At 43.9% G+C, this 144,179-nt stretch overlaps 1 protein-coding gene across 3 annotated transcripts; it reads right to left on the bottom strand.

Moving 5' to 3' along the window:
- Window positions 1-25,941: 25,941 nt before the first annotated feature.
- Window positions 25,942-133,825, bottom strand: LOC139371475 (lysine-specific demethylase phf2-like). Of its 3 annotated transcripts, none has more exons than XM_071111921.1 (22): window positions 133,300-133,825; window positions 109,653-109,738; window positions 108,672-108,783; window positions 94,444-94,604; window positions 90,776-90,917; window positions 90,342-90,528; window positions 88,326-88,488; window positions 83,925-84,012; window positions 83,499-83,605; window positions 75,907-75,998; window positions 75,342-75,431; window positions 72,145-72,519; window positions 71,349-71,459; window positions 59,504-59,622; window positions 56,116-56,279; window positions 54,937-55,004; window positions 43,730-43,908; window positions 38,344-38,648; window positions 30,199-30,291; window positions 27,658-27,767; window positions 26,654-27,185; window positions 25,942-26,392 (listed from the first exon to the last, which is right to left on the bottom strand). In XM_071111921.1, exons 1-22 carry the CDS (start codon window positions 133,395-133,397, stop codon window positions 26,304-26,306), a joined length of 3,471 nt encoding a protein of 1,156 aa, XP_070968022.1. In that variant the 5' UTR covers window positions 133,398-133,825; the 3' UTR covers window positions 25,942-26,303. The 3 variants fall into 3 exon arrangements, with proteins under 3 accessions (XP_070968022.1, XP_070968020.1, XP_070968021.1); XM_071111919.1 differs by having other exon boundaries at window positions 38,344-38,669; window positions 133,300-133,718; XM_071111920.1 differs by having other exon boundaries at window positions 38,344-38,669; window positions 43,730-43,905; window positions 133,300-133,718.
- Between the last annotated feature and the right edge of the window lie 10,354 nt (window positions 133,826-144,179).

Raw genomic sequence — 144,179 nt, 5'->3', positions numbered from 1 at the left:
CACACAGAGACAAAGCTAACCTGACATTCTTGTGTAATTAAGCCATCTCTCTTACAGCACGTTCCTCTAGACCAAAGGGGACCAGCCAGGAACACCGGGGGGGGGGGGGGGGGGGGGGGGGGGGGGGCAACAGAGCACTGGTATAGGACGTGTCCCAATTGGAAACCTAGTCAATGGGCCAAAGCCCATAGTGCACTATATATGGTTCATAGGGCTCTGATCAACAGTAGTGCACTATATAAGGAATAGGATGCCATTTGGGACACAGCAATAGAGGCCTGCTGCTGGCCACTCACATCTGTAATCACTATTCAACACACAATGACCATGAAGGCAGTTTAAGTCTAACACTCAGCAGACACAGTGTTCAGAGCAGTGATGGTTAAATTGTAATCCCACTTGCCCTTTCAGGGGGACAGAGAAGACACACATAATAGTAGTGGAGTAAACAAACTACATGACTGAAATAAATCAATGTCTGACGTATTAACTGTCTTAAAATAATGATGAGGATGCATTTAATGTGGTTCTTTTACCCTAACAACTCAAGGTGACCTTATAAAAGTATGGAATTAAACTAGATGAGTATTACACTGTAATGACAATAATGGTACGTCTTCAAAGAAGCACACCGCAGGGTAAAAATATGGTGCATTATGGCAGAGATGGCAGCATCGTGACCAGCTCTTAGGAAACTTTGCAGTATTTCGTTTTTTGATGTACTATTTTTTACAATATCAGCTCAGGAAATGTTTTGTGTCATTACATACAGCCGGGAAGAACTATTGGATATTAGAGCGGCGGTAACTCACCAGAACTACCAGCATTACGACCAGGAATAAGACTGGTCGCAGATCCTTTGTTCACTCTCCCCAGAGCAATTGAACTTATTCCAGAAGCCGACCCAAAACATCGGCGGCGGAGGAGAGGCACTCGAGGCGGCCTGCAGGTTTGACTTAGGAGGCACGCACACCACCCACCGCTTCCAAGTATATTACTCGCTAATGTTGAGTCTTTGGAAAACAAAGTTGATGAGCTTAGAGCAATAATTTCTTTCCAGAGTGACATCGGGGCCTGTAACATACTTTGTTTCACGGAAACATTGCTCTCTCAGGATACTCTGTCGGAGTCGGTAAAGCCAGTAGGATTCTTAGTACATTGCGCAGACAGGAATAAATATCTCTCTGAATATCAGAAGGGCCAAGGGGTATGTTTAATGATTAACGACTCATTGTGTAATTCTAGGAACATACAAGAAACTCAAGTCCTTTTGTTCAACCGACCTAGAATACCTCACAATAAAATGCCAATCGTATTATCTCCCAAGAGAACTCTCCTCCATCATCGCCATGGCCGTTTACAACCCACCTCAAACCGAAACATCGACGGCCCTCAAAGAACTTCACTGGACTTTATGCAAACTGGAAACCACATATCCTGAGGATGCATTTATTGTAGCTGGGGATTTTAACAAAACAAATCTGAGGACTAGGCTGCTGAAGTTCTATCAACATATAGACTGTACTACTTGCGCTGCTAAGACTCTCAACCATTGCTATTCAAACCTCCAGAATGCTTACAAGGCCCTCCCCCGTCCTCCTTTCGGCAAATCTGACCACGACGTCATCTTGATCCTCCCATCCTACAGGCGGAAACTCAAACAGGAAGTGCCCGTGCTTCGTACTATTCAATACTGGTCTGACCAATCGGAATCCACGCTTCAGGATTGTTTTGATCACATGGACTGGGATATTTTTATTTTATTTATTTTACCTTTATTTAACTAGGCAAGTCAGTTAAGAACAAATTCTTATTTTCAATGACGGCCTAGGAACAGTGGGTTAACTGCCTGTTCAGGGGCAGAACGACAGATTTGTACCTTGTCAGCTCGGGGGTTGGAACTTGCAACCTTCCGGTTACTAGTCCAACGCTCTAACCAATAGGCTACCCTGCCGCCCCAATGTTCCGGGTAGCTTGCGAAAATAATCTAGACGCATACATGGATACGGTGACTGAGTTTATAAAGAAGTGTACTGGAGATGTAGTACCCACTGTGACTATTAAAACCATGGCAAGGCAACTGGTAATATGGCGGAATATAAACAGTGTGGTTATTCACTCCGCAAGGCAATCAAACAAGCTAAACGTCAGTATAGAGATAAAGTGGAGTCGCAATTCAATGGCTCAGACATGAGACGTATGTGGCAGGGACTACAGACAATCACGGACTACAAAAGGAAAACCAGCCACGCCGCCAAGACCGACGTCTTGCTTCCAGACAGGCTAAACACATTCTTTGCACGCTTTGAGGATAACACACTGACATTGAGGCAGCCCGCTACCAAGGACTGTGGGCTGTCCTTCTCCGTGGCTGATGTGAGTAAAACATTTAAATGTGTTAACCGTCGCAAGGCTGACAGCCCAGACGAAATACCTAACCGTGTCCTCAGCGCATGCGCAGACCAGCTGGCTGGTGTGTTTACGGGCATATTCAATCTCTCCCTACCCCAATCTGCAGTCCCCATATGCTTCAAGACAGCCACCATTGTTTGTTTACCCAAGAAGGCAAAGGTAACTATCGCCCCGTAGCACTCACCACTGTTATCATAAAGTGCTTTGAGAGACTAGTCAAGGATCATATCACCCCTAACTTACCTGCCACCCTAGACCCACTTCAATTAGCTTACCGCCCCAATAGATCCACAGATGATGCAATCTCAACCACACTGCACACTGCCCTACGCCATCTGGACAAGAGGAATACCTATGTAAAAATGTTGTTTATTGACTATAGCTCAGCACTCAACACCATAGTACCCTCCAAGCTCATTATTAAGCTTGAGGCCCTGGGTGTGAACCTCGCCCTGTGCAACTGGGTCCTGGACTTCCTGACGGGCCGCCCTCAGGTGTTGAAGGTAGGAAACAACATCTTCACTCCGCTGATCCTCAACACTGGGGTCCCACATGGGTGCGTTCTCAGCCCTCTCCTGTACTCCCTGTTCACCCATGACTGCGTGGCCAAGCACGCCTCCAACTCAATCATCAAGTTTGCAGACGACACAAAAGTAGTATGCTGCAATAGTTGTGTCGAGGGGCTAGGGTCAGTCTGTTATATCTGGAGAATTTCTCCTGTCTTATCCGGTGTCCTGTGTGAATTTAAAAATGTTCCCTCTAATTCTCACTCTCTCCTTCTCTCTCTCTATCTTTCTCTCTAACTCCCTTTCTCTCTTCTCTCGGAGGACCTGAGTCCTAGGACCATGCCTCAGGACTACCTGGCCTGATGACTCCTTGCTGTTCTCAGTCCACCTGGCCGTGCTGCTGCTCCAGTTTCAACTGTTCTGCATGCGTCTATGGAACCCTGACCTGTTCCCCGGATGGGCTACCCTGTCCTAGGCCTGCTGTTTTTGACTTTCTCTCTCTACCGCACCTGCTGCCTCTAACTCTGAATGATATGCTATGAAAAGCCAACTGACATTTACTCCTGAGGTGCTGACCTGTTGCGCCCTCGACAACCACTGTGATTATTATTATTTGACCCTGATAGTCATCTGTGAACATTTGAACATCTTGACCAGGTACTTTTATAATCGCCACCCGGCACAGCCAGAAGAGGACTGGCCACCCCTCAAAGCCTGGTTCCTCTCTAGGTTTCTTCCTAGGTTCCTGCATTTCTAGGGAGTTTTTCCTTGCCACCGTGCTTCTACATCTGCATTGCTTGCTGTTTGGGGATTTAGGCTGGGTTTCTGTATAGCACTTATGACATTGGCTGATGTAAACAGGGCTTTATAAATACATTTGACTGATTGATTGCAGGCTTGATTACCAACGATGACGAGACAGCCTGCAGGGAGGAGGTTAGGGTTAGAGTGAGGTACCTGGAAAACAAACTTCTCACTCAACGTCAACAAAACGAAGGAGATGATTGTGGACTTCAGAAAACAGTGGAGGGAGCAGCCCCCTATCCACATCGACGGGACAGTAGTGGAGAAGGTGGATAGCTTCAAGTTCCTTGACGTACACATCACGGACAAACTGAAACGGTCCACCCACACAGACAGTGTGGTGAAGAAGGTGCAACAGAGCCTCTTCAACCTTAGGAGGCTAAAGAAATGTGTCTTGTCACCTAAAACCCTCACAAACTTTTACAGATGCACAATTGAAAGCATCCTGTCGGGCTGTATCACCGCCTTGTACGGCAACTGCACCGCCGACAATTGCAGGGCTCTCCAGAGGGTGGCTGGAGGTGTCCTGGATGGCGAGTAGTTTGCTCCCAAGGCATTACCAGGGGCAAACTACCCGAGCCACTGCCCTTCCACTCCGTTATCATCCAGAAGGTGAGGTCAGTACAGGTGCATCAAAGCTGGGACCGAGGGTCTGAAAAATAGCTTCTATCTAAGGCCATCAGACTTTTAAACAGCCATCACTAGCAAATTAGAGGTTGCTGCCTATAGGCATAGACAAGAAATCACTGGCCACTTTAAGAAATGGAACATTAGTCACTATAATAATGTTTACATTTCTGGCATTACTCATCTCATATGTAAATGTATATACTGTATTCTATACTACGGTATCTTAGTCAGTTAATAAATATTACATATCAAGATTTACACATCTCATAAGTATATATATTGCATTACTCATCTCATATGTATACTACCGTTCAAACGTTTGGGGTCACTTAGAATTGTCCTTGTTTTTGAAAGAAAAGCAAATTTTTTGTCCATTTAAATAACATCAAATTGATCATAAATACAGTGCAGACATTGTTAATGTTGTAAATGACTATTGTAGCTGGAAACGGCTGACTTTTAATGGAATATCTACATAGGTGTACAGAGGCCCGTTATCAGCAACCATCACTCCTGTGTTCCAATGGCACGTTGTGTTAGCTAATCCAAGTTTATCATTTTAAAAGGCTAATTGATCATTAGAAAAACCTTTTGCAATTATGTTAGCACAGCTGATTAAAGAAGCAATAAAACTGGCCTTGTTTAGACTAGTTGAGTATCGGGAGCATCAGCATTTGTGGGTTCGATTACATACAAAAAATGGCCAGATGGACCTTTCTTCTGAAACTCATCAGTCTATCCTTGTTCTGAGAAATGAAGGCTATTCCATGCAAGAAATTGCCAAGAAACTGAAGATCTCGTACAGCGCTGCGTACCGCTCCCTTCACAAAACAGCGCAAACGGGCCCTAACCAGAATAGAAAGAGGAGTAGGAGGCCCCGGTGCACAACTGAGAAAGAGGAAAAGTACATTAGAGTGTCAATTTTGAGAAACAGATGTCCTTAACTGGCAGCTTCATTAAATAGTACCTGCAAAACACCCGTCTCAATGTCAACAATGAAGAAGCAACTCGGGATGCTGGCCTTAAGATACATATAGAAGCACACTGCAGGGTAAAGATAGATATAGAAGAACACCGCAGGGTAAAGATATATATAGAAGCACACCGCAGGGTAAAGATATATATAGAAGCACACCGCAGGGTAAAGATAGATATAGAAGCACACCGCAGGGTAAAGATAGATATAGAAGAACACCGCAGGGTAAAGATAGATATAGAAGCACACCGCAGGGTAAAGATAGATATAGAAGCACACTGCAGGGTAAAGATAGATATAGAAGAACACCGCAGGGTAAAGATAGATATAGAAGCACACCGCAGGGTAAAGATAGATATAGAAGAACACCGCAGGGTAAAGATATATATAGAAGCACACCGCAGGGTAAAGATAGATATAGAAGCACACCGCAGGGTAAAGATATATATAGAAGCACACCGCAGGGTAAAGATATATATAGAAGCACACCGCAGGGTAAAGATAGATATACAAGCACACCGCAGGGTAAAGATAGATATAGAAGCACACCGCAGGGTAAAGATAGATATAGAAGCACACCGCAGGGTAAAGATATATATAGAAGCACACCGCAGGGTAAAGATATATATAGAAGAACACCGCAGGGTAAAGATATATATAGAAGCACACCGCAGGGTAAAGATATATATAGAAGCACACCGCAGGGTAAAGATAGATATAGAAGAACACCGCAGGGTAAAGATAGATATAGAAGAACACCGCAGGGGAAAGATATATATAGAAGCACACCGCAGGGTAAAGATAGATATAGAAGAACACCGCAGGGTAAAGATAGATATAGAAGCACACCGCAGGGTAAAGATATATATAGAAGCACACCGCAGGGTAAAGATATATATAGAAGCACACCGCAGGGTAAAGATAGATATAGAAGAACACCGCAGGGTAAAGATAGATATAGAAGCACACCGCAGGGTAAAGATATATATAGAAGCACACCGCAGGGTAAAGATATATATAGAAGAACACCGCAGGGTAAAGATAGATATAGAAGCACACCGCAGGGTAAAGATATATATAGAAGCACACCGCAGGGTAAAGATAGATATAGAAGCACACCGCAGGGTAAAGATAGATATAGAAGAACACCGCAGGGTAAAGATAGATATAGAAGAACACCGCAGGGTAAAGATAGATATAGAAGAACACCGCAGGGTAAAGATATATATAGAAGCACACCGCAGGGTAAAGATAGATATAGAAGCACACCGCAGGGTAAAGATATATATAGAAGAACACCGCAGGGTAAAGATAGATATAGAAGCACACCGCAGGGTAAAGATATATATAGAAGCACACCGCAGGGTAAAGATATATATAGAAGCACACCGCAGGGTAAAGATATATATAGAAGCACACCGCAGGGTAAAGATAGATATAGAAGCACACCGCAGGGTAAAGATAGATATAGAAGAACACCGCAGGGTAAAGATAGATATAGAAGCACACCGCAGGGTAAAGATAGATATAGAAGAACACCGCAGGGTAAAGATAGATATAGAAGCACACCGCAGGGTAAAGATAGATATAGAAGAACACCGCAGGGTAAAGATATATATAGAAGCACACCGCAGGGTAAAGATAGATATAGAAGAACACCGCAGGGTAAAGATAGATATAGAAGCACACCGCAGGGTAAAGATAGATATAGAAGCACACCGCAGGGTAAAGATATATATAGAAGCACACCGCAGGGTAAAGATATATATAGAAGAACACCGCAGGGTAAAGATAGATATAGAAGCACACCGCAGGGTAAAGATAGATATAGAAGAACACCGCAGGGTAAAGATAGATATAGAAGCACACCGCAGGGTAAAGATAGATATAGAAGCACACCGCAGGGTAAAGATAGATATAGAAGCACACCGCAGGGTAAAGATATATATAGAAGCACACCGCAGGGTAAAGATATATATAGAAGCACACCGCAGGGTAAAGATAGATATAGAAGCACACCGCAGGGTAAAGATAGATATAGAAGCACACCGCAGGGTAAAGATAGATATAGAAGCACACCGCAGGGTAAAGATATATATAGAAGAACACCGCAGGGTAAAGATAGATATAGAAGCACACCGCAGGGTAAAGATATATATAGAAGCACACCGCAGGGTAAAGATAGATATAGAAGAACACCGCAGGGTAAAGATAGATATAGAAGCACACCGCAGGGTAAAGATAGATATAGAAGCACACCGCAGGGTAAAGATAGATATAGAAGCACACCGCAGGGTAAAGATAGATATAGAAGCACACCGCAGGGTAAAGATATATATAGAAGCACACCGCAGGGTAAAGATAGATATAGAAGCACACCGCAGGGTAAAGATATATATAGAAGCACACCGCAGGGTAAAGATAGATATAGAAGCACACCGCAGGGTAAAGATAGATATAGAAGCACACCGCAGGGTAAAGATAGATATAGAAGCACACCGCAGGGTAAAGATAGATATAGAAGCACACCGCAGGGTAAAGATATATATAGAAGCACACCGCAGGGTAAAGATAGATATAGAAGCACACCGCAGGGTAAAGATAGATATAGAAGAACACCGCAGGGTAAAGATAGATATAGAAGCACACCGCAGGGTAAAGATATATATAGAAGCACACCGCAGGGTAAAGATATATATAGAAGCGCAGGGTAAAGATATATATAGAAGCACACCGCAGGGTAAAGATAGATATAGAAGCACACCGCAGGGTAAAGATAGATATAGAAGCACACCGCAGGGTAAAGATAGATATAGAAGCACACCGCAGGGTAAAGATATATATAGAAGCACACCGCAGGGTAAAGATATATATAGAAGAACACCGCAGGGTAAAGATATATATAGAAGCACACCGCAGGGTAAAGATATATATAGAAGCACACCGCAGGGTAAAGATAGATATAGAAGAACACCGCAGGGTAAAGATAGATATAGAAGAACACCGCAGGGTAAAGATATATATAGAAGCACACCGCAGGGTAAAGATAGATATAGAAGAACACCGCAGGGTAAAGATAGATATAGAAGCACACCGCAGGGTAAAGATATATATAGAAGCACACCGCAGGGTAAAGATATATATAGAAGCACACCGCAGGGTAAAGATAGATATAGAAGAACACCGCAGGGTAAAGATAGATATAGAAGCACACCGCAGGGTAAAGATATATATAGAAGCACACCGCAGGGTAAAGATATATATAGAAGAACACTGCAGGGTAAAGATAGATATAGAAGCACACCGCAGGGTAAAGATAGATAAAGATAGAAGCACACCGCAGGGTAAAGATAGATATAGAAGAACACCGCAGGGTAAAGATAGATATAGAAGCACACCGCAGGGTAAAGATAGATATAGAAGCACACCGCAGGGTAAAGATAGATATAGAAGCACACCGCAGGGTAAAGATAGATATAGAAGCACACCGCAGGGTAAAGATAGATATAGAAGCACACCGCAGGGTAAAGATATATATAGAAGCACACCGCAGGGTAAAGATAGATATAGAAGCACACCGCAGGGTAAAGATATATATAGAAGAACACCGCAGGGTAAAGATATAGAAGCACACCGCAGGGTAAAGATAGATATAGAAGCACACCGCAGGGTAAAGATATATAGAAGCACACCGCAGGGTAAAGATATATATAGAAGCACACCGCAGGGTAAAGATATATATAGAAGCACACCGCAGGGTAAAGATATATATAGAAGCACACCGCAGGGTAAAGATAGATATAGAAGCACACCGCAGGGTAAAGATAGATATAGAAGCACACCGCAGGGTAAAGATAGATATAGAAGCACACCGCAGGGTAAAGATAGATATAGAAGCACACCGCAGGGTAAAGATAGATATAGAAGCACACCGCAGGGTAAAGATAGATATAGAAGCACACCGCAGGGTAAAGATAGATATAGAAGCACACCGCAGGGTAAAGATAGATATAGAAGCACACCGCAGGGTAAAGATAGATATAGAAGCACACCGCAGGGTAAAGATAGATATAGAAGCACACCGCAGGGTAAAGATAGATATAGAAGCACACCGCAGGGTAAAGATAGATATAGAAGCACACCGCAGGGTAAAGATAGATATAGAAGCACACCGCAGGGTAAAGATATATATAGAAGCACACCGCAGGGTAAAGATATATATAGAAGCACACCGCAGGGTAAAGATATATATAGAAGCACACCGCAGGGTAAAGATAGATATAGAAGCACACCGCAGGGTAAAGATAGATATAGAAGCACACCGCAGGGTAAAGATAGATATAGAAGCACACCGCAGGGTAAAGATAGATATAGAAGCACACCGCAGGGTAAAGATAGATATAGAAGCACACCGCAGGGTAAAGATAGATATAGAAGCACACCGCAGGGTAAAGATAGATATAGAAGCACACCGCAGGGTAAAGATAGATATAGAAGCACACCGCAGGGTAAAGATAGATATAGAAGCACACCGCAGGGTAAAGATAGATATAGAAGCACACCGCAGGGTAAAGATAGATATAGAAGCACACCGCAGGGTAAAGATAGATATAGAAGCACACCGCAGGGTAAAGATAGATATAGAAGCACACCGCAGGGTAAAGATAGATATAGAAGCACACCGCAGGGTAAAGATAGATATAGAAGCACACCGCAGGGTAAAGATAGATATAGAAGCACACCGCAGGGTAAAGATAGATATAGAAGCACACCGCAGGGTAAAGATAGATATAGAAGCACACCGCAGGGTAAAGATAGATATAGAAGCACACCGCAGGGTAAAGATAGATATAGAAGCACACCGCAGGGTAAAGATAGATATAGAAGCACACCGCAGGGTAAAGATAGATATAGAAGCACACCGCAGGGTAAAGATAGATATAGAAGCACACCGCAGGGTAAAGATAGATATAGAAGCACACCGCAGGGTAAAGATAGATATAGAAGCACACCGCAGGGTAAAGATAGATATAGAAGCACACCGCAGGGTAAAGATAGATATAGAAGCACACCGCAGGGTAAAGATAGATATAGAAGAACACCGCAGGGTAAAGATAGATATAGAAGCACACCGCAGGGTAAAGATAGATATAGAAGAACACCGCAGGGTCACAATTCCAGTGGGTCAGAAGTTTACATACACTAAGTTGACTGTGCCTTTAAACAGCTTGGACAATTCCAGAAAATGATGTCATGGCTATAGAAGCTTCTGATAGGCTAATTGACATCATTTGAGTCAATTGGAGGTTTACCTGTGGATGTATTTCAAGGCCTACCTTCAAACTCAGTGCCTCTTTGCTTGATATCATGGGAAAATCAAAAGAAATCAGCCAATACCTCATAAAAAAATTTGAAGACCTCCACAAGTCTGGTTCATCCTTGGGAGCAATTTCCAAACGCCAGAAGGTACCACGTTCATCTGTACAAACAATAGTACGCAAGTATAAACACCATGGGACCACGCAGCCGTCATATCGTTTAGGAAGGAGACGCGTTCTGTCTCCTAGAGATGAACGTTCTTTGGTGGGACAAGTGCAAATCAATCCCATACCAACAGCAAAATACCTTGTGAAGATGCTGGAAGAAACAGGTACAAAATGATCTAGAACTACAGTAAAACGAGTCTAATATCGACATAACCTGAAAGGCCGCTCAGCAAGAAGAAGCCACTGGTCCAAAACCACCATAAAAAAGACAGATTACGGTTTGCAACTGCACATGGGGACAAAGATGGTACTTTTTGGAGAAATGTCCTCTGGTCTGATGAAACAAAAATAGAACTGTTTGGCTATAATGACCATCGTTATGTTTGGAGGAAAAAGGGGGAGGCTTGCAAGCCGAAGAACACCATCCCAACCTTGAAGCATGGGGATGACAGCATCATGTTGTGGGAGTACTTTTCTGCAGGAGGGACTGGTGCACTACACAAAATATATGGCATCATGAGGTCGGAAAATTATGTGGATATATTAAAGCAACATCTCAAGACATCAGTCAGGAAGTTAAAGCTTGGTCACAAATGGGTCTTACTTATGGATATTGACCCCAAGCATACTTCCAAAGTTGTGGCAAAATGGCTTAAGGACAACAAAGTCAAGGTATTGGAGTGGCCATCACAAAGCCCTGACCTCAATCCCATAGAAAATGTGTGGGCAGAACTGAAAAGTGCAAGTGAGCAAGGAGGATTACTCAGTTACACCAGCTCTTTCAGGAGCAATGGGCCAAAATTGACCCAACTTATTGTGGGAAGGTTGTGGAAGGCTAGCCGAAATGATTGACCCAAGTTAAACAATTTAAAGGCAATGCTACCAAATAATACATGAGTGTATGTAAACTTCTGACCCACTGGGAATGTGATGAAATAAATAAAAGCTGAAATAAATCATTCTCTCTACTATTATTCTGACATTTCACATTCTTAAAATGAAGTGGTGATCCTAATTGACCTAAGATAGGGAATGTTTACTAGGATGAAATGTCCGGAATTGTGAAAAACTGAGTTTAAATGTATTTGGCTAAGGTATATGTAAACTTCTGACTTCAACTGCATAAATAGAAGCACACAGCAGGGTAAAGATATACAGTGCCTTGCGAAAGTATTCGGCCCCCTTGAACTTTGCGACCTTTTGCCACATTTCAGGCTTCAAACATAAAGATATAAAACTGTATTTTTTTGTGAAGAATCAACAACAAGTGGGACACAATCATGAAGTGGAACGACATTGATTGGATATTTCAAACTTTTTTAACAAATCAAAAACTGAAAAATTGAGCGTGCAAATTTATTCAGCCCCCTTAAGTTAATACTTTGTAGCGCCACCTTTTGCTGCGATTACAGCTGTAAGTCGCTTGGGGTATGTCTCTATCAGTTTTGCACATCGAGAGACTGAAATGTTTTCCATTCCTCCTTGCAAAACAGCTCGAGCTCAGTGAGGTTGGATGGAGAGCATTTGTGAACAGCAGTTTTCAGTTCTTTACACAGATTCTCGATTGGATTCAGGTCTGGACTTTGACTTGGCCATTCTAACACCTGGATATGTTTATTTTTGAACCATTCCATTGTAGATTTTGCTTTATGTTTTGGATCATTGTCTTGTTGGAAGACAAATCTCCGTCCCAGTCTCAGGTCTTTTGCAGACTCCATCAGGTTTTCTTCCAGAATGGTCCTGTATTTGGCTCCATCCATCTTCCCATCAATTTTAACCATCTTCCCTGTCCCTGCTGAAGAAAAGCAGGCCCAAACCATGATGCTGCCACCACCATGTTTGACAGTGGGGATGGTGTGTTCAGGGTGATGAGCTGTGTTGCTTTTACGCCAAACATAACGTTTTGCATTGTTGCCATCTGACCAGAGCACCTTCTTCCACATGTTTGGTGTGTCTCCCAGGTGGCTTGTGGCAAACTTTAAACGACACTTTTTATGGATATCTTTAAGAAATGGCTTTCTTCTTGCCACTCTTCCATAAAGGCCAGATTTGTGCAATATACGACTGATTGTTGTCCTATGGACAGAGTTTTCCACCTCAGCTGTAGATCTCTGCAGTTCATCCAGAGTGATCATGGGCCTCTTGGCTGCATCTCTGATCAGTCTTTTCCTTGTATGAGCTGAAAGTTTAGAGGGACGGCCAGGTCTTGGTAGATTTGCAGTGGTCTGATACTCCTTCCATTTCAATATTATCGCTTGCACAGTGCACCTTGGGATGTTTAAAGCTTGGGAAATATTTTTGTATCCAAATCTGGCTTTAAACCTCTTCACAACAGTATCTCGGACCTGCCTGGTGTGTTCCTTGTTCTTCATGATGCTCTCTGCGCTTTTAACGGACCTCTGAGACTATCACAGTGCAGGTGCATTTATACGGAGACTTGATTACACACAGGTGGATTGTATTTATCATCATTAGTCATTTAGGTCAACATTGGATCATTCAGAGATCCTCACTGAACTTCTGGAGAGAGTTTGCTGCACTGAAAGTAAAGGGGCTGAATAATTTTGCACGCCCAATTTTTCAGTTTTTGATTTGTTAAAAAAGTTTGAAATATCCAATAAATGTCATTCCACTTCATGATTGTGTCCCACTTGTTGTTGATTCTTCACAAAAAAATACAGTTTTATATCTTTTATGTTTGAAGCCTGAAATGTGGCAAAAGGTCGCAAAGTTCAAGGGGGCCGAATACTTTCGCAAGGCACTGTATATAGAACATACCAATGTTCTATAGAGGTGAACCATCCCAACAGGATACATTACTACATTACTACAGTATGTTCTATAGAGGTGAACCATCCCAACAGGATACATTACTACAGTATGTTCTATAGAGGTGAACCATCCCAACAGGATACATTACTACAGTATGTTCTATAGAGGTGAACCATCCCAACAGCATACATGACTACATTACTACAGTATGTTCTATAGAGGTGAACCATCCCAACAGGATACATTACTACATTACTACAGTATGTTCTATAGAGGTGAACCATCCCAACAGGATACATTACTACAGTATGTTCTATAGAGGTGAACCATCCCAACAGGATACATTACTACAGTATGTTCTATAGAGGTGAACCATCCCAACAGGATACATTACTACAGTATGTTCTATAGAGGTGAACCATCCCAACAGCATACATGACTACATTACTACAGTATGTTCTATAGAGGTGAACCATCCCAACAGGATACATTACTACATTACTACAGTATGTTCTATAGAGGTGAACCATCCCAACAGGATACATTACTACAGTATGTTCTATAGAGGTGAACCATCCCAGCAGGATACATTACTACATTACTACAGTATGTTCTATAGAGGTGAACCATCCCAACAGGATACATTACTACAGTATGTTCTATAGAGGTGAACCATCCCAACAGGATACATTACTACAGTATGTTCTAAAGAGGTGAACCATCCCAACAGGATACATGACTACATTACTACAGTATGTTCTATAGAGGTGAACCATCCCAACAGGATACATTACTACAGTATGTTCTATAGAGGTGAACCATCCCAACAGGATACATTACTACAGTATGTTCTATAGAGGTGAACCATCCCAACAGGATACATTACTACAGTATGTTCTATAGAGGTGAACCATCCCAACAGGATACATTACTACAGTATGTTCTATAGAGGTGAACCATCCCAACAGGATACCTTACTACATTACTACAGTATGTTCTATAGAGGTGAACCATCCCAACAGGATACATTACTACAGTATGTTCTATAGAGGTGAACCATCCCAACAGGATACATTACTACAGTATGTTCTATAGAGGTGAACCATCCCAACAGGATACATTACTACATTACTACAGTATGTTCTATAGAGGTGAACCATCCCAACAGGATACATTACTACAGTGTGTTCTATAGAGGTGAACCATCCCAACAGGATACATGACTACATTACTACAGTATGTTCTATAGAGGTGAACCATCCCAACAGGATACATTACTACAGTATGTTCTATAGAGGTGAACCATCCCAACAGGATACCTTACTACATTACTACAGTATGTTCTATAGAGGTGAACCATCCCAACAGGATACATTACTACAGTATGTTCTATAGAGGTGAACCATCCCAACAGGATACATTACTACAGTATGTTCTATAGAGGTGAACTATCCCAACAGGACACATTACTACATAGACAAAATACTGGTTTAGACAATATTGTATTGCAAAGTCAACAAGGATAAAGGTTGTAGTCATTTGACAACAGTGTATACATTTAATAGGTTGGACATACAAAAACACACAACAAAGATACTGTATTCATGTAGAAATAAAACAAGTTCCGTTGAAAGACAGTTTGATCTGAGTGTCGTATTGTGACATCATTTACATCGGATAGACTAAAAGACTGCTATCAATCAGCACATTAACCTTATGGAAAAATGAAAAGAATAATTATCATGTTTTATAGAAAAATAAAATCAATGGCATGATGGTTATTGGACATAGCTTCTTAATAATAACAATAATAATAATAACAATAACATATGTAACATCTTGACTGATGAGGACAGAGTGAGATGTTAGAAACCATATAAAATAATAATATGAAAAAACAAACAAAAACATTATTTTAACAACACTAAGTGTAATGACCACACAGTGTCTGAAAACGTACTGATGTCATAAACAACGTAGTGGAACTAACTCGCTACGTAGGGGGGGGGGAGTATTTAATTCACACGCTGATAAAATATCCAAAAACAAAACTCTTACGAATTGTACAAGTATAAAAACATGAATAAATTACATCACAGACATTGAGAACACTTCACAAGGTGCTAATCAAATAATCTGGAACCGGCTGGAACCGGTACTGGAACATAAACAAGAGTCTGGTCTCTGAAATTATATATATATATATTTTTTTTTATCAAAGCTTACTCTCTTGTTTTGAACAAAATCACAATACAGTTAGATGTGTGAAGTAATGTCATGTAAGGACATATGACATGTTGTTGTTCTTCAGTTGTTTCCCAGGCAACACCTTAGTCTCATAACAAATAAACAATGGTTAAAAACAAACATTCAACTAGCATGTGTCCAATCAAATAAAAAAGGAACGACTAATATCTATATATTCATATATATTTGTTTAAAATAATTAGCAAAAAACTAGTAAAAATGTATAATAATGAAGTATTAAGGGAGAAAAAAAGAATACAAAAAGCATTCCTGTAAAAGGCTATGTACAAGCTACATTCTACATACTGTACTGTGAATAACAAGCCATAGAAATGATGCATATTTCAGAGGTGTAGGTTATGGTGCTGCCTTAAACCCAACAGAGGAGTGAAAGTATCCCCATATAGCCACAGTGAAAGAGATGGATGAGGCCTATCATTATAATCCCCATAACAATAAGAATACATGGATATCATTATCATTGGGTCTCCAGGTGCCATGATTAGTGTTTTAATAGCAATCCTCCTTCAGTGAGTGAGATAGAGAGTGCTATGGGCCCTGGTCAAAAGGAGTCCACTAAATAAGGAATAGAGTGCCATTTGGAATACAGTTAAGAGTGTTAATTAACTGGCAATACAGTCATTGTTAGATTTGGGATTATTAATGTGTAAACACCAAAGTAATCTTTATTAAATAATGCACAATGATAATAATAGCACACACTACTATTTTAAGGCTTGTTCAGTGTAACTGCCAGCTGTGGTAAAGTATGTGCTTATTTAGAGCATCAGAAGACAGTTGGCGTTCTGTTTCTAAGTAGCCATTCATCTGGTCTATTATCCGTTGTCTTAACGTCAGATTACGGCTGTCTGCACTGATCTGTTCGATAGCACGCAAACCTTAGTGGGATTGATAAAAAAAGGAGTTGTGCTACAATACACTGTCATGAGATTAGAAAATGTTACAAATCTGTAGCTAATTTTGACATCAGCAAGTTATAACTACCTAATTCTATACAGTACCAGTCAAATGTTTGGACACACCTACTCATTCAAGGGTTTTACTTTATTTTTACTATTTTCTACATTGTAGAATAATAGTGAAGACATCAAAACTATGAAATAACACATATGGAATCATGTAGTAACCAAAAAAGTGTTAAACAAATCAAAATATATTATATATTATAGATTCTTCAAAGTAGCCACCCTTTGCCTTGATGACAGCTTAACACACGCTTGGCATTCTCTCAATCAGCTTCACCTAGAATGCTTTTCCAACAGTCTGCAGTCCAACTCATCCCAAAACATCTCAATTGGGTTGAGGTCGGATGATTTTCGAGGCCAAGTCATCTGATGCAGCACTCCATCACTCTCCTTCTTGGCCAAATAGCCCTTAAACAGCCTGGAGATATGTTGGGTCATCGTCTTGTTGAAAAACAAATGATAGGCCAACTAATCGCGAACCAGATGGGATGGCGTTTTGCTGCAGAATGCTGTGGAATCCATGCTGGTTAAGTGGGCCTTGAATTCTAAATAAATCACAGACAGTGTCACCAGCAAAGCACTCCCACACCATCACACCTCCTCCTCCATGTTTCACAGTGGGAGCCACACATGCAGAGATTCTGTTCACCTACTCTGAGTCTCACAGACACTAATATTGGAACCAAAAATCTCAAATTTGCAATCAGACAGATTTCCACTGGTCTAACGTCCATTGCTTGTGTTTATTGATATCCTTTAGTAGAGGTATCTTTGCAGCAATTCGACCATGACGGCCTGATTCGCGCAATCTCTTCTGAACAGTTGATGTTGAGATGTGTCTGTTACTTGAACGATGTGAAACATTTATTTGGGGTGCAATTTCTGAGGCTGTAACTCTAATGAACCTATCCTCTGCAGCAGATGTAACTCTGGGTCTTCCTTTCTGTGGCGGTCCTCATGAGAGCCAGTTTCATCATAGTTCTTGATGGTTTTTGTAACTGCACTTGAATAAACTTTAAATGACTGACCTTCATATCTTAAAGTAATGATGGACTGTCATTTCTCTTTGCTTATTTGAGCTGTTCTTGACATAATATGGACTTGGTCTTTTACCAAATAGGGCTATCTTCTGTATACCACCCCTAACATGTCAGAACACAACTAATTGGCTCCAAAACATTAAGAAGGAAAGAAATTCCACAATTTAATTGAAATGCATTCCAGGTGACTCATGAAGCTGACTGAAAGAATGCCAAGAGTGTGCAAAGCTGTCATCAAGGCAAAGGGTGGCTACTTTAAAGAATCTCAAGTGTTTTGATTTAAAACTTTTTTGGTACAACATGATTCCATATGTGTTGTTTCATAGTTTTGATGTCTTCACTATTATTATACAATGTAGAAAAAAGTAAAAAATAAAGAAAAACCCTGGAATGAGTAGGAGTGTCCAATCTTTGAATGGTACTGTGTAGCTACGGACTACTGTCGTTTTAGAATCCGTATCATTACATTTAAAATGCGCATTAAATTTGCTAGCTAGCTTGACTGCTAGCTAAGCCAGTCTCCAATCTATATATATATATATGAATTTGTATTTATTAAATTGTTTAAATTTAAACTTTATTTAACTAGGCAAGTCAGTTAAGAACAAATTCTTATTTACAATGACGGCCTACCCTAGCCAAACCCTAAAGACGCTGAGCCAATTGTCCGTCGCCCTATGGGTAGAGTAGAAGTAGAAGTCCATAGCCAGTGGGTCAGTCTGATGGTTTACTGTAGCAGTCCCTAGCCTGTGGGTCAGTCTGATGCTTTACAGTAGTAGTCCCTAGCCAGTGGGTCAGTCTGATGGTTTACCGTAGTAGACCCTAGCCAGTGGGTCAGTCTGAGGGTTTGCCATAGTAGTCCTTAGCAGGTTGGTCAGTCTGATGGTTTACAGTAGTAGTCCCTAGCAAGTGGGTCAGTCTGATGGTTTACAGTAGTAGTCCCTAGCCTATGGGTCAGTCTGATGGTTTACCGTAGTAGACCCTAGCCTGTGGGTCAGTCTGATGGTTTGCCAAAGTCCCTAGCCAGTGGGTCAGTCTGAAGGTTTACTGTAGTAGTCCCTAGCCAGTGGGTCAGTCTGATGGTTTACAGTAGTAGTCCCTAGCCTATGGGTCAGTCTGATGGTTTACCGTAGTAGACCCTAGCCTGTGGGTCAGTCTGATGGTTTGCCAAAGTCCCTAGCCAGTGGGTCAGTCTGAGGGTTTACTGTAGTAGTCCCTAGCCAGTGGGTCAGTCTGATGGATTACTGTAGTAGTCCCTAGCCAGTGGGTCAGTCTGATGGTTTACTGTAGTAGTTCCTAGCCAGTGGGTCAGTCTGATGGTTTACTGTAGTAGTTCCTAGCCAGTTGGTCAGTCTGATGGTTTACTGTAGTAGTTTCTAGCCAGTGGGTCAATCTGATGGTTTACTGTAGTAGTTCCTAGCCAGTGGGTCAATCTGATGGATTACTGTAGTAGTCCCTAGCCAGTGGGTCAGTCTCTTGGTTTACAGTAGAAGTCCCTAGCCAGTGGGTCAGTCTGATGGTTTACAGTAGTTGTCCCAAGCCAGTGAGTCAGTCTGATGGTTTACTGTAGTAGTCCCTAGCCAGTGGGTCGGTCTGATGGTTTACTGTAGTAGTTTCTAGCCAGTGGGTCAGTCTCTTGGTTTACAGTAGTAGTCCCTAGCCAGTGGGTCAGTCTGATGGTTTACAGTAGGAGTCCCTAGCCAGTGGGTCAGTCTCTTGGTTTACTGTAGGAGTCCCTAGCCAGTGGGTCAGTCTCTGGGTTTACAGTAGTAGTCCCTAGCCAGTGGGTCAGTCTGATGGTTTACTGTAGTAGTCCCTAGCCAGTGGGTCGGTCTGATGGTTTACTGTAGTAGTTTCTAGCCAGTGGGTCAGTCTCTTGGTTTACAGTAGTAGTCCCTAGCCAGTGGGTCAGTCTGATGGTTTACAGTAGGAGTCCCTAGCCAGTGGGTCAGTCTCTTGGTTTACTGTAGGAGTCCCTAGCCAGTGGGTCAGTCTCTGGGTTTACAGTAGGAGTCCCTAGTCAGTGGGTCAGTCTGATGGTTTACAGTAGTAGTTACTAGCCAGTGGGTCAGTCTGATGGTTTACAGTAGGAGTCCCTAGTCAGTGGGTCAGTCTGATGGTTTACAGTAGTAGTCCCTAGCCAGTGGGTCAGTCTGATGGTTTACAGTAGGAGTCCCTAGCCAGTGGGTCAGTCTGAAGGTTTACTGTAGTAGTCCCTAGCCAGTGGGTCGGTCTGATGGTTTACTGTAGTAGTCCCTAGCCAGTGGGTCAGTCTGATGGTTTACCGCAATAGTCCCTAGCCAGTGGGTCAATCTGATGGTTTACCGTAGTAGTCCCTAGCCAGTGGGTCAGTCTGATGGTTTACCGTAATAGTCCCTAGCCAGTGGGTCAGTCTGATAGTTTACCGTAATAGTCCCTTGCCAGTGGGTCAGTCTAATGGTTTACTGTAGTAGTCCCTAGCCAGTGGATCAGACTCTTGGTTTACTGTAGTAGTCCCTAGCCATTGGGTCAGTCTGATGGTTTTTCCGTACTAGTCCCTAGCCAGTGGGTCAGTCTGATGGTTTTTCCATACTAGTCCCTTGCCAGTGGGTAAGTCTGATGGTTTGCCAAAGTCCCTAGCCAGTGGGTCAGTCTGAGGGTTTGCCAAAGTAGTCCAAAGCAGGTTGGTCAGTCTGATGGTTTCCAGTAGTAGTCCCTAGCCGGTAGGTCAGTCTGATGCTTTACTGTAGAAGTCCCTAGCCAGTGGGTCAATATGATGATTTACCGTAACAGTCGCTAGCCAGTGGGTCAGTCTGATGGTTTGCTGTAGTCCCTAGCCAGTGGGTCAGTCTGAAGGTTTAATGTAGTAGTTCCTAGCCAGTGGGTCAGTCTGATTGGTTTACTGTAGTAGTCCCTAGCCAGTGGGTCAGTCTGATGGTTTACCGTAGTAGTCCCTAGCCAGTGGGTCAATCTGATGGTTTACCATAGTTGTCCCTAGCCAGTGGGTCAATCTGATGGTTTACTGTAGTAGTTCCTAGCCAGTGGGTCAGTCTCTTGGTTTACAGTAGGAGTCCCTAGCCAGTGGGTCAGTCTCTTGGTTTACAGTAGGAGTCCCTAGCCAGTGGGTCGGTCTGATGGTTTACTGTAGTAGTTTCTAGCCAGTGGGTCAGTCTCTTGGTTTACAGTAGGAGTCCCTAGCCAGTGGGTCAGTCTCTTGGTTTACAGTAGGAGTCCCTAGCCAGTGGGTCAGTCTCTTGGTTTACTGTAGTAGTCCCTAGCCAGTGGGTCAGTCTGATGGTTTACCATAGTAGTCCAAAGCAGGTTGGTACAGTCTGATGGTTTACAGTAGTAGTCCCTAGCCAGTGGGTCAGTCTGATGGTTTACTGTAGTAGTCCCTAGCCATTGGGTCGGTCTGATGGTTTACTGTAGTAGTCCCTAGCCAGTGGGTCAGTCTGATGGTTTACCGTAGTAGTCCCTAGCCAGAGGGTCAGTCTCTAGGTTTATGGTAGTAGTCCCTAGCCAGTGAGTCAGTCAGATGGTTTACTGTAGTAGTCCCTAGCCAGTGGGTCAGTCTGATGGTTTACAGTAGTAGTTTCTAGCCAGTGGGTCAGTCTCTTGGTTTACTGTAGTAGTCCCTAGCCAGTGGGTCAGTCTGATGGCTTACCGTAGTAGTCCCTAGCCAGTGGGTCAGTCTGATGGTTGACAGTAGTAGTCCCTAGCCAGTGGGTCGGTCTGATGGTTTACTGTAGTAGTCCGTAGCCATTGGGTCAGTCTGATGGCTTACTGTAGTAGTCCTTAGCCAGTGGGTAAGTCTGATGGTTTACAGTAGGAGTCCCTAGCAAGTGGGTCAGTCTGATGGTTTACAGTAGTAGTCCCTAGCCTATGGGTCAGTCTGATGGTTTACCGTAGTAGACCCTAGCCTGTGGGTCAGTCTGATGGTTTGCCAAAGTCCCTAGCCAGTGGGTCAGTCTGAAGGTTTACTGTAGTAGTCCCTAGCCAGTGGGTCAGTCTGATGGTTTACAGTAGTAGTCCCTAGCCTATGGGTCAGTCTGATGGTTTACCGTAGTAGACCCTAGCCTGTGGGTCAGTCTGATGGTTTGCCAAAGTCCCTAGCCAGTGGGTCAGTCTGAGGGTTTACTGTAGTAGTCCCTAGCCAGTGGGTCAGTCTGATGGATTACTGTAGTAGTCCCTAGCCAGTGGGTCAGTCTGATGGTTTACTGTAGTAGTTCCTAGCCAGTGGATCAGTCTGATGGTTTACTGTAGTAGTTCCTAGCCAGTGGGTCAGTCTGATGGTATACTGTAGTAGTTCCTAGCCAGTTGGTCAGTCTGATGGTTTACTGTAGTAGTTTCTAGCCAGTGGGTCAATCTGATGGTTTACTGTAGTAGTTCCTATCCAGTGGGTCAATCTGATGGATTACTGTAGTAGTCCCTAGCCAGTGGGTCAGTCTCTTGGTTTACAGTAGAAGTCCCTAGCCAGTGGGTCAGTCTGATGGTTTACAGTAGTTGTCCCAAGCCAGTGAGTCAGTCTGATGGTTTACTGTAGTAGTCCCTAGCCAGTGGGTCGGTCTGATGGTTTACTGTAGTAGTTTCTAGCCAGTGGGTCAGTCTCTTGGTTTACAGTAGTAGTCCCTAGCCAGTGGGTCAGTCTGATGGTTTACAGTAGGAGTCCCTAGCCAGTGGGTCAGTCTCTTGGTTTACTGTAGGAGTCCCTAGCCAGTGGGTCAGTCTCTGGGTTTACAGTAGTAGTCCCTAGCCAGTGGGTCAGTCTGATGGTTTACTGTAGTAGTCCCTAGCCAGTGGGTCGGTCTGATGGTTTACTGTAGTAGTTTCTAGCCAGTGGGTCAGTCTCTTGGTTTACAGTAGTAGTCCCTAGCCAGTGGGTCAGTCTGATGGTTTACAGTAGGAGTCCCTAGCCAGTGGGTCAGTCTCTTGGTTTACTGTAGGAGTCCCTAGCCAGTGGGTCAGTCTCTGGGTTTACAGTAGGAGTCCCTAGTCAGTGGGTCAGTCTGATGGTTTACAGTAGTAGTTACTAGCCAGTGGGTCAGTCTGATGGTTTACAGTAGGAGTCCCTAGTCAGTGGGTCAGTCTGATGGTTTACAGTAGTAGTCCCTAGCCAGTGGGTCAGTCTGATGGTTTACAGTAGGAGTCCCTAGCCAGTGGGTCAGTCTGAAGGTTTACTGTAGTAGTCCCTAGCCAGTGGGTCGGTCTGATGGTTTACTGTAGTAGTCCCTAGCCAGTGGGTCAGTCTGATGGTTTACCGTAATAGTCCCTAGCCAGTGGGTCAATCTGATGGTTTACCGTAGTAGTCCCTAGCCAGTGGGTCAGTCTGATGGTTTACCGTAATAGTCCCTAGCCAGTGGGTCAGTCTGATAGTTTACCGTAATAGTGCCTTGCCAGTGGGTCAGTCTAATGGTTTACTGTAGTAGTCCCTAGCCAGTGGATCAGACTCTTGGTTTACTGTAGTAGTCCCTAGCCATTGGGTCAGTCTGATGGTTTTTCCGTACTAGTCCCTAGCCAGTGGGTCAGTCTGATGGTTTTTCCATACTAGTCCCTAGCCAGTGGGTAAGTCTGATGGTTTGCCAAAGTCCCTAGCCAGTGGGTCAGTCTGAGGGTTTGCCAAAGTAGTCCAAAGCAGGTTGGTCAGTCTGATGGTTTCCAGTAGTAGTCCCTAGCCGGTAGGTCAGTCTGATGCTTTACTGTAGAAGTCCCTAGCCAGTGGGTCAATATGATGATTTACCGTAACAGTCGCTAGCCAGTGGGTCAGTCTGATGGTTTGCTGTAGTCCCTAGCCAGTGGGTCAGTCTGAAGGTTTAATGTAGTAGTTCCTAGCCAGTGGGTCAGTCTGATTGGTTTACTGTAGTAGTTCCTAGCCAGTGGGTCAGTCTCTTGGTTTACAGTAGGAGTCCCTAGCCAGTGGGTCAGTCTCTTGGTTTACAGTAGGAGTCCCTAGCCAGTGGGTCGGTCTGATGGTTTACTGTAGTAGTTTCTAGCCAGTGGGTCAGTCTCTTGGTTTACAGTAGGAGTCCCTAGCCAGTGGGTCAGTCTCTTGGTTTACAGTAGGAGTCCCTAGCCAGTGGGTCAGTCTCTTGGTTTACTGTAGTAGTCCCTAGCCAGTGGGTCAGTCTGATGGTTTACCATAGTAGTCCAAAGCACGTTGGTACAGTCTGATGGTTTACAGTAGTAGTCCCTAGCCAGTGGGTCAGTCTGATGGTTTACTGTAGTAGTCCCTAGCCATTGGGTCGGTCTGATGGTTTACTGTAGTAGTCCCTAGCCAGTGGGTCAGTCTGATGGTTTACCGTAGTAGTCCCTAGCCAGTGGGTCAGTCTCTTGGTTTACTGTAGTAGTCCCTAGCCAGTGAGTCAGTCAGATGGTTTACTGTAGTAGTCCCTAGCCAGTGGGTCAGTCTGATGGTTTACAGTAGTAGTTTCTAGCCAGTGGGTCAGTCTCTTGGTTTACTGTAGTAGTCCCTAGCCAGTGGGTCAGTCTGATGGCTTACCGTAGTAGTCCCTAGCCAGTGGGTCAGTCTGATGGTTGACAGTAGTAGTCCCTAGCCAGTGGGTCGGTCTGATGGTTTACTGTAGTAGTCCGTAGCCATTGGGTCAGTCTGATGGCTTACTGTAGTAGTCCTTAGCCAGTGGGTCAGTCTGATGGTTTACAGTAGGAGTCCCTAGCCAGTGGGTCAGTCTCTTGGTTTTACAGTAGGAGTCCCTAGCCAGTGGGTCAGTCTCTTGGTTTACTGTAGTAGTCCCTAGCCAGTGGGTCAGTCTGATGGCTTACCGTAGTAGTCCCTAGCCAGTGGGTCAGTCTGATGGTTTACAGTAGTAGTCCCTAGCCAGTGGGTGAGTCTGATGGTTTACAGTAGGAGTCCCTAGCCAGTGGGTCAGTCTCTTGGTTTACAGTAGGAGTCCCTAGCTAGTGGGTCAGTCTCTGGGTTTACAGTAGGAGTCCCTAGTCAGTGGGTCAGTCTGATGGTTTACAGTAGTAGTTACTAGCCAGTGGGTCAGTCTGATGGTTTACTGTAGTAGTCCATAGCCAGTGGGTCAGTCTGATGGTTTACTATAGTAGGCCCTAGCCAGTGGGTCAGTCTGATGGTTTGCCATAGTAGGCCCTAGCCAGTGGGTCAGTCTGAGGGTTTGCCATAGTAGGCCCTAGCCAGTGGGTCAGTCTGAGGGTTTGCCAAAGTAGTCCAAAGCAGGTTGGTCAGTCTGATGGTTTCCAGTAGTAGTCCCTAGCCAGTGGGTCAGTCTGATGGTTTACAGTAGTAGTCCCTAGCCAGTGGGTCAGTCTCTTGGTTTACTGTAGTAGTCCCTAGCCAGTGGGTCAGTCTGATGGTTAGTAGCCACTTGCCAATAGTGTTAGGCAGATGAGCAAAAACTATGTTTTCAGAGATGACTTCCACGACTTGCTAAACAGATATCTCCGGGACGCGCTTGTCGCATTAGAATTACGCCATCTGAGGGAAGACAACGGTCTATAATCACAATATTTAACTTACAATAGTCTTCAAATCGAACTAATGGTAGATTGTGAGAAGATGCTGATATGTTTGTAACCATCATCATATTTGACCTCTGCGATTACTCTGAAAATCTCTTCATATTTTGTGCTTAATAGTTGTTTCATAAGTGCCTTTTTGGCTTTCCTTTCTTATCTATGACATTATATTAGGACATTAAATATCATAACTGATAGTGCTTAGGAAATAAATAAATAGCGTGGAGGTGAATGCTTCTAGTGAAGGTCTGGGTCTATACTGAAATCAACATTGTTTGTGCTAACATCCCACTCCTTGTCATGCCAAATATGTTTGGAGTGGAATGTTGGAACAAACAGACTGGATTTCAGGCTATGTCTGGTCTGAGGAGGACAGAGGAAAACATGTATTTCCTAAAATCATCAACAACATTGCAAGGTAATGATAAGCCGCATCCAAATAGCAGGAATGAATTCCCTATGAATAACCTGTAGTTCAACCTATACCCCACCCTAACCCCACCCCACCAATACCCCACCCTACCCTCACCTATACCCCACCCCACCCTAACCCCACCCCACCCTAACCCCACCTATACCCCACCCAACCCTAGAATGGAATGACTGCAATGTATTTCTAGGCTGTCTTCCCAAATGGCACCCTATTCCCAATATAGTGCACTACTTTTGACCAGAGCCCTATGGGTGACCAGTGCATTATAACGGGAATAGAGTGCCATTTGGACAGCAGCCCTAATTTATCTCTAGTGTAGTGACCCCCTGATAAACTGACTGTAGTAAAATGACACACATTTTTCTTTAAAAATATTTCTAGCAGGTATTCTGTACACTTTAATATCTGAAAGTTATAAAGCAGTCTGTCTCTGTTGGCCCTGGACCTATCAGAAGAGAGGAGTTGGAGAAGCGGTCAGTTCATTGGCCAATAGTACTGCATTAGGAACCAATGGCAGTTCTCAGTGAGTCACTTCCTGTTAAAGGAGGAGTTTCCCATTGCGTTGGATCTTGAGGATCTTTCCCAGTCTCTGTTTAGCCGTCGCCATGCCTTTCTTTAGCCGCTTCGCTGTGAGGAGAGAGACACAGAAAGAGTCAAGACTTTTATAAACCTTCTAAAAAAGAAATAATGAATTCAACAGCAACTATCTTTCCAATTGATTAATAGACTGTTGTTTTAAGCATATGTGAAAAGTAGGGGACTAACCTAGACCTATAGGTGGTAGTGTGAATAGTTGAATCACCACAGGTCTATCTGGCTCCGAGGACCAGTGTGTAGTAATGGATTAATTGAGCTAGGCTTCTGGTTTGGGTAAGGTAGATGACTTACCTTCACCCTTTGCTGCTGCTCCTCCTGATGCTGCTCCTCCTGCTGCTGATGCTCCTCCTCCTCCTGCTGCTCCTTCTCCTCCTGCACCTGCTGCTCCTCCTCCTCCTGATGCTGCTGCTCCTCCTCCTCCTCCTGCTGCTCCTCCACCTTCTGCTGATGCTCCTGCTGCTCCTCCACCTCCTGCTGATGCTCCTCCTCCTCCTGCTGCTTCTCCTCCTGCTCCTCCTCCTGCTCCTCGCTCCCCTTTGGCTGTGTTGTTGTTCTGAGACAATGAAGATGTGGAGGGTCGTCTCTGTGTGAGGAAGACTCCGGGGGCCATGGGCTGGAGCCCTCCAGCCTGACTCCCTCCTGCCCCAGAGGAGTACTCGTGGTTGGTCTGCCCCGGCTCAGTGTCCTGGCCCACGCCTGGTTCTGGAGAGCTGCTGTACCTGCTCAGCTTCCTCACTGGCTCCTCCTCTTCCTCCTCCCTCACGGCAGCAGGGGGCTTCTTTTTGGTGCTTTTCTTCTTCTTCTTGGTCTTCTGCTGTTCCTCCTGGGAAAGAAGAAGAAAGGAATACTGCATCCCAAATGACACCGTATGCCCTAAAGAGTGCACTATTTTTGACTAGGGAATAATGGGAGCCATACCAGGGCCCTATGAGAGCCATATCAGGGAATAGGGGGTAGTTTGGGACACAGATTATGATTACAGGAACATATCACTGGTGGCAAGAAAGTATAGTGGAGAGAAAATTGTTTTATTCAATTACTTTCTAAGCTCTTTGGTAGCCAGCTAGTGAGTTAACAGACGACAGGCAAGCCTAGCTAATTAGCTAGCTAGTTATCATGGCAAAATGTGAAAATGTTTTTCAGTCAAATTACTTATTTTTACAACTTCTACAGGCTATGCATGTAGTGTTCTGGGGCCGAGTCTCAGTTGGTAAGAGCTCAAACCACCAAGTGGGTTCAATTCAATTGAGTCCAAGTGGGTAGTTGCGTGGCAACAGTTAGTTAGTCCAACTGACCTGGTGAGAGAGTTTGGCTGCAGCAGCCGCCAGTCCTGTCTCTATGGACGCCACTCTTGCTCCTTCTCTGGCCGGCCTCGCCTGACGAAGCACAGAGGGACCGACACGTGCTACAGACAGACACATTGATCAATACAACTTAAAACTGAATAGAACTACTGGGACCCACATGCTACAACTTAAAACGGAATAGAACTACTGGGGCCCACATGCTACAACTTAAAACTGAATAGAACTACTGGGGCCCACATGCTACAACTTAAAACTGAATAGAACTACTGGGGCCCACATGCTACAACTTAAAACTGAATAGAACTACTGGGACCCACATGCGCTACAATCACAGAGACCTCACAGCTCAGAACACACTCACATCATCTCATTCAGAGTGGTTGGGTTAAATGCTGAAGGCACATTAGAGTTGAATACATTCAGTTGGACAACCGACTAAGTATCACCTTTCCCTTTCCCTTTCAACTGTTTAATTAAATCAGTCACAGTACATTCGGAAAGTATTCAGACCCCTTCCCCTTTTCCACAGTTTGTTACGTTACAGCCTTATTCTAAAATGAATTAAAGAAAACATTTCCCTCATCAATCTACACACAATACCCCATAATGACAAAGCAAAAACAGGTTTTTAGAAATGTATTAAAAATAAAAACAGAAATAGCTTATTTACATAAGTATTCAGACCCTTCGCAATGAGACTCAAAATTTAGCTCAGGTGCACCCTGTTCCAATGATCATCCTTGAGAGGTTTCTACAACTGGTTTGGAGTCCACCTGAGATAAATTCAATTGATTGGACATGATTTGGAAAGGCACAAACCTGTCTATATAAGGTTCAACAGTTGACAGTGCATGACAGAGCAAAAACCATGCCATGAGGTCGAAGGAATTGTCCGTAGAGCTCCGAGACAAGATTGTGTCGAGGCACAGATCTGGGGAAAGGTCCCAAAAAATGTCTGCAGCATTGAAGGTCCCCAAGAACAAAGTGGCCTACATCATTCTTAAATGGAAGAAGTTCGGAATCACCAAAAGAGATGGGAGAACCTCCAGAAGGACAACCATCTCTGCAGCATTCCACCAATCAGGCCTTTATTGTAGACTGGCCAGACGGAAGCCAATTCTCAGTAAAAGGCACAAAACAGACCGCTTGGAATTTGCCAAAAGGCACCTAAAAGACTAAAAAACAAGATTCTCTGGTCTGATGAAACCAAGATTGAACTCTTTGGCCTGAATGCCAAGCGTCACGTCTGGAGGAAACCTCTTACCATTCCCTACGGTGAAGCATGGTGGTGGCAGCATCGTGCTGTGGGGATGTTGTTCAACGGCAGGGACTGGGAGACTAGACAGGATTGAGGCAAAGATTAACGGAGCAAAGTACAGAGAGATCCTTGATGGAAACCTGCTCCAGAGCGCTCAGGACCTCAGACTGGGGTGAAGGTTCACTTTCCAACAGCACAACGACCCTAAGCTCACAGCCAAGACAACACAGGGGTGGCTATGAGACACGTCTCTGAATGTCCTTGGTCCTTGAGTGGCCCAGCCAGAGCCCGGACTTGAACCCAATTTAACATCTCTGGAGAGACCTGAAAATAGCTGTACAGTGACGCTCCCCATCCAACCTGACAGAGCTTGAGAGGATCTGCAGAGAAGAATGGGAGAAACTCCCCAAATACAGGTATGCCAAGCTTGTAGCATCATACCCAAGAAGACTGGAGGCTGTTATCGCTGCCAAAGGTGCTTCAACAAAGTACTGAGTGAAGGGTCTGAAAACTTATGTAAATGTTGAAATTTCAGTTTTTTTTTATTATATATATAAATTTGCAAAAATGTAAAAAAACAGTTTTTGCTTTGTCATTGAGGTATTCTGTGTAGATTGATGAAAAAAAATATTGAATTGATTTTAGAATAAGGCTGTAACGTAACAACATTTGAATAAAGTCAAGGGGTCTGAATACTTTCTGAATGCACTGTATGTTGTGGCAGGTCTAGAGTCCATAGTTGTGACAGGTGTAGTGTACCTGTGGGGCTGTATGGAGTGTCTGAACCTTTCATCTATACAGTATTAGAGACAGGTGTAGTGTACCTGTGTGGCTGTATGGAGTGTCTGAACCTTTCATCTATACAGTATTAGAGACAGGTGTAGTGTACCTGTGGGGCAGTATGGAGTATCTGAACCTTTCATCTATACAGTATTAGAGACAGGTGTACTGTACCTGTGGGGCTGTAGAGTGTCTGAACCTTTCATCTATACCGTATTAGAGACAGGTGTAGTGTACCTGTGGGGCTGTAGAGTGTCTGAACCTTTAATCTATACAGTATTAGAGACAGGTGTAGTGTACCTGTGGGGCTGTAGAGTGTCTGAACATTTCATCTATACAGTATTAGAGACAGGTGTAGTGTACCTGTGGGGCAGTATGGAGTGTCTGAACCTTTCATCTATACAGTATTAGAGACAGGTGTAGTGTACCTGTGGGGCTGTAGAGTGTCTGAACCTTTCATCTATACAGTATTAGAGACAGGTGTACAGTACCTGTGGGGCTGTATGGAGTGTCTGAACCTTTCCTCTTCTTGGATCTGGATTTGAAGACAGGGTTATCCTCTTCAGACTCCAGAGAAGGGTAAACTGGAACAAACACACACCCTCTGGTTAGTTAGTACTCATATATAGCACTCATATATAACACTCATATACAGGGATGGATATTAAGCTAGCCTGCTAGCTCAAGGCAAGTACTTTTCGGACCAGACTAGTAGAAAACGTACCGAACTAGCCCGCCGGCGAGATTCATTTTGTCTTTTCAAATATCGCATGGCCTAGAATTTCGACCCGGGCTAGTAAACAAATCCTGAAGTTCCATCCCTGATCATATATGATCCACAGCTCAACACGGTCTTCTTCCACAGCTCAACAGTGTCTTCTTCCACAGCTCAACAGTGTCTTCTTCCACAGCTCAACACTGTCTTCTTCCACAGCTCCTCATGATCCACAGCTCAACACTGTCTTCTTCCACAGCTCAACACTGTCTTCTTCCACAGCTCAACACTGTCTTCTTCCACAGCTCCTCACTGTCTTCTTCCACATCTCAACACTGTCTTCTTCCACAGCTCCTCATGATCCACAGCTTCTCACTGTCTTCTTCCACAGCTCAACACTGTCGTCTTCCACAGCTCCTCATGATCCACAGCTCCTCACTGTCTTCTTCCACAGCTCCTCACTGTCTTCTTCCCCAGCTCCTCACTGTCTTCTTCCACAGCTCCTCATGATCCACAGCTCCTCACTGTCTTCTTCCACAGCTCAACACTGTCGTCTTCCACAGCTCAACGCTGTCTTCTTCCACAGCTCCTCACTGTCTTCTTCCACATCTCAACACTGTCTTCTTCCACAGCTCAACACTGTCTTCTTCCACAGCTCCTCACTGTCTTCTTCCACAACTCCTCACTGTCTTCTTCCACAGCTCCGCACTGTATTCTTCCACAGCTCAACACTGTCTTCTTCCACAGCTCAACACTGTCTTCTTCCACAGCTCCTCACTGTCTTCTTCCACAGCTCCTCACTGTCTTCTTCCACAGCTCCTCACTGTCTTCTTTCACATCTCAACACTGTCTTCTTCCACAGATCAACACTGTCCTCTTCCCCAGCTCAACACTGTCTTCTTCCACAGCTCAACAATGTCGTCTTCCACAGCTCCTCATGATCCACAGCTCAACACTGTCTTCTTCCACATCTCAACACTGTCTTCTTCCACAGATCAACACTGTCTTCTTCCCCAGCTCCTCACTGTCTTCTTCCACAGCTCAACAATGTCGTCTTCCACAGCTCCTCATGATCCACAGCTCAACACTGTCTTCTTCCACAGCTCCTCACTGTCTTCTTCCCCAGCTTAACACTGACTTCTTCCACAGCTCCTCACTGTCTTCTTCCCCAGCTCAACACTGTCTTCTTCCACAGCTCAACGCTGTCTTCTTCCACAGCTCAACACTGTCTTCTTCCACAGATCAACACTGCCTTCTTCCACATCTCAACACTGTCTTCTTCCACAGCTCAACACTGTCTTCTTCCACAGCGCCTCACTGTCTTCTTCCCCAGCTCAACACTGTCTTCTTCCACAGCTCAACACTGTCTTCTTCCACAGCTCAACACTGTCTTCTTCCACAGCTCAACACTGTCTTCTTCCACAGATCAACAATGTCTTCTTCCACAGCTCAACACTGTCTTCTTCCACAGCTCAACACTGTCTTCTTCCACAGCTCAACACTGTCTTCTTCCACAGCTCCTCACTGTCTTCTTCCACAGCTCCTCACTGTCTTCTTCCACAGCTCAACACTGTCGTCTTCCACAGCTCCTCATGATCCACAGCTCAACACTGTCTTCTTCCACAGCTCCTCACTGTCTTCTTCCCCAGCTCAACACTGTCTTCTTCCACAGCTCCTCACTGTCTTCTTCCACAGCTCCTCACTGTCTTCTTCCACAGCTCCTCACTGTCTTCTTCCACATCTCAACACTGTCTTCTTCCACAGCTCAACACTGTCTTCTTCCCCAGCTCAACACTGTCTTCTTCCACAGCTCAACACTGTCGTCTTCCACAGCTCCTCATGATCCACAGCTCCTCACTGTCTTCTTCCACAGCTCCTCACTGTCTTCTTCCCCAGCTCCTCACTGTCTTCTTCCACAGCTCCTCATGATCCACAGCTCCTCACTGTCTTCTTCCCCAGCTCAACACTGTCTTCTTCCACAGCTCAACACTGTCTTCTTCCACATCTCAACACTGCCTTCTTCCACATCTCAACACTGTCTTCTTCCACAGCTCAACACTGTCTTCTTCCACAGCGCCTCACTGTCTTCTTCCCCAGCTCAACACTGTCTTCTTCCACAGCTCAACACTGTCTTCTTCCACAGCTCAACACTGTCTTCTTCCACAGCTCAACACTGTCTTCTTCCACAGATCAACACTGTCTTCTTCCACAGCTCCTTCAATCACATCCTCTTTTATTCACTCTCTCCTCAATCTTCTAGAAGGTAACATTCCTGAAAATTGCATATTTCTATCGAGCGATGACACATTTCAGAGGCCAACCAATCAAATTGCTCCATGTGTTGATGATGATGATGTGCATTGCTGCAGTATTTGGTTTCCCCTCCATTAACATGCTTTCTCTCCCCCTCTTTCTCCAGCTGTGCGGCAGCTGCATCCTCTCTCCTTCCATCCATACCTCTCTCCCACTAGCAGCGCAGAGTAGAGTGAAGGGTAGAGGCCACTCTACAAACACAGGCTGTATAACCACCGTCTCAGCTAAGAACAAAGCAAAAGACTTACTCTCATAGACCCTGTCTCTAGAACTGACAGCCATCAGTTAGGAACATCTGTTGTATCTGTAGTAGAACATGTATCATATCTCTAATGGAACATGTCTCATATCTCTAATGGAACATGCATCATATCTCTAATGGAACATGTATTATATCTCTAATGGAACATGTATCATATCTCTAATGGAACATGTATCATATCTCTAATGGAACATGTATCATATCTCTAATGGAACATGTATCATATCTCTAATGGAACATGTATCATATCTCTAATGGAACATGTATCACATATCACATCTCTAATGGAACATGCATCACATCTCTAATGGAACATGTATCATATCTCTAATGGAAAATGTATCATATCTCTAACGGAACATGCATCACATCTCTAATGGAACATGTATCATATCTCTAATGGAACATGTATCATATCTCTAATGGAACATGCATCATATCTCTAATGGAACATGCATCATATCTCTAATGTAGTGAAAACTCTACTGAACAAAAATATAAACATGTAAAGTGTTGGTCTTATGTTTCATGAGCTGAAATAACAGATCCCAGCAATGTTCCATACACACAAAAATCTTAATACTCTCAAATTCTGTGGACAAATTTGTTTACATCCTGTTCAGTGGGCATTTCTCCTTTGCCAAGATAATCCATCCACCTGACAGGTGTGGCACCTTGTTCTGGTGACAATATAAGGCAACTTAAATGTGCAGTTTTGAAACACAACACAATGTCTCAAGTTGAGGGATTGTGCAATTGGCATGCTGACTGCAGGAATGTCCACCAGAACTGTTGCCAGAGAATTGAATATTAATTTCTCCACAATAAGCCGCCTCAACTTCGTTCTCTAGTAGAACTCCGCAGACCACGTGTAACCACGCCAGCCCAGGACTTCCACATCCGGCTTCTTTACCTGCCGGATCGTCTGAGACCAGCCACCGGACAGCTGATGAAACTGAGGAGTATTTCGGTCTGTAATAAAGCACTTTTGTGGGAGAAATTCATTCTGATTGCCTGAGCCTGGCTCCCCAGTGGGTTGGCCTGGCTCCCAAGTGGGTGAGCCTATGCCCTCCCAGGCCCACCGATGGCTGCGCCCCTGACCAGTCATGTGAAATCCATTTTAGAAAATGTAATCTTTATTTAACTAGGCAAGTCTGTTAAAACCTGTTTGGGGTAGGGGGCAGCATTTTCACTTTTGGATAAATATTTTGGATAAATAGCGTACCCAAACTGAACTGCCTCCTACTCTGTCCCAGATCTGTCCCAGATCCTAATATATGCATATATATCCTAATATATCCTAATATATGCATATTATTATTGGTATTGCATAGAAAACTCTGAAGTTTCTAAAACTTTTTGAATCATGTCTGTGAGTATAATTGAACTTATTTAGCAGGCGAGGACAAACCATTCAGATTTTTTCCTACCGATTCCACTGGATGTCACCAGTTTGTAGAAATTGGTTGAGGTTTTTCCTTTGTGTAATGAAGAAGAACCATAGCTCAGAACGAACGTCATTTCATGTGTACCTTTTGATAGAGGCGCGTAACCAGAAAAGTAGCGTCAGTTTGTTTTGCTACTGTATTGAACACAGATCATCCCGTCTTCAATTTGATCGATAATATATAAGTTTAGAAATACCTAAAGTTGTATTACAAAAGTAGTTTGAAATGTTTTGGCAAAGTTTACAGGTAACTTTTGAGATATTTTGTAGCGACGTTGCGTAAGTTGGAAGCGGTGCTTTTCTGGATCAAACGGGCCAAATAAATGGACATGTTGGATATATATCGACGGAATTAATCGAACAAAAGGACCATTTGTGATGTTTATGGGACATATTGGAGTGCTAACAAAAGAAGCTCGTCAAAGGCATGAATTATATTTTTATTTCTGCGTTTTGTCACGCCTGCAGGGTTGAAATATGCTTCTCTCTCTTTGTTTACTGGGGTGCCATCCTCAGATAATAGCATTGTTTGCTTTCGCCGAAAAGCCTTTTTGAAATCTGACATGGCTGGATTCACAACAAGTGTAGCTTTAATTTGCAATCTTGCATGTGTGATTTCATGAAAGTTTGATTTTTATAATAATTTATTTGAATTTGGCGCCCTGCATTTTTACTGGCTTTTGGCCAGGTGGGAAGTTAGTGTCCCACATATCCCAGAGAGGTTAAAAGGCTAGTAATGGCTCACATCAACACCATTACCCAAAAACACTAGACCCACTACAATTTTCATACCGCCTAAACAGATCCACAGATGATGCAATCTCTATTGCCCTCCACAATGCCCTTTCCCACCTGGACAAAAGGAACACTTATGTGAGAATGCTATTCATTGACTACAGCTCAGCGTTCAACACCATAGTGCCCTCAAAGCTCATCACTAAGTTAAGGATCCTTGTACTAAACACCTCCCTCTGCAACTGGATCCTGGACTTCCTGACAGGCCACCCCCAGGTAGGTAGCAACACAACTGTCACACTGATCCTCAACACTGGAGCTCCCCAGGGGTGCGTGCTCAGTCCCCTCCTGTACTCCCTGTTCACCCACGACTGCATGGCCAGGCACGACTCCAACACCATCATTAAGTTTTCAGACAACACAAAAGCGGTAGGCCTGATCACTGACAACGATGAGAGAGCCAATAGGGAGGAGGTCAGAGACCTGGCCGAGTGGTGCCGGAATACCATCCTGTCCCTCAACGTAACCAAGACTAAGGAGATGATTGTGGACTACAGGAAAAGGAGGACCGAGCACGCCCCCATTCTCATTGACGGGGCTGTAGCGGAGAAGGTTGAGAGCTTCAAAATGGTGGAAACTGAGCTGCATTTCCTAACCTCCTGCCAAATTTCATCCTTTTGTTCCATAAAGATTATTTTTATACCCAAAATTCCTCCGTTTGCTTGTCACGTTATGTTCAGAAATCCACCGGAAATAGCGGTCATGACAACGGCGGAATTTTTTTCCAAATTATATCCATAATATCGACAGAAACATGGCAAACGTTTTTTTTAATCAAACCTCAAGGTGTTGACTACCTCTGTCTTTTACGCAAGAATCACTCTGAGAGCCCTCAGCTGGCCACTTATGCAATGTAGTTCTTTACGCTCATTCTTCAACATAAAGGCGTGAAACTACGTCACAATGCTGTAGACACCTTAGGGAATACGTATAAAAAGGAATCTGGTTGATATCTCTTTCAGTGACCAATAGGGGTGCATAAGAACACAACGGTTTCAAAACATGAGTCACTTCCTGATTGGATTTTTCTTAGGCTTTCGCCTGCAATATGAGTTCTGTTATACTCACAGACAATATTTTGACAGTTTTGGAAATTTTAGAGTGTTTTCTATCCTAAGCTGTCAATTATATGCATATTCTAGCATCTGGTCCTGAGAAATAGGCGGTTTACTTTGGGAACGTTATTTTTCCCAAAATAAAAATAGTGCCCCCTAGTTTCAAGAGGTTTAAGAAAACTTTAAGCTCGTCTCTCAATTAAAATATGTGTCAATATTTATCCGCTTGATAACCAGCGCACTTCTGTATGTTGTAAAAGCGTTACATGGTCGCTTCCCATATCATTGCATAGTGCAGAAAATACATGAGAGTTCAGGGGCCTTGCTTTAACATAGTTAACCATTTTCACTGTAGTGTCCAAAACGTCTTTCAAGCTGTCAGGCATTTCCTTGGCAGCAAGAGCCTCTCGGTGGATGCTGCAGTGTACCCAAGAGCCTCTCGGTGGATGCTGCAGTGTACCCAAGAGCCTCTCGTGGATGCTGCAGTGTAACCAAGAGCCTCCCGGTGGATGCTGCAGTGTACCCAAGAGCCTCTCGGTGGATGCTGCAGTGTACCCAAGAACCTCTCGGTGGATGCTGCAGTGTACCCAAGAGCCTCTCGGTGGATGCTGCAGTGTACCCAAGAACCTCTCGGTGGATGCTGCAGTGACCCAAGTGGCGTCGGGAGCAACTGCTTGCACGTTACCACTCCACTAGGTCTCCCTGTCATGGCTTTTGCGCCATTAGTACAGAAACCAATATGAGCAGCAACTACGTCTGGCTACATACGGACCCGTTAGTGGAATTCGGACCCGTTAGTGGAGTCTTATTTTTCAAATGGTCATGTTTCGTTTCTAAATGTCTGTGGAAGAGGGAAGGTTTACCGTGAGAGAGTAACGGTTAATGTGATTGGATGAGTAACGGTTAATGTGATTGGATGAGTAACGGTTAATGTGATTGGATGAGTAACGGTTAATGTGATTGGATGAGTAACGGTTAATGTGATTGGATGAGTAACGGTTAATGTGATTGGATGAGTAACGGTTAATGTGATTGGATGAGTAACGGTTAATGTGATTGGATGAGTAACGGTTGATGTGATTGGATGTTAATTATTTGACTAAGTTACCTGTATTTGACATTGTGTTGTTGAACACGCTGAACACTAGATGGTTTAATTGTTTTTTTGGCAGTGAAACAAAATTACTCAGGCAAGAAAAAAACCTCACCCAGATGTATAGCCCTGTTGGAAAATATCAATGGACTTTTTGAACACGTGAAGAAAAATAATTTAAAAAATATATATATATAGACTTTCTGAAAATGTGAAGAAAAATTTGACGTACGGCCTTGCGCGTACCCCCTGTTTGGGAATACCTGATCTAGTGAAAACTCTACTATATTTTCAGTAGAACATGTATCACGTCTCTAGTGGAAACTACTATATCTTTAATAGAAAACGTATCACATCTCTAGTGGAAACTCTGATATAACTCTAGTAGAAAACATATAATGACAAATGGAAACTCTACTATATCTCTAGTGGAAACTATATCTCCAGTGGAACATGTATCACATATCTAGAACATGTATTATATCTCCAGTAGAAACTCTAATATATCTCTAGTAGAACAAGTATTATTCCTCTAGTAGAACAAGTATTATATCTCTAGTAGAACAAGTATTATATCTCTAGTAGAACAAGTATTATATCTCTAGTAGAACAAGTACTATATCTCTAGTAGAACAAGTATTATATCTCTAGTGGAAACTCTACTATATCTGTAGTAGAAACTTTACTATATCTCTAGTAGAACAAGTATTACATCTCTAGTGGAAACTCTACTCTATCTCGAGTAGAAACTACTCTATAGCTTGAGTAAAACATGCATCATATCTCTAGTGGAATCTCTACTATATATCTATAGTAGAACATGTATCATATGTCTACTGGAAACTTTACTCTATCTCTAGTAGAACATTTATTATATGTCTAGTGGAAACTATCATATCTCTAGTAGAAAACGTATCATGACTCTAGTGGAAACTCCACTAGATATCTCTAGTTACCATAATCTGAGTCCTTGAAGCAGGCGTCCATGTGATCCTGATCATCATCGAACTCGGCACTGTCGATGCTGCTGCTCTTCTTCGTCTTTTTGGGGGGTCGTTTGGCTGGCCGCTTACTTACTCCTCCTCCCGCTCCGCTTGCTGCTCCTCCCTTCCGTCCAGCGGTGGTGGTGTTGGAGTGGTTTCTGCCGGGCCGGTCACAGCCCCAGGCCCCAGGGGTGTCGGAGGAGATGGCTGTGGCCCCAGCGGTAGCCCCGGAGGACAGGTTGGCCATAGACAACATCCCCTGAATGGCCTCCTGTGTGCTGGGAGATGCAGGTGGCTGACTGTAAGTACGTCAATAAGAAATAACACAACACAATAACACATTACACTGCTGGAAGGTGTACCCGCCGGAGAAAGAGACAGATCGAGAGAGAGAGAGAGAGAGAGAGAGAGAGAGAGAGAGAGAGAGAGAGAGAGAGAGGGAGAAAGTTATAGAACCCATTGCCCTTTATCGTTGTGAGGTCTGGGGTCCGCTCATCAACCAAACATTCACAAAATTCAAATTGAGACTGCATGCAGACTTCTGCAAAAGTATAATCTGTGTACAACGTAAAACACCAAATATTGCATGCAGAGCAACCTTCCATAAGAAAGCCATCACCTACAGAGAGATGAACCTGGAGAAGAGTCCCCTAACCAAGCTCGTCCTACAGAGCCCCAGGACAGCAACACAATTATACCCAACCAAATCATGAGAAAACAAACAATTACTTGGCACATTGGAAAGAATTAACAAAAAAACAGAGCAACTAAAATGCTATTTGGCCCTAAACAGAGTACACAGTGGCAGAATACCTGACTACTGTAACTGATCCAAACTTAAGGAAAGCTTTGACTATGTACAGACTCAGTAAGCATAGCCTTGCTACTGAGAAAGAACACCTTAGGAAGCTCTGACGCTCAAGAGAAGACAGGCTATGTGCACACCGCCCACAAAATGAGGTGGAAACTGAGCTGCACTTCCTTACCTTCTGACAAATGTATGACCATATTAGAGACACATACATTTGAAGTCAGAAGTTTACATACACCTTAGCCAAATACATTTAAACTCAATTTTTCACAATTCCTGACATTTAATCCGAGTAAAAGTTAGGATCACCACTTTACTTCAAGAATGTGAAATGTCAGAATAATAGTAGAGAGAATTATTTATTTCAGGTTTTATTTCTTTCATCACATTCCCAGTGGGTCAGAAGTTTACATACACTTAATTAGTATTTGGTAGCATTGCCTTTAAATTGTTTAACTTGAATTTTGGCCCATTCCTCCTGACAGAGCTGGTGTAGGCAGGTTTGTAGGCCTCCTTGCTCGCACACACTTTTTCTGTTCAACCCACAAATGTTCTAAAGGATTGAGGTCAGGGCTTTGTGATGGCCACTCCAATACCTTGACTTTGTTGTCCTTAAGCCATTTTGCCACAACTTTGGAAGTATGCTTGGGGTCATTGTCCATTTAGAAGACCCATTTGTGACCAAGCTTTAATTTCCAGACTGATGTCTTGAGATGTTGCTTCAATATATCCACATAATTTTCTGACCTCATGATGTCATCTATTTTGTGAAGTGCACCAGTCCCTCCTGCAGCAAAGCACCCCCACAACATGATGCTGCCACCCCCTTGCTTCACGGTTGGGATGGTGTTCTTAAGCTTGCAAGCCTCCCCTTTTTCCTCCAAAACATAACGATGGTCATTATGGCCAAACAGTTCTATTTTTGTTTCATCAGACCAGAGGACATTTCTCCAAAAAGTACTATCTTTGTCCTCATGTGCAGTTGCAAACCGCAGTCTGGCTTTTTTTATGGCGGTTTTGGAGCAGTGGCTTCAACCTTGCTGAGCGGCTATTCAGGTTGTCGATGTAGGACTCCTTTTACTGTGGATATAGATGCTTTTGTACCTGTTTCCTACAGCATCTTCACAAGGTTATTTGCTGTTGTTCTGGGATTGATTTGCACTTTTCGCACCAAAGTATGTTCATCTCTAGGAGACAGAACGCGTCTCCTTCCTGAGCGGTATGATGGCTGCGTGGTCACAAAGTGTTTATACTTGCGTACTAGTAGATGTCCTAACCGACTTGCCAAAACTATAGTTTGTTAACAAGACATTTGTGGAGTGGTTGAAAAACAAGTTTTAATGACTCCAACCTAAGTGTATATAAACTTCTGATTTCAACTGTATACACCTATTCTGAAAGGCCTGAGAGTGTGTAACAGCACTAAGAAAGGGGCACCACCAAGCAAGAGGCACCACCAAGCAAGACCAAGGAGCTCTCCAAACAGGTGAGGGACAAAGTTGTGGAGAAGTACAGATCAGGGTTTAAAAAAAACATCAGACACTTTGAACATCCCACGGGGCACCATTAAATCCATTATTAAAAAATTGAAAGAATATGGCACCACAACAAACCTGCCAAGAGAGGGCTGTCCACCAAAACTCACGGACCAGGCAAGGAGGGCATTAATCAGAGAGGCAACAAAGAGACTAAAGATATCTCTGAAGGAGCTGCAAAGCTCTACAGCGGAGATTTGAGTATCTGTCCATAGGACCACTTTAAGCCGTACACTCCACAGAGCTGGGCTTTACGGAAGAGTGTCAAGAAAAAAGCAATTTATTAAAGAAAAAAATAAGCAAACACTTTTGGTGTTCATCAAAAGGCATGTGGGAGACTCCCCAAACATATGGAAGAAGGTACTCTGGTCAGATAAGACAAAAATTTAGTTTTTTGGCCATGAAGAAAAACGTTATGTCTGGCGCAAACCCAACACCTCTCATCACCCCGAGAACAACATCCCCACAGTATTTTTCATCGGCAGGGACTGGGAAACTGGTCAGAATTGAAGGAATGATGGATGGCGCTAAATACAGGGAAATTCTTAAGGGAAACCTGTTTCAGTCTTCCAGAGATTTGAGACTGGGGCGGAGGTTCACCATCCAGCAGGACAATAACCCTAAGCATACTGCTAAAGCAACACTCGAGTGGTTTAAGAGGAAACATTTAAATGTCTTGGAATGGCCTAGTCAAAGCCCAGACCTCAATCAAATTGAGAATCTGTGGTATGACTTAAATATTGCTGTACACCAGTGGAACTCATCCAACTTGAAGGAGCTGGAGTAGTTTTTTCTTGAAGAATGGGCAAACATCCCAGTGGCTAGATGTGCCAAGCTTATAGAGACATACCCCAAGAGACTTGCAGCTGTAATTGCTGCAAAAGGTGGTTCTACAAAGTATTGAGTTTGTGGGGGATGAATAGTTATGCACACTCAATGTTTCATTTTTTTTTGTCTTATTTCTTGTTTGTTTCACTAAAAAAAGTATTTTGTATCTTCAAAGTGGTAGGCATGTTGTGTAAATCAAATCAAAAGGAGCCTTTTGGACCTAGACTTGGCACTCTGGTACCGCTTGCCGCGCGGTAGCAGAGAGAACTGTCTATGAGTTGGGTGACTGGAGTCTTTGACAATTTTTTGTGCCTCCCTCTGACACCGCCTAGTATATAGGTCCTGGATGTTAGGAAGCTTGGCCCCAGTGATGTACTGGGCAGTACGCACTACCCTCTGTAGCGCCTTACAGTCGGATTCCGGGCAGTTGCTGTACTGGTCTGCCATGTAGCTTCTGTCTATTTGAGTTGGTCAGTACGTGTAGGAAATCCTTTCTAATGTGGATTTTTTGAAAGATATCAAGTAGAAAAACTGCATAAGTGTTCTCCACTTTCTGGAGGACCGAGTTTTGAAATCAGTGGAAATAGAGTCTGATAGTTAAGGAGATGGAGAAATCTCTGGCATTTGATTGCAAATATGCAGAAGGAGTCAAAAAGAGAACACCCAGAAGGCTGTTGTATAAAACACTTGTCTCCGGATTACATTTTAAACTAAGGGCAACCATGGCATCCGGGACAGAGAAGTAGAAGCATCCATCCATGTATACGGGTAAGATAGTCTAGGTAGCTACATTTTCAGATATTACACGTTTCTAATTTTTGTCAGAAAGTCATTTTCATTTCAAGTTAAGTGTACTGTTAGCTAGCTAGCCAAAGTTAGCTGGCTGGTTCACTACTTCACATTATGTGTATGATCTGTGTAGTAATATTATTTGTATCTCAGAGCCATTTGCTTTGCTAGTTATATCCTAATATTAGCTAGCTAACATTGTACCCGGTTGGTTAGCTACCTGCAGATTCATGCAGGGTAGCAACTTCACGAGTCAGGATTATGGTTCATTGTTCAGCTCGCTAGCTAGCTAGCTAAATGTCTAAAGAAAAGACTCCACTATGAAAGTAACCATTTCAATAGAATGTTCATGATGTCACTGTGAAAACTGTTGATAGACATAGCTGGTAAATTCGCTATCTACTACGATTTCTCTCTTCTGAGTGTGCCAGAGTGCAGAATAACTTATGAATTTACGAACGCTCAACACCAGTTGAATATAGCCGGTGTCAGTAAACATTGGCAAAAATAGAGTAATTAAATTGTTGCCAGCAGCACATTTGCAGTTACCAACGCTCTGGATAACATAAAAACAGCCTAACCAGCTCTGCTCGGATGAGTAAAATGGTCAGAGTGAGGTGTTCTCTCATTTGTGTCTGGAAGTAGCTAGTTAGCTTGGTTGCTTCACTGCTGTTGTTAGGACAGAATGGCTCGGATCAACTCTTAAAGAGATGGGTGGGGCTAAAGCTTAACAGGGTGTGAATGATGCTGAATGGGTGTAGACAAAGAGCTCTCCAGTTGGTGTACCAAAATATTTAAAGGACATTTTCTCAAAAGTGGGTTTACAAGTTTATCAACTTTCAAAACAGAATAACTTTCCCCATTGTTCCTCGACTGTAGTGTACCATGCTGTGATGTCATGTTGTTTTGCAACCATGCTGTGTTGTCATGTTGTGTTGCTACCATGCTGTGCTGTCATGTTGTCATGTTGTGTTGCTACCATGCTGTGTTGTCATGTTGTGCTGCTACCATGCTGTGTTGTCATGTTGTGTTGCTACCATGCTGTGTTGTCATGTTGTGTTGCTTCCATGCTGTGTTGTCATGTTGTGTTGCTACCATGTTGTTGTCATGTTGTGTTGCTACCATGCTGTGTTGTCATGTTGTGTTGCTACCATGCTGTGTTGTCATGTTGTTGTCATGTTGTGTTTTCACAATGCTGTGTTGTCGTCTTAGGTCACTCGTTATGTAATGGTATCTCTCTTATCGTGATGTGTGTTTTGTCATATATTTTCATTTTGTATTTTTAATCCCAGCCCCCATCCTCGCAGGAGGCCTTTTGCCTTGTGGTAGGCCATAAATAAGAATTTGTTCTTAACTGGCTTGCCTAATTAAATTAAGGTATAAAAAAATGATGTACCTGTTGACGCTGTAGTCGATGCCGCCCACTGCTTTGCTGGCCTGTAGTAGGTCCAGGATGCCTGCTGTGCTTCCCGCCTTCTTCTTTACCTTCAAGTTACGACCTTTCAACTCCCGCTTGACCTCTGGCTTGACTTCTGTGTCGATGTGGAGCGACTCTTCATCTGATGAGTCAGTCTTCTGAGAATGGAATAGAGCAACACGTTTTATTGTACAACACACTGAACACAAGAAGAGCATATAACTTTATAATTCACTGTGAAACGGAAACACACCACAGGCACACAATGACGCCTGACAGCCAGACGTACACCTGATCTACGTCACACAGGTGATCCCAGACATGACCCGTCAGTTAGGATACATTCCTACTACTATTATAACTATGACCTGGTTGAATGGGGCAGTAGGAGTTTTTAAAATTTATTTTACCTTTATTTAACTAGGCAAGTCAGTTAAGAACAAATTCTTATTTTCAATGACGGCCTAGGAACAGTGGGTTAACTGCCTGTTCAGGGGCAGAACGACAGTTTTGTACCTTGTCAGCTTGGGGGTTTGAACTTGCAAAATCCGGTTACTCGTCCAACGCTCTAACCACTAGGCTACCCTGCCACCCCAGGAGTGGGATATACAGTACAACACCTCCCCTACTTAAACACACCCAGTACTACTGATCCTCATGACAATAGTGATGGAGGCCTGTAACAGCTGGATCTAGGTCTCTAGGTCTCTCTCTCTCTCTATCTCTCTCTCTCAAGGGTCATATTATGTCTATATACAGTGGGGCAAAAAAGTATTTAGTCAGCCACCAATTGTGGAAGTTCTCCCACTAAAAAAGATGAGAGAGGCCTGTAGGTACACTTCAAATATGACAAACAAAATGAGAAAAGAAATCCTGAAAATCACATTGTGGGATTTTTAATGAATTTATTTGCAAATTATGGTGGAAAATAAGTGTATTTTTTTGTACAGTGTTGTAACGATGTGCAAATAGTTAAAGTTCTTCACTGGTTGCCCTTTTCTTGTGGCAACAAGACGTCTTGCTGCTGTGATGGCACACTGTGGTATTTCACCCAGTAGATATGAGAGTTTGTCAAAAATTTAGTTTGTTTTCTAATTCTTTGTGGATCTGTGTCACTGGGATCTACAGTTTGAACCCACAGCTGTGTCTGGCTCCACACCCACCCTGCCCGGCCATCTAGATGTGTGAAGGTTGTCTTTTCTGTAGGGAAGGTAATGATCCATCATGTATGACATTCCTGGGAGTGTGTAAACTTAAATGTTGTATCACCATAGGATTTTTGTATGCTCTCTGTAGTTATGTAGTTGAAAATGTATCAATGTGGGCAAACTCGAGGCAGACTTGGAACAAAATATTGTGCAGTAAAATAATTCTCCACTGGATGAGTCTGAAACTTTGCAAACACACTGCTGTTAGAATTATATTTTACCGGATCTAATATGTTATATTCTGCTACATTAATTCCACAAACTTCTAAGTGTTTCCTTTCAAATGGTTGTTGAGTGGACCCAAGACCTCACAACCATGAAGGGCAATGGATCCTATAACTGATTCAAGTATTTTTAGACAGATCCTAATTGGTATTTAAAATGTTATGTTCCTTTTGATGGCATAGAAGGCCCTTCTTGCCTTGTCTGTCAGATCGTTCACAGCTTTGTGGAAGTTACCTGTGGTACTGATGTTTAGGCCGAGGTATGTCTAGTTTTTTGTGTGCTCTAGGGCAACGGTGTCTAATGGAATTTGTATTTCTGGCCCTGGAGACTGGACCTTTGTTGGAACACCATTTGTTAGTCTTACTAAGATTTACTGTCAGGGACCAGGTCTGACAGGGACCAGGTCTGACAGGGACCAGGTCTGACAGGGAGAGACGAAGGTCGAAAGCCATGCGTCCTCCGAAACACAACCCAACCAAGCTGCACTGCGTCTTAACACAGCGCTCATCCAACCTGGAAGCCAGTCACACGAATGTGTCGGAGGAAACACCGTCCACCTGGCGACCTGGTTAGCGTGCACTGCGCCTGGCCCGCCACAGGAGTCACTAGTGCGCGATGAGACAAGGATGTCCCTACCGGCCAATTAGGATATCCCACTGACAATTAATCTTGATGGTTGTACAGTCGTCTCAAATAAAACTGTGAAGGACCTCGGCGTTACTCTGGACCTGATCTCTCTTTTGACGAACATATCAGACTGTTTTCCATCTACGTAACATTGCAAAAATCAGAAACTTTCTGCCCAAAAATTATGCAGAAAAATTCATCCATGCTTTTGTTACTTCTAGGTTAGACTACTGCAATGCTCTACTTTCCGGCTACCCGGATAAAGCACTAAATAAACTTCAGTTAGTGCTAAATACGGCTGCTAGAATCCTGACTAGAACCCAAAAATTTGATCATATTACTCCAGTGCTAGACTTCCTACACTGGCTTCCTGTTAAGGCAAGGGATGATTTCAAGGTTTTACTGCTAACCTACAAAGCATTACATGGGCTTGCTCCTACCTATCTTTCCGATTTGGTAGTGCCGTACATACCTACACATACGCTACGGTCACAAGACACAGGCCTCCTTACTGTCCTTAGAATTTCTAAGCAAACAGCTGGAGGCAGGGCTTTCTCCTATAGAGCTCCATTTCTATGGAATGGTCTGCCTACCTACCCTGCGAGAGACGCAGACTCGGTCTCAACCTTTAAGTCTTTACTGAAGACTCATATCTTCAGTAGGTCCTATGGTTGAGTGTAGTCTGGCCCAGGAGTGTGAAGGTGAACGGAAAGGCTCTGGAGCAATGAACCGCCCTTGCTGTCTCTGCCTGGCCGGTTCCCCTCTTTCCACTGGGATTCTCAGCCTCTAACCCTATTACAGGGGCTGAGTCACTGGCTTACTGGTGCTCTTCCATGCCGTCCCTGGGAGGGGTGCGTCACTAGAGTGGGTTGAGTCACTGATGTGATCTTCCTGTCTGGGTTTCCCCACCTTGGGTTGTGCCGTGGCGGAGATCTTTGTGGGCTATACTCGGCCTTGTTTCAGGATGGTAAGTTGGTGGTTGAAGATATCCCTCTAGTGGTGTGGGGGTTGTGCTTTGGCAAAGTGGGTGTGGATATATCCTTCCTGTTTGGCCCTGTCCGGGGGTATCTTCGGATGGGGCCACAGTGTCTCCTGACCCCTCCTGTCTCAGCCTCCAGTATTTATGCTGCAGTAGTTAATGTGTCAGGGGGCTAGGGTCAGTTTGTTATATCTGGAGTACCTCTCCTGTCTTATCCGGCGTCCTGTGTGAATTTAAGTATGCTCTCTCTAATTCTCTCTTTCTTTCTCTCTCTCGGAGGGCCTGAGCCTTAGGACCATGCCTAGGACTACCTGGCATGATGACTCCTTGCTGTCCCCAGTCCACCTGGCCGTGCTGCTGCTCCAGTTTCAACTGTTCTGCCTGCGGCTATGGAATCCTTACCTGTTCACCAGACGTGCTACCTGTCCCAGACCTCTTATTTGACCATGCTGGTCATTTATGAACATTGGAACATCTTGGCCATGTTCTGTTATAATCTCCACCCGGCACAGCCACAGGACTGGCCTCCCCTCATAGCCTGGTTCCTCTCTAGGTTTCTTCCTAGGTTTTGGCCTTTCTAGGGAGTTTTTCTTAGCCAACGTGCTTCAACACCTGCATTGCTTGCTGTTTAGGGTTTCTGTATAGCACTTTGAGATATCAGCTGATGTACGAAGGGCAGACACCGACAAGCTAAACGTCAGTATAGAGATAAAGAGGAGTCGCAATTCAATGGCTCAGACATGAGACGTATGTGGCAGGGACTACAGACAATCACGGACTACAAAAGGAAAACCAGCCACGCCGCCAAGACCGACATCTTGCTTCCAGGCAGGCTAAACATATTCTTCGCAAGCTTTGAGGATAACACACTGACATTGACAGGGCCCGCTACCAAGGACTGTGGGCTGTTCTTCTCCGTGGCCGATGTGAGTAAAACATTTAAACGTGTTAACCGTCGCAAGGCTGACAGCCCAGACGAAATACCTAACCGTGTCCTCAGAGCATGCGCAGACCAGCTGGCTGGAGTGTTTATGGACGTATTCAGAGCAAGGGGAACAATTACTCCAAGTCTCAGAGCGAGTGACGTTTGAAACGCTATTAGCGCGCACCCCGCTAACTAGCTAGTCATTTCACATCGGTGTGACGACCCTCCCACTCTGTCTGCCGTATTCTCTCTTTGTTCTTGTTTCCTTATTAGGACGCCGGTGGGCAGAGTTCGGAGGGTCGTCAGCTACATGGGAAACACCTGGGCCCGGTGTGTCCCAGGATAAACACACCACTTCCCCATTCATGGAGGAGACCCTCTCCATGCAGGCACCTTTACAGATTTTGTTATGTATCTTGTTTGCCTTTTGGTTGTTTGCTTTGGCACCTTTCAACACCCTGCATTATGACATTCATGCATGCAAAACACTCACTTACACTACTGATTACTGATTACACACACCATTGTACAGTATACTTAGTTACTTTATTTAATAAATATATGTTTTGTTACTCCTTATCTCCACGTTGTCTCCCTTTTGTTACGGGCTTTGAGCCGGTTCGTGACAAGGGTTACACCAGCCTAATCTCGGGAGTTGATAGGCTTGAAGTCATAAACAGCAGAGCTGCTGGCAAAACACATGAAAGTCATGTTTGAATGAATGCTTACGACCCTGCTGCTGCCTACCACCGCTCAGTCAGACTGTTCTATCAAATCATAGACTTAATTGTAATATAATAACACACAGAAATACGAGCCTCAGCTCATTAATATGGTCGAATCCGGAAACTATCATCTCGAAAACAAGACATTTATTATTTCAGTGAAATACGGAACCGTTCCGTATTTTATCTAACTGGTGGCATCCATAAGTCTTCAATGTTATGTCATAATTACGTAAAATTCTGGCAAATTAGGCGGCCCAAACTGTTGCATATACACTGACTCTGCGTGCAATGAACGCAAGAGAAGTGACACAATTTCACCTGGTTAATATTGCCTGCTAACCTGGATTTCTTTTAGCTAAATATGCAGGTTTAAAAATATATACTTCTGTGTACTGATTTTAAGAAAGGCATTGATGTTTAGGGTTAGGTACACATTGGCGCAATGATATGCACCGCATCGATTATATGCAACGCAAGACACGCTAGATAAACTAGTAATATCATCAACCATGTGTAGTTAACTAGTGATTATGATTGATTGATTGTTTTTTATAAGTTTAATGCTAGCTAGCAACTTACTTTGGCTTCTTACTGCATTCGCGTAACAGGCGAGGCAGTTAACCCACCCGTCCTAGGCCGTCATTGAAAATAAGAATGTGTTCTTAACTGACTTGCCTAGTTAAAAAAATATTAAATAAAGGTGTTAAAAATTATTTTTTTTTAAATCGTCCAAATCGGTGTCCAAAAATACCGATTTCCGATTGTTAATGAAAACTTGAAATCGGCCCTAATTAATCGGTTAATCGGTCGACCTCTAGTGTCTGTCTCAGGGTTCTCGTTTTACACTATTCTGATTTTCCACCCTCCGCCAATACAGGGGTAGTGTGCTCTTATAGCTGTGTGCCATGCCCAGGGATGGTCTGTGTGGAAGATTAAGTTGATTACGTTCCCATTTTTGTAGCAGTCAGCAAAGTGTCTCTAGATTGTCCATGAGGAGCTTCTGTTTGCACTCTTCCGTGCCTTGTCATTTTTTATATCCAAGGGGTCCTGTACTGTGGTGGAGGGAAGCCATGGAGCAGGGGGCCAAAGAGGCCTCTGCATCTGGGTGGGAGAGGTACTCTGCTCTCTTTCTCTCTCTCTCAATGTGTGGTGGAGGGAAGCCATGGAGCAGGGGGCCAAAGAGGCCTCTGCATCTGGGTGGGAGAGGTACTCTGCTCTCTTTCTCTCTCACTCTCAATGTGTGGTGTCCTTTGGCCCGGCGCTGCACAGCGCTGCCTTTGATTCACACACGCTTCACTCACACACATGTGATTTCCATTGCAACATAGAGGATCACACGGAATTCATTAATGACCACGTGGACGGAGAAAATATTCCAGAATGTTTTCCTCTGACTGTTGGGATCTTAGAAGCAGTCATTAGGCCGTTGTCTTAATGGACGTCTAACTGTAGATATCAGAGTCCTTCTGGATGTTAGAGAATCTCTAGACATTAACCTGTTAACACTATGAACCTGATAACACTATGGACCTGATATTAACACTATGAACCTGATAACACTATGGACCTAATATTAACACTATGAACCTGTTATTAACACTATGAACCTGATATGAACACTATGAACCTGATATTAACACTATGAACCTGATATTAACACTATGAACCTGATAACACTATGAACCTGATAACACTGAACCTGATATTAGCACTATGAACCTGATATTAACACGATGAACCTGATATTAACACTATGAACATGAAAACACTATGGACCTGATATTAACACTATGAACCTGTTAACACTATGAACCTGATAACACTATGAACCTGTTAACACTATGGACCTGTCAACACTATGGACCTGATATTAACACTATGGACCTGATATTAACACTATGGACGTGTTAACACTATGACCCTGGTATTAACACTATGGACCTGATATTAACACTATGGACCTGATATTAACACTATGAACCTGTTAACACTATGAACCTGTTATGAACACTATGAACCTGATATTAACAATATGAACCTGATATTAACACTATGAACCTGTTATGAACACTATGAACCTGATATTAACACTATGAACCTTATATTAACACTATGGACCTGGTATTAAACTATGAACATGATAACACTATGGACCTAATATTAACACTATGGACCTGATATTAACACTATGAACCTGTTAACACTATGAACCTGATATTAACACTATGAACCTGGTAACACTATGAACCTGTTATGAACACTATGAACCTGATATTAACACTATGAACCTGATATTAACACTATGAACCTGTTATGAACACTATGAACCTGATATTAACACTATGAACCTTATATTAACACTATGGACCTGATATTAACACTATGAACATGATAACACTATGGACCTAATATTAACACTATGGACCTGATATTAACACTATGAACCTGTTAACACTATGGACCTGATATTAACACTATGAACCTGATATTAACACTATGAACCTGATATTAACCCTATGAACCTGAAAACACTATAATCCTGATATTAACACTATGAAACTGATAGTAACACCATGAACCTGTTAACACTATGAACCTGATATTACCACTATGGACCTGTTATTAACTCTATGAACCTGATATTAACACTATGAACCTGTTAACACTATGGACCTGATATTAACACTATAAAACTAATATTAACACTATAAACCTGAAATTAACACTATGGACCTGTTATTAACACTATGAACCTGAAATTAACACTATGAACCTGATACTAACACTATGAACCTGTTATGAACACTATGAACCTGATATTGACACAATGAACCTGCTATGAACCTGTTAACACTATGAACCTAATTATAACACTATGAACCTAATTATAACACTATGCACCTGTTATGAACACTATAAACCTGATATTAACACTACGAACCTGTTAACACTATGGACCTGTTAACACTATGGACCTGTTAACACTATGAACCTGATTTTAACACTATGAACCTGTTAACACTATGAACCTGTTAACAGTATGGGCCTGATAGTAACACTATGAACCTGATAATAAGACTATGAACCTGATAATAACACTATGAACCTGAAATGAACAGTATGAACCTGATGTTAACACTATGACCCTGATATTAACACTATGAGCCTGTTAACACAGTTAATCTAATATTACAATTATGAACCTGATATTAACATCTTGAACCTGATATTAACACTATGAACCTGATAATAACACGATGACCCTGATAATAACACTATGAACCTAATATTAACACTATGAACCTGATATTAACACTATGAACCTGTTATGAACACTATGAACCTGATATTAACACTATGAACCTGATAATAACACTATGAACCTGATATTAACACTATGAACCTGTTAACAATATGAACCTAATTATAACACTATGAACATGTTAACACTATGAACCTGATGTTAACACTATGAACCTGATATTAACACTATGAACCTGATGTTAACACTATGAACCTGATGTTAACACTATGAACCTGATGTTAACACTATGAACATGTTAACACTATGAACCTGATATTAACACTATGAACCTGATATTAACACTATGAACCTGATGTTAACAATATGAACCTGTTATTAACACTATGAACCTGTTAAAACTATGAGCCTGATATTAACACTATGAACCTGTTATGAACACTATGAACCTGATATTAACAAAAAAATATATTTTACCTCAGTTAAGAACAAATTCTTATTTTCAATGACAGCCTAGGAACAGTGGGTTAACTGCCTGTTCAGGGGCAGAACGACAGATGTGTACCTTGTCAGCTCGGGGGCTTGAACTTGCAACCTTCTGGTTACTAGTCCAACACTCTAACCACTAGGCTACCCTGCCGCCCCTATGAACCTATTATGAACACTATGAACCTGATATTAACACTATGAACCTGTTATGAACACTATGAACCTGATAACACTATGAACCTGATATTAACACTATGAACCTGTTATTAACACTATGAACCAGATATTAACACTATGGACCTGATATTAACACTATGAACCTGATAACACTGTGAACCTGTTAACACTACGAACCTGATATTAACACTATGAACCTGATATTAACACTATGAACCTGTTATTAACACTATGAACCAGATATTAACACTATGGACCTGATATTAACACTATGAACCTGATAACACTGTGAACCTGTTAACACTACGAACCTGATATTAACACTATGAACCTGATATTAACACTATGAGCCTGATATTAACACTATGAACCTGATATTAACACTATGAACCTGATATTAACACTATGAACCTGATAACACTGTGAACCTGTTAACACTATGAGCCTGATATTAACACTATGAACCTGATATTAACACTATGAACCTGATATTACCACTATGAACCTGATATTAACACTATGAACCTGATAGACGCTATGGTGGATGTGTAACCAGGCCAGTCCAGCACTGCTCTGCTCAGCTCAGTAGTGGTAGATGGCGCTGACAGAAATGGCAGCTCTGCTTCTAGCAATTTTGCAGTATTTCGTTTTTTTGTCTTATTACATACAGCCGGAAAGAACTTTTGGATTTGAGTGCGAGGAAAACTCACCATTACGAGCAGGAATATGACATTCCGAATTGGATAATTAGTTCTTACCCCCCAGTGCAATTGAACTTATCCCAGAGGCTGTTCCAAGACGCTGCCGGCAGAGAAGAGGTATTCGGAGTGGACCTCTAGTCCGACTCAGGAGGCATGCACAATATCCACCCCTTCCAACTCTGGACAATAACGTAGACGAGCTCAGGGCGAGGATCTCCTTTCAGAGAGACATCAGGGATTGTAACATATTCTGTTTCACGGAGTCATGGCTCTCTCTGGATGTACTGTCCCCGTCCATACAGCCAGCTGGGTTCTCAGTACATCACACAGACAGGAATAAAGAACTCTCCAGAAAGAAGAAAGGGTCGTGGTCAGGTAGGGTGGAGGTGATATGGTCCTTGACTACTCTCTCAAAGCACTTCATGATGACGGAAGTGAGTGCTACGGGGCGGTAGTCATTTAGCTCAGTTACCTTAGCTTTCTTGGGAACAGGAACAATGGTGGCCCTCTTGAAGCATGTGGGAACAGCAGACTGGGATAGGGATGGATTGAATATGTCCGTAAACACACCAGCCAGCTGGTCTGCGCATGCTTTGAGGGTGCGGCTGGGGCTGCAGCCTTGCGAGGGTTAACACGTTTAAATGTTTTACTCACCTCAGCTGCAGTGAAGGAGAGTCCGCATGTTTTGGTTGCGGGCCGTGTCAGTGGCACTGTATTGTCCTCAAAGCAGGCAAAAAAGTTATTTAGTCTGCCTGGGAGCAAGGCATCCTGGTCCGTGACTGGGCTGGTTTTCCTTTTGTAATCCGTGATTGACTGTAGACCCTGCCACATACCTCTTGTGTCTGAGCCGTTGAATTGAGATTCTACTTTGTCTCTATACTAACGCTTAGCTTGTTTGATTGTCTTGCGGAGGGAATAGCTACACTGTTTGTATTCGGTCATGTTTCTGGTCACCTTGCCCTGGTTAAAAGCAGTGGTTCGCGCTTTCAGTTTCACGCGAATGCTGCCATCAATCCACGGTTTCTGGTTTGGGAATGTTTTAATCGTTGCTATGGGAACGACATCTTCAACGCACGTTCTAATGAACTCGCTCACCGAATCAGCGTATTCGTCAATGTTGTTGTTTGACGCAATACGAAACATATCCCAGTCCACGTGATGGAAGCAGTCTTGGAGTGTGGAATCAGATTGGTCGGACCAGCGTTGAACAGACCTCAGCGCGGGAGCTTCTTGTTTTAGTTTCTGTCTGTAGGCAGGGAGCAACAAAATTGAGTCGTGGTCAGCTTTTCCGAAAGGAGAGCGGGGGAGGGCCTTATATGCGTTGCGGAAGTTAGAATAGCAGTGATCCAAGGTTTTGCCAGCCCTGGTTGCGCAATCGATATGCTGATACAATTTAGGGAGTCTTGTTTTCAGATTAGCCTTGTTAAAATCCCCAGCTACAATGAATGCAGCCTCCGGATATATGGATTCCAGTTTGCAAAGAGTCAAATAAAGTTTGTTCAGAGCCATCGATGTGTCTGCTTGGGGGGGAATATATACGGCTGTGATTATAATCGAAGAGAATTCCCTTGGTAGATAATGCGGTCGATGCATTGCATTGCTCGTCTTAATATGTATATATTTCTTAATTCCATTATTTTACTTTTAGCTGTGTGTATTGTTGTGAATTGTTAGGTATTACTGCATTTTGCTACACATGCAATAACATCTGCTAAATATCTGTATGTGACCAATAACATTTGATTTGATTTGATTTAGTGTGAAAAGGGTCTGAGTGAACAGAATGTTAGACATTCTATTACTGGTCTTTACTTTGAGTATAGAAGGATATTATTGGTCATACCTTGGGGGAGGAGCTTACATACCTTGACATCAGAGGGGATAAGCTTTGGCTTCTTGGATGGCTGGATTGCTTCTTTGATGTTTGACAGGACTGGCAGGGAGAGAAGAGAGAGTCAATCAACAACTATCCAATCACAAGAGAGTGTCTAATCAACAACTTGCCAATCAGAAGACAGGACTACTCTTTCACAATCTCAATAAACCTAAGGTGAACTTTAATAGATTTATTTACTGCAGTATTGTGACAAAGAAATATATACAGTGCCTTTGGAAAGTATTCAGACCCCTTGACTTTTTCCACATTTTGTTATGTTACAGCCTTATTCTGAAATGGATTAAACTGTTTTCTAATTTAAATGAGAACTGAAATATCAACATTTACATAAGTATTCCTTTACTCTGTACTTTGTTGAAGCACCTTTGGCAGTGATTACAGCCTTGAGTCTTCTTGGGTATGACCATACAAGCTTGGAACACCTGTATTTGGGGAGTTTCTCCCATTCTTCTGTGGAGATCCTCTCAAGCTCTGTCAGGTTGGATTGGGAGCGTCGCTGCAAAGTTATTTTCAAGTCTCTCCAGAGATGTTAGATCGGGTTCAAGTCCAGGCTCTGGCTGGGCCACTCAAGGACCAAGGACATTCAGAGACTTGTCCCGAAGCCACCCCTGTGTTGTCTTGGCTGTGTGAAGGAGGATCAATGGAAACAGGATGCACCTGAGCTCAATTTTGAGTCTCATAGCAAAAGCTCTGAATACTTATGTAAATAAGGTATTTCTGTTTTCGCTTTGTCATTATGGGGTATTGTGTGTAGATTGCTGAGGATTTGTGGAATGTGGAAAAAGTATGTAATACAAAGCTAGAAACTGTGATATAGCTTTTCTTGGCTGAAGTATGTAGTGGTGTGATATAATATTTTGCCAATATATAAATTAGCATAACTTGGCGCATTTTAGCTGCCCAATCGTAGTAAATTCTACCTGAAGGAAGTATTGACTTTCAAATAGAAAGTAGATATTCTCTAGGACTAGATTGACCAGGGACAGGTGATAAACAATAGGGGGTAGTGTGTCACCAAGTTCTGAGGTAATGTTCCAGGGCACTCAGGTAAACAATTGCCAACATTCGCAGTATTTGGAGCCACTGAGCTGCCAATTGTGGGGCATTTTACCTGACGGTAATATTTACTTTCAAACAGAAAACTCACAGGATAAGTCTCTCTTTTTCCTCCTGATGGGGAACTCATCAATCTTCAGCTCTCCTTCGTCTGACACGTACTCATACTCGTCTCTCACCGGCTTGGCCTTGTCCTCTTTTAGGTTTTGTAACGAGCTGAACACACTGGAGTTAGTCTGGGGCTTCAGCTTAGAACTGAGAGAGAGAGAAACATACACAGATTAACCCTTTACACTGGTGGGAACTTGGACATTTCCTGCCAGAATAAATATGAAAAGCATAACCATGGAAGCAATTAAAAGGGAACAGTTTCAAGATAATGGGAAAATGATTAGACCAAAGTTGAGGACACAACTATTCAATGGCCCAAGACTGAATACAAAACATTACACTGTGGATTTCATGTGCATTTTACATTTTCTGTACTTTTCTCCACATTCGTTTATAACGAAATCTGAAAATACTCTGGATACACTTAGTAACATCATAAGAATATTCCTGGAAAATGTGGAGAAGGTGCAACATAAGACAATAAAATGACAAGGGTTTGAGTGAGCAGACAGACGCACTAGTGTCTACAATTGGAAACTAACTTTACTTTACTATACTTTACGACACAGAGCAGTCTCCTACTAGAAAATGCATTATGAATGAAGATTCTCCGACTAGAAGGTTCTTTATGACTCAGAGAACAGTCTCCAACTAGAAGGTTCTTTATGACTCAGAGAACAGTCTCCTACTAGAAGGTGCTTTATGACTCAGAGAACAGTCTCCAACTAGAAGGTTCTTTATGACTCAGAGAACAGTCTCCTACTAGAAGGTGCTTTATGACTCAGAGAACAGTCTCCAACTAGAAGGTGCTTTATGAATCATGAGAAGTGTCTCCAACTAGAAGGTACTTTATGACTCAGAAGAGTCTCCAACTAGAAGGGGCTTCCTGACAGTGAAGAGTCTCCAACAAGAAGGTGTTTAATGACTCAGAGCAGTCTCCTATTAGAAAATATTCTATGAATCAGAAGAGTCTCCAACTAGAAGGTTCTTTACAACTCAGAGAAGGATCTCTACCTAGAAGGTGCTTTATGACTCAGAGAAGAGTCTCCAACTAGAAGATGCTTTGTGAATCATAAGAAGTTTCCAAATAGACGGTGCTTTATGACTCAGAGCAGTCTCGAACTAGGAGATATTCTATGAAACAGAAGAGTCTCCAACTAGAAGGTTATTTACAACTTAGAGAAGGATCTCCACTAGAAGGTGATTTATGACTCAGAGAAGAGTCTCCAACAAGTTGCTTTATGACTCAGAGAAGAGTCTCCAACTAGAAGGTGCTTTACGACTCAGAGCAGTTGCCTACTAGAATATGTTTTATAAATATGAAAAGTCTCCAACTAGATTCAGAGAAGGGTTACACTAGAAGGTGCTTTAAGACTCAGAGAAGAGTCTCCAACTAGAAAGTGATTTATGACTCAGAGAAGAGTCTCCAACACAAAGGTGATATATGACTTAAAGCAGTCTCTAGTAGATGACTCAGAGAAGAATCTCCATCTAGAAGGTGCTTTATGACTCAGAGCAGTCTCCTATTAGAAGACACTTTATTACTCAGAGCAGTCTCCAAATAGAAGTTGCTTTATGACTCAGAGAAGAGTCTCCAACTAGAAGGTGCTTTATGACTCAGAGCAGTCTCCAACCAAAAGGTTCTTTACGACTCAGGAGTCTCCAACTAGAAGGTGCTTTATGACTTAGAGAAGAGTCTTCATCTAGAAGTTGCTTTATGACTCAGAGAAGAGTCTCCAACTAGAAGGTGCTTTATGACTCAGAGCAGTCTCCAACCAAAAGGTTCTTTATGACTCAGAAGAGTCTCCAACTAGAAGGTGCTTTATGACTTAGAGAAGAGTCTTCATCTAGAAGATGCTTTATGACTCAGAGAAGAGTATCAAACAAGAAGGTGATTTATGACTCAGAGGAGTCTCCAACTAGAAGTTTCTTTATGACTCAGAAGAGTCTCCAACTAGAAGGTTCTTAATGACTCAGAAGAGTCTCCAACTAGAAGGTGCTTTATGACTCAGAAGAGTCTCCAACTAGAAGGTGCTTTATGACTCTTAAACAAAAAGGTGATTTATGACTCAGAACAGTCTACAATTAGGAGGTGCTTTATGACTTAGAACAGTCTCAAACTAGTAGACGCTTTATGAATCATGAGAAGAGTCTCAAACTAGAAGGTGCTTTATGACTCCTTAAACAAAAAGGTGATTTATGACTCAGAGAACAGTCTCCATATAGAAGGTGATTTATGGCTCAGAGAAGAGTCTCCAACTAGAAGATGCTTTATGACTCAGAGCAGTCTCCATCTAGAAGGTGCTTTATGACTCAGAATATAATCTTCAATAAGAAGGTGCTTTATGACTTAAAGAAGTCTCCCACTAGAAGATGTTTTATGATTCACGAAGAGTCTCCAACTAGAAGGTGCTTCATGACTCAGAGAACAGTCTCCAACTAGAAGGTGCTTCATGACTCAGAGAACAGTCTCCAACTAGAAGGTGCTTCATGACTCAGAGAAGAGTCTACAACTAGAAGGTGCTTCATGACTCAGAGAAGAGTCTCCAACTAGAAGATGCTTTATGACTAAGAGCAGTCTCCTACTAGAAGATGCTTTATGACCTACTAGAAGATGCTTTAGGAATCATGAGAAGAGTCACCAACTAGAAGGTGCTTTATGACTCGGAAGAGTCTCCAACTAGGAGGTGCTTTATGACTCAGAGAAGTGTCTTAACTAGAAGGTGCTTCATGAATTAGAAGAGTCTCCAACTAGAAGGTGCTTCATGACTCAGAGAAGAGTCTCCAACTAAAAGGTGTTGAAAGACTCAGGAAATAGACTCCAACTAGAAGGTCCTTTATGACTCAGAAAATAGTCTTCAATAAGAATGTGCTTTATGACTCAGAGAACAGTCTCCAACTAGAAGGTCCTTTATGACTCAGAAAATAGTATTCAATAAGCAGGTGCTTTATGACTTAAAGAAGTCTCCCACTAGAAGATGTTTTATGACTCACAAAGAGTCTCCAACTAGAAGGTGCTTTATGAATCATGAGAAGAGTCTCCAACTAGAAGGTTCTTTATGACTCAGAGAAGAGTCTCACTGTGTTTATTAAGCTCTGATGTCAAATATAGCATGTTACTATAACACCACTGTGTTTATAATCTGCCATTTTGAGTAAAACACTTTACAGGATTGTAAGGATGTGAATTCACATTAACAATGGATAGGTCTCACTCTCTCCAAGGACAGATGCATCTCTCACACACACACACACACACACACACACACACACACACACACACACACACACACACACACACACACACACACACACACACACACACACACACACGTGAGAACCACATTGCTCCAGTATACAGTGCTTACCCTAGTAACTTCTTGTGTGTCATTGAAAAGGCAAACTTGTCTTTGTTGCCCGACAGTGGCGTTCTCTCAAACTTGTGCACTTCAGTTTCCATCTTCAATAAGGAATCTGGTTTACTGTTCTGTAATGGACATGAACAACAAAGATCACTTTATGTCATACACTGGCAGAAGGACAGACAACAAGGTGTAGAAAAATGTGTAGAACAGGGTGTAGAACAGGGTGTAGAACAATTTAACAGGACCATACAATTAAAGCATTACAACATGTCCTGTTAGAATATTTGAGGCCTGCTAAAATAATATACCGAATACTCAAATCAGCAAAAAGGTTAATCAAATCAGAGTAAACGGAATCAAATCTGAATTATTGGAATATTTGGGGTCAGCCCCAGTGTTGATCCTGGTTAGGCTGATGAAGATGATCTACTCTGAGATGACCCTGTCGAGGTGACCCTGATGAGATGACCCTGATGAGATGACCCTGACGAGATGACCCTGACGAGGTGACCCTGATGAGGTGACCCTGACGAGATGACCCTGATGAGATGACCCTGATGAGGTGACCCTGATGAGGTGACCCTGATGAGGTGGCCCTGATGACATGACCCTGATGAGGTGGCCCTGATGAGATGACCCTGATGAGGTGGCCCTGATGAGATGACCCTGACGAGGTGACCCTGATGAGGTGACCCTGATGAGGTGGCCCTGATGAGATGACCCTGATGAGGTGACCCTGATGAGGTGACCCTGATGAGGTGACCCTGATGAGATGACCCTGTTTATATGACCCTGAAGAGATGACCTTCCCTGATGAGATAACCTTGATGAGATGACCCCGATGAGTATCGATCTACTCTGAGATGACCTTGGTATATATGTTTTCTGGTCTGTGATGACCTTAGCACACACTGAGTGTGCTAAACATTAGGAACACCTGCTCTTTCCATGACAGACCGACCAGGTGAATCCAGGTGAAATATATGATTCCTTATTGATGTCACCTGTTCAATCCACTTCAATCAGTGTAGATGAAGGGGAGGAGACAGGTTAAAGAAGGATATATAAGCCTTGAGACAATTGAGACATGGATTGCGCATGTGTGTGCCATTCAGAGGGAGAATGGGCAAGACAATATTTAAGTGCCTTTGAACAGGTTATGCAAGTAGATGCCAGGTGCATCGGTTTGTGTCAAGAACTGCAACGCTGCTGGAATTTTTAACGCTCAACAGTTTCCCGTGTGTAACAAGAATGGTCCACCACCCAAAGGACATGCGGCCAACTTGACACAGATGTTAAACTTTTTGAAGCTATGTTACAAAAAAAGAGTTATATATATATGTTCCAGAACACCATGTGAACGATCCTTGGCATCGTGCTCTATGTTTTGGAAGAGAGCCATAGAAGTAATCACAATAAAGAAGAATTCTAAAACATCCTTAAAAGGACCACAAAAAGTAATAGCACTAATAATTACAGGAGTTTACTTCAGAGTCATTAAATTAAGGGAATTATGCCACATTATATCATGCAACGTACAATCTGATGGGAGTCCACTTGACAAAAAAGTATCCATCTTTAGTTGCAACCTGGGTGTCATATTCTCCATTACATACACGTTTCAGTCCCTGAGTCCAGTGAATTAGTTGGAAGCTGTGGTTTGTGCCAATTGACTGTAAACATTTTCTGTGCGATCACTAACAGTACCCTTAAAATGCATATTTATTTTTCACCTTCCAGGTTACAAGTTATTACCCTCAATAAAATGAGAATTGGTTCCAGTGGTAACTCAATGTCTAGGATTGTCTTACAGAACCCCTGTCACTTTATCCCAGAAGAAATATGTGTGGTCTCCTATTGGTCAACCACCCCTCCAACACAGTGCTCAAGCTTTTGGAGCAAATTTCAATATCAAGAAAGTTGTTCTAAAGTATGAAATCTTCCCTTTCCAGGCAAACTCCCTCCACACTGGGCTGATAGTGCATTTGTGACTACTTTCACATATTCTCTCCGATGATTAATCTTCTATCACCACATTCATTTCTATATCCCATTTTCCTTTAACATACTGCGTGTGTTCAGATGTGGTCATCTCTAACCTTTTAGATAACTTTTAGATAACATCCAAAAAGAGGTGGTTATTTCACCTTACTGTGGAAGGACCACCAGAGGGCAGGCTGGGCTCACGGATAGCAGCCCAACAAGGTAACCAAAGGCAATTAAGCACAGCTGACGGTACTAATGACATATTCTCTTCCCCCTACAAAAGAGAGTATGGAACCAGCAGATAGGGGGGGAAAGCTATCTCTGGAGGATGGCCACCAAGAGAGGGGAGCTATCCATGAAGATCCATTAAGAAGATGACAAACCCGTGACTTTTGTTGTAGTTTAAAGATAATTGTATTGTGTTCCTGTTTCATATGTAGAAGAAGATGTGTTTTTCCTTGGGAGATTTTCATTGATTATGTTGGAGTGTTTGTATTGACCAAATTACCTCAATAGAGAACTGTGTTCAATCAAGAAAACCTACTCCTGACTCGTTTATTCCACCTTTCCGCTTTAGAGTGACGCAAAATTACTTGGTCCGCTCACATTGGTGGCGAATGCGGGCATTAGGTGGATAAGTGAGTAAATCAAAATTCTTCCAGTAGACACAGAGGAACCATTCAAGAACGATGGACAACGCCCTACTACAACAGTTTATCACGGCACAGCAGACAACGATAGAACTCCTGCAACAACAGCTGAGCCGGCGAGAAGAAACCTAGAGTTAAGCCAAGAGCAGCTGCTCACGCCATCTTACCTCGTCTCTCCAAGGAGGATGATATCGAGGCCTTCCTCATGACCTTCGAAAGGACGGCCATCTTGGAAGCCTATTTTGACCTGGATTCCCGCGAAGCTGCGGACTATGGGCAACTAAAAAACGAGATCCTGTCCCGGTGCCAGCAGACTGCCAGAGATAGAGCCGTAAAGTTCCATCAATGGACCTATACGGCTGACCAACCCGTGCTTGCCCAGATCTTCGCACTACTACGACTGACGAAACAGTGGCTGGAACCTGGAAAGGGAGTAGGACATGTAAGAGACCCTCGTAGTGGACAAGATATTGAGGGAATTACCCAGTGACTTAAAGGGTTGTGGGGCAAGCCAACCCGTTGTCAGCCGACGACATAGCCCAGGCGGTGGAAACATATCGGTCTACAGGGGAGTTGTTAAAAAGTGACAAGGAGGAACAAAAGGATTCTCCAAATCCCGTACCACAGCTCACCCCGGCGCGTCCTCACCAAAACGTCCAATCCCCTTCGAGGTGGGAGGAGTCAGCCACCACACAGCAGGGTCGGTGTTATAAATGTCAGTCTCCCGACCATTATGCCCCACAATGTCCTAGCAAGGACGAGTCCATGGTCACGAGTCCATGATCCATCACTGCCCATCCCCACACACCCCGGTTTGAGAGGGCAGGATCAACACTGTTGGTTAGCAGAGATAGCCCCAGCCCCAGAGATTCTGGTTCGAGTCGAAGGACAAGATGTGGCAGCCATTCTCGACTCGGTAAGTATGGTTACGTTAGTAGAGGAACGGATGGTGACCTCCGCAACACTGCTACCAGACAAAGTAGCTGTATCCTGTATCCATGGAGACACCCACTATTACCCCACTGTGAATCTGTCTATTCTCACTCTGAAAGGAAGGTGTACAGTCAGGGCAGGGAAAGTACCCAAGCGAAGACACCTGCGAAGGGTTATACACGACGCAGGAAGGAACGAGCAACCAGGCGCTAAGGGATATATTTGAAGTTCCATCCGAGGAGGGAACCTGGAAGGGATTCTCCTCGGTGACCCCTGGCGGGGATGGGGAACAACCTCCACACCCCTCTACCGAGGTCTACCTGCCCCAGGAATTAAAGGGACAGTTCGGCACCTCGCAGCATAGAGACCCAGACCTAAGGGAGGCCATGAGGAAGTTGAAGGTGATCGACGAGAGGAACGTCGATGGGTCAGGTGAGCCCCCTCTTCCTTACTATGCAATCAGGCGGGGTCTCTTATATTGGGTCGTGTAACAAAGGGGGGAAAACCAGGAATTACTAATGGTGCCTACACCATACAGGGATGCAGTCCTACAGTTAGCCCATTCCCACGTCCTAGGAGGACACCTGGCACGGGACAAGACTATCGACAGAATCATGCAGAGATTCTATTGGCCCCGTGTCACCCGGGATGTGGCCAGGTATTGTAGGACGTGTGATCAACGTCAGCGTACAGCTCCACGGCCACACCTGCGTAACCCTTTGATTCCTCTACCCATCATAGAGACCCCCTTTGAATGCATAACTATGGACCTCGTGGGACCCCTCCCAAACTCCGCCAGAGGACACGAGTCATCCTAGTGGCCGTAGATTACGCTACCAAGTTCCCAGAGGTCATACCCCTGCGTAACATGTCGTCAAAGGGAATTGCCAAGGAATTGTTCATGATGTTCTCTCGGTTGGGCCTTCCCAAGACGATCTTAACCGATCAGGAAACCCTGTTCATGTCCCGGTTGATGAAGGACTTGTGTCGGTTATATCAGGTTCAACAGATACGTACAAGCATATTCCACCCTCAAACAGACGGGTTGTGTGAACGCTTGAACAAAATGATTAAAAGCATGTTGAGAAGAGTGGTGTCCCGAGACGGGAAAAACTGGGACATGCTTCTCCCACACTTAATGTTTGCCCTGAGAGAAGTACCCCAGGCATCCACTGGATTCTCTCCGTTTGAATTGCTCTATGGCAGACCCTGTCGAGGGATCCAAGGAGAGCCAAGAAGACCTGGGAGACCCAACCATGCCCCTTTCGATCCACAATAGAACATGTTACCCTGATGAGACCGCCTGTCAGCAGTGTGGCCCATAGTAAAAGAGCATATGGCGAAGGCACAAAGGACCCAAGGCCGGGCCTATGATAAGTCTGCGACACCCGTGAGTTCACCGTGGGAGAGAAAGTGATGGTGCTCGTGCCCACGGCCGAACACCGCTTGCTGGCACAGTGGAGGGGCCCCTACGAGGTAATGAAAAGGGTCTCACCGGTTAATTACCTCAAGCAACCTGACAGGAGGAAGAAAATCCAACTCTATCACATAAACCTGTTGAAGACGTACCATGGAAGAGAGAAGGAGGTGGCTTTGATGGCCCTGGAGGGCAAAGGAAAAGAGGAGGCTCTACCACAGGTGCGCCGGGGCCAAACTCTCCTACCGTGGCAGTCAAGACAGCTAGACAAGCTGATTATGAATTTCGGTCGGGTATTCCCTCCATTCCCAGGACAAACAGATCCCAGCCCTCGGTTATCTCCGGTACTACCTACTGGGTCGGCGGTTTGCATTAGTTACTGACCATGCGCACCTCACGTGGATGGCTGTTAAAAGAAACATTAACAGAATAGCCAGATGGTTTCTGGCTTTACAACCGTTCTCTTTCCATGTCATCCACAGAGCCGGATCGAAGAACGGGAATGCAGACGGGCTGTCCCGACGCGACCAAGACTGCACGTCTGGCACCCGACCCTCCGGTTCGGTCCTGAGGGGGGAGGTATGTGGAAGCACCACCAGAGGGCAGCTGGGCTCACAGATAGCAGCCCAACAAGGCATGTGAGACAAGATAACCAGAGGCAATTAAGCACGGCTGACGGTACTAATGACATATTCTCTTTCCCCTATAAGAGAGAGAATGGAACCAGCAGATAGGGGGGAAAACTATCTCTGGAGGATGGCCACCAAGAGAGGGGAGCTATCGATTAAGACGGTGACAAACCCGTGACTTTTGTTGTAGTTTAAAGATAGTCGTATTGTGTTCCTGTTTCATCTAGAGAAGATGTATGTTTTTCCTTGGGAGATATTCATTGATTATGTTGGCGTGTTTGTATTGACCAAATTCCCTCAATAGAGAACTGTGTTCAATCAAGAAAACCTTCTCCTGACTCTTATTCCTTTTTCTGCCCATCTTCTAAAGCCTCTGTCCATTATGGATGGCTTAAGGTCGACATCGCTAGTCATTTTCATGGCCCTTGAGAGCGAAGTTGGCATTTCCTGTTTTTCTTACTGCTGTCCATACCTTCAGAGTGTATCTTATCCATTCATTCTTCCATCTAACTTTCTTCCAATGCAATTGGCCTAAAAGGAAGATTTTTGTACAGACCCAAAATCTTGTTTAATCCAAGCCACCAAAGCTTAATTGCGTGGCCCAAAAGTATATATTTTAATTGGGTAAGCCCAGGCCATCTTTATCTTTGGGTAAAAATAGAACTTTGAGTCTCACTCTAGGTCTCTTGTTTAGCCACATGAATTTAGAAAGAAGCTTATCCAACATCTTCAATGTAGACACAGGGACTAGAATGGGTAATGCATGAAATAGAAAGAGCAATCTGGGTAATACAGTTGGGCGAAAAAGTATTTAGTCAGCCACCAATTGTGCAAGTTCTCCCACTTAAAAGGGAGAGAGGCCTGTAATTTACATCATCACACTTCAAATATGACAGACAAAATGAAAAAAAAAAATCCAGAAAATCACGTTGTAGGATTTTTAATTAATTTATTTGCAAATTATGGTGGAAAATAAGTATTTGGTCAATAACAAAAGTTTTCAATACTTTGTTATATACCCTTTGTTGGCAATGACAGAGGTCAAACATTTTCTGTAAGTCTTCACAAGGTTTTCACACACTGTTGCTGGTATTTTGGCCCATTCCTCCATGCAGATCTCCTCTAGAGCAGTGATGTTTTGGGGCTGTTGCTGGGCAACACGGACTTTCAACTCCCTCCAAAGATTTTCTATGGGGTTGAGATCTGGAGACTGGCTAGGCCACTCCAGGACCTTGAAATGCTTCTTACTGTTGTAACTTTAATGTGTTAGAGTTAATGTTTAAGTTAATTCATTGAGCTGTATCTAAAGATATTTCTTTACAGTTATTTGCATATGTAATTGTATTGGTTTGTATTGAATTACGCTTTTTGACTGCAAGTTCCAGAATGCCTTGCGACAGGAATGAGAGAGATTACGCGCCAGTTATGTGCAGGTGCAAAGTGATTAAGCTGATTTTCCGATAGCATCTTACCTGCATTGCTCTGTAGTATCTAAAGTTGTTAAATGTAACGTGAACAAGTATTATTACTAAAAGAAGCTTTCATATCAAACCCGACGTCCCGAGTCATTACTTTGAAGTTAGCAAATCTAAAACTTATGAAGCCACTCCTTCGTTGCCCGGGCGGTGTGTTTGGGATCATTGTCATGCTGAAAGACCCAGCCACGTTTCATCTTCAATGCCCTTGCTGATGGAAGGAGGTTTTCACTCAAAATCTCACGATACATGGCCCCATTCATTCTTTCCTTTACACGGATCAGTCGCCCTGGTCCCTTTGCAGAAAAACAGCCCCAAAGCATGATGTTTCCACCCCCATGCTTCACAGTAGGTATGGTGTTCTTTGGATGCAACTCAGCATTCTTTGTCCTCCAAACACGACGAGTTGAGTTTTTACCAAAAAGTTCTATTTTGGTTTCATCTGACCATATGACATTCTCCCAATCTTCTTCTGGATCATCCAAATGATCTCTAGCAAACTTCAGACGGGCCTGGACATGTACTGGCTTAAGCAGGGGGACACGTCTGGCACTGCAGGATTTGAGTCCCTGGCGGCGTAGTGTGTTACTGATGGTAGGCTTTGTTACTTTGGTCCCAGCTCTCTGCAGGTCATTCACTAGGTCCCCCCGTGTGGTTCTGGGATTTTTGCTCACCGTTCTTGTGATCATTTTGACCCCACGGGGTGAGATCTTGCGTGGAGCCCCAGATCGAGGGAGATTATCAGTGGTCTTGTATGTCTTCCATTTCCTAATAATTGCTCCCACAGTTGATTTCTTCAAACCAAGCTGCTTACCTATTGCAGATTCAGTCTTCCCAGCCTGGTGCAGGTCTACAATTTTGTTTCTGGTGTCCTTTGACAGCTCTTTGGTCTTGGCCATAGTGGAGTTTGGAGTGTGACTGTTTGAGGTTGTGGACAGGTGTCTTTTATACTGATAACAAGTTCAAACAGGTGCTATTAATACAGGTAACGAGTGGAGGACAGAGGAGCCTCTTAAAGAAGAAGTTACAGGTCTGTGAGAGCCAGAAATCTTGCTTGTTTGTAGGTGACCAAATACTTATTTTCCAAAAAAAAATCTAATTTTGCCTGTCATAGTTGAAGTGTACCTATGATAAATTACAGGCCTCATCTTTTTAAGTGGGAAAACTTGCACAATTGGTGGCTGACTAAATACTTTTTTTGCCCCACTGTATATAAATGATGACCCTTTCCACCCCTTAGAGAGCAGCAGAACTTCCCATCACAGTAAATCTGTCTTAATCTTTGAGATCAGCTTAGCATGGCTTCTTGAGTAAAGCTGTGATATGTAGGGTGTTAAAACAATACCCAAATATGTAAACCCTTGTCTAGACCAATGAAAGGAAACGTCTTTATTCAACTGAGATGGATAATTTCCTGAAATAATTATAGCTTCTGAGTTTGCTTCATTCACTTTAAACCTAAACACTTCTTCAAAGCAGCTCAAACAGTGGAAGAGTTCTGGGATAGAGGATATGGGATTTTTTTATATGGTTTTCTGTAACAGGCCTTGTCATTTCCTCATTTTTGCTCTAACTGGCCGTGTCATTTCCTCAATCTGGTTCACTGTTTCTGGCCGTGTCATTTACTCAATCTGGTTCTCTGTAACTGGCCGTGTCATTTACTCAATCTGGTTCTCTGTAACTGGCCGTGTCATTTACTCAATCTGGTTCTCTGTAACTGGCCGTGTCATTTCCTCAATCTGGTTCTCTGTAACTGGCCGTGTCATTTCCTCAATCTGGTTCTCTGTAACTGGCCGTGTAATTTCCTCAATCTGGTTCTCTGTAACTGGCCGTGTCATTTCCTCAATCTGGTTCTCTGTAACTGGCCGTGTAATTTCCTCAATCTGGTTCTCTGTAACTGGCCGTGTCATTTCCTCAATCTGGTTCTCTGTAACTGGCCGTGTCATGTCCTCAATCTGGTTCTCTGTAACAGGCCGTGTCATTTCCTCAAGCTTTAAACAGTTCGGCCTGTTGGCTGGGCCCAGGTTCTAGAAGCTCAAAACAGTTCAGCCTGTTTGTTTAGCTGATCTATATGTGAGTTAAATAAATTATTTCTGTTGGACCTCAGCTTCTCAGCTTTAATTGAACAGAACCACTTACATACTTGTTTTAAAAAGCTTGAATCTGCTTTCTCTTTCTGTTGAAGCATCATTATCATGTCTACATTGGTGTTTTTAAAGCATGCCTAGACAGCCTTGACTCAAACTATTCTGAAACTTACATTATATTAACCTTTCATATTCTGTATGTTATATTAACCTTTACTATTCTCGATCTTACCTAAATTAACTTCTTTATATTTTTGGTCTGCAGCTTCCCTTATATTTACAACTCTAAATGTTCTGTACCTTACCTAACTGAAACTGTTCTGTTCCTTACCTAACACACTGTTCTGTACCTTACCTAACTGAAACTGTTCTGTACCTTACCTAACTGAAACTGTTCTGTTCCTTACCTAACACACTGTTCTGTACCTTACCTAACTGAAACTGTTCTGTACCTTACCTAACACACTGTTCTGTACCTTACCTAACTGAAACTGTTCTGTACCTTACCTAACACACTGTTCTGTACCTTACCTAACTGAAACTGTTCTGTACCTTACCTAACACACTGTTCTGTACCTTACCTAACTGAAACTGTTCTGTTCCTTACCTAACACACTGTTCTGTACCTTACCTAACTGAAACTGTTCTGTACCTTACCTAACACACTGTTCTGTACCTTACCTAACTGAAACTGTTCTGTACCTTACCTAACTGAAACTGTTCTGTTCCTTACCTAACACACTGTTCTGTACCTTACCTAACTGAAACTGTTCTGTACCTTACCTAACACACTGTTCTGTACCTTACCTAACTGAAACTGTTCTGTACCTTACCTAACTGAAACTGTTCTGTTCCTTACCTAACACACTGTTCTGTACCTTACCTAACTGAAACTGTTCTGTTCCTTACCTAACACACTGTTCTGTACCTTACCTAACTGAAACTGTTCTGTACCTTACCTAACTGAAACTGTACTGTTCTGTTCCTTACCTAACAAACTGTTCTGTACCTTACCTAACTGAAACTGTACCATACCTAACTGAAACTGTTCTGTACCTTAACTAACTGAATCTGTTCCGTTCCTTACCTAACTGAAACTGTTCTGTACCTTACCTAACTGAAACAGTTCTGTACCTTACCTAACTGAAACTGTTCTGTACCTTACCTAACTGAAACTGTTCTGTTCCTTACCTAACAAACTGTTCTGTACCTTACCTAACTGAAACTGTACTGTTCTGTTCCTTACCTAACTGAAACTGTTCTGTTCCTTACCTAACTGAAACTGTTCTCTACCTTACCTAACTGAAACTGTTCTGTACCTTACCTAACTGAAACTGTTCTGTACCTTACCTAACTGAAACTGTTCTGTACCTTACCTAACTGAAACTGTTCTGTACTTTACCAAACTGAAACTGTTCTGTACCTTACCTAACTGAAACTGTTCTGTTCCTTACCTAACTGAAACTGTTCTGTTCCTTACCTAACTGAAACTGTTCTGTACCTTACCTAACTGAAACTGTTCTGTTCCTTACCTAACTGAAACTGTTCTGTACCTTACCTAACTGAAACTGTTCTGTACCTTACCTAACTGAAACTGTTCTGTTCCTTACCTAACTGAAACTGTTCTGTACCTTACTTAACTGAAACTGTTCTGTACCTTACCTAACTGAAACTGTTCTGTTCCATACCTAACTGAAACTGTTCTGTACCTTACCTAACTGAAACTGTACTGTACCTTACCTAACTGAAACTGTTCTGTACCTTACCTAACTGAAACTGTTCTGTTCCATACCTAACTGAAACTGTTCTGTTCCTTACCTAACTGAAACTGTTCTGTTCCATACCTAACTGAAACTGTTCTGTACCTTACCTAACTGAAACTGTTCTGTTCCATACCTAACTGAAACTGTTCTGTACCTTACCTAACTGAAACTGTACTGTACCTTACCTAACTGAAACTGTTCTGTACCTTACCTAACTGAAACTGTTCTGTTCCATACCTAACTGAAACTGTTCTGTACCTTACCTAACTGAAACTATACTGTACCTTACCTAACTGAAACTGTTCTGTACCTTACCTAACTGAAACTGTTCTGTTCCATACCTAACTGAAACTGTTCTGTACCTTACCTAACTGAAACTGTTCTGTTCCATACCTAACTGAAACTGTTCTGTTCCTTACCTAACTGAAACTGTTCTGTACCTTACCTAACTGAAACTGTTCTGTACCTTACCTAACTGAAACTGTTCTGTTCCTTACCTAACTGAAACTGTTCTGTACCTTACCTAACTGAAAATGTTCTGTAAATTACCTAACTGAAACTGTTCTGTTCCATACCTAACTGAAACTGTACTGTACCTTACCTAACTGAAACTGTTCTGTACCTTACCTAACTGAAACTGTTCTGTACCTTACCTAACTGAAACTGTTCTGTTCCATACCTAACTGAAACTGTTCTGTACCTTACCTAACTGAAACGGTTCTGCACCTTACCTAACTGAAACTGTTCTGTTCCTTACCTAACTGAAACTGTTCTGTACCTAACTGAAACTGTTCTGTACTGTACCTTACCTAACTGAAACTGTCCTGTACCTTACCTAACTGAAACTGTTCTGTACCTAACTGAAACTGTTCTGTACCTTACCTAACTGAAACTGTTTTGTACTGTACCTTATATTTCCACTTGGCCTCCGCCTGTTTCTTGTTCTGTTCTCGGATCTCAATCTTCTCCAAATGGTTCTGCTTACAGGTCCCCGACATACTCAGGATGTTGTTAGCCACCTGGGGGAGCAGGGATCAGCAGTTGGAGAAATGCCTGCACACCCTCCAAGAGGAGGGTTGACCACCCCTGATGTAGAGGTGTAGAGCACGACTGGTCCAGTCATGTTATTCATGGTCAAGGTTGCCTTGCCCCTCTTGGGCTGATCCATCTTGACCGACACGTAAATAATGGTTAAAGGGACATTTCTAAAAATGTTCAACTTCATCTCCAGCACCACCCCAACATCAACATACAGGGTTTTTCTTTATTTGTACTATTTTCTACATTGTAGAAAGCAAAGCTGTCATCAATGCAAAGGGTGGCTATTTGAAGAATCTAAAATACATTTTGATTCGTTTAACAATTTTTTGGTTACTACATGATTCCATATGTGTTATTTCATAGTTTTGATGTCTTCACTATTATTCTAACTTTTGACCGGTAGTGTATGTGAAAATGTTTTATAGTAAAAAATATAAAGAAAGATAAGTGTTTTTAAATTACATCATCGGACGAATACTAAACAATTACTAAAACAATTACTATACATTTATCTTCTTTTCACTAGAAAACATAGAAACAGATTATATTTTCACATATGTTAATATTGGAGTGGTGCTGTAGATGATGAAGTTGAACAATGTTTAAGTTTCCCTTTAAACAGGGTATTAGAAGTGAATAAGTTGTGGTTGTTATTGCTCTCACCTTGCCCCCCATCTTGCCCTTCTTGGGTTGGTCCATCTTGCTGAGGATGTCCTTGGCGTGAGACTCCAGAGCTGCCAGGCTGGAGGGCTTCGATGGAGGAGGAGGAGGGGGAGGGGGGACCTCCTTCTCTTTCTTTCCTTTCTTGTTCCCTCCCTCCTTCACTTTGGGGACCTTGGGAGGTTTGGGGGCCTTGGGCATCTTGGGCGGCTTGGGTGGCTTGGAGGCCTTCTTCCTAGCTGGTTTTTCCCGGAGGGGAGGGGAGGGAGAGGGGACGCTGGAGGGGGAAGCAGGGTCCTCAGGCTCTGATGGGGCAGCAGGGGGTTCCTCCACTGGAGCCTTGCTGCTCAAATCACTCTTAATGGCTTTAGCCGCATTCTGAACAACAACAACACAATGACATGGTAATTTATCCAAAAATACTCACTTTTCTAATTTCACTCTGAACCATGACCACAGTCTGAGCTGTCACTCGGAACCATGACCACAGTCTGAGCTGTCACTCTGAACCATGACCACAGTCTGAGCTGTCACTCTGAACCATGACCACAGTCTGAGCTGTCACTCTGAACCATGACCACAGTCTGAGCTGTCACTCTGAACCATGACCACAGTCTGAGCTGTCACTCTGAACCATGACCACAGTCTGAGCTGTCACTCTGAACCATGACCACAGTCTGAGCTGTCACTCTGAACCATGACCACAGTCTGAGCTGTCACTCTGAACCATGACCACAGTCTGAGCTGTCACTCTGAACCATGACCACAGTCTGAGCTGTCACTCTGAACCATGACCACAGTCTGAGCTGTCACTCTGAACCATGACCACAGTCTGAGCTGTCACTCTGAACTATGACCACAGTCTGAGCTGTCACTCTGAACCATGACCACAGTCTGAGCTGTCACTCTGAACCATGACAACAGTCTTAGCTGTCACTCTGAACCATGACCACAGTCTGAGCTGTCACTCTGAACCATGACCACAGTCTGAGCTGTCACTCTGAACCATGACCACAGTCTGAGCTGTCACTCTGAACCATGACCACAGTCTGAGCTGTCACTCTGAACCATGACCACAGTCTGAGCTGTCACTCTGAACCATGACCACAGTCTGAGCTGTCACTCTGAACCATGACCACAGTCTGAGCTGTCACTCTGAACCATGACCACAGTCTGAGCTGTCACTCTGAACTATGACCACAGTCTGAGCTGTCACTCTGAACCATGACCACAGTCTGAGCTGTCACTCTGAACCATGACAACAGTCTTAGCTGTCACTCTGAACCATGACCACAGTCTGAGCTGTCACTCTGAACCATGACCACAGTCTGAGCTGTCACTCTGAACCATGACCACAGTCTGAGCTGTCAGTTAGTAACATAGTTCAGATAACCTAGTTCACTACAACACCCATGATGCAGTTGAAACAGTTGAAGTCGGAAATTTATATACACCTTAGTCAAATACATTTAAACTCCGTTTTAAACAATTCCTGACATTTAATCCTAGGAAATATTCCCTGTCTTAGGTCAGTTAGGATCACTACTTTATTTGAAGAATGTGAAATGACAGAATAATAGTAGAGAGAATGATTTATTTCAGCTTTTATTTCTTTCATCACATTCCCAGTGGGTCAGAAGTTTACATACACTCAATTAGTATTTGGTAGCATTGCTTTTAAATTGATTAACTTGGGTCAAATGTTTCAGGTAGCCTTCCACAAGCTTCCCACAATAAGTTGGGTGAATTCTGTCCCATTCCTCCTGACAGAGCTGGTGTAACTGAGTCAGGTTTGTAAGGCCTCCTTGCTCGCACACGCTTTTTCAGTTCTGCCCACACATTTTCTATAGGATTGAGGTCAGGGCTTGTGATGGTCACTCCAATACCTTGACTTTGTTGTCCTTAAGCAATTTTGCCACAACTTTGGAAGTATGCTTGGGGTCATTGTCCATTTGGAAGACCCATTTGCGACCAAGCTTTAACTTCCTGACTGATTTCTTGAGATGTTGCTTCAATATAACCACATAATTTTCCGTCCTCATGATACCATCTATTTTGTGAAGTGCACCAGTCCCTCCTGCAGCAAAGCACCCCCACAACATGATGCTGCCACCCCCGTACTTCACGGTTGGGATGGTGTTCTTTGGCTTGCAAGACTCCCCCTTTTTCCTCCAAACATAACGATGGTCATTATGGCCAAACAGTTCTATTTTTGTTTCATCAGACCAGAGGACATTTCTCCAAAAAGTATGATCTTTGTCCCCATGTGCAGCTGCAAACCGTAGTCTGGCTTTTTATGGCGGTTTTGGAGCAGTGGCTTCTTTCAGGTTATGTCGATATAGGACTCGTTTTACTGTGGATATAGATACTTTTGTACCTGTTTCCTCCAGCATCTTCACAAGGTACTTTGCTGCTGTTCTGGGATTGATTTGCACTTTTCCCACCAAAGTACATTAGTCTCTAGGAGACAGAATGTGTCTCCTTCCTGAGAGGTATGATGGCTGCGTGGTCCCATGGTGTTTATACTTACTACTACTTACTACGTACTATTGTTTGTACAGATGAACGTAGTGCTTTCAGGCGTTTGAAAATTGCTCCCAAGGATGAACCAGACTTACGGAGATCTATAAAAAAAATTCTGAGGTCTTGGCTGATTTCTTTTGATTTTCCCATGATGTCAAGCAAAGAGGCACTGAGTTTGAAGGTAGTGCTTGAAATACATCCACAGGTACACCTCCAATTGACTCAAATTAAGACATCAGAAGCTTCTAAAGCCATGACATCATGTTCTGCAATTTTCCAAGCTGTTTAAAGGCACAGTCAACTTAGTGTATGTAAACTTCTGACTCACTGGAATTGTGATACAGTGAATTATAAGTGAAATAATCTGTCTGTAAACAATTGTTCGAAAAATGACTTGTGTCATGCACAAAGTAGATGTCCTAACTGACTTGCCAAAACTATAGTTTGTTAACAAGACATTTGTGGAGTGGTTGAAAAACAAGTTTTAATGACTCCAACCTAAGTGTATGTAAACTTCCGACTTCCAACTGTATAGGTTATGTCTGTACTGTTAATGTCAGATTTTCTCTACGTATCTCTCAACTACAACAGGCCATTGGATACCTGACCAGTAGAATAGATGAGTACAGAGCAGGTAAGGACAGGGCAAGGTGGCATTGAGCAGGGTAGGGTCATACCTCTGAGATCCTGATCTCCTTGGCCAGGTCCTTGATGAGCTGAGTGGGCTTCATGTTCTCTGGAAGCTCATCCTCGTGTTCTAACAGAGCCTGGAGGAGAGACCCAGTACATGAAACACAGTCAACAGAGCCTGGAGGAGAGACCCAGTACATGAAACACAGTCAACAGAGCCTGGAGGAGAGACCCGGTACATGAAACACAGTCAACAGAGCCTGGAGGAGAGACCCGGTACATGAAACACAGTCAACAGAGCCTGGAGGAGAGACCCGGTACATGAAACACAGTCAACAGAGCCTGGAGGAGAGACCCGGTACATGAAACACAGTCAACAGAGCCTGGAGGAGAGACCCAGTACATGAAACACAGTCAACAGAGCCTGGAGGAGAGACCCAGTACATGAAACACAGTCAACAGAGCGATAGTAGCTGTAGTAGCAGCTGACATTGGTAGACAGGACATCACAAGACTGTGGAAAGAAAGAAGGACAACGGGACATATTGTCCATTATAAAGGTGGGATTTAGGGAGTACAGGTGGAACTGATGGGTGAGGTAACAAACGTTACCTGTTTCTTGGTCCAAGCTCTAAAAGCTCCGTTGATGATCTTAGCTCCGTGGACCAGGTAGGCAGCTGGTTGCTTGTTGGACTTGTGTAAACCTGCAACAAGAGAGAATATTGTTAGACAGCTCTCTCTTGGTAAACAGGTCATTTGACCTCAAAGGGACAAACTGTTCAAATAAAGGTTCAATTAACTGGATTCTGTTCATTCACTGTGAGAACATTGATTGAGTTGTAGACTCATTTTTTCATAAATGCCTCTTTCTACTGTAAGACAGCGGCTCCCTCTAGCCTAACTGCTGTCAGTAAACTAATTAACCAATCAAAACACATCACGTTTCAGAGCCCGGTCACCATACATTTCGTACACAGACAGCAGGGAAATATACATCTCTGTTGAAACTGAATCTGGTTGACAGAAAACATCTAATTAGACCAGTAAACTCCTGGAAGATGTTACTGCAAGCTGAAGGCCGTTTAAATCAGACACATGCGCTCCCCCCCCCCCCCCCCTCCTAAGCCCCCCCCCATCTCTCCCAGACACATGCCTCTCCTTCCCTGCCTGCCTGCCTGCCTCCCTCCCAGCCTGACTCCCTCCCTCCCTCCCTCCCGGACATATGCCTCTCCCTCCCTCCCTCTCTCCCAGACATATGCCTCTCCCTCCATCTCTCCCAGACACATGCCTCTCCTTCCCTGCCTGCCCCTGCCTGCCTGCCTGCCTGCCTGCCTCCCTCCCTCCCTCCCTCCCTCCCTCCCTCCCTCCCTCCCTCCTCCCAGACATATGCCTCTCCCTCCCTCCCTCCCTCTCTCCCTCCCTCCCTCCCTCCCAGACATATGCCTCTCCCTCCCTCCCTCTCTCCCTCCATCTCTCCCAGACACATGCCTCTCCTTCCCTGCCTGCCTGCCTGCCTGCCTCCCTCCCAGCCTACCTGCCTGCCTGCCTGCCTCCCTCCCTCCCTCCCTCCCTCCCTCCCTCCCAGACATATGCCTCTCCCTCCCCCCTCCCTCCCAGCTTGCCTGCCTCCCGCCCTCCCAGCCTGCCTCCCTTCCTCCCAGCCTGCCTGCCTGCTTGCCTCCCACCCTCCCTCCATCCATCTCTCCGAGACATATGTCCCTCCCTCCCTCCCTCCCTCCCTCCCTCCCTCCCTCCCTCCCTCCCTCCCTCCCTCCCAGACATATGCCTCTCCCTCCCCCCTCCCTCCCAGCCTGCCTGCCTGCCTCCCACCCTCCCAGCCTGCCTCCCTCCCTCCCAGCCTGCCTCCCTCCCTCCATCCATCTCTCCCAGACATATGCCTCTCCCTCCCCCTCCCTCCCAGCCTGCCTGCCTGCCTCCCTCCCAGCCTGCCTGCCTCCCTCCCTCCCAGCCTGCCTGCCTCTCGCCCTCCCAGCCTGCCTCCCTCCCTGCCTCCCTCCATCCACCTCTCCCAGACATATGCCTCTCCCTCCCCCTCCCTCCCAGCCTGCCTGCCTCCCTCTCTCCCAGCCTGCCTGCCTCTCGCCCTCCCAGCCTGCCTCCCTCCCTCCCTCCCTCCATCCATCTCTCCCAGACATATGCCTCCCCCACCCACCAGAAAAGAGTTACAGGTCTGTACACTGCTCTATTCGCAGGGGAAAGAAGCTGAACAAGTTTAAGATATTCAGGTCTTCTGTGGAGGAGGATCAGAATGATTATGAGATTGTTATGGGTGAACTGGACAATTAGTTAGTGCCCAAAGGGAACACTATTCATGAAAGAGCCTGCTTTCATCAACGCACCCACAAGCCCATGGAAACGCCAGAGGGATACATCAGAAGCCTAAAACAGATAGATGTTACAAGCCTTTCAACACTGCCAAGAACTCAAATATCCAGGACAGGTTGGTCATAGGGAGATGTCAGAGAAGCGTCAACTAACGCCTGACTTGACACTCGACAAAGCGGTAGAGCTTGTGAAGCAGTCAGAGCAAGTCAAGGGACAGCTCAGTGAAGTAGCATACAAACGAGCGGTGCACAATGACAAACAGACACAGAAATGGACAAAACAAAGGGGATTAAACAAAATGACATAATGTGAACAGGATGCTTCAGATGTGGTAAGGTACATGCTAAAGAGGACAGATGTGGTAATGCTAAAAAATGTCGCAGCTGTAGGAAGCTAGGGCATTTCACAGTCGTTTGTCGCTACTGCGTGGTCAAAGAGGTTACAGCACCCAACGAGAGAGGAGGAGAGGGTGAGTTCCATTTCCTGGGAGTTACAGATGTTGATGACTAAAACGATGACAGTTAAACTGCAAATAAAAGGTAAAACAACAGACTTTAAGACTGACACAGGGGCAGTGTCATATCAGGAAAATACTTAGAGCACACTGAAAAACATGCCACCACTGAAAAGTACAGTGCCTTGCGAAAGTATTCGCCCCCCTTGAACTTTGCGACCTTTTGCCACATTTCAGGCTTCAAACATAAAGAAATAAAACTGTATTTTTTTGTGAAGAATCAACAACAAGTGGGACACAATCATGAAGTGGAACGACATTTATTGGATATTTCAAACTTTTTTAACAAATAAAAAACTGAAAAATTGGGCGTGCAAAATTATTCAGCCCCCTTAAGTTAATACTTTGTAGCGCCACCTTTTGCTGCGATTACAGCTGTAAGTCGCTTGGGGTATGTCTCTATCAGTTTTGCACATCGAGAGACTGAAATGTTTTCCCATTCCTCCTTGCAAAACAGCTCGACTCAGTGAGGTTGGATGGAGAGCATTTGTGAACAGCAGTTTTCAGTTCTTTCCACAGATTCTCGATTGGATTCAGGTCTGGACTTTGACTTGGCCATTCTAACACCTGGATATGTTTATTTTTGAACCATTCCATTGTAGATTTTGCTTTATGTTTTGGATCATTGTCTTGTTGGAAGACAAATCTCCGTCCCAGTCTCAGGTCTTTTGCAGACTCCATCAGGTTTTCTTCCAGAATGGTCCTGTATTTGGCTCCATCCATCTTCCCATCAATTTTAACCACCTTCCCTGTCCCTGCTGAAGAAAAGCAGGCCCAAACCATGATGCTGCCACCACCATGTTTGACAGTGGGGATGGTGTGTTCAGGGTGATGAGCTGTGTTGCTTTTACACCAAACATAACGTTTTGCATTGTTGCCAAAAAGTTCAATTTTGGTTTCATCTGACCAGAGCACCTTCTTCCACATGTTTGGTGTGTCTCCCAGGTGGCTTGTGGCAAACTTTAAACGACACTTTTATGGATATCTTTAAGAAATGGCTTTCTTCTTGCCACTCTTCCATAAAGGCCAGATTTGTGCAATATACGACTGATTGTTGTCCAGAGACAGAGTCTCCCACCTCAGCTGTAGATCTCTGCAGTTCATCCAGAGTGATCATGGGCCTCTTGGCTGCATCTCTGATCAGTCTTCTCCTTGTATGAGCTGAAAGTTTAGAGGGACGGCCAGGTCTTGGTAGATTTGCAGTGGTCTAATACTCCTTCCATTTCAATATTATCGCTTGCACAGTGCTCCTTGGGATGTTTAAAGCTTGGGAAATCTTTTTGTATCCAAATCCGGCTTTAAACTTCTTCACAAGAGTATCTCGGACCTGCCTGGTGTGTTCCTTGTTCTTCATGATGCTCTCTGCGCTTTTAACGGACCTCTGAGACTATCACAGTGCAGGTGCATTTATACGGAGACTTGATTACACACAGGTGGATTGTATTTATCATCATTAGTCATTTAGGTCAACATTGGATCATTCAGAGATCCTCACTGAACTTCTGGAGAGAGTTTGCTGCACTGAAAGTAAAGGGGCTGAATAATTTTGCACGCCCAATTTTTCAGTTTTTGATTTGTTAAAAAAGTTTGAAATATCCAATAAATGTCGTTCCACTTCATGATTGTGTCCCACTTGTTGTTGATTCTTCACAAAAAAATACAGTTTTGTATCTTTATGTTTGAAGCCTGAAATGTGGCAAAAGGTTGCAAAGTTCAAGGGGGCCGAATACTTTCGCAAGGCACTGTACTACTGAACCGTATGGGTCACTTTACAGACACTACTGGACTGTATGGGTCACTTTACAGACACTACTGGACTGTATGGGTCACTTTACAGACACTACTGGACTGTATGGGTCACTTTACAGATACTACTGGACTGTATGGGTCACTTTACAAGTACTACTGAGCCGTATGGGTCACTTTACAGATACTACTGAGCCGTATGGGTCACTTTACAGACACTACTGGACTGTATGGGTCACTTTACAGATACTACTGAGCCGTATGGGTCACTTTACAGATACTACTGAACAGTATGGGTAACTTTACAGATACTACTGGACTGTATGGGTCACTTTACAGATACTACTGAACCGTATGGGTCACTTTACAGATACTACTGAACAGTATGGGTAACTTTACAGATACTACTGAACCATATGGGTAACTTTACAGATACTACTGAACCGTATGGGTAACTTTACAGATACTACTGAACCGTATGGGTCACTTTACAGATACTACTGAACCGTATGGATCACTTTACAGATACTAATGAACTCTATGGATCACTTTACAGATACTACTGGACTCTATGGGTCACTTTACAGCTACTAAGGAACTGTATGGGTCACTTTACACATACTACTGAACTCTATGGGTCACTTTACAGATACTACTGAACTCTATGGTTCACTTTACAGATACTACTGAACTCTATGGGTCACTTTACAGATACCACTGAACTCTACGGGTCACTTTACAGATACTACTGAACCGTATGGGTCACTTTACAGCTACTATGGGACTGTATGGGTCACTTTACAGATACTACTGAACCGTATGGGTCACTTTACAGGGAGCCTACAGAGTGGTGTGATCTCAGAGATCAGGGAGCCTACAGAGTGGTGTGGTCATAGAGATCAGGGAGCCTACAGAGTGGTGTGATCTCAGAGATCAGGGAGCCTACAGAGTGGTGTGATCATAGAGATCAGGGAGCCTACAGAGTGGTGTGATCTCAGAGATCAGGGAGCCTACAGAGTGGTGTGATCATAGAGATCAGGGAGCCTACATAGTGGTGTGATCTCAGAGATCAGGGAGCCTACAGAGTGGTGTGATCTCAGAGATCAGGGAGCCTACAGAGTGGTGTGATCTCAGAGATCAGGGAGCCTACAGAGTGGTGTGATCTCAGAGATCAGGGAGCCTACAGAGTGGTGTGATCTCAGAGATCAGGGAGACTACAGAGCAGTGTGCTCCTATGGTCCTGGTAACCAAGAAGAACAAAGACCAGCTAAGGGTATGTGCTAACCTGAGAAGGTTAAACAAATCAGAGAAAAGGGAGAAATCCATTGTACCCACCATAGACGATATCCTGACAAAGCTGGCTGCTGCCCAGGTGTTGTCTCTTTCAGATGCAGCCAGTGGCCTCTGGCAGATTGCACTAGACAGAGAGAGTGCCAAGCTTACCACATTCATAACGCCTTTTGGAAAATACTATTTATACAGACTTCCATTTGGAATCACTAGTTCCCCAGACATCTTCCGGGGCGAGATGACAGAGCCCCTGAAGGACCAAGAAGGTGTGGCCATTTTTTTATGATATACTTCTACTCAGACACGCCAGCGGATCAGGAAGTGAGACTCCAGAACACCCTATACACACTGGAGAAAGCAGTTTTGAAGGTCAACCCAGACAAATGTCTACTGCGTCAGAAATGGCTTAACTACCTAGGACACTATACTGACGAGGATGGCATTTGTCTTGATGAGGCCAAAATCCAGGCCATTACCCAGCTGGAGCCTCCAAGAAATGTGTCTGATCTAAGGAGGATCCTGGGTATGATTCACTACCTAGGCAGGTACCAACTGGGTCAAGCCAATGTCAACAAACCCCTCAACGACCTGCTCAAGAGTGACTCTACATGCACATGCAGTGCAGGAGGAGGCTTTTAAGAATGTAAAGCAACTCGTCACAGAGTCCCCAGTACCGGCATTCTATCATATCAAATCAAGATGTATTTGTCACATGCACCGAATAAACCTAACCGTGAAATGTTTACTTATAAACCCTTAACCAACAGTGAAGTTCAAGAAGAGTTAAGAAAATATTTACCAAATAAACTAAAGTAAAAAAATGATGAAAAGTAACACCATAAAATAACAATAACGAGGCTATGTACAGGGGGTACCGGTACCGAGTCGATGTGCAGGGGTGCAGGTTAGAGGTAATTACTACATCTAGGTCGGAGTGAAGTGACTATGCATAGATAATAAACAGTGAGTAGCAACAGTGTAAAAAACAAAATGGAGGGGGTGAATGTAAAAAATCTGGTGGCCATTTGATTAATTGTTCAGCAGTCTTATGGCTTGGACGTAGAAGCTGTTAAGGAGCCTTTTGGTGCTAGACTTGGGGCTCCGGTACCGCTTGCAGCATGCCTAAGGCACGTTCACGCAGATGAGCAGGGACCCTGGGCATCTTCCTTTTGGTGTTTTTCAGCATCAGTAGAAAGGCCTCTTTAGTGTCTTCATAACAGTTTTCATAACTGTGACCTTAATTTCCTACCGTCTGTAAGCTGTTAGTGTCTTAACGACCGTTCCACAGGTGCATGTTCATTAATGGTTTATGGTACATTGAACAAGTATGGGAAACAATGTTTAAACCCTTTACAATGAAGATCTGTGTAGTTATTTGGATTTTCACAAATTTTTCTTTGAAAGATGCTCCTGAAAAAGGGACGTTTCTTTTTTTGCTGAGTTTATGTCACTGTGGGGACTGCGTTGTCGAAGTACTTATTAATGAATCCGGTGATTGATGTGGTACCCTCCTCAATGTTATCGGATGATTCCCAGAACATATTCCAGTCTGTGCTAGCCAAACAGTCCTGTAGCTTAACGCAAAGCAAAGAGAGGCAGAGAAAGTAGATTGAACCCTGGCCAGGTGGGAAGGGGTAAGGCATGGGGTAGGTGGGGTAAAGGTTAGGGAGCACAGCTCTACCTGAGGTCTGTTCATCGGGGTGCAATATTACTGAACTTTCTGGTTTCGTAGACAACAGATATGATACAAATGTGTAGAACGGAAATGATTTTCTGTCGTGTAGAATTGGGGATCATTTCATCTCCATAAGAAAATAATGGGATAAATCCCCGATTTCACTAACACACAGAGATAATACCTGTATTCCCTACATAGTGCACAACTATTGACCAGAGCCCATACAGTATGTTGGCAATGTGATCAGTAGAAGGCAATCTGGCCATATTACAACAGAGAGACAAAGCGTAGAAACGTAAACAGAGTCTTCCGGCCAGCCGAGAAGAGTTCAAACACAGAGAGAAAGCAGAGAACTAGTGATTGTAACTGTGCCAGGCCTTTTGAACATAATCATCTGTGAACGACGCCAAGCAGACGTTTAATGACAGTAATAATATTAGAGTATCCATCTCCTCATCTGTTGAGCAGACCGTAGGAAGGACACGCTATACACCACTAGAGGAACAGGAAACGGACCAGCACCACGAGGGGAACAGGAAACGCATCACAAGCACAGGAAAAGGAACGCAGAGGAAGACTGAAACCAAACCTGAAAGCCTAAGAGTTGTAGAAAGAAAAAATGTGATGTACCTTTGAACCTCTCCAGCAGGTGGCGTCCCACGTACCAGCAGGCCGTCTCAAAGTTGGGGAACGGAGTCAGACAGTTGACCTTCAGACGCTTCTCCACCTCATATGCTCTGCGGAGGAAAACACACTTTTAATTATTTTTTAAAGGGTTAGTTCACCTAAAATTACATATTGGTTTCCTTACCCTGTAAGCAGTCTATGGACAAGATATGACAGCAATCCTAGATTTGGTTTAGGTTCTCTGGCACGGTTTCCACATGCTAACATTTTAGCATTTGTAGCACAAATCCCATTCAAGTCATGGGACCAATATGAGCATTTCTTCATGAGCATTAAATAAAAACTAGGCCAAATCAGGAAGTGGAGTTGACCTTAAAAGCTACAGTCTAAGCTACAGGAGGTCCTTATTGATACTAATGACGTGCTCACCTCATCTGCATCTCAACACTCAGGTTGTGGACAAAGTGTCCAGAAAAGGCCAGAGTGTCCACTGGAGTCAGAACTGCGTTGATCCAACCTGGAAACAGACACAGTATACACTTCTATTCTCAATGTGACAACATAAGAACAGGTCTGATTCTATTCCCAATGTGACAACAGGTCTGATTCTATTCTCAATGTGACAACATGAGAACAGGTCTGATTCTATTCTCAATGTGACAACATCAGAACAGGTCTGATTCTAGTCTCAATGTGACAACATAAGAACAGGTCTGATTCTATTCTCAATGTGACAACATAAGAACAGGTCTGATTCTATTCCCAATGTGACAACAGGTCTGATTTTATTCCCAATGTGACAACATAAGAACAGGTCTGATTCTATTCCCAATGTGACAACAGGTCTGATTCTATTCCCAATGTGACAACATAAAAACAGGTCTGATTCTATTCTCAATGTGACAACATAAGAACAGGTCTGATTCTATTCTCAATGTGACAACATAAGAACAGGTCTGATTCTATTCCCAATGTGACAACAGGTCTGATTCTATTCTCAATGTGACAACATCAGAACAGGTCTGATTCTATTCCCAATGTGACAACAGGTCTGATTCTATTCTCAATGTGACAACATAAGAACAGGTCTGATTCTATTCCCAATGTGACAACAGGTCTGATTCTATTCTCAATGTGACAACATCAGAACAGGTCTGATTCTATTCCCAATGTGACAACAGGTCTGATTCTATTCCCAATGTGACAACAGGTCTGATTCTATTCCCAATGTGACAACATCAGAACAGGTCTGATTCTATCCCCAATGTGACAACAGGTCTGATTCTATTCTCAATGTGACAACATAAGAACAGGTCTGATTCTATTCCCAATGTGACAACATCAGAACAGGTCTGATTCTAGTCCCAATGTGACAACAGGTCTGATTCTATTCTCAATGTGACAACATAAGAACAGGTCTGATTTTATTCTCAATGTGACAACAGGTCTGATTTTATTCTCAATGTGACAACATAAGAACAGGTCTGATTTTATTCCCAATGTGACAACATAAGAACAGGTCTGATTCTATTCTCAATGTGACAACATAAGAACAGGTCTGATTCTATTCCCAATGTGACAACAGGTCTGATTTTATTCCCAATGTGACAACATAAGAACAGGTCTGATTCTATTCTCAATGTGACAACATAAGAACAGGTCTGATTCTATTCTCAATGTGACAACAGGTCTGATTCTATTCTCAATGTGACAACATAAGAACAGGTCTGATTTTATTCCCAATGTGACAACAGGTCTGATTTTATTCCCAATGTGACAACAGGTCTGATTCTATTCCCAATGTGACAACATCAGAACAGGTCTGATTCTATTCTCAATGTGACAACATAAGAACAGGTCTGATTCTATTCCCAATGTGACAACAGGTCTGATTCTATTCTCAATGTGACAACATAAGAACAGGTCTGATTCTATTCCCAATGTGACAACATCAGAACAGGTCTGATTCTATTCTCAATGTGACAACATAAGAACAGGTCTGATTCTATTCCCAATGTGACAACAGGTCTGATTCTATTCTCAATGTGACAACATAAGAACAGGTCTGATTCTATTCCCAATGTGACAACAGGTCTGATTTTATTCCCAATGTGACAACATAAGAACAGATCTGATTCTATTCCCAATGTGACAACAGGTCTGATTCTATTCTCAATGTGACAACATAAGAACAGGTCTGATTTTATTCCCAATGTGACAACAGGTCTGATTTTATTCCCAATGTGACAACAGGTCTGATTCTATTCCCAATGTGACAACATCAGAACAGGTCTGATTCTATTCTCAATGTGACAACATAAGAACAGGCCTGATTCTATTCCCAATGTGACAACAGGTCTGATTCTATTCTCAATGTGACAACATAAGAACAGGTCTGATTCTATTCCCAATGTGACAACAGGTCTGATTTTATTCCCAATGTGACAACATAAGAACAGGTCTGATTCTATTCTCAATGTGACAACATAAGAACAGGTCTGATTCTATTCCCAATGTGACAACAGGTCTGATTTTATTCCCAATGTGACAACATAAGAACAGGTCTGATTCTATTCCCAATGTGACAACATCAGAACAGGTCTGATTCTATTCCCAATGTGACAACAGGTCTGATTTTATTCCTAATGTGACAACATAAGAACAGGTCTGATTCTATTCCCAATGTAACAACATAAGAACAGATCTGATTCTATTCCCAATGTGACAACAGGTCTGATTTTATTCCCAATGTGACAACATAAGAACAGGTCTGATTCTATTCCCAATGTGACAAGAAGTCTGATTTTATTCCCAATGTGACAACATCAGAACAGGTCTGATTCTAGTCCCAATGTGACAATAGGTCTGATTCTAGTCCCAATGTGACAATAGGTCTGATTCTAGTACCAATGTGACAACATCAGAACAGGTCTGATTCTAGTCCCAATGTGACAACATCAGAATTGGTCTGATTCTAGTCCCAATGTGACATCAGAACAGGTCTGATTCTATTCCCAATGTGACAACATCAGGACAGGTCTGATATTATTCCCAATGTGACAACATCAGAACAGGTCTGATTCTAGTCCCAATGAGACAACATCAGAACAGGTCTGATTCTATCCCCAATGTGACAACAGGTCTGATTCTATTCCCAATGTGACAACATCAGAACAGGTCTGATTCTATCCCCAATGTGACAACATCAGAACAGGTCTGATTCTATTCCCAATGTGACAACAGGTCTGATTCTATTCCCAATGTGACAACATAAGAACAGGTGAGATTCTATTCCCAATGTGACAACAGGTCTGATTTTATTCCCAATGTGACAACATAAGAACAGGTCTGATTCTATTCCCAATGTGACAAGAAGTCTGATTTTATTCCCAATGTGACAACATCAGAACAGGTCTGATTCTAGTCCCAATGTGACAATAGGTCTGATTCTAGTCCCAATGTGACAATAGGTCTGATTCTAGTACCAATGTGACAACATCAGAACAGGTCTGATTCTAGTCCCAATGTGACAACATCAGAATTGGTCTGATTCTAGTCCCAATGTGACATCAGAACAGGTCTGATTCTATTCCCAATGTGACAACATCAGGACAGGTCTGATATTATTCCCAATGTGACAACATCAGAACAGGTCTGATTCTAGTCCCAATGTGACAACATCAGAACAGGTCTGATTCTATCCCCAATGTGACAACAGGTCTGATTCTATTCCCAATGTGACAACATCAGAACAGGTCTGATTCTATCCCCAATGTGACAACATCAGAACAGGTCTGATTCTATTCCCAATGTGACAACAGGTCTGATTCTATTCCCAATGTGACAACATCAGAACAGGTCTGATTCTATTCCCAATGTGACAACAGGTCTGATTCTATTCCCAATGTGACAACATCAGAACAGGTCTGATTCTAGTCCCAATGTGACAATAGGTCTGATTCTAGTCCCAATGTGACAACATCAGAACAGTTCTGATTCTAGTCCCAATGTGACTGAGGTGACAACATAATAATAGGTGTGATTTGTGAGAATAACTAAATCTAACCCTGAACAGATTTCTGATTCTGATGTGATGGTTTGAATATTTCTTGTCCCTGCTTCAGAGTACACTAACCTGATGGTATGAATAGGGTCTGTCCCTACTTCAGAGTACACTAACCTGATGGTATGAATAGGGTCTGTCCCTACTTCAGAATGCACTAACCTGATGGTATGAATAGGGTCTGTCCCTACTTCAGAGCGCACTAACCTGATGGTATGAATAGGGTCTGTCCCTGCTTCAGAGTGCACTAACCTGATGGTATGAATAGGGTCTGACCCTACTTCAGAGTGCACTAACCTGATGGTATGAACACTACTTCAGAGTGCACTAACCTGATGGTTCCTACTTTAGAGTGCACTAACCTGATGGTATGAATAGGGTCTGTCCCTACTTCAGAGTGCACTAGCCTGATGGTATGAATAGGGTCTGTCCTTACTTCAGAGTGCACTAGCCTGATGGTATGAATAGGGTCTGTCCCTGCTTCAGAGTGCACTAACCTGATGGTATGAATAGGGTCTGTCCCTGCTTCAGAGTGCACTAACCTGATGGTATGAATAGGGTCTGTCCCTGCTTCAGAGTGCACTAACCTGATGGTATGAATAGGGTCTGTCCCTGCTTCAGAGTGCACCAACCTGATGGTATGAATAGGGTCTGTCCCTGCTTCAGAGTACACTAACCTGATGGTATGAATAGAGTCTGTCCCTGCTTCAGAGTACACTAACCTGATGGTATGAATAGGGTCTGTCCCTGCTTCAGAGTGCACTAACCTGATGGTATGAATAGGGTCTGTCCCTGCTTCAGAGTACACTTGTAACACTTGTCCACCTGGTCAGCGAAGAACATCTCTGTGTGATTGGCTGAGGACCTCCAGCGCTCGTACAACGATAGGTTAGCTGACGTGGGCTTGATCAGGAAGAAGATCTTCTCTCCCTGGAAACAACAACAACATCAAGACAGAGCAAGAGCTCCTTACAACAGCAGGCCTGTATTCACAAAGCATTTCAGAGTAGCAGTGCTGATCTAGGACCCTGTTCATGTAATCTTATTCATTGTGATCTAAAAGGCAACACTGATCCTAGATCAGCACCCCAACTCGGAGACATTTTGTGAATACATGTCCACGACTCGTTCCTATTCATTCTACGGCTAATTTCATTCTTGCTACGCAGCAATGTTTTCTAATACACCTCGAGAATTCTTCCTTGAGAAGTGCATTGGAAAAGGTGTACATTTCCCGTTGAACGCGGAATGAGGGAGGACAATGACCCCATTGTCCAACAGGACAATGACAGGACAATTACCCTAAGCACACAGCCAAGACAACGCAGGAGTGGCTTCGGGACAAGTCTCTGAATGTCCGTTGTGGTCCAGCCAGAGCCCGGACTTGAACCCGATCAAACAGTGACGCTCCCCATCCAACCTGACAGAGCTTGAGAGGATCTGCAGAGAAGAATGGGAGAAACTCCCCAAATACAGGTGTGCCAAGCTTGTAGCGTCATACCCAAGAAGACACGAGGCTGTAATCACTGCCAAAGGTGCTTCAACTAAGCACTGAGAGAATGGTCTGAATACTTATGTAAATTTGATAATTCAGTTTGTCTAAAAACTTGTTTTTGCACTATAGATTCAATGGTTGTAAAGATGGGGAGTGGTCTCTCCATAATAAAGATATGCTCTGCTTTTTCGACACCACACTCCACAAAGCAAGTCCAGCTCTAGTTGTATCTTATCTTGATTATTGTCCAGTCATATGGTCAAGTTCTGCTAAGAAAGACTGCAGCTGGCCCAGAACAGAGCGCCACGTCTTGCTCTTCATTGTAATCAGAGGACTAATATAAATATTATGCATACCAGTCTCTCATTGGCTAAGAGTTGAAGAAAGACTGACTGTGACACTTCTTGTTTTTATAAGAACATTTAATGTGTTGGAAATTCCAAATTATTTGCATAGTCAACTTACTCACAGCACTGACACACATGTTGACACACATGTATGTTGTGTGTATGTACTGACATGTATGTTGTGTGTATGTACTGACATGTATGTTGTGTGTATGTACTGACATGTATGTTGTGTGTATGTACTGACATGTATGTGTAACTGAGAAATACACACACACACACACACACACACACACACACTACATGTTAATGTACACTACATGTTAATGTACACTACATGTTAATGCACACTACATGTTAATGTACACGACATGTTAATGTACACTACATGTTAATGTACACTACATGTTAATGTACACTACATGTTAATGCACACTACATGTTAATGTACACGACATGTTAATGTACACTACATGTTAATGCACACTACATGTTAATGCACACTACATGTTAATGTACACTACATGTTAATGCACACTACATGTTAATGTACACTACATGTTAATGCACACTACATGTTAATGCACACTACATGTTAATGCACACTACATGTTAATGTACACTACATGTTAATGCACACTACATGTTAATGCACACTACATGTTAATGCACACTACATGTTAATGCACACTACATGTTAATGCACACTACATGTTAATGCACACTACATGTTAATGTATGTCCATTGTAACGTATTTAGACTGTAATGTATTTTTAATTATGTGTCAGACCCCAGCTAAAACTAAAACTAGCTGTCACCATTGGCGTCGGCTAATGGGGGGATCCTAATAAATCACATTAAAACCTTGAGTGTGTTGCACCAGACATTACAGTACCTTAATAAAGTTCATTCATCAATAAGGTTATTAACTGTGTCATACCTTGAGTACGTGGTACCATACGGAGGCCCCTCCACACTCGATGTGGAAGTCAGTGTAGCTGTCTTTAACACCGATCAGACAGTACTTAGTGACTTTAGGTTTCCCCAGGAGAGCATCGTCTGGCCAGTAGTTCTCTACCCACGACAACCTCCGCACAATCTGAGGGCTCTCCACTATACTGTCCATTCTGAGATACAGAGAAATAAACACTATTTAAATCATGCCACTACAATACCATAAAAAAACATACCATAAAATACATAGGGGTTAATATTAACATTATAATATCATTATCATCTTAATGGTGGTTAATAATAATGACATTAAAATACTGTTTAGTATGATCTGTATCAGAGAAAGTCAGGAGAAGTGTTGTGCTGCACAATGTGTATCATGAGAGCACGTGTCTGTATACCTCTTAGGTGTGTGCCCACCTTTTGTCAGAGAACTCCAGGTTGATAATGTTTAACACTTTCTTCCTGTTGGTGCTGTAGTAGTAATCTACAAAGTCCTTGAGCTTCATCTTACTGTCAGTCTGCTTGGTCACATCTATCACATCCACACCCACGTCTGGACCTGGGAGTGATTAATACAAACAGTTAAATGCAACTTAATTAAACATTAAAGACACGAGAAAATCAATAGTGAGCAGGTCTTTAAATGGCAGTGAGTTGATGAGATGTGTTCCTAACTAGGCTGCTCAGTATAAAGCAGTAGAAGTAGCGGATGTGTTGCTAACTAGGCTGCTCAGTAGAAAGCAGAAGTATCAGATGTGTTGCTAACTAGGCTGCTTAGTATAAAGGAGAAGTATCATATGTGTTGCTAACCAGGCTGTTCAGTATAAAGCAGTAGAAGTAGCAGATGTGTTCCTAACTAGGCTGCTCAGTATAAAGGAGAAGTATCAGATGTGTTGCTAACCAGGCTGCTCAGTATAAAGCAGTAGAAGTAGCAGATGTGTTCCTAACTAGGCTGCTCAGTATAAAGGAGAAGTATCAGATGTGTTGCTAACCAGGCTGCTCAGTAGAAAGCAGTAGAAGTAGCAGATGTGTCAGTCACAAGCATTAGTGTGTCAGCAGAGATCAAAACCGCTGACAGCAGCGCTCTCTGGTGGACAAATCATATTACTACTGGTTCCTGTCAGTAAAGTAGTAACCTCCAGGGGTGGCCAACCTGGCGATACGAGTATTTGTAATCGTATCTGTAAATTGACTGTTGATATAGGGTGACAACAATCAAAATACACTAATGTGGGACAACAGGATGATTTTTCAGAACATTGTGAGAAATGGGGGCTATGGCAATACATAATTGAGGTGCAGGTAGAATAATCTTTTGCCGAGTGCAAAGTTGGTGATGCAGAAATGAGAGACTACATGTGTGGCTGTTTTATGAAAATCTGGGAAAATTTGGCCAAGGAAACATTTCTGGTTGACAGGGAATGTAAAAAAAGGAAGGGACATAAAACAGGACTGAGTAGCAACAAATATAGTGACTGAGCAACTAATAAGGATGGAGAGCCTAACACATTTGACAAAATGACCTGATATCTTACAGTCTAATACTGCTATGTGTAGCTGATATCTATCAGTCTAATACTGCTATGTGTAGCTGATATCTATCAGTCTAATACTGCTATGTGTAGCTGATATCTATCAGTCTAATACTGCTATGTGTAGCTGATATCTATCAGTCTAATACTGCTATGTGTAGCTGATATCTATCAGTCTAATACTGCTATGTGTAGCTGATATCTATCAGTCTAAAACAGCTATGTGTAGCTGATATCTATCAGTCTAATACTGTTATGTGTAGCTGATATCTATCAGTCTAATACTGCTATGTGTAGCTGATATCTATCAGTCTAATTCTGCTATGTGTAGCTGATATCTATCAGTCTAATACTGCTATGTGTAGCTGATATCTATCAGTCTAATACTGCTATGTGTAGCTGATATCTTTCAGTCTGATACGGCTATGTGTAGCTGATATCTATCAGTCTAAAACAGCTATGTGTAGCTCTTCATCAGAAGCACGCTTTTTGTAATTACTACCTCTCCAAGTTTAGATGGAATTTAGCCCAAAAGGACATGAGATATGTGATTGGTTGATGATATGACTATGACATTGGCCTATGTCTCCTCTAGAGCTGCATGGGATATCAGATCTCAACAACGATTGGAGAAGTGTTCATCACCAGTAAACTACCACATCCTGATGATACATCTTTTCAACATGAGGTTGGAATGTCAGAGAGAGACAGGTTGGAATGTCAGAGAGAGACAGGTTGGGAATGTCTGAGAGAGACAGGTCGGGAATGTCTGAGAGAGACAGGTCGGAAGGTCTGACTGAAACAGGTCGGAAGGTCTGACGGAGACAGGTCGGAGCGTCTGACTGAGACAGGTCGGAACGTCTGACTGAGACAGGTCGGAACGTCTGACTGAGACAGGTCGGAACGTCTGACTGAGACAGGTCGGAACGTCTGACTGAGACAGGTCGGAACGCCTGACGGAGACAGGTCAGAACGCCTGACGGAGACAGGTCGGAACGCCTGACGGAGACAGGTCGGAACGTCTGACTGAGACAGGTCGGAACGTCTGACTGAGACAGGTCGGAACGTCTGACTGAGACAGGTCGGAACGCCTGACGGAGACAGGTCGGAACGCCTGACGGAGACAAGTCGGAACGCCTGACGGAGACAGGTCGGAACGCCTGACGGAGACAGGTCGGAACGCCTGACGGAGACAGGTCGGAACGTCTGACGGAGACAGGTCGGAACGTCTGACGGAGACAGGTCGGAACGTCTGACTGAGACAGGTCGGAACGTCTGACTGAGACAGGTCGGAACGTCTGACTGAGACAGGTCGGAACGTCTGACTGAGACAGGTCGGAACGTCTGACTGAGACAGGTCGGAACGTCTGACTGAGACAGGTCGGAACGTCTGAGAGAGACAGGTCGGAACGTCTGAGAGAGACAGGTCGGAACGTCTGAGAGAGACAGGTCGGAACGTCTGACTGAGACAGGTCGGAACGTCTGACTGAGACAGGTCGGTACGTCTGACTGAGACAGGTTGGAATGTCTGACTGAGACAGGTTGGAATGTCTGACTGAAATGTATTGATAAAATGCAGGACATGATTGTTTGGTTTCCAACGTGACGTTACCTACCCTTACCTACCTATCCAACGTTACCTACCCTTGCCCAGCTTGTTATTTATTTTTATCTGTTATTTAACATGGCAAGTCAGTTAACAGCAAATTCTTATTTTCAGTGACTGCCTTGAAACAGTGGCAGAACGACAGATTTCTACCTTGTCAGCTCTGGGATTTGATCTTCCAACCTTTCGGTTACTGGTCCAACGCTCTAACCACTAGGCTACCTATGTCAGAAAATTTGCACATTGATAGCTTATTAGATATTATGCACATTGATAGCTTGTTAGATATTACTCACATTGATAGCTTGTTAGATATTATGCACATTGATAGCTTGTTAGATATTATGCACATTGATAGCTTGCTGGCAAATGTCCTCACCTATTGATGTTTCATAGTAGCAGACTAACAGGAGGCAAAAGTAATCTAAATGATCAGGCTAATAGGAGGCAGAATTAATCTAAATGATCAGGCTAACAGGAGGCAAAAGTCATCTAAATGATCAGGCTACCAGGAGGCAGAAGTAATATAAATAATCAGACTGAATCAGGCCAAGAGAAGTGATTGTGTGAAATTATGAAGCGAATGGATGGAGAAATATACAGTATCGCTCTATCCAATCAGAGCAGCATGATCAACGTACAGCCCGCCCTTCTCTTTACAGACAGGCAAACTAGCCACTTGAGTTATTTAGACAACGTAGCACCTCGCACTGGATTGAGTGATATGAAAAGCTGTGTGCTGGCACCAGCAAAAGCATTTTGTAAAAAGAGAGAGAGGGGAGGAGCATCTGATGGAGATCAGTAAAGTAGTCCTACGCAACTTACTGTAGGAAAACAGTTATTTAGAGACATAGGTTCAGTCATTACCGACGGAAATGTAGAACGTGGACATCCCCAAGTATTACTAAAGCCGTTAGAGCAGTAGACAGAGACAGGACTATACGTACCAACATGGTTCTCCACATCATTGATGTAGAAGGTAGGAGCGGGCATGGACATCCCCAGACCGTCCTTCTTCAGAACCAGGATCGGCTCGTTAAAACCAACCTCTTCCAGGTAGTCCATCGTCAGCTGACTGCCGTTCAGCTTCACCACAATGTCCTCAGAGCTGTAAGACATAGATTACATTACAGTGCCTTCAGAAAGTATTCATACCCCTTGACTTATTACACATTGTGTTACAGCCTGAATTCAAAATGTATTAAATTGTTTTTTTTCTCACCCATCTAAACATAATGACAAAGTGAAAACATGTTTAAATGTTTTTGCAAATGTATTGAAAATTAAATACAGAAATACTATTCACACCCCTGAGTCAATACATGTTAGAATCACCTTTGGTAGGGATTACAGGTGTCTTTCTGGGTAAGTCTCTAAGAGCTTTCCACACCTGGATTGTACAATATTTGCACATTATTTATTTTTTTATTCTTCAAGCTCTCACAAATTGGTTGTTGATCATTGCTAGAAAGCCATTTTATTTGTATTTGTATTTATTATAGATCCCCATTAGTTCCTGCCAAGGCAGCAGCTACTCTTCCTGTGGTTTATTATGGATCCCCATTAGTTCCTGTCAAGGCAGCAGCTACTCTTCCTGGGGTTTATTATGGATCCCCATTAGTTCCTGTCAAGGCAGCAGCTACTCTTCCTGGGGTTTATTATGGATCCCCATTAGTTCCTGTCAAGGCAGCAGCTACTCTTCCTGGGGTTTATTATGGATCCCCATTAGTTCCTGTCAAATCAGCAGCTACTCTTCCTGGGGTTTATTATGGATCCCCATTAGTTCCTGTCAAGGCAGCAGCTACTCTTCCTGGGGTTTATTATGGATCCCCATTAGTTCCTGTCACAGCAGCAGCTACTCTTCCTGGGGTTTATTATGGATCCCCATTAGTTCCTGTCACAGCAGCAGCTACTCTTCCTGGGGTTTATTATGGATCCCCATTAGTTCCTGTCACAGCAGCAGCTACTCTTCCTGAGGTTTATAATGGATCCCAATTAGTTCCTGCCAAGGCAGCAGATACTCTTCCTGGGGTTACTATGGATCCCCATTAGTTCCTACCAAGGCAGCAGCTATTCTTCCTGGGGTTTATTATGGATCCCCATTAGTTCCTGCCAAGGCAGCAGATACTTTTCCTGGGATTTATTATGGATCCCCATTAGTTCCTGCCAAGGAAGCAGCTACTCTTCCTGGGGTTTAGATAGTAGCTACTAACAATTGGATACCACGAAATTGGGGAGAAAAGGGGGCAAAAAATGTACATTTAAATAAAAAATAAAAAGATGTCTGAGTGTTGGAGCATGCCCCTGGCTATCTATCTGTAAAGATGTCTGAGTGTTGGAGCGTGCCCCTGGCTTTCTATCAGTAAATGGTGTCTGAGTGTTGGAGCATGCCCCTGGCTATCTATCAGTAAAGATCTGAGTGTTGGAGAATGCCCCTGGCTATCTATCAGTAAATGGTGTCTGAGTGTTGGAGCGTGCCCCTGGTTATCTATCAGTAAAGATGTCTAAGTGTTGGAGCATGCCCCTGGCTATCTATCTGTAAATATGTCTAAGTGTTGGAGCATGCCCCTGGCTATCTATCAGTAAAAATATCTGAGTGTTGGAGCGTGCCCCTGGCTATCTATCAGTAAAGATATCTGAGTGTTGGAGCGTGCCCCTGGCTATCTATCAGTAAAGATATCTGAGTGTTGGAGCGTGCCCCTGGCTATCTATCAGTAAAGATCTGAGTGTTGGAGAATGCCCCTGGCTATCTATCAGTAAAGATATCTGAGTGTTGGAGAATGCCCCTGGCTATCTATCAGTAAAGATATCTGAGTGTTGGAGAATGCCCCTGGCTATCTATCAGTAAAGATATCTGAGTGTTGGAGCGTGCCCCTGGCTATCTATCAGTAAATGGTGATGCAGAAGGTTACATTAGGTGGAATCATATAAGTCTCCTTATCACATAGAATTTGGTTAATACATCTCATGGGGAAAATAAGACTCTAACCAGTGATATGTGTGTGGCAGGACCAAATGTATACTATTTGATGCATCTATGTGGCTCAGACTGCTACTCAACTGAGACCGGTGTTTTATGTTTTCAGAAATTAGGTATGGGAGAGAGGAAAGACCGTCTCGTCTGAGATTGAACTGTATACTAGAGCAGACCCATCCAATGGCTTGGTAATGAACTGTATACCACACCAGACCCATCCAATGGCTTGGTAATGAACTGTATACCACACCAGACCCATCCAATGGCTTGGTAGTGAACTGTATACCACACCAGACCCATCAAATGGCTTGGTAATGAACTGTATACCACACCAGACCCATCCAATGGCTTGGCAATGAACTGTATACTAGAGCAGACCTATCCAATGGCTTGGTAATGAACTGTATACTAGAGCAGACCCATCCAATGGCTTGGAAATGAACTGTATACCACACCAGACCCATCCAATGGCTTGGTAATTAACTGTATACCACACCAGACCCATCCAATGGCTTGGTAATGAACTGTATACCACACCAGACCCATCCAATGGCTTGGTAAAAAACTGTATACCACACCAGACCCATCCAATGGCTTGGTAATGAACTGAGCAGACCCATCCAATGGCTTGGTAAATAACTGTATACCACACCAGACACCTCCAATGGCTTGGCAATGAACTGTATACTAGAGCAGACCCATCCAATGGCTTGGTAATGAACTGTATACCACACCAGACCCATCCAATGGCTTGGTAATGTACTGTATACCACACCAGACCCATCCAATGGCTTGGCAATGAACTGTATACTAGAGCAGACCCATCCAATTGCTTGGCAATGAACTGTATACCACACCAGACCCATCCAATGGATTGGTAATGAACTGTATACTAGAGTAGACCCATCCAATGGCTTGGTAATGATCTGTATACCACACCAGACCCATCCAATGGCTTGGTAATGAACTGTATACCACACCAGACCCATCCAATGGCTTGGTAATGAACTGTATACCACACCAGACCCATCCAATGGCTTGGTAATGAACTGTATACCACACCAGACCCATCCAATGGCTTGGTAATGAACTGTATACGACACCAGACCCATCCAATGGCTTGGTAATGAACTGTATACCACACCAGACCCATCCAATGGCTTGATAATGAACTGTATACCACACCAGACCCATCCAATGGCTTGGTAATGAACTGTATACCACACCAGACCCATCCAATGGCTTGGTAATTAACTGTATACCACACCAGACCCATCCAATGGCTTGGTAATGAACTGTATACCACACCAGACCCATCCAATGGCTTGGTAATAAACTGTATACCACACCAGACCCATCCAATGGCTTGGTAATGAACTGTATACTAGAGCAGACCCATCCAATGACTTGGCAATGAACTGTATACTAGAGCAGACCCATCCAATGGCTTGGTAATGAACTGTATACCACACCAGACCCATTCAATGGCTTGGTAATGAACTGTATACCACACCAGACCCATCCAAAGGCTTGGCAATGAACTGTATACTAGAGCAGACCCATCCAATGGCTTGGTAATTAACTGTATACCACACCAGACCCATCCAATGGCTTGGTAATGAACTGTATACCACACCAGACCCATTCAATGGCTTGGTAATGAACTGTATACCACACCAGACCCATCCAATGGCTTGGCAATGAAATGTATACTAGAGCAGACCCATCCAATGGCTTGGTAATTAACTGTATACCACACCAGACCCATCCAATGGCTTGGTAATGAACTGAGCAGACCCATCCAATGGCTTGGTAAATAACTGTATACCACACCAGACACCTCCAATGGCTTGGCAATGAACTGTATACTAGAGCAGACCCATCCAATGGCTTGGTAATGAACTGTATACCACACCAGACCCATCCAATGGCTTGGTAATGTACTGTATACCACACCAGACCCATCCAATGGCTTGGCAATGAACTGTATACTAGAGCAGACCCATCCAATTGCTTGGCAATGAACTGTATACCACACCAGACCCATCCAATGGATTGGTAATGAACTGTATACTAGAGTAGACCCATCCAATGGCTTGGTAATGATCTGTATACCACACCAGACCCATCCAATGGCTTGGTAATGAACTGTATACCACACCAGACCCATCCAATGGCTTGGTAATGAACTGTATACCACACCAGACCCATCCAATGGCTTGGTAATGAACTGTATACCACACACCAGACCCATCCAATGGCTTGGTAATGAACTGTATACGACACCAGACCCATCCAATGGCTTGGTAATGAACTGTATACCACACCAGACCCATCCAATGGCTTGATAATGAACTGTATACCACACCAGACCCATCCAATGGCTTGGTAATGAACTGTATACCACACCAGACCCATCCAATGGCTTGGTAATTAACTGTATACCACACCAGACCCATCCAATGGCTTGGTAATGAACTGTATACCACACCAGACCCATCCAATGGCTTGGTAATAAACTGTATACCACACCAGACCCATCCAATGGCTTGGTAATGAACTGTATACTAGAGCAGACCCATCCAATGACTTGGCAATGAACTGTATACTAGAGCAGACCCATCCAATGGCTTGGTAATGAACTGTATACCACACCAGACCCATTCAATGGCTTGGTAATGAACTGTATACCACACCAGACCCATCCAAAGGCTTGGCAATTAACTGTATACTAGAGCAGACCCATCCAATGGCTTGGTAATTAACTGTATACCACACCAGACCCATCCAATGGCTTGGTAATGAACTGTATACAACACCAGACCCATTCAATGGCTTGGTAATGAACTGTATACCACACCAGACCCATCCAATGGCTTGGCAATGAAATGTATACTAGAGCAGACCCATCCAATGGCTTGGTAATTAACTGTATACCACACCAGACCCATCCAATGGCTTGGTAATGAACTGTATACCACACCAGACCCATCCAATGGCTTGGCAATGAACTGTATACTAGAGCAGACCCATCCAATGGATTGGTAATGAACTGTATACTAGAGTAGACCCATCCAATGGCTTGGTAATGATCCAATGGCTTGGTAATGAACTGTATACCCACACCAGACCCATCCAATGGCTTGGTAATGAACTGTATACCACACCAGACCCATCCAATGGCTTGGTAATGAACTGTATACCACACCAGACCCATCCAATGGCTTGGTAATGAACTGTATACCACACCAGACCCATCCAATGGCTTGGTAATGAACTGTATACACCAGACACCAGACCCATCCAATGGCTTGGTAATGAACTGTATACCACACCAGACCCATCCAATGGCTTGGTAATGAACTGTATACCACACCAGACCCATCCAATGGCTTGGTAATGAACTGTATACCACACCAGACCCATCCAATGGCTTGGTAATTAACTGTATACCACACCAGACCCATCCAATGGCTTGGTAATGAACTGTATACCACACCAGACCCATCCAATGGCTTGGTAATAAACTGTATACCACACCAGACCCATCCAATGGCTTGGTAATGAACTGTATACTAGAGCAGACCCATCCAATGACTTGGCAATGAACTGTATACTAGAGCAGACCCATCCAATGGCTTGGTAATGAACTGTATACCACACCAGACCCATTCAATGGCTTGGTAATCCAATGGCTTGGTAATGAACTGTATACCACACCAGACCCATCCAATGGCTTGGCAATGAACTGTATACCAGAGCAGACCCATCCAATGGCTTGGTAATTAACTGTATACCACACCAGACCCATCCAATGGCTTGGTAATGTAACTGGCTATACAACACCAGACCCATTCAATGGCTTGGTAATGAACTGTATACCACACCAGACCCATCCAATGGCTTGGCAATGAAATGTATACTAGAGCAGACCCATCCAATGGCTTGGTAATTAACTGTATACCACACCAGACCCATCCAATGGCTTGGTAATGAACTGTATACCACACCAGACCCATCCAATGGCTTGGCAATGAACTGTATACTAGAGCAGACCCATCCAATGGCTTGGTAATGAACTGTATACCACACCAGACCCATCCAATGGCTTGGCAATGAACTGTATACTAGAGCAGACCCATCCAATGGCTTGGTAATTAACTGTATACCACACCAGACCCATCCAATGGCTTGGTAATGAACTGTATACCACACCAGACCCATCCAATGGCTTGGTAATGAACTGTATACCACACCAGACCCATCCAATGGCTTGGTAATGAACTGTATACCACACCAGACCCATCCAATGGCTTGGTAATGAACTGTATACCACACCAGACCCATCCAATAGCTTGGTAATGAACTGTATACCACACCAGACCCATCCAATGGCTTGGTAATGAACTGTATACCACACCAGACCCATCCAATGGCTTGGTAATGAGCTGTATACTAGAGCAGACTCATCCAATGGCTTGGTAATGAACTGTATACCACACCAGACCCATCAAATGGCTTGGTAATGAACTGTATACCACACCAGACCCATTCAATGGCTTGGTAATTAACTGTATACCACACCAGACCCATCCAATGGCTTGGTAATGAACTGTATACCACACCAGACCCATCCAATGGCTTGGCAATGAACTGTATACTAGAGCAGACCCATCCAATGGCTTGGTAATGAACTGTATACTAGAGCAGACCCATCCAATGGCTTGGCAATGAACTGTATACCACACCAGACCCATCCAATGGCTTGGTAATTAACTGTATACCACACCAGACCCATCCAATGGCTTGGTAATTAACTGTATACCACACCAGACCCATCCAATGGCTTGGTAAATAACTGTATACCACACCAGACCCATCCAATGGCTTGGTAATGAACTGTATACTAGAGCAGACCCATCCAATGGCTTGGTAAATAACTGTATACCACACCAGACCCATCCAATGGCTTGGTAATGAACTGTATACAACACCAGACCCATCCAATGGCTTGGTAATGAACTGTATACCAATACCAATGGCTTGGCAATGAACTGTATACTAGAGCAGACCCATCCAATGGCTTGGTAATGAACTGTATACCACAACAGACCCATTCAATGGCTTGGTAATGAAGTGTATACCACACCAGACCCATGTATACCACACCAGACCCATCCAATGGCTTGGTAATGAACTGTATACTGTATACCACACCAGACCCATACACCAGACCCATCCAATGGCTTGGTAATGAACTGTATACCACACCAGACCCATCCAATGGCTGGGTAATTACCTGTATACCACACCAGACCCATCCAATGGCTGGGCAATGAACTGTATACTAGAGCAGACCCATCCAATGGCTTGGTAATGAACTGTATACCACACCAGACCCATCAAATGGCTTAGTAATTAACTGTATACCACACCAGACCCATCCAATGTAATGAACTGTATACCACACCAGACCCACCATTCAATGGCTTGGTAATTAACTGTATACCACACCAGACCCATCCAATGGCTTGGTAATGAATGAACTAACTGTATACCACACCAGACCCATCCAATGGCTTGGCAATGAACTGTATACCACACCAGACCCATCCAATGGCTTGGTAATGAACTGTATACCACACCAGACCCATCCAATGGCTTGGTAATGAACTGTATACCACACCAGACCCATCCAAATGGCAATAAACTGTATACCTCACCAGACCCATCCAATGGCTTGGTAATGAACTGTATACTAGAGCAGACCCATCCAATGGCTTGGCATTGAACTGTATACAGACCCATCCAATGGCTTGGTAATGAACATTCCAATGGCTTGGCAATGAACTGTATACTCCAATGAGCAGAGCCCCATCCAATGGCTTGGTAATGAACTGTATACCACACCAGACCCATCCAATGGCTTGGTAATGAACTGTATACCACACCAGACCCATCCAATGGCTTGGCAATGAACTGTATACTAGAGCAGACCCATCCAATGGCTTGGTAATTAAATGTATACCACACCAGACCCATCCAATGGCTTGGCAATGAACAGTATTCTAGAGCAGACCCATCCAATGGCTTGGTAATGAACTGTATACCACACCAGACCCATCCAATGGCTTGGCAATGAACTGTATACTAGAGCAGACCCATCCAATGGCTTGGCAATTAACTGTATACCAGACACCATCCAATGGCTTGGTAATGAACTGTATACCACACCAGACCCATCCAATGGCTTGGTAATGGACACCACACCAGACCCATCCAATGGCTTGGTAATGAACTGTATACTAGAGCAGACCCATACAATTGCTTGGTAATGAACTGTATACCACACCAGACCCATCCAATGGCTTGGTAATGAACTGTATACAACACCAGACCCATCCAATGGTTTGGTAATGAACTGTATACCACAACAGACCCATCCAATGGCTTGGTAATGAAGTGTATACCACACCAGACCCATCCAATGGCTTGGTAATGAACTGTATACGACACCAGACCCATCCAATGGCTTGGTAATGAACTGTATACCACACCAGACCCATCCAATGGCTTGGTAATGAACTGTATACCACACCAGACCCATCCAATGGCTTGGTAATGAACTGTATACCACACCAGACCCATCCAATGGCTTGGTAATGAACTGTATACCACACCAGACCCATCCAATGGCTTGGTAATGAACTGTATACTAGAGCAGACTCATCCAATGGCTTGGTAATGAACTGTATACCACACTAGACCCATCAAATGGCTTGGTAATTAACTGTATACCACACCAGACCCATCCAATGGCTTGGTAATGAACTGTATACCACACCAGACCCATCCAATGGCTTGGTAATGAACTGTATACCACACCAGACCCATCCAATGGCTTGGTAAATAACTGTATACCACACCAGACCCATCCAATGGCTTGGCAATGAACTGTATACTAGAGCAGACCCATCCAATGGCTTGGTAATGAACTGTATACCACACCAGACCCATCAAATGGCCTGGTAATGAACTGTATACCTCACCAGACCCATCCAATGGCTTGGTAATGAACTGTATACTAGAGCAGACCCATCCAATGGCTTGGCATTGAACTGTATACTAGAGCAGACCCATCCAATGGCTTGGTAATGAACTGTATACCACACCAGACCCATCCAATGGCTTGGTAATGAACTGTATACCACACCAGACCCATCCAATGGCTTGGCAATGAACTGTATACTAGAGCAGACCCATCCAATGGCTTGGTAATTAAATGTATACCACACCAGACCCATCCAATGGCTTGGCAATGAACAGTATTCTAGAGCAGACCCATCCAATGGCTTGGTAATGAACTGTATACCACACCAGACCCATCCAATGGCTTGGCAATGAACTGTATACTAGAGCAGACCCATCCAATGGCTTGGCAATTAACTGTATACCACACCAGAAACATCCAATGGCTTGGTAATGAACTGTATACCACACCAGACCCATCCAATGGCTTGGTAATGGACAGTATACCACACCAGACCCATCCAATGGCTTGGTAATGAACTGTATACTAGAGCAGACCCATACAATTGCTTGGTAATGAACTGTATACCACACCAGACCCATCCAATGGCTTGGTAATGAACTGTATACAACACCAGACCCATCCAATGGTTTGGTAATGAACTGTATACCACAACAGACCCATCCAATGGCTTGGTAATGAAGTGTATACCACACCAGACCCATCCAATGGCTTGGTAATGAACTGTATACGACACCAGACCCATCCAATGGCTTGGTAATGAACTGTATACCACACCAGACCCATCCAATGGCTTGGTAATTACCTGTATACCACACCAGACCCATCCAATGGCTTGGCAATGAACTGTATACTAGAGCAGACCCATCCAATGGCTTGGTAATGAACTGTATACCACACCAGACCCATCAAATGGCCTGGTAATGAACTGTATACCACACCAGACCCATTCAATGGCTTGGTAATTAACGGTATACCACACCAGACCCATCCAATGGCTTGGTAATGAACTGTATACCACACCAGACCCATCCAATGGCTTGGTAATGAACTGTATACCACACCAGACCCATCCAATGGCTTGGTAATGAACTGTATACCACACCAGACCCATCAAATGGCTTGGTAATTAACTGTATACCACACCAGACCCATCCAATGGCTTGGTAATGAACTGTATACCACACCAGACCCATCCAATGGCTTGGTAAATAACTGTATACCACACCAGACCCATCCAATGGCTTGGCAATGAACTGTATACCACACCAGACCCATCCAATGGCTTGGCAATGAACTGTATACTAGAGCAGACCCATCCAATGGCTTGGTAATGAACTGTATACTAGAGCAGACCCATCCAATGGCTTGGCAATGAACTGTATACCACAGCAGACCCATCCAATGGCTTGGTAATGAACTGTATACCACACCAGACCCATCCAATGGCTTGGTAATTAACTGTATACCACACCAGACCCATCCAATGGCTTGGTAAATAACTGTATACCACACCAGACCCATCCAATGGCTTGGTAATGAACTGTATACTAGAGCAGACCCATCCAATGGCTTGGTAAATAACTGTATACCACACCAGACCCATCCAATGGCTTGGCAATGAACTGTATACTAGAGCAGACCCATCCAATGGCTTGGTAAATAACTGTATACCACACCAGACCCATCCAATGGCTTGGCAATTAACTGTATACTAGAGCAGACCCATCCAATGGCTTGGTAATGAACTGTATACCACACCAGACCCATCCAATGGCTTGGTAATGAACTGTATACCACACCAGACCCATCCAATGGCTTGGTAATGAACTGTAAACTAGAGCAGACCCATCCAATTGCTTGGTAATGAACTGTATACCACACCAGACCCATCCAATGGCTTGGTAATGAACTGTATACAACACCAGACCCATCCAATGGCTTGGTAATGAACTGTATACCACAACAGACCCATCCAATGGCTTGGTAATGAAGTGTATACCACACCAGACCCATCCAATGGCTTGGTAATGAACTGTATACCACACCAGACCCATCCAATGGCTTGGTAATTAACTGTATACCACACCAGACCCATCCAATGGCTTGGTAATTACCTGTATACCACACCAGACCCATCCAATGGCTTTGCAATGAACTGTATACTAGAGCAGACCCATCCAATGGCTTGGTAATGAACTGTATACCACACCAGACCCATCCAATGGCTTGGCAATGAACTGTATACTAGAGTAGACCCATCCAATGGCTTGGTAATTAACTGTATACCACACCAGACCCATCCAATGGCTTGGTAATGAACTGTATACCACACCAGACCCATCCAATGGCTTGGTAATTAACTGTATACCACACCAGACCCATCCAATGGCTTGGTAATGAACTGTATACCACACCAGACCCATCCAATGGCTTGGTAATTAACTGTATACCACACCAGACCCATCCAATGGCTTGGTAATGAACTGTATACCACACCAGACCCATCCAATGGCTTGGTAATGAACTGTATACCACACCAGACCCATCCAATGGCTTGGTAATGAACTGTATACCACACCAGACCCATCCAATGGCTTGGTAATGAACTGTATACCACACCAGACCCATCCAATGGCTTGGTAATGAACTGTATACCACACCAGACCCATCCAATGGCTTGGTAATGAACTGTATACTAGAGCAGACCCATCCAATGGCTTGGTAATGAACTGTATACCACACCAGACCCATCCAATGGCTTGGTAATGAACTGTATACCACACCAGAACCATTCAATGGCTTGGTAATTAACTGTATACCACACCAGGCCCATCCAATGGCTTGGTAATGAACTGTATACCACACCAGACCCATCCAATGGCTTGGTAAATAACTGTATACCACACCAGACCCATCCAATGGCTTGGCAATGAACTGTATACTAGAGCAGACCCATCCAATGGCTTGGTAATGAACTGTATACTAGAGCAGACCCATCCAATGGCTTGGCAATGAACTGTATACCACACCAGACCCATCCAATGGCTTGGTAATGAAGTGTATACCACATCAGACCCATCCAATGGCTTGGTAATGAACTGTATACGACACCAGACCCATCCAATGGCTTGGTAATGAACTGTATACCACACCAGACCCATCCAATGGCTTGGTAATGAACTGTATACTAGAGCAGACCCATCCAATGGCTTGGTAAATAACTGTATACCACACCAGACCCATCCAATGGCTTGGCAATGAACTGTATACTAGAGCAGACCCATCCAATGGCTTGGTAATGAACTGTATACCACACCAGACCCATCCAATGGCTTTGTAATGAACTGTATACTAGAGCAGACCCATCCAATTGCTTGGTAATGAACTGTATACCACACCAGACCCATCCAATGGCTTGGTAATGAACTGTATACCACACAAGACCCATCCAATGGCTTGGTAATGAACTGTATACTAGAGCAGACCCATCCAATGGCTTTGGTAATGAACTGTATACTAGAGTAGACCCATCCAATGGCTTGGTAATGAACTGTATACCACACCAGACCCATCCAATGGCTTGGTAATGAACTGTATACCACACCAGACCCATCCAATGGCTTGGCAATTAACTGTATACTAGAGCAGACCCATCCAATGGCTTGGTAATTAACTGTATACCACACCAGACCCATCCATAAAGATGGGGTTCTACCTCACTACCAACACTGAGCCATACCCAACCATAAAGATGGGGTTCTACCTCACCACCAACATTGAGACATACCCAACCATAAAGATGGGGTTCTAACTCACTACCAACACTGAGCCATACCCAACCATAAAGATGGGGTTCTACCTCACCACCAACATTGAGACATATCCAACCATAAAGATGGGGTTCTACCTCACCACCAACATTGAGACATACCCAACCATAAAGATGGGGTTCTACCTCACCACCAACACTGAGCCATACCCAACCATAAAGATGGGGTTCTACCTCACCACCAAAACGGAGCCATACCCAAACATAAACATGGGGTTCTACCTCACCACCAACATACCCAATATCAGTCTCTGCCTTAGGTGAGCTATGCTGCTGTGTGGTACAGTGGTACTGGTGGTACAGTGGTACTGGTGGTACTGGTGGTACAGTAGTACTGGTGGTACAGTGGTACTGGCGGTACTGGTGGTACAGTAGTACTGGTGGTACAGTGGTCTGACATACACTGTCATACACTGTCAACTGTGGGACCTTATATAGACAGATGTGTGCCTTTCCAAATCATGTCCAATCAATTGAATTTACCACAGGTGGACTCCCTGTATATAACCATGTTATTACCTGGTACTCCCTGTATATAACCATGTTATTACCTGATACTCCCTGTATATAACCATGTTATTATCTGATACTCCCTGTATATAACCATGTTATTACCTGATACTCCCTGTATATAACCATGTTATTACCTGATACTCCCTGTATATAACCATGTTATTACCTGATACTCCCTGTATATAACCATGTTATTACCTCCCTGTATATAACCATGTTATTACCTGATACTTCCTGTATATAACCATGTTATTACCTGATACTTCCTGTATATAACCATGTTATTACCTGATACTCCCTGTATATAACCATGTTATTACCTGATACTTCCTGTATATAACCATGTTATTACCTGATACTCCCTGTATATAACCATGTTATTACCTGATACTCCCTGTATATAACCATGTTATTACCTGATACTCCCTGTATATAACCATGTTATTACCTGATACTTCCTGTATATAACCATGTTATTACCTGATACTCCCCGTATATAACCATGTTATTACCTGGTACTTCCTGTATATAGCCATGTTATTACCTCCCTGTATATAACCATGTTATTACCTGATACTCCCTGTATATAACCATGTTATAACCTGATACTCCCCGTATATAACCATGTTATTACCTGATACTCCCCGTATATAACCATGTTATTACCTGATACTCCCCGTATATAGTATAAAATATATATCTTTAACTTTGCATTGTTGGAAAAGGACCTTCCACTGTTACTCTACACCTTTTTACAAAGCATGTGACGAATAAAATTGATTTGATTTGAGTTGTTGTTAACCTGGGGAAGGTGCGACTGCGTAGCTCCTTGATGAACACCTGACTGCCGTTCTGAACAGCTCGGATGTCTCCACTCTGTCCCGTGTCGTGTTTATTCCTTTTCTTGTTTTTCACTAAACACACAAAGACAAGAACAAGATTAAGACATCATACATGCTTATAGCAGTGCAGTCCTATTCACTAGACACCAAACAGAAGAAAACGGAGCAGAATGCTATGGTTTACACTAATGAATAAAGCCCTGTGCAGTGTCAGCCTGTGGGACTGCACGTAAACAACTGCATGTACAGGACTGCATGTACAGGACAGCAGGTACAAGACTGCATGTACAAGACTGCATGTACAGGACAGCAGGTACAGGACTGCAGGTACAGGACTGCATGTACAGGACAGCAGGTACAAGACTGCGTGTACAGGACAGCAGGTACAGGACAGCAGGTACAGGACTGCATGTACAGGACTGCATGTACAGGACAGCAGGTACAGGACAGCAGGTACAGGACAGTAGGTACAGGACTGCATGTACAGGACTGCAGGTACAGGACAGCAGGTACAAGACTGCATGTACAGGACAGCAGGTACAAGACTGCATGTACAGGACAGCAGGTACAGGACAGCAGGTACAGGACTGCATGTACAGGACAGCAGGTACAGGACTGCATGTACAGGACAGCAGGTACAAGACTGCATGTACAGGACAGCAGGTACAGGACTGCATGTACAAGACTGCAGGTACAAGACTGCGTGTACAGGACAGCAGGTACAGGACAGCAGGTACAGGACTGCATGCACAGGACTGCATGTACAGGACAGCAGGTACAGGACAGCAGGTACAGGACAGCAGGTACAGGACTGCATGTACAGGACAGCAGGTACAGGACTGCATGTACAGGACAGCAGGTACAAGACTGCATGTACAGGACAGCAGGTACAGGACTGCATGTAGAAGACTGCAGTAGGTACGTCAGACAGACAGACTTACTGGTGGATTTTCCGTCTGTTTTCTCACAGTTGGGACAGTGGTAGATGTCAATGTCTGGAGCCTCATCTTCATCCACACCAACACAGCTGGAACAGCAGAGAGATATACATTAACACAGCTGGAACAGCAGAGAGATATACACCAACACAGCTGGAACAGCAGAGAGATATACATTAACACAGCTGGAACAGCAGAGAGATATACACCAACACAGCTGGAACAGCAGAGAGATATACACCAACACAGCTGGAACAGCAGAGAGATGTACACCAACACAGCTGGAACAGCAGAGAGATATACACCAACACAGCTGGAAGAGCAGAGATATACATTAACACAGCTGGAACAGAAGGGAGTGATATACACCAACACAGCAGGAACAGCAGAGATATACATTAACACAGCTGGAACAGCAGAGAGATGTACACCAACACAGCTGGAACAGCAGAGAGATATACATTAACACAGCTGGAACAGCAGAGAGATATACATTAACACAGCTGGAACAGCAGAGAGATATACACCAACACATCTGGAACAGCAGAGAGATGTACACCAACACAGCTGGAACAGCAGAGAGATGTACACCAACACAGCTAGGCACAGTAGAGAGATATACACCAACACAGCTGGAACAGCAGAGAGATATACACCAACACAGCTGGAACAGCAGAGAGATATACATTAACACAGCTGGAACAGCAGAGAGATATACACCAACACAGCTGGAACAGCAGAGAGATGTACACCAACACAGCTGGAACAGCAGAGAGATATACATTAACACAGCTGGAACAGCAGAGAGATATACATTAACACAGCTGGAACAGCAGAGAGATATACACCAACACAGCTGGAACAGCAGAGAGATGTACATTAACACAGCTGGAACAGCAGAGAGATATACACCAACACAGCTGGAACAGCAGAGAGATATACACCAACACAGCTGGAACAGCAGAGAGATGTACATTAACACAGCTGGAACAGCAGAGAGATATACACCAACACAGCTGGAACAGCAGAGAGATGTACATTAACACAGCTGGAACAGCAGAGAGATATACACCAACACAGCTGGAACAGCAGAGAGATATACACCAACACAGCTGGAACAGCAGAGAGATGTACATTAACACAGCTGGAACAGCAGAGAGATATACATTAACACAGCTGGAACAGCAGAGAGATATACATTAACACAGCTGGAACAGCAGAGAGATATACACCAACACAGCTGGAACAGCAGAGAGATGTACATTAACACAGCTGGAACAGCAGAGAGATATACACCAACACAGCTGGAACAGCAGAGAGATATACACCAACACAGCTGGAACAGCAGAGAGATGTACATTAACACAGCTGGAACAGCAGAGAGATATACACCAACACAGCTGGAACAGCAGAGAGATGTACATTAACACAGCTGGAACAGCAGAGAGATATACACCAACACAGCTGGAACAGCAGAGAGATATACACCAACACAGCAGGAACAGCAGAGAGATATACACCAACACAGCAGGAACAGCAGAGAGATATACACCAACACAGCTGGAAGAGCAGAGATATACATTAACACAGCTGGAACAGAAGGGAGTGATATACACCAACACAGCAGGAACAGCAGAGATATACATTAACACAGCTGGAACAGCAGAGAGATATACACCAACACAGCTGGAACAGCAGAGAGATATACATTAACACAGCAGGAACAGCAGAGAGATATACACCAACACAGCAGGAACAGCAGAGAGATATACACCAACACAGCTGGAAGAGCAGAGATATACATTAACACAGCTGGAACAGAAGGGAGTGATATACACCAACACAGCAGGAACAGCAGAGATATACATTAACACAGCTGGAACAGCAGAGAGATATACACCAACACAGCTGGAACAGCAGAGATATACATTAACACAGCTGGAACAGCAGAGAGAGATACATTAACACAGCTGGAACAGAAGGGAGTGATATACAGTGCCAGTCAAAAGTGTGGATACCTATTCATTCACCTACTCATATTCTACATTGTAGAATAATAATGAAGACTTCAACACTATGAAATAACACATATGGAATCATGTAGTAAAAAAAAAAAGTGTTAAACAAATCAAAAATATATGTTATATTTGAGATTCTTCAAAGTAGACACCCGTTGCCTTGATGACAGCTTTGCTCACTCTTGGCATTCTCTCAACCAGCTTCACCTGGAATGCTTTTCCAACAGTTTTGAGGGACATTCCACATATGCTGAGCAATTGTTGGCTGCTTTTCCTTCAGTCTGCGGTCCAACTCATCCCAAATCAACTCAATTGGGTTGAGGTCAGGTGATTGTGGAGGCCAGGCCATTTGATGCAGACTCCATCACTCTCCTTCTTGGTCAAATAGCCCTTACACAGTCTAGAGTTGTGTTGGGTCACTGTCCTGTTGAAAAACAAATTATAGTCCCACTAAGCGGAGACCAGATGGGATGGCGTATCGCTGCAGAATGATGTGGTAGCCATGCTGGTTAAGTGTCAATGTGCGGGGGTACAGGTTAGTAATGAGACTATATGCAGGGGGTACTGGGTAGTAATGAGACTATATGCAGGGGGTATCGGTTAGTAATGAGACTATATTCAGGGGGTACTGGTTAGTAATGAGACTATATGCAGGGGGTACTGGTACGGAGTCAATGTGCGGGGGTATCAGTTAGTAATGAGACTATATTCAGGGGGTACTGGTTCGTAATGAGACTATATACAGAGGGTACCGGTCCCGAGACAATGTGCGGGGGCACCGGTTAGTAATGAGACTATATGAAGGGGGTTCCGGTTAGTAATGAGACTATATGCAGGGGGTACCTGTACAGAGTCAATGTGCTGGGTACCGGTTAGTAATGAGACTATATGCAGGGGGTACTGGTACAGAGTCAATGTGCGGGGGTAACGGTTAGTAATGAGACTATATGCAGGGGGTACCGGTTAGTAATGAGGCTATATACAGGGGGTACCTGTCAGTAATGAGGCTATATTCAGGGGTACCGTTCCCGAGTCAATGTGCAGGGGTACCGGTTAGTAATGAGACTGTATGCAGGGGGTACCGGTCCCGAGTCAATGTGCGGGGGTACAGATTAGTAATGAGGCTATATACAGGGGGTACAGGTTAGTCATAAGGCTATATACAGGGGGTACCAGTTAGTCATGAGACTATATACAGGGGGTACCGGTCCCGAGTCAATTTGCGGGGGTACAGGTTAGTAATGAGACTATATACAGGGGGTACCGGTCCCGAGTCAATGTGCAAGGGTACTGGTTAGTAATGAAGCTAAATACAAGGGGTCCCGGTTAGTAATGAGGCTATATACAGGGGGTACCGGTTAGTATTGAGGCTATATACAGGGGGTACAGAGTCAATGTGGGGGTACAGGTTAGTAATGAGACTATGTGCAGGGTGTACCAGTTAGTAATAGGGCTATATACAGGGGTACCGTTCCCGAGTCAATGTGCGGGGGTACAGGTTAGTCATGAGACTATATACAGGGGGTATCAGTCCCGAGTCAATGTGCGGGGGTATAGGTTAGTAATGAGACTATATACAGGGGGTACCGGTCCCGAGTCAATGTGCGGGGGTAACGGTTAGTAATGAGACTATATACAGGGGGTACCAGTCCCGAGTCAATGTGCTGGGGTATAGGTTAGTAATGAGACTATATACAGGGGGTACCAGTCCCGAGTCAATGTGCGGGGGTAACGGTTAGTAATGAGACTATATACAGGGGGTACCAGTCCCGAGTCAATGTGCGGGGGTAACGGTTAGTAATGAGACTATATACAGGGGGTACCAGTCCAGAGTCAATGTGCGGGGGTAACGGTTAGTAATGAGACTATATACAGAGGGTACCAGTCCCGAGTCAATGTGCAGGGGTATAGGTTAGTCAAAGTTATTTGTAAAGTAGATAAATATAATAAACAGCGTGTAGCCACAGAGTAAAAACAAAGAGGGGGGGGGGGGCAATGTAAATAGTCCGGTGGCCATTTGATTAATTGTTTAGCAGTCTTATGGCTTGGGGGTAGAAGTTGTCTTCTACCCCCCTCTAGGCCTTTTGGTCCTAGACTTGGCGCTCCGGTACTGCTTGCCGTGCGGTAGCAGAGAGAACAGTCTATGAAGTTACCAGCCTCAGCTTATCGACCATGAAGACCTGATTCACGCAGTCTCCTCTTAACAGTTGATGTTGAGATGGGTCTGTTACTTGAACTCTGTGAAGCGTTTATTTGGGCTGCAATTTCTGAGGCTGGTAATTCTTCATCCTCTGCAGCAGAGGTAACTCTGGGTCTTCCTTTCCTGTGGTGGTCCTCATGAGAGCCAATTTCACCATAGCGTTTGATGGTTTTTGTGACGGCACTTGAAAAAACTTTCAAGTCCTTGAAATTTCAATTTTGACTGACCTTCAAGTCTTAAAGTAATGATGGGCTGTCATTTCTCTTTGCTTATTTGAGCTGTTCTTGCCACAATATGGAATTGGTCTATTACCAAATCATCTGTATACCAACACTAACTTGTCACAACACAACTGATTGGCTCAAACGCATTAAGAAAGAAAGAAATTCCACAAATGTACTTTTAACAAGACACACCTTTTCATTGAAATGCATTCCAGGTGACTACCTCATGAAGCTGGTTGAGAGAATGCCAAGAGTGTGCAAAGCTGTCATCAAGGCAAACGGTGGCTACTTTGAAGAATATCACATTTGTGTCACTTTTTTGGTTACTACATGATTTCATATGTGTTATTTCCTAGTTTTGATGTCTTCGCTATTATTCAACAATGTAGAAAATAGTGAAACTAAAGAAAAACCCTGGAATGAGTAGGTGTGTCAGGTGTTTTCTGCACCTTTCAGGACTGTTATTTTGTATTTTTTGTATTTTCAGTGTTCAGTCAATAAACATCATGAACACATACCACGCTGCACATTGGTCCGACATTTCATACTCCTCATCAGGAGGACAAAGAATTCCGTTACACATGCATCATTTCTATACCAGACGAAGCTTTGCTCAACTGTAATGTTCAGTTCAATGTTTCTAGTGAAGTTTTAATTTTTTCACATGCACAGTAAAATGCTTTAATTTCAAGTCCTACCCAACAGCACAGTAAAATGCTTTAATTTCAAGTCCTACCCAACAGCACAGTAAAATGCTTTAATTTCAAGTCCTACCCAACAGCACAGTAAAATGCTTTAATTTCAAGCCCTACCCAACAGCACAGTAAAATACTATAATTTCAAGCCCTACCCAACAGCACAGTAAAATGCTTTAATTTCAAGTCCTACCCAACAGCACAGTAAAATGCTTTAGTGCAGTATTCAATATTAAAAAGTATAACTAATATGAAAATAATGTTGAAAAACAGTAGAAATAAGAAATGAAACAGGAAGCTATATACAGGGTAAATGTACAATGTGCAGGGATACTGGAATATTTGTACATGTAGGGAGGGAGTAGGAGAAAGTGACTGGTAGCAGGATAAATAATAAAGTATGGCAGCAGCATATGTGGTGTGCTTGGTGGTGAGTGTGTGTGTGTGTGTGTGTGTGTGTGTGTGTGTGTGTGTGTGTGTGTGTGTGTGTGTGTGTGTGTGTGTGTGTGTGTGTGTGTGTGTGTGTGTGTGTGTGTGTGTGTGTGTGTGTGTGTGTGTGTGCACAAGAGTGTCATGTAAACAGGGCTGAAAAGTGACTGGTAGCAGGAATACAGTGCCTTGCGAAAGTATTCGGCCCCCTTGAACTTTGCGACCTTTTGCCACATTTGTGGCTTCAAACATAAAGATATAAAACTGTATTTTTTTAGTGAAGAATCAACAACAAGTGGGACACAATCATGAAGTGGAACGACATTTATTGGATATTTCAAACTTTTTTAACAAATCAAAAACTGAAAAATTGGGCATGCAAAATTATTCAGCCCCCTTAAGTTAATACTTTGTAGCGCCACCTTTTGCTGCGATTACAGCTGTAAGTCGCTTGGGGTATGTCTCTATCAGTTTTGCACATCGAGAGACTGACATTTTTTCCCATTCCTCCTTGCAAAACAGCTCGAGCTCAGTGAGGTTGGATGGAGAGCATTTGTGAACAGCAGTTTTCAGTTCTTTCCACAGATTCTCGATTGGATTCAGGTCTGGACTTTGACTTGGCCATTCTAACACCTGGATATGTTTATTTTTGAACCATTCCATTGTAGATTTTGCTTTATGTTTTGGATCATTGTCTTGTTGGAAGACAAATCTCCGTCCCAGTCTCAGGTCTTTTGCAGACTCCATCAGGTTTTCTTCCAGAATGGTCCTGTATTTGGCTCCATCCATCTTCCCATCAATTTTAACCATCTTCCCTGTCCCTGCTGAAGAAAAGCAGGCCCAAACCATGATGCTGCCACCACCATGTTTGACAGTGGGGATGGTGTGTTGAGCTGTGTTGCTTTTACGCCAAACATAACGTTTTGCATTGTTGCCAAAAAGTTCAATTTTGGATTCATCTGACCAGAGCACCTTCTTCCACATGTTTGGTGTGTCTCCCAGGTGGCTTGTGGCAAACTTTAACCGACACTTTTTATGGATATCTTTAAGAAATGGCTTTCTTCTTGCCACTCTTCCATAAAGGCCAGATTTGTGCAATATACGACTGATTGTTGTCCTATGGACAGAGTCTCCCACCTCAGCTGTAGATCTCTGCAGTTCATCCAGAGTGATCATGGGCCTCTTGGCTGCATCTCTGATCAGTCTTCTCCTTGTATGAGCTGAAAGTTTAGAGGGACGGCCAGGTCTTGGTAGATTTGCAGTGGTCTGATACTCCTTCCATTTCAATATTATCGCTTGCACAGTGCTCCTTGGGATGTTTAAAGCTTGGGAAATCTTTTTGTATCCAAATCCGGCTTTAAACTTCTTCACAACAGTATCTCGGACCTGCCTGGTGTGTTCCTTGTTCTTCATGATGCTCTCTGCGCTTTTAACGGACCTCTGAGACTATCACAGTGCAGGTGCATTTATACGGAGACTTGATTACACACAGGTGGATTGTATTTATCATCATTAGTCATTTAGGTCAACATTGGATCATTCAGAGATCCTCACTGAACTTCTGGAGAGAGTTTGCTGCACTGAAAGTAAAGGGGCTGAATAATTTTGCACGCCCAATTTTTCAGTTTTTGATTTGTTAAAAAAGTTTGAAATATCCAATAAATGTCGTTCCACTTCATGATTGTGTCCCACTTGTTGTTGATTCTTCACAAAAAAATACAGTTTTATATCTTTATGTTTGAAGCCTGAAATGTGGCAAAAGGTCGCAAGGTTCAAGGGGGCCGAATACTTCCGCAAGGCACTGTATATAAACACAATGTTAATATACTAATGATAGAATATACAGTATATTCGGAAAGTATTCAGACCCCTTTACTTTTTCCACATTTTATTACTTTACAGCCTTATTCTAAAATGGATTAAATAAATAACATTTATTTGTTTCCTCATCAATCTACACACAACACCCCATAATGACGAAGTGAAAACAGGTTTTTAGAAAGGTTAGCAAATGTACTAATAATAAAAAAAATAGAACTACCTTATTTCCATAAGTGTTCAGACCCTTTGCTATGAGACTTGAAATTGAGCTCTGATGCCTCCTGTTTCCATTGATCAACATTGAGATGTTTCTACAACTTGATTGGAGTCCACCTGTGGTAAATTCAATTGATTGGCCATGATTTGGAAAGGCACACACCTGTCTATATAAGGTTCCACAGTTGACAGTGCATGTCAGAGCAAAAACCGTTCCTCTGTGGAGGTAGTGGCCAAATGGAATCTACTCCTCAGTAAAAGGCACATAACAGCCTGCTTGAAGTTTGCTAAAAGACACCCAAAGACTCTCAGACCATGAGAAACAAGATTCTCTGGTCTGATGAAACCAAGATTGAACTCTTTGGCCTGAATGCCAGGCATTACGTCTGGAGGAAACCTGGCACCATCCCTACGGTAAAGCATGGTGTTGCAGCATCATGCTGTGGGGATGTTTTTCAGCGGCAGTGACTGGGAGACTAGTCAGGATCGAGGCAAAGATGAACGGATGAAAGTACAGAGAGATCCTTGATGAAAACCTGCTCCAGAGCACTAAGGACCTCAGACTGGAGTGAAGGTTCACCTTCCAACAGGACAACGACCCTAAGCACACAGCCGAGACATTGCAGAAGTGGCTTCGAGACAAGTCTCTGAATGTCCTTGAGTGGCCCTGCCAGAGCCCAGACTTGAACCCGATCGAACATCTCTGGAGAGACCTGAAAATAGCTGTGCAGCGACGCTCCCCATCCAACCTGACAGAGCTTGAGAGGATCTGCAGAGAAGAATGGGAGAAACTCCCCAAATACAGGTGTGCCAAGCTTGTAGCATCATACCCAAGAATATATATATATATTTGCACAAATTTCTGAAAACCTGTTTTTGCTTTGTCATTATGGGGTATTGTGTGTAGATTTATGAGGGGGGGGAAACTGTATGAGGAAAAAGTGAAGGAGTCTGAATACTTTCCAAATGCAGTGACCAGTAGCATGAGAAATAGATCAAATACTAATGGTAATCAATAATCACTGAACAGCAGTGCAGTGGTAGTAATAAATCAATAATAATTTGAGTAATCAATAATCATATCTTGCTATTGTTTCTTCTACCTCTCTTATTATAACATCAGGCCTGGCTCTCATGTTTTTAGGTTATTCTAAAATAACTTTTTTGAATAACTTATCGATATCCGATAATCGTAATATTGCCCAACCCTAGCTGGAACAATTAACACGGCTGAAACAGAGAGAAACACAGACTACATGGACACAGCTGAAACACAGACTATATGGATACAGCTGAAACACAGACCACATGGACACAGCTGAAACACAGACTACATGGATACAGCTGAAACACAGACCACATGGACACAACTGAAACACAGACTACATGGATACAACTGAAACACAGACTACATGGATACAGCTGAAATACAGCCTACATGGATACAGCTGAAACACAGACTACATGGACACAGCTGAAACACAGACTACATGGATACAGCTGAAACACAGACTACATTGATACAGCTGAAACACAGACTACATGGATACAACTGAAACACAGACTACATGGACACGGCTGAAACACAGCCTACGTGGATACAACTGATACAGCTGAAACACAGACTACATGGATACAGCTGAAACACAGACTACATGGATACAGCTGAAACACAGACCACATGGACACAACTGAAGCACAGACTACATGGATACAGCTGAAACACAGACTACATGGATACAGCTGAAACACAGACTACATGGATACAGCTGAAACACAGACTACATGGACACAGCTGAAACACAGACTACATGGATACAACTGAAACACAGACTACATGGACACGGCTGAAACACAGCCTACATGGATACAACTGATACAGCTGAAACACAGACTACATGGATACAGCTGAAACACAGACTACATGGATACAGCTGAAACACAGACCACATGGACACAACTGAAACACAGACTACATGGATACAGCTGAAACACAGACTACATGGATACAGCTGAAACACAGACCACATGGACACAGCTGAAACACAGACTACATGGATACAGCTGAAACACAGACTACATGGATACAGCTGAAACACAGACTACATGGATACAACTGAAACACAGACTACATGAACACAGCTGAAACACAGACCACATGGACACAGCTGAAACACAGCCTACATGGATACAGCTGAAACAGACTACATGGATACAACTGAAACACAGACTACATGGATACAACTGAAACACAGACTACATGGCAGACTACATGGACACAGCTGAAACACACTACATGGATACAGCTGAAACTCAGACTACATGGATACAGCTGAAACAGACTACATGGATACAACTGAAACAGACTACATGGATACAACTGACACACAGACTACATGGACACAGCTGAAACACAGACTACATGGATACAACTGATACAACTGAAACACAGACTACATGGACACCGCTGAAACACAGACCACATGGACACAACTGAAACACAGACTACATGGATACAACTGAAACAGACTACATGGATACAACTGAAACACAGACTACATGGATACAGCTGAAATACAGCCTACATGGATACAGCTGAAACACAGACTACATGGACACGGCTGAAACACAGCCTACATGGACACAACTGAAACACAGACTACATGGACACAGCTGAAACACAGACCACATGGATACAGCTGAAACAGACTACATGGATACAGCTGAAACACAGACTACATGGATACAACTGAAACACAGACTACATGGATACAGCTGAAACTCAGACTACATGTCTCCTCCGTATTATTGCACCAACTCTGCAGATTTTCCTGTTGGATTCCAATAATAACCAATAACCTGACCCCCATCAGAACTCTCCCTGGCCTGCAGTATGAATAACCATGTGCCAATACAGTCTGCTTTGTTAAATAAGGTCATTTGCATGTAAAAGGACCCATGAGTACCAATATGTGAAGTTTTATTTGGTGTGAAATGAAAGCTAAGAACCTAGAATTTTCCATCCTAAAAATGAGAAATAATTAAAGGCTTTGATTTCTAGATAAACAAATGGAAAAGGGATATTGAAAAACATCTACCAGAAAAAGTCTTAAAACGTATCAGAAATACATCAAAACACATTAATGTTGACGTAAAGACCACTGCCAACTAAAACCAACACTATACACTAAGTGTACAAAACATTAGGAACACCTTCCTACTATTGAGTTGCAACCCCCCCCCCCCCCCTTTGCCCTCAGAACAGCCTCAATTCGTCAGGACATGGACTCTACAAGGTGAGGAAAGCGTTCCACAGGGATGCTGGTCCATGTTGACCCCAGTTCTTTCCACAGTTGTGTCAAGTTGGCTGGATGTCCTTTGGGTGGTGGACCATTCTTAATACACACAGGAAAATGTAACCCAGCAGCGTTACAGTTCTTGACATAGTCAAACTGGTTCGCCTGGCACCATACCCCGTTCAAAGGAACTTCAATCTGAATGGCACACATACACTATCCACGTCTGGGGCGGCAGGTAGCCTTGTGGTTGGGCCAGTAACCGGAAAGTTGCTGGATCGAATCCACGAGCTGACAAGGTAAAAACTCTGTCGTTCTGCCCCTGAACAAGGCAGTTAACCCACTGTTCCTAGGCTGTCATTGTAAATAAGAATTTGTTCTTAACTGACTTGCCTAGTTAAATAAAGGTTAAATGTCTCAAGGCTTATAAAATCCTTCTTTAACCTGTCTCCTTCCCTTCATCTACACTGATTGAAGTGGATTTAACAAGTGACAGCTTTCACCTGGACAGTCTGTCTCATTGAAAGAGTAGAGTACAGTAGAGTGCAGTTCAGTAGAGCTCAGAACTGTAATATTATACTGTGATGTGCTGTAATGTCCAAACTTGTGAAATATAGACATCTATGATTGTTATAGATTGTTATAGATTTGGTCCGGTCTGGACCAATCAAATGTGGTCTTGTTTGGGGGCGGAGCTCATTAGAATAATAGCCAGTGTGTAGAATAGTACTCAGACATTCAAAAGTGCATATTAAATGTCTCTACCTTTATGAACCTATTCAGGATACATCACCATGAAGAGAATGATGTTCATAAATGGTTAATTTCTGTCTAGTACAGATCAAGGATCCATGATGTCATTCTGTTACCGTCATTATGTTGTGTTGATCCACTTCACTTACTGTAGTTCAATAACCAAACTAAATGTTCTCTAACTCAATGTGTCATGTCATAGCTGTCACCCCATTCTTTTCTGGTGACATCTTTGAATGTGAATTCAAAGTTGAAGAAGATTTGACTGTAATTGTGTTACTGAGATATACTGGACTGATCCTAAATGTGTTTCAGTAACATGTTTAGTGGTAATTGTTTAAAGTAGACTTCTGCATATGGGTGTATGGTTTGTTCAACTTTGCAATCAATGGTTTTTGATTAAGATACATTTTAAGGTGAAAAAGCGAGCCTCAGCATCACCCTGTTACTGTGGAATCGCCCATAACCATGTGTCTGGTAGCCAATAGCAGTATGTTTTGTGTGTCTGTTAGCCAATAGCAGTATGTTTTGTGTGCCTTTAGCCAATAGCAGTATGCTTTGTGTGCCTTTAGCCAATAGCAGTATGCTTTGTGTGCCTTTAGCCAATAGCAGTATGCTTTGTGTACCTTTAGCCAATAGCAGTATGCTTTGTGTACCTTTAGCCAATAGCAGTATGCTTTGTGTGCCTTTAGCCAATAGCAGTATGCTTTGTGTGCCTTTAGCCAATAGCAGTATGCTTTGTGTGCCTTTAGCCAATAGCAGTATGCTTTGTGTACCTTTAGCCAATAGCAGTATGCTTTGTGTGCCTTTAGCCAATAGCAGTATGCTTTGTGTACCTTTAGCCAATAGCAGTATGCTTTGTGTGCCTTTAGCCAATAGCAGTATGCTTTGTGTGCCTTTAGCCAATAGCAGTATGCTTTGTGTACCTTTAGCCAATAGCAGTATGCGTTGTGTGCCTTTAGCCAATAGCAGTATGCTTTGTGTACATTTAGCCAATAGCAGTATGCTTTGTGTGCCTTTAGCCAATAGCAGTATGCTTTGTGTGCCTTTAGCCAATAGCAGTATGCTTTGTGTGCCTTTAGCCAATAGCAGTATGCTTTGTGTACCTTTAGCCAATAGCAGTATGCTTTGTGTACCTTTAGCCAATAGCAGTATGTTTGACTACAGTACATTGGGAAAGTATTCACTTCAGACCCCTTGACTTTTTCTGGATTTTGTTATGTTACAGCCTTATTCTAAAATGGATTAAATTGGGGGTTTTTCCCCCTCATCAATTTACAAACAACACCCAATAATGATAAAGCAATTGTTTAACATTTTTTTAAGGGAAATATCACATGTACATTGGAACGCGGAGTGAAGGAAAAGCAGTCAACAAGTCAACAACTCCGAGAGATTGACTTCCTCCCTGCTTGTGTTTATGAGAGGTAGTGACATGTTGAATGCACCGATCTGTCTGTTTGAACTACTGGCCCACAGCTCGGACACCCATGCATACCCCACAAGACATGCCACCAGAGGTCTGTTTAAACAACTAGCACACAGCTCAGACACCCATGCATACCCCACAAGACATGCCACCAGAGGTCTGTTTAAACAACTAGCACACAGCTCAGACACCCATACATACCCCACAAGACATGCCACCAGAGGTCTGTTTAAACAACTAGCACACAGATCAGACACCCATGTATACCCCACAAGACATGCCACCAGAGGTCTGTTTAAACTACTAACACACAGCTCAGACACCCATGTATACCCCACAAGACATGCCACCAGAGGTCTGTTTAAACTACTAACACACAGCTCAGACACCCATGTATACCCCACAAGACATGCCACCAGAGGTCTCTTCACAGTCCCAAGTCCAGAACAGACTATGGGAGGCGCACAGTTCTACATAGAACCATGACTACATGGAAGTCTATTCTACATCAGGCAACTGATGCAAACAGTCAAATCAGATGTAGAAAAATAAATAAATAAATACACCTTATGGAAGAGCGGGGACTTTGAAGAGACACACGACGGTACAGACACACGCATACGCACACAAGCGCTAGCACGCACTCTCCACTCACGTACACAAGGTACGCTATGAAATAACACATATGGAATCATGTAGTAACCAAACAAGTTGTAAACAAATCCAATTATATTATAGATTTGAGATTGTTCAAATTAGCCACCCTTTGCCATGACACTCTTGGCATTCTAAAATAAAGAAAGAAAATCCCTAGGTGTGTTCAAACTTCTGACTGGTACTGTACATTGTAATATTGTTGAATGGTGATTTTATACATGTTGTATTGTAGATATGTAGTGGTGTAATAATGTTATATGATGTACTGTTTAGAGGTCGACCGATTAAATCTGAATGGCCGATTAATTAGGGCCGATTTCAAGTTTTCATAACAATTGGAAATCGGTATTTTTGGACACCGATGTTTTTTTGTGTTTTTTTTACAACTTTATTTAACGAGGCAAGTCAGTTAAGAACACGTTCTTATTTTCAATGACGGCCTAGGAACGGTGGGTTAACTGCCTTGTTCAGGGGCAGAACGACAGAGTTTTACCTTGTCAGCTCGGGGATTCAATCTTGCAACCTTACTGTTAACTAGTCCAACGCTCTAACCACCTGATTACATTTCACTCCACGAGGAGACTGCATGTTACGCGAATGCAGTAAGAAGCCAAGGTAAGTTGCTAGCTAGCATTAAACTTATCTTATAAAAAACAATCAATCATAATCACTAGTTAACTACACATGGTTGATGATATTACTAGTTTATCTAGCGTGTCCTGCGTTGCATATAATCGATGCGGTGCATATCATTGCGCCAATGTGTACCTAACCATAAACATAAATGCCTTTCTTAAAATCAGTACACAGAAGTATATATTTTTAAACCTGCATATTTAGCTAAAAGAAATCCAGGTTAGCAGGCAATATTAACCAGGTGAAATTGTGTCACTTCTCTTGCGTTCATTGCACGCAGAGTCAGGGTATATGCAACAGTTTGGGCCGCCTGGCTCATTGCGAACTAATTTGCCTGAATTTTACGTAATTATGACATAACATTGAAGGTTGTGCAATGTAAGAAGAATATTTTGACTTTTGGATGCCACCCGTTAGATAAAATACCGAACGGTTCCGTATTAGACTTAGGGATGCCACCCGTTAGATAAAATACCGAACGGTTCCGTATTAGACTTTTGGATGCCACCCGTTAGATAAAATACCGAACGGTTCCGTATTAGACTTAGGGATGCCACCCGTTAGATAAAATACCGAACGGTTCCGTATTAGACTTTTGGATGCCACCCGTTAGATAAAATACCGAACGGTTCCGTATTAGACTTAGGGATGCCACCCGTTAAATAAAATACCGAACGGTTCCGTATTTCACTGAAAGAATAAACGTTTTGTTCTCTTCCCCTGAACAGCAGAACCCACCGTTCCTAGGCCGTCATTGAAAATCGGTGTCCAACAATAACGTTTTCCAATTGTTATGAAAACTTGAAAATGGCCCTAATTAATTGGCCATTCCGATTAATCGGTCAACCTCTACTTTAGACCGCTGCGCCACTCGGGAGTCAGAGTTTTTACACTGCTGCTATTCGCTGTTTCTTATCGATGCATAGTCACTTTACCCCTATCTAGATGTACAAACTACCTCGACTACCCTCACCAGCACACTGACTCAGTACCGGTACTCCCTGTATATACCCCTATAACTCTATTTCTTGAACTGCATTGTTGGTTGAGGGCTTGTAAGTAAGCATATCACTGTAAGGTCTACATCTGTTGTATTAGGCGCATGTGACAAATAAATTAGATTTAACAGCAGCGGAGAGAGAGAGAGACAGCTGTGGATAGGGACAGCATGGGGAGACGGAGAGGGACAGCTGTGGATAGGGACAGCATGGGGAGAGGGACAGCTGTGGATAGGGACAGCATGGGGAGAGGGAGAGGGACAGCTGTGGATAGGGACAGCATGGGGAGACGGAGAGGGACAGCTGTGGATAGGGACAGCATGGGGAGAGGGACAGCTGTGGATAGGGACAGCATGGGGAGAGGGAGAGGGACAGCTGTGGATAGGGACAGCATGGGGAGAGGGAGAGGGACAGCTGTGGATAGGGACAGCATGGGGAGAGGGACAGCAGGGGAGCGGGAGAGGGACAGCAGGGGGAGAGGGACAGCAGGGGAGAGGGACAGATGTGGATAGGGACAGCAGGGGGAGAGGGAGTGGGACAGCTGTGGATAGGGACAGCATGGGGAGAGGGACAGCAGGGTAGAGGGACAGCATGGGATAGGGACAGCAGGGGAGAGGGACAGCATGGGGAGAGGGACAGCCGGGGAGAGGGACAGCTGTGGATAGGGACAGCATGGGGAGAGGGAGAGGGACAGCTGTGGATAGCGACAGCATGGGGAGAGGGAGAGGGACAGCTGTGGATAGGGACAGCATGGGGAGAGGGACAGCAGGGGAGCGGGAGAGGGACAGCAGGGGGAGAGGGACAGCAGGGGAGAGGGACAGATGTGGATAGGGACAGCAGGGGGAGAGGGAGTGGGACAGCTGTGGATAGGGACAGCATGGGGAGAGGGACAGCAGGGTAGAGGGACAGCATGGGATAGGGACAGCAGGGGAGAGGGACAGCATGGGGAGAGGGACAGCAGGGGAGAGGGACAGCAAGGGAGGGGAACAGCAAGGGAGAGGGACAGCATGGGGAGAGGGACAGCTGTGGATAGGGACAGCAGGGGAGAGGGACAGCTGTGGATAGGGACAGAAGGGGAGAGGGACAGCAGGGGAGAGGGACAGCTGTGGATAGGAACAGCAGGGGATAGGGACAGTAGGGGAAAGGGACAGCAGGGGGAGAGGGACAGCAGGGGGAGAGGGACAGCATGGGAAGAGGGACAGCAGGGGAGAGGGACAGCAGGGGAGAGGGACAACATGGGGAGAGGGACAGCAGGGGGAGAGGGACAGCTGTGAATAGGGACAGCATGGGAAGAGGGACAGCAGGGGAGAGGGACAGCAGGGGAGAGGGACAGCAAGGGAGAGGGACAGCTGTGGATAGGGACAGCAGGGGAGAGGGACAGCTGTGGATAGGAACAGCAGGGGAGAGGGAAAGCAGGGGAGAGGGACAGCAAGGGAGAGGGACAGCAGGGGAGAGGGACAACAGGGGAGAGGGCAAGCAGGGGAGAGGGTCAGCATGGGGAGAGGGACAACAGGGGAGAGGGACAGATGTGGATAGGGACAGCAGGGGGAGAGGGAGTGGGACAGCTGTGGATAGGGACAGCATGGGGAGAGGGACAGCAGGGTAGAGGGACAGCAGGGGATAGGGACAGCAGGGGAGAGGGACAGCATGGGAAGAGGGACAGCAGGGGAGAGGGACAGCAAGGGAGGGGAACAGCAAGGGAGAGGGACAGCATGGGGAGAGGGACAGCATGGGGAGAGGGACAGCTGTGGATAGGGACAGCAGGGGAGAGGGACAGCTGTGGATAGGGACAGAAGGGGAGATTGACAGCAGGGGAGAGGGACAGCAGGGGAGAGGGACAGCTGTGGATAGGAACAGCAGGGGATAGGGACAGTAGGGGAGAGGGACAGCGGGGGGAGAGGGACAGCAGGGGGAGAGGGACAGCATGGGAAGAGGGACAGCAGGGGAGAGGGACAGCAGGGGAGAGGGACAGCAGGGGAGAGTGACAGCAGGGGAGAGGGACAACATGGGGAGAGGGACAGTTGTGAATAGGGACAGCATGGGAAGAGGGACAGCAGGGGAGAGGGACAGCAGGGGAGAGGGACAGCAGGGGAGAGGGACAGCAAGGGAGAGGGACAGCTGTGGATAGGGACAGCAGGGGAGAGAGACAGCTGTGGATAGGAACAGCAGGGGAGAGGGAAAGCAGGGGAGAGGGACAGCAGGGGAGAGGGACAGCAGGGGAGAGGGACAGCAGGGGATAGGGACAGCAGGGTATAGGGACAGCAGGGGAGAGGTACAGCATGGGAAGAGGGACAGCAGGGGAGGGGGACAGCATGGGGATAGGGACAGCACGGGAGAGGGACAGCAGGGGGAGAGGGACAGCTGTGGATAGGGAAAGCAGGGGATAGGGACAGCAGGGGAGAGGGACAGCAGGGGGAGAGGGACAGCAGGGGGAGAGGGAGAGCAGGTGGAGAGGGACAGCAAGGGGAGAGGGACAGCAGGGGAGAGGGACAGCTGTGGATAGGGACAGCATGGGAAGAGGGACAGCAGGGGAGAGGGACAGCAGGGGGAGAGACCCAGCTGTGAATAGGGACAGCATGGGTAGAGGGAGAGGGACAGCTGTGGATAGGGACAGCATGGGGAGAGGGAGAGGGACAGCTGTGGATAGGGACAGCATGGGGAGAGGTAGAGGGACAGCTGTAGATAGGGACAGCATGGGGAGAGGGACAGCAGGGTAGAGGGACAGCATGGGATAGGGACATTAGGGGAGAGGAACAGCATGGGGAGAGGGACAGCAGGGGAGAGGGACAGCTGTGGATAGGGACAGAATGGGGAGAGGGAGAGGGACAGTTGTGGATAGCGACAGCATGGGGAGAGGGAGAGGGACAGCTGTGGATAGGGACAGCATGGGGAGAGGGACAGCAGGGGAAAGGGAGAGGGACAGCAGGGGGAGAGGGACAGCAGGGGAGAGGGACAGATGTGGATAAGGACAGCAGGGGGAGAGGGAGTGGGACAGCTGTGGATAGGGACAGCATGGGGAGAGGGACAGCAGGGTAGAGGGACAGCATGGGATAGGGACAGCAGGGGAGAGGGACAGCATGGGGAGAGGGACAGCAGGGGAGAGGGACAGCAAGGGAGGGGAACAGCAAGGGAGAGGGACAGCATGGGGAGAGGGACAGCTGTGGATAGGGACAGCAGGGGAGAGGGACAGCTGTGGATAGGGACAGAAGGGGAGAGGGACAGCAGGGGAGAGGGACAGCAGGGGAGAGGGACAGCTGTGGATAGGAACAGCAGGGGATAGGGACAGCTGTGGATAGGGACAGAAGGGGAGAGGGACAGCAGGGGAGAGGGACAGCAGGGGAGAGTGACAGCTGTGGATAGGAACAGCAAGATATAGGGACAGCAGGGGAGAGGGACAGCAGGGGGAGAGGGACAGCATGGGGAGAGGGACAGCAAGGGAGAGGGACAGCAAGGGAGAAGGACAGCATGGGGAGAGGGACAGCAGGGGAGAGGGACAGCAGGGGAGAGGGACAGCATGGGAAGAGGGACAGCAGAGGATAGGGACAGCAGGGGAGCGGGACAACATGGGGAGAGGGATAGCTGTGAATAGGGACAGCTTGGGAAGAGGGACAGCAGGGGAGAGGGACAGCAGGGGAGAGGGACAGCAGGGGAAGAGGGACAGCAGGGGGAGAGGGACAGCAGGGGAAGAGGGACAGCAGGGGAAAGGGACAGCAGGGGAGAGGGACAGCTGTGGATAGGGACAGCTGTGGATAGGGACAGCATGGGAAGAGAGACAGCAGGGGAGAGGGACAGCATGGTGAGAGGGACAGCAGGGGAGAGGGAAAGCATGGTGTGAGGGACAGCAGGGGGGAGGGACAGCAGGGGAGAGGGACAGCATGGTGAGAGGGACAGCAGGGGAGAGGGAAAGCATGGTGTGAGGGACAGCAGGGGGAGAGGGACAGCAGGGGAGAGGGACAGCAGGGGAGAGGGACAGCTGTGGATAGGGACAGCATGGGAAGAGGGACAGCATGGGAGAGGGACAGCATGGTGAGAGGGACAGCAGGGGAGAGGGACAGCATGGTGAGAGGGACAGCAGGGGGAGATGGCCAGCAGGGGAGAGGGACAGCATGGTGAGAGGGACAGCATGGTGAGAGGGACAGCAGGGGAGAGGGACAGCTGTGGATAGGGAAAGCATGGGAGAGGGACAGGTAGGTACACTATATATACAGCTATAAGTATGCATCCTACCAGGCAGGTACACTATATATACAGTTATAACTATGCATCCTACCAGGTAGGTACACTATATATACAGTTATAAGTATGCATCCTACCAGGCAGGTACACTATATATACAGCTATAAGTATGCACCCTTCCAGGCTGGTACACTATATATACAGTTATAAGTATGCACCCTTCCAGGCTGGTACACTATATATACAGTTATAAGTATGCATCCTACCAGGCAGGTACACTATATATACAGTTATAAGTATGCATCCTACCAGGCAGGTACACTATATATACAGCTATAAGTATGCACCCTTCCAGGCTGGTACACTATATATACAGTTATAAGTATGCACCCTTCCAGGCTGGTACACTATATATACAGTTATAAGTATGCATCCTACCAGGCAGGTACACTATATATACAGTTATAAGTATGCATCCTACCAGGCAGGTACACTATATATACAGTTATAAGTATGCACCCTTCCAGGCTGGTACACTATATATACAGCTATAAGTATGCACCCTTCCAGGCTGGTACACTATATATACAGTTATAAGTATGCACCCTTCCAGGCTGGTACACTATATATACAGCTATAAGTATGCATCCTACCAGGCAGGTACACTATATATACAGTTATAAGTATGCATCCTACCAGGCAGGTACACTATATATACAGTTATAAGTATGCACCCTTCCAGGCTGGTACACTATATATACAAAAGTATGTGGACACCCCTTCAAATTAGTGGATTTGGCTATTTCAGCGATATCCGTTGCTGACAGGTGTATAAAATTGAGCACGCCGCCATGCAATCTCCATAGACAAACATTGGCAGTAGAATGGCCTTACGGAAGAGCTCAGGGACTTTCAACATGCACCGTCATATGATGCCACCTTTCCAACAAGTCAGTTCGTCAGATTTAGAGCCTCCCCGTCAACTGTAAGTGCTGTCATTGTGAAGTGAAAACGACTAGGAGCAACAACGGCTCAGCCGCAAAGTGGTAGGCCACACAAGCTCACAGAACGAGACCGCCGAGTGCCGTAGCACGTAAAAATTGTCTGTCCTCAGTTGCAGCACTCACTACCGAACTGCCTCTGGAAGCAACGTCAGCACAATAACTGTTTGTCGGGAGCTTCATGAAATTGGTTTTTCAAGGCCGAGCAGCCGCACACAAGCCTAAGATCACCATGCGCAATGCCAAGCGTCGGCTGGAGTGATGAATTACGCTTCACCATCTGGCAGTCCGAAAAATGAATCTGGGTTTGGCAGATGCCAGGAGAACACTACCTGCCTGAATGCATGGTGCAAACTGTAAAGTTTGGTGGAGGAATAATTGTCTGTAGCTGTTTTTCATGGTTCAGGCCCCTTAGTTCCAGTGAAGGGAAATCTTAACGCTACAGCATACAATGACATTCTAGACAATTCTGTGCTTCCAACTTTGTGGCAACAGTTTGGGGAAGGCCCTTTCCTGTTTCAGCATGACAATGCCCCTCTGCACAAAGCGAGGTCCATACAGAAATGGACTGACCTGCACAGAGCCCTGACCTCAACCCCATCGAACACCTTTGGGATGAATTTGAAAGCCGACTGCGTGCCAGGCCTAATCACCCAACATCAGTGCTCGACCTCACTAATGCTCGTGGCTGAATGGAAGCAAGTCCCTGCAGCAATATCCCAACATCTATTGGAAAGCCTTCCCAGAAGAGTGGAGGCTGTTATAGCAGCAATGTTCCAACATCTAATGGAAAGCCTTCCCAGAAGAGTGGAGGCTGTTTTAGCAGCAATGGGGGGACCAACTCCATATTAAAGCCTTCCCAGAAGAGTGGAGGCTGTTATAGCAGCAAAGGGGGACCAACTCCATATTAAAGCCTTCCTAGAAGAGTGGATGGAGGCTGTTATAGCAGCAAAGGGGGACCAACTCCATATTAAAGCCTTCCCAGAAGAGTGGAGGCTGTTATAGCAGCAAAGGGGGGACCAACTCCATATTAAAGCCTTCCCAGAAGAGTGGAGGCTGTTATAGCAGCAAAGGGGGACCAACTCCATATTAAAGCCTTCCTAGAAGAGTGGATGGAGGCTGTTATAGCAGCAAAGGGGGACCAACTCCATATTAAAGCCTTCCCAGAAGAGTGGAGGCTGTTATAGCAGCAAAGGGGGACCAACTCCATATTAAAGCCTTCCCAGAAGAGTGGAGGCTGTTATAGCAGCAAAGGGGGGACCAACTCCATATTAAAGCCTTCCCAGAAGAGTGGAGGCTGTTATAGCAGCACAGGGGGGACCAACTCCATATTAAAGCCTTCCCAGAAGAGTGGAGGCTGTTATAGCAGCAAAGTGGGACCAACTTCATATTAAAGCCTTCCCAGAAGAGTGGAGGCTGTTATAGCAGCAAAGGGGGACCAACTCCATATTAAAGCCTTCCCAGAAGAGTGGAGGCTGTTATAGCAGCAAAGGGGGACCAACTCCATATTAAAGCCTTCCCAGAAGAGTGGAGGTTGTTATAGCAGCAAAGGGGGACCAACTCCATATTAAAGCCTTCCTAGAAGAGTGGAGGCTGTTATAGCAGCAAAGGGGGACCAACTCCATATTAAAGCCTTCCCAGAAGAGTGGAGGCTGTTATAGCAGCAAAGGGGGACCAACTCCATATTAAAGCCTTCCCAGAAGAGTGGAGGTTGTTATAGCAGCAAAGGGGGACCAACTCCATATTAAAGCCTTCCTAGAAGAGTGGAGGCTGTTATAGCAGCAAAGGGGGAACAACTCCATATTAATGGCCATGATTTTGTAATGAGAAGTTCGACCAGGAGCTGGCCATGTACTGTGTGTCGGCTTGATGCATAGTTTCTAATACAGTAATAAAGTAGTGTAATGGCAAACCCCTAGAATGAAGCGGGAATAATGGAGACCGTTTGGGTTATTAGGCTCCTGGATTCAGCAGTGTCAACCCAGGGACAATTTCAAATGAGCCATCATCAGGCTACGACAGACAGCCTCCATAAACACAACGTCAAAGCCAAGATTACTGCTAGACCTTAATTACTTTGAATATTTCTCGTATCGGCCAGGTTTCGAGATATTCACACGAATAATAACGCATCGCTCAACTGACATGGATGATTGGAGATAAGATGTGTTACCCGCGTTCAGCCGATGAGACATTGTAGCAGGCAGCGTAGTACTGAATGACACATTGTAGTCTTGCACCAAAGGGTTAATGTTAACGCGCGTAAATATCTTCTTCTGATTTGAAAACGCCTGTTGGCAATAAGCGATCGAAAAAGAAAGTGATCGATCAGTGACGGATGATTGTCCTGCATTGGGCAATTAAACGTACAAAGGACATCGTAAAAACATTTCAAATAAAGCAAAAGACGTGGCAGACTTCCATTATTATCGGCGGGCTAAACTGATGAACCTGGCTCGCTGATACACTTGAGAAAATAGAATTGGTTTCAAATACATGGTGTGAAAATCTTCAAGCATTTCGATCGTTTTACAGAGAAAATGTAGACAGCAACCCCGCACTGCAACGTCTATCAATGGGCAGTTATTCAAAGTGTCTGGCTGGAGGGCAGCGGGCTATTGTCAGCTACGACTCCTCTTTTCTCAGGGCTTTTATAACGTCGACAAACAATAAAACAATAGACAAAACACCATAGTACTGCCCGGTTTAACGGCGGGACAAGCTAAACATGATGTAGATTGAAATGTGTAGCCTCGTTACTGTCCGATCGAGACACCCACTGTTCTGCTCTGTCCTACAATGTTACTGTAGCCACCCACATGAGATAGAGCTGGAAACACACTCTGAAAATACTACGAGATCATACAAACACACCTTCATATTTACATGACTATATTGTTCACTAAATGTTTTGGTGCTATTCACAAAAATGTCACAACCGACTCATCTATTTTTAACTCCGCCTTCTTCAAGCGGCCTCGCGCTTCTGGCAATTCAGATGTCGACAAAGAATGTGCAACATACTGTCAAATGGTCAAATGATCCTACAAAACACAACGTGGACGGACAAAAAAACATCCACAATATATTCAAGCAATTACCTTCCGTGAAACCAGTCCTTGCATGCGTCACATTCGATCATAAACTGGGTAACGTCGTACGGTAATCTGCAGATGCAATATACTGGTACAGTCGCCATGTTAGATCATTGACAACAACGTCGGATAGGAGGGAGAGAGACGGGGCAGCAGCAACTCTACTGCAACAAAATGCAATATGAAGATCTTCCACAAGCCGAAGCTAGCCAGTTCCGCTGGACATTAAATTACATCCACAAGTCCATCATCCACTGATCTTGCATTAAGTTGGTTATCGTCCTGATTTAGCACAGAGGTCGATAATGTTCCTGAAGTGCATCATTGTTTTCCTGCCCCCTGGTGCCTGTAGTATCCAGCCACTCATAAACCAACATAAAATGTATCCTCGTTGCATTGTAATATCTGTTACGTCAGCGTTCGTCCTCGATGGCTCGCATCAGATGAATGAATGTCATTAACGGAGCAGCCGTTTCAGCGGGCATCCCGGGACCTTCCAAACCGACAAGCTCGAGCTTTGGTTTTTGTCGGTAGAAATCGAGCAACCGGAATCGAACAATTTACCGATTCTTTACCTGATCAAATACAGATCGTTTCCGTATCACCGCGAGACATGATGATGGAGATGAAATGCCAACAGTTCTGATTACAATCCTCCTATAACCTACATGTGTCTTTTATCATATCAATCTGTTTGATTTATTAATAACATAGGAATGAATAAATATGAATATCACATCTACTCTTGATTTCGGATTAAAGAAGAGCAGGAGCTGTCTTTTTCCAAGTCGGTTCATTAAACTATGTTCCCCGAAATTCACAAATGACATTATGCTATAGAGATCTCCTGATTATTTACTCTTAATTAAGGGTTTATACACATTTTCATGACTATTGCTATAGCCTAAAACTAAGCATTATTGACACTGGAAGGCTGCTGTGTCTGATCCCATGCAGACCTACCATCTCCTGCCGTTGTGCCCTTGATCAAGGCACTTCACCCCCCACAAAGTAGAACTGAACTATTAGTCACATGTGGTCAACCCTCCATCTGAAGAGCTGCTGGCTGTGCAGGCTTGGCTTTTGATCGGGGGCTGAACACCCAATTCTGCTTATCAAGGTCCTGTTGAGCAGTTGATGTTTAGGCTACAATGTGGTTAGAGCAGGGCAGGAACAAAAGCCTGCACACCCAGTAGCTATCCTGGAGGATGGTTGCCACCCTTGATATAAAGTATTACAACAACACAACCAAATACTTCTGTCTTCTAAAATTATTCCCTCATTTAATGACCAGGGATCAAATGGAGAAGGCAGGCTACTTCAAAGCAGGTTATCTAACTAGACATGTTTATGCAGTATCAGGCTCAAATATTCATGTTTTAGGGGAAATCTATGCACAGCAAGATATTTGTCAATTAGACTATTCTTAGAATGTGTTTTAATGTTGTCGCAGTTACATGGCTACTGTTTAATAGAGGGGGATCCCAGCTTTCCAATGGTACAGGCTGTGGAAAGGCGACAACGACATTAAAGCGTAATTGGCTATGGATAACTAGCGCTCCCTCTCCTCCGGTAACGGCACACACAGACACGCACTGAAGGGTCACCACGATAATGGCTGGTATGTATATTTTTAAGTGATTGATAATATTTTAAAGTGTGTCTTTATGAATGACATAAACAATTATTTTTACTTTTCATGACCTCAGAACAGCGTATCTTGCACATTCATGCTGGCGCATTTTCAATCTGCGCAATCTGGAACAGTCTACTGTCACGCATAGATTCACAGACTAGCTGCAAATAAATGTGAACAAAACGGAATCAGGAAACTACATTGCTATTCAATGCAGATCCCGCCTTCATTCTGCTTTGATCAACCTTTTTTTGGCTCCGTTTGTGAATCTGTGACGGTGATAGGCTACTTTCCTTTATAGAGGAGCTGGTACGCAATTACTCTAAAAATTAAAACCGTGTCAAATTAAAGTTTCAATATTCGAACCTTCAAACTTCAATAGCTCACGAACAATTTGATCTGCATGTCTCAGGTTAGGCTCCCTATGAAGGAAAAAAGTATTTTCCCAATTCCGAACCGAGTTTCATAATCACACGGCAACGATTTAGGCAGCCTGGCGGACCGTCAACTCAACTATTTAGGGACTGTCCACAAAGTGCATGATCACAATATGCAAACTTCAATAGCTCTTCAACCACATGACTTAGCAACCTCATTTCAATTGTCCATTATTCCTTACTTGCTGACGCACGTGTGCGTCCGTGTGCCCCATCTAGCACAAGTTGATTTTGTTCACCCACACCAGACATTATCAGGACATGTAGGTTGAAATATCAAAACAAACTCTGAATCAATTATATTAATTTGGGGACAGGTCGAAAACATTAAACATTTATGTCAATTTAGCTAGCTAGCTTGCTATTGCAAGCTAATTTGTCCTGGGATATAAACATTGGGTTGTTATTTTACCTGAAATGCACAAGGTCAACGACTACAACAATTAATCCACAGATAAAACAATAAAACAAATTTGTTTCTCGTCATCTCTCCTGCTACCTTCCGGCTTCTTTTTCTTCTTTGGACTTTATATGGCAGTTGGCAACCAACTTTACGGTGTATTACCACAAAGATGAACTGAGTGTGGATCTCAACTCATCTTTCAATCACATATGTGATTGAGCGGTGTGGTCAGCATGTCACATAGAGAGGCGTGTTGCACACACTTTGGTTTTCTCAAAATAATTCTAACATTTATATACATTTATAAAAATCCCTTACAATTCAATAGCTCTTTGATCACATGACCTAGGCACCTCAAACCAACTTTATATTATTCAAAGGGGAGGGACACACATTGCACAGACTTAAAAAAATATATTGTTTACTTACTTTAAGTTTGCTGACGCCACAAAGGTGGTAGGCCTGATCACCGACAATGATGAGACAGCCTATAGGGAGGTCAGAGACCTGGCCACGTGGTGCCAGGACAACAACCTCTCCCTCAACGTGAGCAAGACAAAGGAGATGATCGTGGACAACAGGAAAAGGAGGGCCGAACAGGCTCCCATTAACATTGACGGGGCTGTAGTGGAGCGGGTTGAGAGCTTCAAGTTCCTTGGTGTCCACATCACCAACAAACTATCATGGTCCAAACACACCAAGACAGTCGTGAAGAGGGCACGACAACACCTTTTGCCCCTCAGGAGACTGAAAAGATTTGGCATGGGTCCTCAGATCCTCAGAAAGTTCAACAGCTGCACCATCGAGAGCATCCTGACCGGTTCCATCACTGCCTGATACACAAATGCTCGGTATCGACGGCAAATGCTCGGTATCCGACGTAAGGTGCTACAGAGGGTAGTGCATACAGCCCAGTGGGGCCAAGCTGTGGCCAAGCTTCCTGCCATCCAGGAAGTGCGGTGTCAGAGGAAGGCGGTGTCAGAGGAAGACTCAAATAAATTGTCGAAGACTCCAGTCACCCAAGTCATAGACTGTTCTCTTTGCTACCGCACAGCAAGCGGTACCGGGGTGCCATGTGCCATGTCTAGGTCCAAAAAGACTCCTTTAACAGCTTCTACCTACAAGCCATAAGACCGCTGAACAATTAATAAAATGGCCACCTGTACTATTTGCGTTGTTTTTACACTGTTGCTACTCTCTGTATATTATCTATGCACAGTCACTTTACAAATTACCTCAACTAACCTGTACCCCTCACATTGACTCGGTACCATATGTATATAGCCTTGTTTTTGTTATTTTCTTGTGTGTATTTTATTTATTTTTTGTCATATTTTCTTAACTCTTTTTCTAGAACTGCGTTGTAGGTTAACGGCTTGTAAGTAAGCATTTCACGGTAAGGTCTACCTACACCTGTTGTATTCTGCGCATGTAACAAATACAATTTGATTTGATAACCTAATGCTATAGAACAGGCCCGGGGGCGTATGCGGCCCGGCCCGCGACCTGATTCAATACGGCCCGCGGAATCATGCTCAGATCACATAAAGCTAGGATTGCGCAAAAAAATAAAAATATCAAAGATTTCTAAGAAAATGTAATTAGACAATGAATGTAGGGTGTTACAACAGAGTGGACATTAAATATTTATTTATTGAGGTATCATGAAAAGCTGTGTGCAAAGAGAGCATCGCTGTCTTGAAAGACTACAACTTGTCTCGACACTTCCAGATGAAGTATGCAGAGAAATATAGGAATACCAGGGTTACAAACTAGTCACCTTTCGGCGAAATTCGCCGTTTTGAATGCAAAATAGGTGAATTACGTGTTCGTGTCGATCCGATGAGAAAAGTTTGGGAGGGATCAATACTGGCTGTAAGGGAACGAGTGATGCGCGTTTGTATGGAAGGCCAAGAGGTTCAAATCGTCTTCCCAGACACGTCTTATTAACACTTGAAATTATAATTTTTCACTTGCTTTTTTCAAGTGTGAAATGACATTTGTTGTACATGTGCTTTTTTCAACTGTCCAGTGTGTTTACAGGTGATTAGAACGCTTGTTATGGTCATTTTTAAACACGTTCATTACACCTGTTCAGTGCTCATTACACCTGTTCAGTATTCATTACACCTGCTCATTACACCTGTTCATTACACCTGTTCATTACACCTGTTCACTACACCTGTTCATTACACCTATTCAGTGTTCATTACACCTGTTCATTACACCTGTTCATTACACCTGTTCATTGCTCATTACACCTGTTCATTACACCTGTTCACTACACCTGTTCATTACACCTGTTCAGTGTTCATTACACCTGTTCATTACACCTGTTCATTACACCTGTTCAGTGCTCATTACACCTGTTCATTACACATGTTCACTACACCTGTTCATTACACCTGTTCATTACACCTGTTCATTACACCTGTTCATTACACCTGTTCAGTGCTCATTACACCTGTTCAGTGCTCATTACACCTGTTCATTACACCTGTTCAGTGTTCATTACACCTGTTCACTACACCTGTTCATTACACCTGTTCACTACACCTGTTCATTACACCTGTTCACTACACCTGTTCATTACACCTGTTCATTACACCTGTTCATTACACCTGTTCATTACACCTGTTCAGTGCTCATTACACCTGTTCAGTGCTCATTACACCTGTTCATTACACCTGTTCACTACACCTGTTCATTACACCTGTTCACTACACCTGTTCATTACACCTGTTCACTACACCTGTTCACTACACCTGTTCAGTGTTCACTACACCTGTTCATTACACCTGTTCACTACACGTGTTCAGTGTTCACTACACCTGTTCATTACACCTGTTCATTACACCTGTTCACTACACCTGTTCAGTGTTCACTACACCTGTTCATTACACCTGTTCAGTGTTCATTACACATGTTCATTACACCTGTTCACTATACCTGTTCACTACACCTGTTCAGTGTTCATTACACCTGTTCACTACACCTGTTCACTACACCTGTTCAGTGTTCACTACACCTGTTCATTACACCTGTTCACTACACCTGTTCATTACACCTGTCCATTACACCTGTTCAGTGTTCATTACACCTGTTCATTACACCTGTTCACTACACCTGTTCATTACACCTGTTCATTACACCTGTTCAGTGCTCATTACACCTGTTCAGTGTTCATTACACCTGCTCATTACACCTGTTCAGTGCTCATTGCACCTGTTCAGTGTTCATTACACCTGCTCATTACACCTGTTCATTACACCTGTTCATTACACCTGTTCAGTGTTCATTACACCTGTTCATTACACCTGTTCACTACACCTGTTCAGTGTTCATTACACCTGTTCAGTGTTCATTACACCTGTTCATTACACCTGTTCAGTGTTCATTACACCTGTTCAGTGTTCATTACAACTGTTCAGTGTTCATTACACCTGTTCATTACACCTGTTCAGTGTTCATTACACCTGTTCAGTGTTCATTACACCTGTTCATTACACCTGTTCACTACACCTGTTCAGTGTTCATTACACCTGTTCAGTGTTCATTACACCTGTTCATTACACCTGTTCAGTGTTCATTACACCTGTTCAGTGTTCATTACACCTGTTCATTACACCTGTTCAGTGTTCATTACACCTGTTCATTACACCTGTTCAGTGTTCATTACACACTGTTCAGTGTTCATTACACCTGTTCAGTGTTCATTACACCTGTTCAGTGTTCATTACACCTGTTCATTACACCTGTTCAGTGTTCACTACACCTGTTCCTTACACCTGTTCATTACACCTGTTCAGTGTTCATTACACCTGTCCATTACACCTGTTCAGTGTTCATTACACCTGTTCATTACACCTGTTCAGTGTTCATTACACCTGTTCAGTGTTCATTACACCTGTTCCTTACACCTGTTCAGTGTTCATTACACCTGTTCATTACACCTGTTCACTACACCTGTTCATTACACCTGTTCAGTGTTATTTACACCTGTTCAGTGTTCATTACACCTGTTCATTACACCTGTTCAGTGTTCATTACACCTGTCCATTACACCTGTTCAGTGTTCATTACACCTGTTCATTACACCTGTTCAGTGTTCAGTGTTCATTACACCTGTTCATTACACCTGTTCAGTGTTCACTACACCTGTTCACTACACCTGTTCATTACACCTGTTCAGTGTTCATTACACCTGTTCACTACACCTGTTCAGTGTTCATTACACCTGTTCATTACACCTGTTCAGTGTTCATTACACCTGTTCATTACACCTGTTCACTACACCTGTTCATTACACCTGTTAAGTGTTCATTACACCTGTTCAGTATTCATTACACCTGTTCAGTGTTCATTACACCTGTTCAATGTTCATTACACCTGTTCATTACACCTATTCATTACACCTGTTCATTACACCTGTTCAGTGTTCATTACACCTATTCATTACACCTGTTCATTACACCTGTTCAGTGTTCATTACACCTGTTCATTACACCTGTTCAGTGTTCATTACACCTGTTCATTACACCTGTTCAGTGTTCATTACACCTGTTCAGTGTTCATTACACCTGTTCAGTGTTCATTACACCTGTTCAGTGTTCATTACACCTGTTCAGTGTTCACTACACCTGTTCCTTACACCTGTTCATTACACCTGTTCAGTGTTCATTACACCTGTCCATTACACCTGTTCAGTGTTCATTACACCTGTTCATTACACCTGTTCAGTGTTCATTACACCTGTTCACTACACCTGTTCATTACACCTGTTCAGTGTTCATTACACCTGTTCACTACACCTGTTCATTACACCTGTTCAGTGTTCATTACACCTGTTCATTACACCTGTTCAGTGTTCATTAAACCTGTTCATTATACCTGTTCAGTGTTCATTACACCTGTTCATTACACCTGTTCAGTGTTCATTACACCTGTTCAGTGTTCATTACACCTGTTTATTACACCTGTTCATTACACCTGTTCATTACACCTATTCATTACACCTGTTCATTACACCTGTTCAGTGTTCATTACACCTGTTCAGTGTTCATTACAGCTGTTCATTACACATGTTCATTACACCTGTTCACTGCACCTGTTCAATACACCTGTTCATTACACCTGTTCAGTGTTCATTACACCTGTTCATTACACCTGTTCAGTGTTCATTACACCTGTTCATTACACCTGTTCAGTGTTCATTACACCTGTTCATTACACCTGTTCAGTGTTCATTACACCTGTTCATTACACCTGTTCAGTGTTCATTACACCTGTTCATTACACCTGTTCATTACACCTGTTCAGTGTTCATTACATCTATTCAGTATTCATTACACCTGTTCAGTGTTCATCACTATGATCACTTGGCTACTTAGCTGATGCCTGCTGGACTGTTCATTAATCACGGTACTCCATTCTGTATTTTTATGTTTTATCTGTCGGCCCCAGCCGCGAACTCAGGCTCTGTGTGTAGTTAATCCGACCCTCTCTGCCTAGTCATCGCCATTTTACCTGCTGTTGTTGTGTTAGCTGACTAGCTGTTGTTGTCTCACCTGCGATTACTTTATGCTTTGCTGTATGTCTCTCTCAAATATCAATATGCCTTGTATACTGTTGTTCAGGTTAGTTAGCATTGTTTTAGTTTACAATGGAGCCCCTAGTTCCACTCTTCATACCCCTGATACCTCCTTTGTCCCACCTCCCACACATGCGGTGACCTCACCCATTATAACCAGCATGTCCAGAGATACAACCTCTCTTATCATCACCCAGTGCCTGGGCTTACCTTCGCTGTGCCCGCACCCCACCATACCCCTGTCTGCACATTATGCCCTGAATATATTCTACCATGCCCAGAAATCTGCTCCTTTTATTCCTTGTCTCCAACACTCTAGGCGACCAGTTTTGATAGCCTTTAGCCGCACCCTCATTCTACTCCTCCTCTGTTCCTCGAGTGATGTGGAGGTAAACCCAGGCCCTGCATGTCCCCAGGCACCCTCCTTTGTTGACTTCTGTGATCGAAAAAGCCTTGGTTTCATGCATGTCAACATCAGAAGCCTCCTCCCTAAGTTTGTTTTACTCACTGCTTTAGCACACTCTGCCAACCCTGATGTCCTTGCCGTGTCTGAATCCTGGCTTAGGAAGGCCACCAAAAACTCTGAGATTTCCATACCCAACTATAACATTTTCCGTCAAAATAGAACTGCCAAAGGGGGAGGAGTTGCAGTCTACTGCAGAGATAGCCTGCAAAGTTCTGTCATACTTTCCAGGTCTATGCCCAAACAGTTCGAACTTCTAATTTTAAAAATTAATCTCTCCAGAAATAAGTCTCTCACTGTTGCTGCCTGCTACCGACCCCCCTCAGCTCCCAGCTGTGCCCTGGACTTCACATGTGAATTGATGGCACCCCATCTATCTTCAGAATTCATTCTGTTAGGTGACCTAAACTGGGATATGCTTAACACCCCAGCAGTCCTACAATCTAAGCTAGATGCCCTCAATCTCACACAAATCATCAAGGAACCCACCAGGAACAACCCTAAATCCGTAAACATGGGCACCCTAATAGACATTATCCTGACCAACTTGCCCTCCAAATACACCTCTGCTGTCTTCAATCAGGATCTCAGCGATCACTGCCTCATTGCTTGTAACCGCTACGGGTCCGCGGTCAAATGACCACCCCTCATCACTGTCAAACGCTCCCTAAAACACTTCTGCGAGCAGGCCTTTCTAATCGACCTGGCCCGGGTATCCTGGAAGGATATTGACCTCATCCCGTCAGTTGAGGATGCCTGGTCATTCTTTAAAAGTAACTTCCTCACCATCTTAGACAAGCATGCTCCGTTCAAAAAATGCAGAACTAAGAACAGATATAGCCCTTGGTTCACTCCAGACCTGATTGCCCTCGACCAGAACAAAAAAATCCTGTGGCGGACTGCAATAGCATCGAATAGTCCCCGCGATATGCAACTGTTCAGGGAAGCCAGGAACCAATACACGCAGTCAGTCAGGAAAGCAAAGGCAAGCTTTTTCAGGCAGAAATTTGAATCCTGTAGCTCTAACTCCAAAAAGTTCTGGGACACTGTAAAGTCCATGGAGAACAAGAGCACCTCCTCCCAGCTGCCCACTGCACTGAGGCTAGGTAACACGGTCACCACCGATAAATCCATGATAATCGAAAACTTCAACAAGCATTTCTCAATGGCTGGCCATGCTTTCCTCCTGGCTACTCCTACCTCGGCCAACAGCTCCCCCCCCCCCCCCCCCCCCCCCCCCCCCACAGCTACTCGCCCAAGCCTCCCCAGCTTCTCCTTTACCCAAATCCAGATAGCAGATGTTCTGAAAGAGCTGCAAAACCTGGACCCGTACAAATCAGCTGGGCTTGACAATCTGGACCCTCTATTTCTGAAACTATCCGCCGCCATTGTCGCAACCCCTATTACCAGCCTGTTCAACCTCTCTTTCATATCATCTGAGATCCCCAAGGATTGGAAAGCTGACACGGTCATCCCTCTCTGCAAAGGGGGAGACACCCTGGACCCAAACTGTTACAGACCCATATCCATCCTGCCCTGCCTATCTAAGGCCTTCGAAAGCCAAGTTCAGTGTCTCAAATCGGAGGGCCTGTTGTCCGGACCTCTGGCAGTCTCTATGGGGTTGCCTCAGGGTTCAATTCTCGGGCCGACTCTTTTCTCTGTATACATCAATGATGTCGCTCTTGCTGCTGCTGATTCTCTGATCCACCTCTACGCAGACGACAGCATTCTGTATACATCTGGCTCTTCTTTGGACACTGTGCTAACAAACCTCCAATCGGCTTCCTATTTTGCAACAAAACCTCATTCACTCATGCAGGCAAACATACCCTCGTAAAACTGACTATCCTACCGATCCTTGACTTCGGCGATGTCATCAACAAAATAGCCTCCAACACTCTACTCAGCAAACTGGATATAGTCTACCACAGTTCCATCCGTTTTATCACCAAAGCCCCATATACTACCCACCACTGTGACCTCTATACTCTCGTTGGCTGGCCCTCACTACATTTCCGTCGCCTAACCCACTGGCTCCAGGTCATCTATACGTCTTTGCTAGGTAAAGCCCTGCCTTATCTTAGCTCACTGGTCACCATAGCAACGCGCTCCGGAAGGTACATTGCACTGGTCATCCCCAAAACCAACATATCCTTTGGCCGCCTTTCCTTCCAGTTCTATGCTGCTAATGACTGGAACGAATTGCAAAAATCACTGAAGCTGAAGTCTTATATCTACCTCTCTAACTTTAAGCATCAGCTGTCTGAGCAGCTTACCGATCACTGCACCTGTACACAGCCAATCTGTAAATAGCCCATCCAACTACCCGACTACCTCATCCACATACTTACCCTCTT

The sequence above is a fragment of the Oncorhynchus clarkii genome, chromosome 17 (assembly GCF_045791955.1).
Source record: "Oncorhynchus clarkii lewisi isolate Uvic-CL-2024 chromosome 17, UVic_Ocla_1.0, whole genome shotgun sequence".
Lineage (NCBI taxonomy): Eukaryota > Metazoa > Chordata > Actinopteri > Salmoniformes > Salmonidae > Oncorhynchus > Oncorhynchus clarkii.
The sequence above is the reverse complement of the archived record's forward strand: the minus strand, read 5'-3'. Positions and strand labels throughout refer to the sequence as shown.

Coding starts and splice junctions, on each gene's coding strand:
- LOC139371475 (XM_071111919.1), bottom strand. CDS start 133,397: ATGGCGACTGTACCAGTATATTGCATCTGCAGATTACCGTACGACGTT. Junction 90,918..94,443: donor TGATGTGGAGAACCATGTTG/GTACGTATAGTC, acceptor AATCACTCCCAG/GTCCAGACGTGGGTGTGGAT. Junction 56,280..59,503: donor ACACACAAGAAGTTACTAGG/GTAAGCACTGTA, acceptor TCTCTCTCTCAG/TTCTAAGCTGAAGCCCCAGA.